The sequence below is a fragment of the Camelus bactrianus genome, chromosome 25 (genome assembly GCF_048773025.1).
Source record: "Camelus bactrianus isolate YW-2024 breed Bactrian camel chromosome 25, ASM4877302v1, whole genome shotgun sequence".
Taxonomy (NCBI): Eukaryota; Metazoa; Chordata; class Mammalia; order Artiodactyla; family Camelidae; genus Camelus; species Camelus bactrianus.
The window spans coordinates 27,476,602-27,620,591 of NC_133563.1; the positions used below are offsets into that span (position 1 = coordinate 27,476,602).

Sequence of the window (143,990 nt, forward strand, 5' to 3'; positions counted from 1 at the left end):
ACAATGCTTGGCATGTAATAAGCTTTCTTATTAGTGAATTGGCTGTTAATGTTGCAGTCATCACTCCTCTCTAATGGAAGAAGTCAGCCCTTTGGTATGTGTCTGGGCATGATGTCTGTGATGGGAAAGAAGGGAAATGGGAGGAAAGAACATTGGTTGTTAAATAGAAGCTGGTCTGGGGGCAGGTCAAGTCCAAAACGCAGAGCTGGGTCAGAGTCCTTGGCCACAGTCCTCACAGCAAGGACAGTTATTCTTTGAGGACAAGCTGACCCAGTCCCCGGGGTTATACTCTGTGACAAGAGCCCCACACCCCAACAGGCTCACACCTCAGGTGTGGTTGCTTCACTACCAGTTCTTTCAGCTCAGGTCCAGAAAAAAAGGTAGTCTCAGGTACAAGTCAGACTCAGGAGGCTCTGTCTCCAGCATCCCCGACCTACAGACCCACACGCGTGGTGCCCCTTCTCACCTTCTGACGTGGTCCTCAGGACCTTCCCACTAGTCCTAGTTCAATCCACCCTTCTGAAACTGATGTGGGTTGAATCACGTCCTCTAAAAAGCTATGCTGGAATCCTAACCCCAAGTACCTCTGAATGTGACCTTATTTAGAAATAGAGACTTTGAGATTGTGATCAAGTTAAAATGAAGTCATTCCGGACTAGGGCGGACCCTAATCCAGGGACTGTGTCCATGTAAAAAGAGAATTTGGGCTCAGTTACAGAGGAGAGACACACAGGGAGGAGGCCATGTGATGACAGAGGCAGAGACTGGAGGGATGTCTACAAACCAAGGAACAGCAAGGACTGCCGGCCACGACCAGAGCTAGGAAGAGGCAGGGAGCACTGAGAGCACTGAGAGAAGGCAGGGCCCTGCTGACATCTTGATTTCAAATGTCTAGCTCCAGATCTGGGAGAGAAAACATTTCTGTTGTCTTAAGTCACCAAGTCCATGGTAATCTGTTACAGCGGCCCTAGGAAACCAACAAAGAAACTCATTTTATGTAACAGTCACTCCATTGTCTTTGCCTTCCTCAGAGTACAGCAGAGGGTATTCCCTTTGCCCACCAAGTAGCTCTTTCTTTGGAAAATGGATACATTCTTTCTTTCTTTTTTGAGGGGAGAGGTAATTAGATTTATTTATTTATTTTACTGGAGGTACTGGGGATCGAACCCAGGACCCTGTGCATGCAAAGCAGGCCCTCTACCACTAAGCTATACCCTCCCCTTGAGAATGGATGTATTCTTTCCTGATACGAGTTTCTTCTTACTCAGAATATCACTTGAGTCCCTTGAGCAAACTGGTCCAACCCTCCCTCGAGCTCTGTATACCACAAGGAGCAGCTGGCAACAGTCCACATGGAATTGAACTAAGTAGAAATACAATTTTGGATTCATTTTTTCTTCTGGGTGGGGCCATCTGACATTTACCTGCCTGCCTAACAGGGGCCTTAAAGATCAGCACAAAGGTGGTGTTTACTTCCACCTGTTCTGAAAGCACCAGGTAATCCTTTTGGACAGCTTCCTTTGGAAGAGGGAAAAATAAATCAACGTCCAATGTGTCTTTCCAATTTATTTCCAATTTAAAGATTAAAGACCTGAGGCTCAGAAAGGTAAACCAATGTATAATAGTAGAAAATAAAATTTAATGCATGTTTATCAGATTCTGTGTGTCCCTTTTCCCTAATCATAAGCTCCCTATGTGAGAGGCAGGGACCAGATGCAAATGACCAGAGTGACAAAAGTTCTTCTTTGCATTCAAGTTTTGTTGTTTGTGTGTGTGTGTTACAGGGAACAGTGTGACCCTCACGGAATAATGATACAGTTGATCCTCAATAAATGCTACAGAAAGAAAGAGAGGGACTTGAGGGAACTGAGGAAGGAGAGGAGAGGAAGAAGAAGAACAAAACAAGAGTTTTCAAGAAAAGAAGGAAAAAGAAATAGGAATGAACGAAGTCTCTCACACACTCAGAGGCTCTAGTTCTGGGCTGAGGCACCGGTTGACAACAGCAGGCAAAAGCAAGTCCAAACTGGAAAAGTCCGCAGAAATATCATGTCTTCTATTTCTGACTTAAGACACACACTGATGTGATAACAGACTTCTGGAAGTGGGTGGAGGAGTGGGGAACTAGTACTAATACTAAATTCATAAGGGGATACAATTCACGTTCTAGGAGCCCCAGAAATGTGGGGAGGAAAACATAATCTGATCTGCCCCAACAATGCAGACACAATAGTTTGAGTGATGGGCAACAGTTTCAGAAAGACCAAGGTGGGCACATGGAGTTGTGGTTTCTCAGAGGTTATAACTACAAGCCTTCATCGTCTGAGTTTGGACCCCACTGAGAGTAGATACCAGTGTCAGCTAGGAAACAAAACATCAGCTTCACCACGGAGGATGCTGGACTGATGAACTACAGCTTGGATCCACTGCCCAGAAGGAGGTGGCGTACACTTTCCCCAGCTGAGTCTAGACCACCACCCTACCTTGGGTGAAGTCTGCAAAGCAGCAGGGACCTCAGGGGAACCTTTAGATGTGGTAGAAAAAGGTGCTCTTCCTGGAGAGGCAGCCCCATGGGCACACGGGTTGGCATATAGCGTGAAGGCAGCATTTCAGCCCCCGCTGGTCCTCACGGCTGGCCAGGTGTTTGTGTCAGGCACTACGCGCTCAATTCCATGCGGCTGTTCTGCCCAGCGAGCACTCACTCCTCTGTCTGCAGCACGGAGAACCCCAGCCTGGCTCCAACCTCCTGAGCCTAACAGAGGCCCAAGGAAACCAGGGGCTTCTAGACCTGCCTTAGAAGAGGCCTTGGATCCAGGTGTCCTTACTACGCTAAAGACGAAGCAAACAGGGTAAACAACACTAATTAAGCAGGCCAAGTGATGTGAAAAAGCAAGGATGGCCTGGGTGGGGCCAGGCTGGCCCAGAACCGAGGCGACGCGCATTTCACAATCCGACACCCACGGCCACGGGTTGAAACCTCCTGTCCAGACAGACGGAACGTTCACCAGGTGTCTTGGTCATCTCCGTTTCCTTTTTGCTTTCATCTCATGCCCACTGGCCGCATGCTCCGCTAGGTTGGGCCACACAGGAGCAACGGAATGGCCTGTAATGGTCGATCACAGTCAACAGACACAAATGTGTGCAGAAATTGCAAAAGTTTTGGCCAAGACTCACAAGATATGTCTTCTATTGTGATCTGACCCAGACATGTGTGTGTGCACACACACACACACACACAGACTGAAATAAAAGTTTTCAGAAACTATATCCACAACATTCTCTGTATTTATGTAAAGGAAATTTCAACTTTTATTGACTTCATGATCTCCAGTTAGTCACCACCTCAGGGTGAAAAACTCTGAACCAAAGGACGTCAAATTCCTACCCCGTCAATTAGACAAATTGTTCTTTTTCCCTTGGGGAAGAGTGAGCGGAGTGAAGGGGCTAGCAGACATACCTTTTCTAATACTTCATAAGAGGATACAATTTGCATTCTAGGAGCCCCAGAAATGTGGGGAGGAAAACATAGTCTGACCTGCCCCGACAATGCAGACACAATAGTTTGAGGGATGGGCGACAGTTTCAGAAAGACCAAGGTGGTTTTAAGTGCTTCTTTTCATCAAAGAAACATGCTATTTTTTTCCTTTTGAACTGTGACTTGAATCAAAAGTATTTTTTGTTTGTTTTTTCTACAGATACACACGTACTGGAATGGTTTCAAAGTGTGACCAAATCAATGCATTCTCTGAAGTGATTCAATTGGAACAAACCAAAACAACAAAACATCCTTCAAGCTGAACTAATATTTTGTTCCCTTCAAGCCTCAGTGGATCCTGAGACTGAAAGCTTCTGAAGTGTTGATCTTAGAAGCAGAAGGGCCCTCGACGCCTCCCTGACTTACACCCTGTATCCCAGTCGTCTCCAGCTGCTCTCAGTTCCCCAGAAATCCCCAAATGCCTCCTGCCTCCAATCATTTGCTCACACAGCCCCTTCTGTTTAGACTGCTCTTCCTTCTTCCTCCCTTCCTACCTGCTTGGCAAGCACCTCTCATCTTTCAAAACCCAACTTTAGGATCACTTCCGTTCAAGTATACATTCATTCATTTATTCAACCAACTGTAACTGAAGATTCACCATGTGCCAGGACCCATACTGGTTACTGGGGAAACCAAAGGTGAACAGTACATGGTCCCTGTTCTTAAAAAGCTTACTATCTAGTCAAGAGCAGTGGATACTTACAATGTGGTGAGTGTAATCATGCAAGAAAGCACTGGGCGATACCAGAGCACAGAGAGGGAGCCCTTAACTAAATGTAATCGGCCACGTAAGGCTCCAGGAGGGCTGATGCTTGACACAGCTGGAGAGAGGATGGAGAGCGGGGATTCTGCAGGACAGTGATAATGGTGTGCAATATCATTTCTCCCAATTCAGAGATGAAGAAACTGAGGCATGGAACAGTTCAACACATTTCCCAAGGTGCACAGTTATCAATTAACAGAGCTGATGTTTGATCTCAATGCACACTAACTCCAAAGCAGGTCTCTTAATCATTAGCTGGAATCATCTTTCATTTGTCAGAGGAATCCAGATAAGGTGATTCTGGTGGAAACTTGACAAACAGGTAGGAGAAACTGAAGGGGGTAGGCCCGGGCAGTTAGATCCATGGTGAGAACAAATACCAAGGCCTGAGAGGCTGACAAAGAGTGCAGGGGTTGGTGGGGAGTTGGGGTGCGGATGGGGGCAAACTCCGGTGTGCAGGACCTGCAGCAAAGCAGATCTCGGCCACTAAGTCCTTATAGAGAATCTACGTCAATGCTACAGGTTGGCTGAGCACCGGTCATTTCGAAGTCAAGCCAAGCTAGGTGTAAATCCTGTCTCTGGCAGTTACTAGAGGTTGGTCCTTGGACAATGCATTTAACCTTTGTGAGTCTCCATTTTTACATCTGGACAATGGGACTAGCAATGTCTACTTTATGGGGTTGTGATGAGGATGAAATTAAGTGAGATGAAGTGCGTAAAGCACCAAGCCTAGTTCCTGGGACACAACAAGTGATAAATTCGCATTACTTCTGCTTGCCTTTTGCGTCCTTTTGGTTTTTCCTCCCTTGCGGAGGAGATACACCTGGGTTCATCCACTTCCTCTGCCATGGAATGCAGCCCCATTCTGGTACAAGTGAGTCCCTGGCAACAACCGTGCCAGGGGGAGACCAGGAGCAGAGACAAAGGGCACTGAGCAGAGCTTGTTAGGGTGAAAATGGAAACAGGATCCATCTTTAAGAGATACCAAGGGAGCCAGGAACCACCCATCCCCTACAGGAAAGAACTGTTAATTGTATCATTAATAATACTTAGCATTGTCCCCATCCTTTTCCAAGCTAATTAATTCCACTCCAAATCCTGGGAAACAAATGATGGGGTTTGTTGGAGACAAGCTTCTGTCTCTGAGTAGAGAAGTGTGCCCTCAGCAGTGACTGGCGAAGGAAAAATGTGCATTAGCACTCTCTGAGGTCAGCCTACCCAGGGCAGAGACAGGGCCTTGAGCCCTGATGGGAACCTCCCCTCCACCCCCAAGACCCTCTTCAATCAGGACTGATCACCCCAGGGAACAAAGATACAACAGGCTCACCCAGCCCTGGGATAAACAGCACATTGTCCAGAGACGGCAGATGTTGTTAAACTGGCACCACGGCCTGGAGGGACAAGTTCATCCCTCTCTTCCCCCAGAGCACAGGATCAAGCTTACGTGTCAGAGGAGTTAGCTGATCAACTGTGCTGCCCTTTAACTCAGTGGAGACTTACTTTACAGACAGAATCTGGGGTATCAAAAACCCGACCCAGTTCCCTCGCATCACAGGAGCACAGAGTCGAGCATAGGAAACAGAACAGGCAAACAAACAGAGAGAAAGTTACAAAATGAAAGGAAATCGCTCAGATAAGCACAAAGAGCCTGTGACCGTCTGAGAGGTGCAGAGAAGATTCCTGGAAAAGAACTATGTTTGAGCTGTTGGGGAAGATGATTAAAAGATGACAAAGCAGAGACATGGAGAGACTGGTCACGTGAGGACTAGCTGTGCAGATGCTTCAGGTCAACAGAAGACAAAGCACATTCAGGGACTTGAACGCAGGTCCACGCACCTAGGGGACTTGGGGAACTGCGTTAGACAGCGAGACTCGTCAAAAAGTGTCATCACAAAGTGGAGAGAGGCCTGTGGGAAGACATGCAAACAGACAGACACGCACAGCACATGAGGAGGGCCCAGAGGCAGGAAAACGGATTAAAGAGGGAGAGAGGCTGCTTTTGCTTTTCAGGGAAGGGTCAAATCAGTGGCAGGCTAACAGCTGAAGGTCCTGGCTTGATGAGGCCAGAGGAAGAATTTCGCAGTCACATCCTTGGGGGAAGCCCCTACCCCGCAAGATGCTGATTGAGTAGGTCTGGGCTGGAGCCCAAGGACCTGTACTTCCAGCAAGCATCCTAGATGACAGCAACACAGGACACCCACAGACCTCACTTTAGGAGGTGTAGAGAGCTCCTGGTGCCCAGGCTGGCCTCGCATGCACTCTGACTCTGGTCTGTTCTGTTTGTAAAGAAATCCCAGAAGTGGCAATGCCTGCTGTGAGATGGGGCTGGAGAATTCCACTTCTTCAAATCTAGAGAAGCTCCTGAAACCTACGTTTCTGAAGCTGCTGTCCTCAGAACACGTTCCTCGAGGGAAAGGATGCATCTTATTTGAAGGCACATCCCAGCTCCTAGCACAGAAACTGTCCAGGTGATAAACACATGCTTGTTTAATTAATGGAGCTGATCTCCATTTCTTCTCTGAAAAATGTCCTGTGCACATGTTAGCAGCCATCATGCCATCGTGGTTATTTGTATGAATATAACCTGCCTGGGTGACATGCTGTCTTAATTTCTCTCTTAAAAAGTAGGAATCTATTCCAGGATCACAGTCGGCACAAAGACCAATGATTGTGTGTGTCTGTGGTGTTATGTTGCTTGTGTGGCGTCAGTGGGTCACCACAAGTTACACTGGACGTAAAAAAAACTCAGGTGTGTGCCTTTGCTCCTTATTAATTACAGAACTCTGAGAAACTGACCTTTTGTCTCCATATTTTGATATTTTTCTTTAAAAAAGTGAAGGAATTAGACAATTTATTCATTGTTTCATTCATTTGGTAGATAATAATCAGGCACACACACAGACTACCATGCACTATCCTAGGTGTAGGGAGTCCATGGTCAGTGGGACACACTCCATCCCTGTCCTGATGCCATAATGTGGGGTAATGAGAACACCCACCTCTATACAATCACCCACATTCAAGGTTTGGAAGCATCTTGGAACTGTCCTCCTCCTGCATCCTCCTATCAATCACTAAGTCTAGACAATTCTATTGCCTAAACAACCATATAACTAATTCCCTCTTCTGCATCTCTGTTATTGCCAAGATCTTCCAACCACCCCCTCCATAGTCCCTGCTTCTTGTGTGACCCATTAGGTCATACTCTTCCATGGCCCCCAGCTGAGCTTTCTCAATTATAAATCTGATTCTGTAACTACTCTGTTTACATGCCCTCCCTGGTTCCCTTGAGTCACTAGTTGATAGTAATAATCACTCAGAGCAACTGCTTCCTGTGTATCAGGCATTGTTCTAAAGGGCTTTGCATACTTTCAGTCAATAAAGCTCACAGCAACCATGTAAGGTAGGTTCCATTATTGTCCCCGTTTGTGCTGGTTACTTGTCTGGTAGCTGTCAGCTCCACCCCTGCCCTCCTATGTCCTGCTTTATACTGTGGGGGCATGAAGAAGCCTACAAACTACAGTTCCCAGGCTCACTGGTCAGCTGCCTCCGGGTTAGTTTCTGTGCCAGTCGGAGACACTGAGGAGGGCTGGAAAGCTGGAGGAGGGGAGAAGTTTGTTCTTACATTGGGTATTTTTGGGGGGGGGTAATTAGGTTTATTTATTTTTAACAGGGGTCCTGGGGATTGAACCCAGAGTCCCTTGCATTCTAAGCATGTGCTCTACCACCTGAGCTATACCCTCTCCCCCTGTTCTTGCATCATTTTGACTTTTTCCCTTTGCTACTCCAAGTGGTAGCAGCATTAGTGGGAGTGTAGCTTCTGATCTGCATGGCTACCTGGACCTCCTGATCAGTAGCCGCAATAGCGCCTCCTGCAGGTCAGCAGCTGGTGCAGGCTGGGCTCCTGCCGAAGGCAGGTCACTTCCCATTCACCCTCTTCTCCCTTTTACTCCTTTCCCTCTTACGAAAGATTGTAACTAACTCCCTGCATTAAATCCCTCTCTGCTGGAATTACCTGTAGTGCCTTCTTTTCTTGACTAGACATTGGTGGATACACCATTTAACGTGTGAGGCATCAGGGGCACAGAGAGGTTAAGTAACTTGTCCCAATCAAACAGCGAGGAAGCATCAGAAAACATACATAAAAGGAAAAAAAAAAGATACTAAATTAAGTCAAAGTTCCTTAAGCTTATCATTCAAAGTCCTTCATAATTGTTTTCCTTTCTCCATCCACATCTCACAGAGTAGTTGGAGAGTGACACCTAGAAGGGGACTGTGTTTTGTTGTTACTGTTTTTGCTGAATGAATGCATGCATCCATGTATGCCAAATGCACTGTACTTGTATAAAACCCCAACAGGACCTGAGAAGGCAGAAGATGCTTGATGGACCAGTTGTAAGAGCAGAAAACTAGCCAGATATGAGCAGAGAAAGGGGCATGGGCCAAATGGCAGGAGACCATACATCATGTATTGAATTACGGGAGTCCTTGGGCAGACAGAGAAAAGTAAGAACCTCAGGACTGATAAGAAATCACACATTTTGAGGGTGACAAGTGGCCTGGAGGCGGACAAAGAAAGGTGGGAAAAGGCAGGAATCTCCAGTGTCCAGATGTAACCTTTTGCTCATTATGCCCTCATTTCAGTAAAACCAGCCTTGCCGATTAGAAGTACCCATCATACACCAATGTCATGACACTTCTGATCCGGAGTAAATAAGGACAAAAATCTTCCCTCCCTTCAGGAAGGCGGAGTTAGGATGAAAATCAGGGACTATGATCCCAAACCCTTCCCTCCACAATGAATATTCTGCCCACTCATTTTTACACTCTATGTAACCAACTTGCCAAAGAAACTCAGGACAGCTGCTTACCTGAGTCTGCCTGCTCTCCCCTTGAGAGTGAACTATCTATCCCTTAATAAATCCCCAGTTTACTTTCTTAACCTCCGTGTCTCATCTCTGAATTCTTTCTGCGACAAGACAAGAACCTAAATGACAGTAACACAGTGAGGAGTACATAATAAACCAATGAATAAATTCCAAGCACACAGCAAGTCGACCTGAGAAGCAATTCTCTCTATATATATTCTTTCCTTCCAGCCTCAGGACCAGAGCCTCACTGCATCCACGACACAAAATGTCCACTTCCCTATACAGAGTAAGCATACAATAGATGCACATTTGTTACAGGAATGAATGAACCAATCAAGCAAAAATGTGATCCATCCAGCCATGGCTCCATAACGTTAAAAATTCTAGTGTATCAAAATATGAACTTTTCCAGGAGGATGGCACAAAAGAAAACCATTACATTTGCCTAAAAACAAAACCTTCCAACATAGCAGTCTGCAAATAATTAGATGTTAATGTCTGTTACTAAAAAAAAAAAAAAAAAGAAAAAGAAAAAAAAGAAAAAAAACCACAGTTAATCTCAGGGGACATCCTGTATGGAAAAGGAGAAAACAATGAGTCATGGATTCTAACCTATTTATAATCTGGATCCACAAATGATCTGTTGCCAAAGGAGAAAAAAGCCATTAATCTCCCAACTCAGGGAGCAATTTTATATTATGAATAAAAACAAAATAAACAGCATTAAGGAAGGAAATAAATCAGATATGCAGTAATTAGTTTGAAAGAGCCGGATTTTCCTGCCTAACATTCTCTTTGGAACGTAAGCCTCATCCATCAAATTGAAAGTGTATCCGATGACACGGAGATTTTCCATTCCCTTTTCAGACAAAATTAGTCAGTTGATCTGAATAGTAAATTGACAGGACCCAGAAGGGAGGGCAGGAGTGACAGGATTATAGCTGAGGTGGGAGCGGATGCTTAATAAAGTTTGGTGAAGCCCTGACTTCTGCACTTTTAACCTCCTGGCCTCTGTGTGATTCTCTATCCATTAAGGCGTTGGCTTTCTATCTGTGAAATCTTAGAAGACCCAGAATTTTTTTTTAATGGAATCTATGAAGGACCTTATTCATTTTCTAACCCAGCATCCTTATTTTAGAGATTTAGAAAGCTCAGGCAATGATAGAAACAGACTTGCTTAAATTTGCACAACAAAATCAGTTATAACTCCAGGACCCAAATCCTGGCTAGGTGTCTCCCAGCCCCTTTCCACAAAGCTCTATAAAAACAAAAGCACCAAAAGTCATAAAGTAGCTCCCCACTTAAGGCAATATTTTTTTTATTTTATGCAGTACTGTCTGCCTGAGAGCCCCCTTTATGCTGAATTATGGCGAAGGTCTGCTGCCCTTTCAGTCTTCACTCACCGTGTGCTGCCTCAGCCACTTTTCCTTCCCTTCAAAAACCCGCTCCAGATTCCTCTGTCACTCATGTGCACCTCACTCTGATGTCTAATTACTATGCTCTCTCAGCCCACTCTTTTGGAATGTCGTGCAGAAGAATGTTTTCAGCAAAGGCTTGGTAACAAGTTCATTTGAGGCATGGGGCATAATTAGTCTCTCCAGATAAATTTACAAATCCTTGCATAGGATTTTTTAAAATATTGTGAATATAGCTCCGTGAAGAGCTTGTCCATTTCGTCTCCTACCAACTCAGCTATTCAGTTTGGGTCTATATATCCAAAGATTAATAATCCTATCAGTGCAAAGAGCAGGGAGATGTAGAAAGATTAAGGATCTCATCCAAGCATGGGTTTCTAATAATAATATAATAATTCAAAGCTGGCTAGAAGTTAAATGCCCATCAATAATGAATAGTTAAATGAATTATGGTTCATTCATACAACAATAAACTAGTTAGCCATTTAAAATGACATACAGAATATGTATTAACAAGGAAAGATGTTCAAGGTGCATTGTTAATATGAGAGATGTAAAGATTTATCAAATGGCACTCATTATATAACCCTACTTTTTACAAAAAAAAAAAAAAGACAACCACAGATTTTTACTGAAAAAAGTATGTAATAATATTTCCAACTTTGTAAGATATGTATATACATATGTATTTATATACACATGCTGTTGTTATTTTTTTAATATAAAATAAAACTACCCAAGCAGTTGGCCAGCACAATTATAGTAACAATGTAAGGAATGATGCCTGAGTGTTCTGGGTGAATGCATAAATATTGGAAAGGAGAGGGAGCGACCTGGGTGGTCCTACCCTTGCTTCTACCACTCCCCTTTCTGTTTTACATATTGGTTTTATTTGTTTTCATACATGAGGTTTTGTTGGAACAAAAGTTCCCAAGGGCAGATATGTGCGTGTGTTTTGCTCAGATTCTCTTTCAATGATTGGACTAAGTTCTTATCTGTGAATAGTTTCTTGATGTGGACAAAGGGAGGAACATAAACAATCATGTTTAATTGTGTTTGATGTATCACATGTTGTCCTAGGACTACCCTGTTTTTTATCGCAGCTCTGAGAAGGAGGTGTGATTTCCACTAATTTTGAACCGCAGGAGTAGAGGCTAGGAAAGATGCAGTGACCTGTCCGTGTTCTTGCAGAGAGAAAACAGTGGGGCTGAGAAAGGCACTGAGAGCTGTGAGAACCTTGTCCTGCTTTGTGGCCAACTCACAGCATGTGGTCTACCAGTTTGGTTGGTGTTACGGTTTGAATCTTGTCTCCCAACAAACTCAAACGTTGAAGTTCTAACTTCTCAGTACTTCTGAACGTAACCTTATCTGGAGATAGCGTCTTTACAGAGGTAATCAGGCCAAAATAAGGCCATTCTGGTGAGCTCTAACCCAACATGACTGGGGTCTGTATGGCAGACTAGAAAATCTGCACAGATAAGTACAGAGGGAAGACCTTGTGAAGACAGAGGGAGAACGCCATGTGAACATCAAGACGGCCATCCACAAGTTAAGGAGAGAGACCTAGAATAGATCCCTCCTTCACAGCCCTAACAAGGAACCAACCCTGCAACACCTTGATTTTGGAGTTCCAGGTTCCTGAACTATGAGATGATAAATTTCTGTTGTTTAAGCCACCCAGTCTGTGACACTTTGTTATGGCAGCCATAGCAAACAAATACAAGTGGTCACCCAGTGAGCACATGAAACATCAGCTTTGATGGCGAAAGGGTGCCCCTAAGAATACAGGGAAGTCTGGGGCCTCTGTATGGACACAGAAAGCTTTGAGGAGTGGAATAGGGGAAAGGGAAGAAATGCCCAGTAGGACAGGGGCCCCACAAAGCCCTGCTGTCCTTCCACCCAGGCTGCCCGTGCCAGCTCTGCTACCCGGAATAAATCCACAAGCCAAACTATTCAGATTCAGGTGTGCTGGGGCTAGAAATGCATTATTTAATTTTTTTTTGCAGCAGATGTACCTTTTTAATTTGCTTTTGTTTTAGGCTAAAATTGCAATATTAAATTTTAATATTCAAACATTAGCATGAGTTTGCATTCCCTGAACGTTCACCCACCTCTTCCCTCCAGCATGTGCAGAAAGACAATAGGGAAGAGCTAGACACAGAGAGCTGGAAAGAGGGTGGGGCTAAGGCTGCTTGCTCGTCCTGTCCCAGCACCACAGTGGTCTTGTGACTTTGAACTCATCACTTAACTCCTCTGGGGCCCATTTACTTCCTCCGCCAAATGATGGAGATGACCCAGATGTTCTTTAAGATTTCTCCATCTCAAAGTATTCACAAGTCGGTGTATCCCTAGAGAACTAGAGGAAGCCAAAAAGAGATCAACAACAGACAGCTGTGCAGGAACTGAGTCTTCATCTGCACCTCTGCCGTTGTCAGAGCTGGGAGGCATCTCGGAGAGCCATGGAAAGTGAGTATCTCCAAGTGTCGTTAGGTGTGTAGCCTGAGCTGGGTCTCGAGAGCCCTTTAGAGACCCTACACAATGCAAGGGTCATAGTGCCTGTTCCTTATCCTCTTTCATAAATTGTAAGACATAAAAATTGCATGTATGCTAAAAATAAAAGATTTGCTGACTGAAGAATCTTGGATTATTTATTGAAGCTTCTGTGATTGTGTAGGTCTGACTGTGTGTGTGTGTGTGCCTCAGTTTCCCTGGTATCCAAGCAGCTTCCCAGTCTGTCTTTGGTATAATTAAGCCTAGGAAAGCAGGTGTTTCAGGTCTCCCTTGTAATCTCCATGCTAAGGGCTGCCTGTTCATTCCTACTATTGATATAGTTTGGGGTCACTTGACTTAGTACTTAGGTCTTCTCTACAGCCCCCAGAATGAGTCTTCCTGCTGTGACTAACATCCTCACTCAAGAGAAAAATTTACCCAAGAGGAATTCTATGCCAAAACTTGGAATGAAATTGGGTAGAGTTGACTCATCTCTCTTCTGACCCCCTTCCTGATCCGCTCCACCAGTCAAATCCAGCAGACAGCAGAAATACTTGAAGTTCTTCACTAAAGAACCCCAGAACGCCAGAAGAGGACTGGGGTAAGAGCAAATGAGGACCTTCCAGCTAACCAAGAATTCTCCCGGGAAACGCTTCTCTTCCTAGGCCTTAGAGAGGAGGGACACTCGTTGCCATGCAACATAACTGATCAGGAGAGTGGTATCCATTACCTTTGCCACATTCTCCAGGTTAGAAGCAAGTCACAAGTTCGGCCCACAGTAGAGAGGAGGGGATCCCTGAAGGGGTACTCCTAAGGAGAGTTTCCTTGGGGTGTGGTGACACACCCTGCTTCTTAACATAATTTTAAACCCCCTCCCAACCCTGGCCTTCTGCATCCTTCCTCCAGAGCACAGTAGTGAAAACAGTTGACTGACCTGGTGGAATAAAGGAGGAGATGTATGAGCACTGCTTGTCTTTTCTCCTCTTAGTTCAGTAAATATTTTATATAACACCCTTGACTCGGAACTTTCTTAAATGAGCAACCAAATGAACAACTAAAATGATTATCACTTATATCTTTTGAGAATCTACCGTGTTCTATGCACTGAACCAAACACTTCGGTTATCTCATTAACTATAGTAGGTTCCTGTTATTAATCCCATCTGGTAGATGAGAAACTGAGGCACTTGAGCAAGATCTGTCTGGCTCGAGAACATCAATCTTTGGTAAAGTATGATAAAAAGCGAAAAACCTTGTAGAATGCTTAATGTGTTCCAGGCAGTGTTCTGTGGGTTCTACATACATTAACTCATTTAATCGTTAAAGCACTCCTATGAGGTAGGTACTACTATTAACCCTGTTTTGTGTATGGAAAAACTGAAGGCCAGAGATGTTAGTTAACTTGCCTTAGATTATGCAGCTGATGGTAGGCAGTGCCGAAATTAACCCGGAAAGCATGTTTCCAGAATGTGTGTTTTTAATGTTTGTACTCTCCTGCCACTGTCTTGAAGGAGAAAGAGTGGGTCTTAGATCTACCCTCCCAAGAGTTAGCATGATCAATAACTCACAGTAGGCCCCTGCTGCTATGTGATAGCTAAAGAAAGAGCACATGAATAAAAAAAAAATGAGCAAATGAATAAATAAAATATCCTTGGTCAAGAATAAGCTTTCATTTTAGAAGCAATATACTTCAACTGAAATATCTGGTCAAATACAGACTTTAAGCCCTTTGAAGTATCTTTTACAAAAAACAGTATTTCAGACTTTTAGTCCAAATAGAGAAGTAGAATGACTTCTACTAAGGGGTGAGTTCAAACACTAAGCTAACTGAATAGTTGATGATATTAATTCTTGCTGTATTCGTCTCCTATTGCTGCTGTAACAAATTACTTGGTGGCTTAAAACAACACAAATTAATTATCTTGTAGTTCTGGAATTCGAAAGGGGTCTCATTGGGCTAATACAAAGGTATCAGCAGGGCTACCTTCCTTCTGGAGGCTCTAGGGGAGAATCTGCTCCCTTGTCCTTCCCAGGTCACCCGTAACCCTTGGTTCAGGGCCCCCTTCCTCCATCCTCAAGACCAGAAGCATCCGGGTGAGTCTCTCTTGTGCTGCCATCTCTATGGTTCTCCCTCTCGGCTTCCCTCTTCCCCTTTAAGGACCCTGGTGATTACGTTGGGCTCTCCTGGATAATCCAGGATAATCCCCCTATTTTAAGGTCTGCCAATGAGCAGCCATAATTCCACATGCAATGTGAATTCTCCTCAGCCATGTAACACATTCCCAGGCTCAGGGACCAGGATGTGAACACCTTTGGAAGCTATTATTCTGAGTGCGACAACTATTGGGGTTGGTTGGTTTGGTTGGTTTGGTTGGTTTTTTTTTTTTTTTTTTTTGCAGGAGGAATTGATCATTGCATTGTGGCTATTATTATTTCTTTAAATCCTTATCTTTCAAAGATACACACTGTACAACTTACAGATGCTTGAGATTTTCTTCAAAACCATACAAGGGAGGCAAAAAGATAGAGAGAGATGAAACAAAATTGGCCATGAGCTGATAATTGTTGAAGCTGTGTGTTTGGTATGTGGTGGTTCATTACGCTATTCTGCCTACATTTAAAATTTTTATAAGTAGAAAAGATTGAAAAGAGAGACCATGAGATCTTAGCATAAATTGAGCAATTCTCTGTTCCAGGCACTATGATAAATGCCTCATTTACATCATCTCATTTGGTTCTTGCAACAGCCCTATGAGAAAAACATGAATAGTCCCAATAAAACTCTGCTGCTTAAGTGGTTAAACGACTTGCTCAATATACCAAGAACCTGGAGCTGAATCCAGGTTTGCTTTTATTTCAAAACCTATGTTTTTAATCACTGTTTTAAGTTAAACAGCAAAATAGGTTAAGTGGATACCTAAGGCGCAGCAATGTGACAGTATTTAGAAGACGTGGTGCTTGGTCTCAAGGAGAGCCAGGCCTAGAAAATACACGTTGAATTGCAGTTCGAGTCCTGGCTCAGCCACTTACAAAGGAGGAGAGGCCAATTATCTCAACTCTCTTGACCTCGGGTCCTTTAACTATAGGATGAGATCATGGAATCCATTTCTGCAAATTGCAGAGGACAGCAGGAAAGAGCAAATGAAATCATTAAGTAAAAGCCGTGATGAATGGTAACGAGCTGTATCAGTAAAAAGGACAACATGTAGCAATAATGATTACGATGTGGTTGGAGGTAAAGAGGCTCTTGGCCCACATGGAAGGGAGATGTTTGGTGTTCTGTACCGAGGTATCCTATGCCCCATGGTTTTTCCTTCAAGAAATATCCTCAGCCAATTCACATATAGCAAGGGTGACCCTAGAAATACCCAGGACAGTGACAATTCAGAGAAACTGTGAGAAGCTCTGGCATCAGCTTGAGGTGTCCTCCACCTCAGGGACTGTGCTCGGCAAAAAGAAAGAGCCACGTATGAGGAATAGCAATGACTTCCGATGCAGTGACTAGGAAAATGTGACATGGTATCTCAACAAGCAGACAAGAACCGATAGTGTTAGATGCGTGATAACCTTCAACATGACCAACCTTCAGGATCTAGACCATCCCAGCTGGAATGTCCAGCTTTATTCCACCCCCAACAGGAGCACTCCAGTCATATGCCATTCATTCTGGCCTGACCTAAAATGAAGTTTCCAGGAAAAACATGTCATTTCACTGCCTTCTTACTCAAACTCTTCATGCAAGAATACCCTCCCTTGGCTTGGTTCATACACATTCTTTAAGATTCAGGTCAGGTCTTTCCTTAGGAAGACTTGCCTGGTTCAAGTCCAAGTTGAATTCGATATCCATCCTCAAATGTCCATGAAATCCTATGACTTTCAAACTGTACTTTCATTGTCTACTTTAACACCAGACCAAGAGGTGCTGAAGGTGGCAGGCAGCTTCCATTGTTGTGTCTCTAGTGTCTGCAGAAGGACAGAGAACATAGTAGGTGTCTTGTGATTCTGTTTTGAATGAAAGATGGTAGGCCACAGAAAATGAATATTATTTAATATTACATCTCCCTTTAAGAAGGTGGTTCTTTGTAATCGAACACTTCTCTGTGGAGCACTGCATTGATTGTGATTGTGCCAGGATGGAAACCACAGCCTGAGAGCTACATTGTTAATTATAGTTAAGAGGACACAGATTTGGTGGAGGCACAAGATCAGAAACTGTGGGAGAGGAATCCTCAGGGAGATGGCTATGTTAGCTTTATTAGGCCAGTGATTGTCACTGATAAACCCTGAAATATCATTGACTCAACACAATGAGAAATATTTCTCACTCACATGAAGTTTAATTCTGATGTACACAAAGTTTCTCACTCATGTAAGCCCACATAAGATGATCCTGTCAGCCAAGGCTAGGGCTGGGGATTACAGTGAGAGCTAGTTCTGCCCGACACAGAGCCAGGTTGAGGAAGGCTTCGGTGCCATCAACAGCCCCTGGACTTCAAGCCAGGAGAGGGAGTAAGTGAGAGGACCGTCCGTGGGAGGTTTTTATGGGTCAGACTATCAGGAAGTGGTACACAGCACTTCCATACCTCACTGGATAAGTTTAGTCACATGGCTACGCCTAACTGCAAAGGAACCTGGGAAATGTAGTCTAACTATGTGGCCGTGAGAAAAGAAAACCACCTCTGAGGAACACACAGCAGTCTCTACTGCAAGGACAGAGCGTCAAAAATGAGGGAACGTCAAAAATGAGGGAAGCACTCGCAAAATAAAAGGTTAAGAAAGGGGGGAGGGTGGAAGGGAAAAAAGGAAAGAAAAGAAGAAGGGAACAGCAAAGGAGAATGTGAAGGATTTTGTTGTAGACAGTGTTATGCAGCCCTGACTCCACTGACCCTAAAATAAAAATCTTCAGTGTACATGTTGTTCAGTAATGATTGTGCATGAATGGTTGTATTTGGAAAGGGACTAGAACTGAAGAACGAAGACAAAGCTAACCTGTGGGTTATAGAATAAATAATTAAAGAGATCACATGGTTCTTCCAATGATGATTCCATTGTCAGAACACGACAGACACTCCTTCTGGGCAACTGCCTTCAGAGCCAATTCCCAGCCTTCCAGGAAAAATCACAGCCTTTCTTTACAGGAAAAGCCACTGAATAAAGATCATAGCAATGACACAGTCAACATCAAGACCCGGTCTATAAATTCTATTGTCTCTCTACTCCACTAGCAGAGTTACATATAAGGTAAGAAAGCGTGAGCCCTGGACACTCGGGAACTGAGAAAGCCTCCTCCACCATCCACATGCTGATTGCTTTATCTCACTAAATCCACCTAAACCCTCTGGAAGGTAGTGTCATTAGCTCCATTTGCAGTTGAGGAAGCTGCAATTTCCAGGGCCACGGAACTGGTGACTAGTGGAACTAGGAGTCAGAATCCAGACTGCTAATAGTATCAACAGCAATAATAAAAGATAATATTTATTTAGCACATCCTGTGTGTAAGCAGAGTATTAAAAACTGAACCTGAATTATTGAACTGAATCTCAAGATAGACATGAGGGAGGTGCCAAATAACATAATGATTTTGTAGATGAAGAAACCAAAATAGAAGAGACAAATCATTTATCCCAGTTTTCTTAGCTGTTAGGCAATCGAGATGTTATTTGCACCCAGGGGTTCTGACGTCAAGTCTACCAGATAGGCCTCCTCTATCCCCATGGTCCGGCCCAAATCCATCTCTGTCAATTACACCCATTGCCTCCTGACAACACATGTGCCCTGCACAAACCCCTCTGGGTATTTATCCAGTCAGAATCCCCAGAAAAGAGAATGTGTTTTTGGAATCTTTATGTCTGAGAAGATCGCTTTAAGGTCCCTTCCATCTGGGTGATCAACCAACCCAGTGTGCCTGGAAGTGTCCCAGTTTTAGCTCTGAACGTCTCACATGCCAAGAAACTGCCTGGTCATGGACAAACCAGGACTGTTGGTCACCCTACTTCCAACTCTGAAATTTGAGTATTTATCAGTTTTATGTGAGACAATCTGTTCTACTTTGGAAAGAGGAGTGGGCCAGTTGGGCACGCCCTCAGAATCCCACCTCTCCTCTCAATTAGAGTGAAGTCACACACACTCTCTTCTCTTTTAAACCCATCTCTTATAGTTGGTGAAAGCACACAGGTTAAAAATTAGCCACTGTTAGCAGGAGTGAGGAGCTGTAATATGCTCAGTGGCTCGTGCAGTTTTATCTTCTGTGAAGACTGCAATGAGGGGACATTCTTCATTTTTAGTAAATCATCCAAGTGGTGCAGCATTAGATATTAGTAAGTCTCTCTCTCTGGTCTGCTGTGTTTCGAAACCAAGAGAACTAAGAGAAGCCATGGACAGGAGCTGAGAAGCACCCAGGGGGAGCTGGGACAACTTCGTCAAGGATTGCTCTTATCAACACTGTTTGGGGTATCACCCTAGATTGGTGACTCAAATGTGTCACAGATGTAAGTGAGCTTTAGGGATGCCATAGTCTGAACTGAGGGCATGTCAGCAGGGCATCTGTAGAGGAAAAGTTTGCTTGGGTGGCATCTGGGGTTTGAGCAAAATTTAACTATTAACAATTCCCTCACATTACTGCAAACTCATTTTAGCTTTTATTTCTTTAGCTCGCCACCCATAACGATGTGTGGCATCCCCTGTGTATTAGTCAGCTCAGTCCACTATAACACTGTACCACAGGCTTAAACAACAGACATTTATTTCTCCCAGTTCTGGAAGCTGGGAAGTCCTAGATCAAGACGGTGGTAGATTTGGTTCTGGTGAGACCACTCTCCCCGGCTTGCAGAAGGGCGCCTTCTCCCATGCCCTTGCGTATTGGAGACTGAGCAAGCTCTGGTTTCTCTTTTCATAAGAACTCAAGTCCCATCAAGGGGGGGGGCCTCATCTTCATGACTTTATCTAAATCCAATTAATCCCCAAAGTCAACACCTCCAAATACTATCACACTAGAGATGAAGACTTCAACATAGGAATCTGGGGGTGGGGGTGGGGGGGACACAAGCATTTAGTCCACAACCCCCTGTGTCAGGAGCTCCGGAGACCCTCCATCGCAGTCGGTAGTAAGGTCCCGCCTGAAGCCCCTCCTTACCCCAGGCTCTGCAACTGCTCATGTTTTTACTCAGGGAAGAAAAACAAAACACAATTTTGTTTTCATAAACTTTTCAACTGGGGATCATTTTAAATTGATAGAGTGATTGTAAAGATGGAACAGAGAGTTCCATGTACCCCTCACCCAGTGTCCACTATCATTACCAACTTACGTTATCATGGTACATTTATTAAAACTAAGAAACCAATATTGGTGCACTTTTTAAACTAAACTCCAGACTTCATTTGGGTGTCACCAGTTTCTCCATTAATACCCTTTTTCTGTTCCAAGACCAAATCCAGAATAGCACATTGTATTTAGCTGTCATATCTCTTTAGTCTCCTCTGGTTTGTAACAGTATCTCAGGCTTTCCTTGTTTTCAATGACCTTGACAGCTTTGAGGAATACGGGTCAGATATTTTGTAGAATGGCCCCCCAATTTGGATTTTTCTGATGAAAAACAGTTTTTATCCTGCAATACATGCCAGGATTTTGATTCTTCTCTGACCAGGTGACCCGTACATAAATGGGGATCTGCTTCATTTTTGTAAAGAAGCGACTGTTTTGCACACAGAAATTCTGCAGTTGGGTATTATTCCTCCATCCTCAGTGCCTCCAGCACTGAAAGATGTCAGGGCCAAAGGAAACAGCAGAGGTATTAGAACTATAAAGATCTAGATTTAAATCTTGTTTTCATATTTATTAACTTTGATCTTGGGCAAATCATTTAATTTCTGCAAGCTTCAGTTTATTCTTTTAAAAAAAATGAGAACAAAATACTGAGTTCATGGTACTGCTGTTAGAACTAAATAAGCCATGTGTGTCACACCTGGAATATTACATAGCACATGTAGATCTTTAATACACATCAGTTTCCTTCTGCCCACATGTCTTCTTTTTAGTCACCCCAGAGCCTACTCATGAATATCACCTGTTGTCATTTGTTCACAAAAAGAATAAATGGAAAATGGAGATGGAGGTGACTACCCAGCTCACATGAATCATTCCTTTCTTCTGCCTTCCTGGTCATAGGAGAGACATGTGACCCAAATGGACCAATAATAGGGCCCCTCTTCCCAGGCTGTAGTGATTGGTCCAAGTCCAGCCAATCAGAGTCCTTCTCTGGGATTTTTCCCCACTGGAAACATAAAATTTTATGTATACAAAAGTTTGTAGATGTCATCTTGTGTGCAGGGAATTATTGCAACACATACCATTTCTCTCGCTTTGTATATACTGTCCTATGTGTTTCAAGCTTATCTGTAGCCTGTCCTTCCATCCATTCATTCATTCAGCCAACAAATTTTACTGAATGTCTTCGTGTGCTTGGGATGGCCACATTTATAAAGACAGTAAGAAAAAGTCCCTGCCCTGAGAGCATTTATGATACCAAATACCACAGCCATATAAGGAAATAAAGGCAGAGCAACAAGGTGTGGCACTAGGTTTGGTGCAGGCAGACATGGTTTCAAACCCCAGCTTTGCCATGACTAGCTGGGTGGGCCAGACCCACTTCCAACCCTTCATCCCCTGGCTGTCTGCTCTAGGAGACCAGCCTGCAGGGACAATGTCAACAAGCTCCAGTGCCCTCTGGCTTCCTATGGGGTTTGGCCCCCAGAGGCGGTTGGGAGGAGAAGCAGGCAGGGCAGCTTCCTCGTGGAGTCATGACTTAGGACAGACTGTCTCCTACAACCTGGGTCTCTGCTCCTCTCAAGGTGGCCCTCTGGACACAGTTCTCTCCTTTCCTCCCTTCAGTCCTGCAGGTAACAGCCCTTCTGCTAACTAGCCCTGGAGTACCGCACTAATACTTGTACCTTCCTAATACTGCACACACCTCTTCAAATAATCTTTTCTTAAGTTGTCTTTGAAGTAGCCTCCTCTGCATAGCTGTCTGTTTCCTGCTGGGACCCTGATTAATCCTTGGGGTGATCTTGAGCAAGTCTTTTTAAACTTTTTGAACTTTTATTTACCCATCTGTAAAATGGGATTAGGTATAATTCCTTCTTCTTGGTCCTAGGCAACTTTAGTTAAAGAGGACACTTGGAGTATGGGAAAGACTATTAGCATGGGAGAAGGACAGGGTTTAAATCCAAATTTGCTCTTATAACTTGAGTAATCTCCAGCATTTTGCAATATATCTCTTTTTGATTCAGTTCCTTGTGGGTAAAAGGATTATAACAAGTGTTCAATAGAACTTAGAGTTTTGGCTGAGACCCCCAAAGATGAGAAAAAGCTGAGTAGCCATGCATCTAAAGAGAGGAGCTAGACCCCTTCACATGAGAACTGCCAGCTGGTGACCAAATCTAACACTCCCAACAGCTTGCTTACAGGCAGGCTAGAAGCTTCCTTAGATAGAAGAGGATTCTTTCAAAGAGCCCTGTAGTACTGGGGATGGGTTTGCTTCCATTCACCCGTGGCGATTGAGGAAGTGTAGGATGATCAGTCTTGGAGGGAAGATCTGTTGCAAGAGGGCAGACTGGCCTCTCACTCCCAGGCTGGCTGCTTGCTGGGATGCAGATGCAAAGACTGGTTCCAAGCTTCCCCTGAGGTAGAGAACAGTGGAGTTCTGGAGGAATATTAAAATATGTTCCCCTGGCATTGGGAACGGAGAGACTAGTGCCTACTGGAGAAGACCAAGGGTGAAGCTCGTCAGAGCTGCCCATGATGGCAGAGCAAGTGTGTGTACATTTTACCGGGCCCAGGTGAATATGATAGAAGGCAACCAGCTTAACTCATCTGCTCAAGGGGACTAGGGTACCACAAGGGGCAGGAGCTGAGAGAAGTCGTAAGAGATTGATCTAGCACATTGCCAAGTCAGCACCTCTGAGGAACCCGCATGAAAGGTGCAACCTGGAAGAGCCAACATTTGGATCCTACCATCTGGAGTGACTCCAGAAGCCAAGAGAGCAGCACAAGCAGCGTCTGCCACCTGATCTCTCCTCCTTCCCACTACCCTAACCTTGGAAAATCCATCAGCAGTCAGGTGAATCAGGTAAGAGACTGAACAAGGAGAATGAAAGTATAGACCAAGTGCCCTATACATTTACCCAACCACCTGGACACACCTGAGCAAGGCAAGAGGAGAGAAGCTTTAAACTGGATGTGAAATTAAAATTTGTTTTAGATTAGACTGTGTGTTTTAATACTTGAAAATGACCAGGAAGCCACAGAGTCTCCCTGATACGCCATCAGGGGAAGGAGAAAGCAAATACATCAGTGAGTTTGAAGGTGGCAAGGAGAAAAGTAAAGCTACTTCCTGACTTACTGACCAGATCCAGCCTATTTCCAACAAGTCCATTACATTTATTTTGCAGAGTATTTGTGAGGAGTGACTGTAACAACATAAAGCAGTACCAAGCAGAGTACATCCTTGTTACTAGTATTATTAGCAAAGATCTATATGTTGCCCATACAAGTTAATGACACATGAAGGCATCACATTCTGACAGGGTTAACGGAGAAGAGTGGTTACCCAGCGGGTTTAGACCACAGGGATTTGTTTTGGGGGGACCTCAGGCTCTTGAGCGGTCAGGCTGGTGTCCAGAAAGCTAACAACAAAATATAAAAGTCCATAAGGTTTTTCACAATAATCACTGAACTGATGTCTGGTCCAAATCGATACAACTATTTGGCCTCCTTGCATATCAGCCCCACATAATAATCTTCAAGCTCTTATAGAAGTATGTAAGTTTGTATGTGCAAATGCATACAAAATATTTTGACTCTGGTTTCCAAACTCACCTTTAACAAGTCCCTTACCACCCTACCCATTAACGTCTTCTACCTGGAAGCTGTCTGCCCTGTTATTTTCATCACAGTTGCCCTTTCAGAACAATTAGATTCTTCCCATTAAGACTAGCCTACCTAGTTTTCTATGCCCTTTCACACTTCATTTCTTCCTTAGTGATCTAACAACTCTAACTATTAAATCCTTTAAAGGTGGGTTAAGTAAGTAGACTCACCTGGACTGAACAGGTGAGAAAACAGGTTGGGGCAGTAAGGGGCTGGTCAAAATTCACATGGAGGACACAGATAGAACTTTGCTAACGGATCATTGTTTAAAAGACTCACTTTCTGGTTTGGCACACTTGGGAAATATCTGTGAGTGTACCTGCTGGAGTATATGGAAGCCATCAGACTTTCTGTGAAATCAACATGTCCCTTCCCGCTGTATCTGTGTGGCAGGAGTAGAGGGGAGGCATTCTTCTTTGACCTCTTCACAGCTAGTCTTGTGGAGATCACACAGATTCAGAAAGCTGAGCGGTATTGGAGTCTTGCACAATACAGCCTCCCCTACCACTACTTTGCTGTGTCACACTGCCTATGAACACAATTCTTTCATCAGCCTCTGGGCAAGGAGTGAGAATTTCATAAGCCAAGGAGAAAGGGAAGGTTGTTTTTTTTTTAATTTTCTTTCTGAATTTTGCACAAAATATACTGTGTAAAATTTATAGAATGTTTCAACTAACTCACTAGGTTAGTGGCTATAAAAATTTTTCAGGATGCCTACAATCAAGGGAATCTGAAAGTTATGGAAATTTTTTCAGAAAAAGAAGCCCACAGGGGGGTGGGAAGGGACAGACTGGGATTTCAAAATGTAGAATAGATAAACAAGATTATATAGTATAGCATGGGGAAATATATACAAGAACTTGTGGTAGCTCACAGCAAAAAAAAAAGTGACAATGAATATATGTATGTTCATGTATAACTGAAAAATTGTGCTCTACACTGGAATTTGACACAACATTGTAAAATGACTATAACTCAATAAAAAATTAAAAAAAAGAAGCCCACAGAAGAGACAGATACAAATTTTGCATAAATATCAGGAGGTTCATGGACATTATTATCCATAGAACTTTGCAGAGACCGATGAACTCCAGACTGCAAGCACTGTCCTCATGGAAGTGGAAGGGTACCTCCTTCTCCATCCCCCTCAGAACATCAGGATGAACCAGAGGCTCAATGAATCCAGAGTGGTTGCTCCTCCAAAGAGTGCAGGAGCAGGGGAAACAAGATCACTCGGGTGAATGTTACTGAATGGTGCTTTATGGGAAATTCTCAACAGAGCACTCCCCTGTGCATTCTCTTGCAACAGAAAGCAATGTCCACTGATGCTGAGCATTTCAGGTGAGTTTGCTTAAAGTCCACCTTGGATTCATGGCTGTGATTCGTGTTAATATGGATCACCATAAGGCACATGGACCAAGTACATTTGTCAGCTGATGCATTTTATAAAAACATTTTTTAAAATGCTTGGCTAACTCCTTGAAGGAAAGCTGCTATTTGTCCTACATTTCATGGCCCTTGATTTTAGCATCCTCTCTCCTCCCCCACCATCCAGGTTGCACAGATGACAAGCACGTGCTAGGAACACAATGAACACAAGGAGAGCTCTTGCCTGCAGCCTCCTTGTCAGACCATCAGTGAGGGTACCTGTATCAGTGAGGCAGCTAGCACTGAGGGCGAGGGAAAGTCAGTCGCCGTTCTTTCTATTAAATGCCATCTTAACTGGTGTTACCACTAAACAGAAAGATTTTGGTGGAATGAAGGGTGGGAGGGATGGTGATGAGAGTATAGGCAGGGACCTCCAATGATGAGAAGAAGGAAGGCAAAAAGATTCTAACTTTTATAGACTGAGAAATGTTGACTGGGAAAATTAAAAGAAGAAAGAAAATCGCAACAAACCTAGAGGTGAACTATTTAAGCACCCAGCCCATGGCCCAGCATTAGCCCAGCTTAGGAAGGCTCAGCAAACCCCTGCAGCAAGAGTTTTACCTCTGGGAGAACGTGGTGGCGTGGCTTTTAGACCTTCCTTTATAACACTTACAAGTAGGGGAGAGTGCGCCGGCACTATCGTGTTGATTTCATAATGGAGGTCACCTTGCTACCTGCATAGATTTCTCATCTGCTCTTTCCTCAGGTATGGAGCTTAAGACCTATTTGTTGTTTAGACGGAACTGTCTGGAAATAAGCTCAAATAATGTTCAAATAATGGAGGTAGCAAAACAAAAACAAAAACAAAAACAAAAACAAAAACAAACAAAAACAAAAAACCATAAGAACTCCCAAGGAAGGTTACTCCATCATCATGGTCATTGTCATGGTTACCTTGCTAGATGCAAAAGTGGTGTTGAGGGTGTCTGAGTGCGTATGTGTGTGTGTACACATACATATACATATAACATATAATATGTTAATGTATGTGTGTATAGCATGTGTGTGTATAGTGTGTGTATGTGTACAACTTTCCATCAACCCTGCAAATGTAGGAATTTTTAATTTTACTTCATGTAGGAGCACACAAAGGCTCACAAAGACTAGATCACCCCCAAGGACTCTCACTCAACAGTCAATAGAACCAGAATTATGTACCTGATGCTACTGGTTCCCAAACCCCTCAAAGTTCCATTTTTTTACCCTATTTCCAATTATTTCTTTAACAAACATTTGCTGATATTGGCTACTAGGTGCCAGGCACCTTGCTTGGTGGTGGGGATACTAAAATGAAAAGGCACTGCCTTCAGGAAGCCCACTGTCTAGTAAAATATCACTTAGTAAAATATTGGGGAATTTAACCACTAAAGCACTGTACAAATATTAGCTGCTTTTGTTGCAAAGTCACTCTCATCTTTCACCCATTTCTTAAGGAGCTGTGCCAACCTGGCCTATGACCTTTGCGTTTCTTATCTCTCTTCCCCTTGGGCTGCCCTCCAGGCTGGAGGTGAAATTTCTACATCTGGTCTCTCTGTTCCTTTCTGCTGGTTCCTTGTTCCTGATTCCCTGGCTCTGTCTGCCCACCACATGCCCTGCTCACCTGCCAGCATTTCAGGTCCTGGCCTTACCGGGTCTGGTCCTGCCTATTAGTGCCTAGGTCCGGTTTCTTAATGCTGTGAACTGTGATTCAGTCTACTTTTGGAGAGGAGGAAAGGCAGGGACAAGGTCACTAAGGCTCCTTAGAATGTTGAGGGAGAAGAGTCTGGTGGTTATAAGTGGTCACAAGCAAGGACTTCGGAGTTTTATAAACTTTTTCTCATCAGTCTTTCTAGCTATATGATTTAGGGCAAATAATCACTCTCTGCTTTAAATTTTTTGAAGGTAATAGTAAACCCCTTACACCGGTGACTCAAAGTAGTGACTGACTTATCAGAGTGATTGGATTATCCAGTGTTTTTGCACTTAACTCAAGAAATCTTAAATAGCCACATGAATGTGTCCTGAGCTATGGGTCCCCATGGCCTCTGTGCTGGATGTATTCCATTGACATTCCCAGATTCCCTCTGCACCTTCTCTCCACCCCAGGAGACTGACCTGGACAAATGTATCAATGAGCTCCCTTGCCACTTGGCTTCTGGTTGGCTTTGGCCATTTATAAATACCAGCAGAAGAGAGAGGGAGGAGAGGTGGGGTGTTTCTTCTTAGTTACACCTCGAATGCCACCTCCCTTCGCCATGGGTCTGGCTCAGGTCACACGGCTTTCTCCATCCATGCCAGGCCCCCTCTGTATCTGCTCCACGTACCATTCTGTCCCTCGTATCCAGACCTCTGGGTGAAAAAGGAATCTGGCTCTTCATCATCCTGACCCTGCTTCTTCCACCAGGGTTTCCTCATAGGCACTCACAACATTATAACCTCATGATTAGACTCTCCTCGAATGTGACTCACCTGAAGACCATGTCTTGTCCCAGGGCCCTGACTGATCCTGCCTTCTTCACTCTGCCTTCCCCTGACAGGAGGTCAGGGTCCAATTCTGAAGCTCTTCTGGCTTGAGACTCTGTTGGTAGAAAAATTGAGAGTGTTAAATGTGTGATCTAGTTACTAGTTAAAATGTGTGATCCTGGAGTGGACAGGCTGGGCCCTGGAGGAATGACAGGGAAGATTGTAGAGATTTGAGCCCCAGAGATAAACAAAGCCTAAGGAAAAAGCTGGTGATTGGAACTAGGAACCACCTACATCAATTCTCTTGCTTCCCCAAATCACCCCAGCACATCTTCCTCCCTGTCCAGTCTCCCCTCACAGGGCTCCCAAGAGCAGATCCAGGACCACGCTGACTCGGCGGGAGCTACAAACGACTGATGAAGAGCAGAACAGACGTTCAACAGCACTAGAAACCCAGGGGAAGGGAATGAAACAACAACAATGGCTTTAGACAAAGGAAGAATACTTTCTAAACCAGGGCACATTTTTGGATTCACGACTTTAATGCAAAGACTTCTGGTTTCAGCTCACAGACATAGAAAGCTGGAACGAACCCTGCTCCCACCTTTACAACAAGAAAGAAACTAGACAAGGTGCAAGTTAACAACTTTTCTTAAACCCATCAAAGAGCTGCAGCCATGAAGCTAATCTGAAATCTGAGAAGTAAGACATCTGCAGAGGAAACAGGAACAAAGCAATTCGTCATTCACTGACCCAGGACAGACTTGATGCAAGATTCAGTTAAAATCGTATGTGTGAGTATATATACATATTAAATCATGTAGGATTATATATGCTGTGTGAAAAGATGTACAGAGAGAGATCTATATAAATTCACATGCATGCAAAGATGTGTTCACATGCATTTGAGTTAAGGAACAGTGTAAATTACACCATGTGTAGTTCATTTTACAAAGCGGATTTAGTCATTCTAATTTAGTCCTTTATTACCTTTACTCTTATTTTACTTTTCTTTTTTAAAGATTTAAAACTTCCATCAAATTACAGAGAATAAGACAAGCATCCATAGAGGAAATGTACCCCAGATTTAACCAGTGCAGACATAAGCAACCTCCCCCATCTGCTGCTTGTCCTTTGTTTGGATGAGGGTGACCCAGCTTCTTGGGTTCAGTAGAATTCCAGGAGCCCAGGACAACGTCCGCTCCCTCTTTGCTGTTCATGCCGACATCACCACACCTGGAAAACTGTAACCCGCATTCTCCGCTGGTTTAGCAATCCATCCTCATCCTGTTCAAGTGCGACTCATCGTGGTGAGAGACAACATTAAAGTTCATTTCTGTTTTACTTGCAGGTTAGTTTTGGTTTGTTTTTTGTATGAAAAAGGATCTACTGTCAGGCTCAGCCTTGAAAGAGAAATTGGCCTGTAACCAGACTGAAATAGCATGCTACGCGCGTCACACGATGAATTTGATAATAAAGAAAGCTCTGGGTTTTGAAGCCCTGATGGTATTAACCTATTTAATGTATTGTACCATTTGTTTACCCAGAAACACTGAGAGTGTGGAGTGAGATTTGTATTACAGACAGGAAGCCCAGAGCTGGAGAGGTTACTGCCTTACTCAGGTTCACTTACCCAGCATGTGCGAGAGGGGTCATTCATTTATGTATCTGTCAGGTATCAAAACCTGCATTTTTTTTTAATGATGAAAGTACAACTGCCTTTCATTTTATAATATCTAGACTGGTTACACTTAAGCCTTTTCTATATTCGTGGCCATATTCCAGATAACTGAAGTCGAGAGGTCAATGACCTCCATATTATTCAAATGGATGTTTCTTTATAGCAAAGATACATTTTTTTCTTTTTTAACTTAGAGGAATGGTACAGCAGAACTTGTTTACTATTTGTCATAGGTCACTCTCATTGAAGAAGCACCTGAGACAGTGATTTGGGTACACATGATTCACTGACTGGGGAGGGATCTCAGGGGAGAGGAAATACAAGAAGCAGGGTGGGCAGAGGAGGAGGCTAGGCAAGGATGTGGTTTCAGCTGGATCTAGCCTCAGCCTGATCACGCAGGGAGCTCTGGAGCATGAAACACCCACCAAGTTATTACCACTTTGAGGCAAGGGGAGCTGGACTTTGAAGAAGGTGAGAACCACCTTCTCACAGCAGCTGGGGAATCGGTGCAGGGCCTGGGAAAGGGAAACTGGAGAGGGAACCAACATCCCATCTCAGCTGCCCTCAGACATTTGGAGGATTGATTGATGAGGGCCACAAACAGCCTTTTGCACTACTACAGAGACATGGAATTATTAAAAGGATTAATTGGAACTAAAGAAGACCCACTACCTTTTAAACGACTGGATACACTGAACCAAGAGATTAAGTACAGGAAGGTTGGGAAGCTGGTCTTTAACGGTTAATGTCTTCTACCACTTGCAAAACCATCAAATTCAAGTGAGACTGAGTTTGGTCGATGGCTGACCACCTTCAGAACCTTCTGCTTTTCCATCTGGTGATGTCTTCACTGAGGCCCCGTCGCCAGCCTTGAGACTGCCAATTTCAAGGCACTTTGAAGAAAAGAAAAATAAAAATTCCGTTTACTTTCTGCAGGAGATGACTGCCTGTTCCCTTTGAGCTGGGCCGGAGGGAGCATTCAGAATACATTGCTGGAAGTAAATGGAATTTTTCAGCTATTTAAATTGCAATTCACCCCTGAAAACTCCATTTTATCAAAACTCCTGGTTAATACTATTTTCCGTGCTCAGGTATTCTCCCCAAGTACACATGCAGGAGATTCAGGAGCCCTGGGGAAACCATTCCAGAGACAAAGTCCCTTAAAGAGGCCTCAGGTACTAACATCCTCATTGCCAAACAAAACTCAAAGGACTGACCTTTAACATGGCAGGCAGATCTTGGATAGGGCAGAGGGCGCCCTACCTGGAGTCAGAGGAATTAATTTGCCTCTCACCAGCTGTGTGTTCATGAGCAAATCATGTAATCTCTCTGAGTTTTTTGGTTCTCATCGCTAAAATGGTTTAGGAACACCACCTCTGCATATTTCAGAGAGTTGCTGTAAAGATTACATTAGACTAATTTATATGAAATAGTGTACACAAAAGAAATAAAGCTGAAAATGATGTTTCTTATAGCCAAATGCTTAAAAACCCACAGTTAAGCCTATGGTAGGCAGAATTATAAGATGGCCCCCAAGAATCCCACCCCCTTAGTATATATATACACTATATAATCCCGTCTCCATGATCAGGTCCTGTGACTACCACTGAATATTCTCTCCTATGATTAGGTTATATAATATTAATATTAATTAATTAATATTATATAAATTATAATATTATATATAATAATATATAATATTAATAATCTATTAATGGACTGGAGAGAGATTCTTCTCTCTGGCTTTAAGGAAGTACGTTTCCAGGTCATAGTTTTGACCCAAGGGTGACTTCTAGGAGCTGAGATGAATTGCTGGTCATTAGCCAGCAACAAAACAGGGACCTCAGTCTTACAACAACAATTTGAATTCAGCCAACAACCTGAATGAGTATAAAAGAGGACTCTGGGCTCCAGAAGGGAATATATAGTCCAACCAACAAGCTGATTTCAGCCTTCTAAGACCCTAAGCAGAAAATGCAGTTGCTCTGTGCCAGGACTTCCGACCTACAAAAACTATGACATAATACCTGGGGGCTATTTTAGCTGCTAAATTTGTGATAATTTGTTGCATAGCTATAAAAAAACAAATATATAATCAATTGTTCTGAAATGGCAGATTGACGGTGACCTCTGAAATCCACTTCTCCATAAAAGCAATGTGAACACTACTGAAAACTGTCAGACTTTATCAGAACTCTGAAAAATCACCAAAGGCTTGCAACAATCCAAGGAGCATTTATTCAAGAAAAATGGCTGAATCTTGCCAAGGACGGTGAGCCTTGTGGCACTTTAACTGATACTCACTAACCTCTCCCCAGCTCTTCAGAAGCATTAAAAGCCAACAGCCTCACAACTACAGTAGCTGTGAACAATTGCAGTAAGTTGCAACTGAAGGAAGCAAAATGGGTCCAGAAGCCCCATTTCCAGAGAACTGTCACTATTCGACCTGTCTGGCAGTTCACTAAAAAAAATCTATTTTCAGAGATTGTTTTTATTTGACCTAATCAGAGCTTGCTTTTTGTGTAGAGCCCTACTAACAGAGTATTTGTCAAATACAATCAGTAGCAATTGTTTCACATCACAGCTGCCTGGATATGTCAACAGTTGGAGCTAATAAGAGGCTAACCAAAAATCTGAAAAAAGAACAACTGGGTAATGAGACGTCTACAGGGGCCATTGAAAAGCTCCAAAATATTTCTGGGTATCTAGAAGCCTATGTGCATTTTCAGAACTGCATATCCAGGAAAAACTTGATAAAGTCCTACTGTCTCACTTATGGGTATCTTGAGTCTCTGTATGAGCAAGAAGTTTAGGATAAGCTGGAGTTGTAAACTGCCTGCTAGAGCACTTAAAACATAACTTAACACACACACACACACACACACCCACGGAGCCCTTAAAAATGCTAGGAGGTTACTAGTTCAAGGAATTATAAGGAACTCTCTATCCAGTCATTAGCTAACCACTGAGAAAACTGAATAGAGACGTTGGTGGCCACATATGACAAAGAACACGGGTTAAACAGAATTAGTCCAAGAAAGTCACTAAAAAACAAAGAAAGAAACAAACAGTAGCAACAGTAACAAAGCACAAAGGACAGAGAGAATCTGATTTCCAGAGTTGACACACTGTATTATTTAAAATGTCTAATTTTCAGAGTTACTGTATGTTCCAGCAACCCCACTCCTGGGCATATATCTGGAAAAGATAAAAACTCCAATGCAAAAAGATAGATGCACATCAATGTTCATAGCAGCACTATTTACAACAGCCAAGACATGGAAACAACCTAAACATCCATCAGTAGATAAATGGATAAAGAAGGTGTGAGATTATATATATATATATATATATTCATATATATAATGAAATATTACTCAACCATAAAAAATAATGAAATGTTGCCATTTGCAGCAACATGGACGGACCTGGAAATTATCATACTAAGTGAAGTCAGACAAAGACAAATATCATATGATATCACTTATATGTAGAACATAGCAGAGTTCAGTAGTTGCAACAGAGACTGATCATATCACCTGGGAAAATGAAAACAGTTACTGTCTAGCCCTTTTCAGAAAAAAAGTTTGCTTATCCCATCTCTAGGGTGTATGGTCTTTAGTAAGGCATTTCAAAATAAAGTTTAAAAAAACAAACAAAAAATAATAATAAATGCACACATTTTTCTGAGTGCTTACTATGCCCCCAAACTCTACTAGCCAAGTAGTAGCAGAGCATCTATTTGCTGAGTCACTATGTAGCCTTGGACAAGTTATATGAACTCTCTGAGCCTCAGTGTCCTCATCTCTAAAATTAATATAATAGCAGATACTAACTACTATACATAAAAGTTATAAGCCAAGGACCACCTGGGGCTACCAGGCGCCAGGAAGAAGCAAGGAAGGATCCTCCCCCAGAGGCTCTGAAGGGAGTTTTGCCTTGTCAACACCTTGATTTCAGACGTCTATCCTCCAAAACTGTGTAAGAATGTATCTCCATTGTTTTAAGCCACCCAGTTTGTGGTGTTTTGTTATGACAACCCTAGAAAACTAATAAACATGTGAAGCTCTTAGGACAATATCTGGCAGGTGATAATGTGGTTAATTCATGCTAGAAATTATTCTAGATGTTTTTACCATGTTGTTAAAATAATTTTATAAGTTAGATGTATCCATCTGCTCAGGCCAGAGACCAGCGATTTAAACAACAGAAATGCATTTCTTACAGTTCTGGAAGCTAGAGATCTAAGATCAGAGTGTAGTACGGTCAGGTTCTGGAAAAGACCCACTTCCTGGCTTGTAGAAGACCACCTTCTCTCTCCACCATGTGTGCTTACATGGGAGAGAGAGAGACAGGAAATAAGATTTCTGGTGTCTCTTCTCATAAGGATGCTGATCCCATTGAGGGGGCTTCACCCTCATGACCTCATCTAAACATAATTACCTGTGAAAGGCCCCAACTCCAAATACCATCACACTGGGGGGTGGGGGGGTTAGGGCTTCAACATATGGATGTTGGGGGGACACAGTTCAGTCCATAGTAGTAGGCATTATTAATTCTGCTTTGTAAGTATGAAAAAGGAGTCACACTGAGATTAATACACAAGAGAAAATATAAAAAGGTAATGTTATTAAAAGGAGAAGATTTCTGTGAATTCCTCATGGGCATTTTCACACACAGCCGTGTGGGTTCCGTAACAACTGTGGTGTTATAGACCCTGGAATCAGACAGCCTGAGTTCATTTTCAGTTTCTGCCTATACCAACTCTAGGACCTTGGGCAAGTTACTTAATGGCTAGGAGTCTTCCCTGCAAAATGAATGGCTCCTAACCTCATGGAGTGTGAACATTAAATGACAAAATGCACATAAATAGTGTCCCAGAGTGCCTGGCACACACTAGACATCAAATAAGAGTTAAAACTTCAAAGATAAATACACAGAGATGTTTGATGCAGCTTTGATTGTTAGAACAGATTTGGAAAACTTCAACATCCAACAATAAGTTAAACTATAATTCATTCATATTGAGATGCTATGCAAGCATAAAACAGAATAAGATAGATGTTTGTTGAGTTCCTGGGTTCTTTTTCCTGTCCCTACCTACTGGGTGGACTTTAGACAAGTACTTTAACCTCTCTGGGCCTCAGTTTCCCCATTTGAAAAATGAAAATAAAAGCACTACCTATTTCACAGAGTTGGCATGAAGGTTAAATAACATACAGTCCATATAAGGGTCTTAAAATAGTCCCAGGCATATAGAAAGCACATGCTAAATATTAACCACTATTATATTATTTTGCCATCTGTATGGAAGGAAGGAAGGCTACCTAGCTAATTTCTAGAAAAAGATAGAATCTGCTAATTGTATTTCTGGGGAGTGAGGATGCGAAATGGGAAGGAGAAAGGCTTCAGCCTTCCCTTTACCCCATCCTGTACCACTGGAAACAAACCAGCTCCCCAGTGATTAGCTGTGTCTTGTCCTTCCCTCTTTCTCCTGTTATGAAGAATGGACCTGATGATGCCTGAGCTCTTTCTTCTACCGCCAGGCAGGGCTGCTCTTCTGCTGGGACACGTGAGTACAGCAACTGAAAGATTTCCATTCTGGCTGGTCATCCGTGCCACCATGATCCAGCCAGGTAAAGGTCAACTCCTGGCCTGCTGGGGTCTTCCGGGAGCCCCCGGGATGCTGATTCACAGTGACTCTGGTTTCTTTATGGTCCTGTAGTCTAGGTTAGCAAATATTTTGACCCTCACTCAGGGCCAGGTCTCAGGCACTAAGCTTGGGTCTGTGCACCTGTGGTATCTGACTCTAAATGACTCTTCAAGGTACTTATTCTCATATTCCAAATGATGAAACCAAGGTTACTTATTATGATCTGCCCAACAGCATACAGCTCAGAAGTGGTGTCTCTCTGGCTCCCAAGGCCATGCACATTTCACTGTGTGTCTGCTTTCATAGGCTTACATTCCTTCTCTAAAAATATTTGTATGCTGTACTTCAATGAGTTCTTTTCAAAAAGTTTATTTTACCAGCTTTGTAGTTCTGGTATGTCTTAGATGGTTTAGCAGTTTCAAGAAAGGAGCAGAGTGAGCAACTCTGTGAATAATTAACCAGCTGAGTTTGATCTCTGGCCTAAAATGACTGCTCAACTTGATTATTTGCCCTGAACAAAAAGACAAGGGAGATTTTCCTATATTGGTGCTTTCCAATGCCGGGAGAGGAAAGAGAGCCAGAAGACTCATTTTCACTCTGTTCTCCCTCTAGAGAGGAAGTTCCCTGCCCAAGGTCGCAGGGGCTGAACCACACTTTGTGCCTGGGACTCTGCAGAGACTAGACATGGTCTCTGAAATTAAATAGTCTCAGTGTAAGTCATTATTAGCTGTGTGACCTTGGGCAAAGTCACTCTCTCTCTTAACTTCCTTCATCATTTGTAAACGGGGGTGATAGTACTTATAGGCACTAAGTTAACATCCTGCAGCGATATTAACATTTGTCATCAGTCATCAACCAATCAAAACGCTGCGCAGATTGCAACGGCAGAGTGCTGGAGGCCCCAGGTCCGCAGGCACGTACCTGTTATTGGATTGAGGGGACATCCATGTTGGCCCCAGGGCAGTGGCCAGGTGATCAGGAAGATGGGACTGCTTTGGTGGTGAAGGGTAGGTTTCAGTGAAGCAGCTATTTATCAACTGATATGGAAATGTTTCAATATTTTAATCATGGTTACAGCTGTGCGAATGACTGTGGTCTGAACAGGGGTCCTTTGCAAGGTAAGTATGCCTTTTTAGGGGAATTTGCTCTGTGCTTGGTACCACGGCTAAACTTACCAATGATGCCACATAAGCTTCACAAACACTCTGGAAAGTGCTACTTCCAGCCCGCTTTTTTCAGATGAGGAATCTGCCTCTCTAAAAGTAGCAATGGCTAGTAAGTGGTAGAGCGGTGATCAGAATTCAAGCTGACCAGTGGCAGAGTCAGACTTGTATCCACAGTGGGAGAGAGAGAGAGAAATCCTGGGCAATTGTGCAAAACTGAATTTGAGAACATGGATAGAAAAGGATGAAAAAGAGAGCTGGGCTGTAGGACAATTCAAATGAGGAATAAACTGTCTCCTAGACACACAGCGTCCTTGGGCAAGAATGACATTAAAAACATTTATCCCACTTGCACAGACGAATGGAATGAAATGTTAACAAAAGATGAATCTGTGGGAGGGGTAGACAGAGGTTCTTTTGCACTTTGCTTATTCAAGCAACTTTGAAATTGCATAAACCTTTCTTTGCATACAGGACTTCATCTTCCCTTAGCTCTCTGTCATCTCTCAGTTGGATTATTCACTTTCTTGCCTTCATCAACTCATTTTTCAGAGGAACAGGGGCCACCAAGGAAAATCTAAGTCTAATTCCACCTCCTCAATTTTCAGCAGCACTGCAGAAATCTGAAAAGGAGCCGTTGTGATTCTGTGATTTGGAAATGCTTGCAAACGAGAAAGAGTGTGACTACTAGGAGTACGTGCCGTGTGGCAGGAAGTGCATTGATCTGGAGTCAGATGACTGTGGACTGAATCTTGTTTGGTCCATTTCGCAGCTCAGTGATCCTGGATGAGTCATAACTTCATCTATAAAATGAGAATCACAGTGGTGACCTCCCAGGTTATGCTGGGGATTAAATGAAATACCATTTGTAAGGTTCCAATCACGGGGTCCAGCATATAGTATGTGCTCAATAAACATTTTATTTCTTTCTTGGAGGCTCAATTTCCACACCTATTCAAGGAGCAGAGTAATAATATCTTAAGGAGAGAGCATGAAGATTAAATGTGATCATCTGTGAAACGTGCTTTGGAAAGTCATCTCGTCACAAATGAGTGTTGTCATTGCTGGAGATGACCAAGGTGACCCAAATATCCTCTTGCTCCTAACTGCAGCTCACAGTAGAATGTCTCGTACTGTCTTTATTACTTTCAAGTTTCTTCTGACTCTTGAATCTTATTTTTCCAACAAGCACACAACTGTGGAATTTATTTATACCTCTGAACACAATTCACATCTCCCTAACATGTCTAACTCAGGGATATGGACACGCCAAACATGTTGTAAATATCTGCATTTCCAAAGTGAAGGCTAAGGATGCGACACGCAATAGAATGAAAAGTCTGCCCAAAGTGACGCTGTGAACTGGTAACAATATGAGGCTCTGGGTATTTGCTCCCCATCACAACAAATCTTCAATTTTGGGATTTCGACTGGTCAAAAAACATTCCCCCTGCAGACTAGGGTGCAGACATCTTTGGGGGAACATTATTCTGCCCACCACATCATCTTACTACCTGGCATCATAGTACAGTTAGGAGTTATTTAAAAAAATGTTAGTTTTATATAAATTTTACTATCGCATATATATGAACAGACACACACACACACACACATACATATATGTGAGCATTTAGTTGTGATACATAGTGCATTTCTTGTTGCAAGCCAGCAGTCAGAAAACCTGAAAAATTCTGCTCTAAAGCTAGAAAGAAAAACCTTGACGTGTTTAGAAAAATAAATATAGGCCTGAGAGGCTGGAACATATGCTGGGAGGGGGGTGATAAGAAGCGAAGTGAGTGACATAAGCAGAGGCCAGGTTGGGCAGGCCAACAAGACAAGGCAAGGGATTTAGATTTCATTCTAAGCACTATTGGAAGCCACGACAGGATGTAAATCAGTTGCACACTCTGATTTACATTTTTTAAAGAAGGACAATTTTGGATACCTTCCACCATTATCTTTCTGTTGTTTGTTCAAGTTCATAGATTAGACTCCAGAATTTGCCAGGCTGATCCAATAACCAAGTGCTTTGGAGGGAATTAGAATGTTTGTAATAGAATAAAACTGGGAAACCACTGAATTGAATTCTGGGAGGTACCAATGAGACTAGCTCAGATAGTAAAAAATAAAGCTCTCATAGACAAGCAATCTACTAATTTTTACCTATGAGTAAGCAAATATTTTCAAACCCTTGAGAAAGTTATTAGCATCACTGTAAATTGGCACAACTTTTTATAGAGTGCTGTATGGTTGTCCCTATCAAAATGTAAATTTTGCCTCAACTTGAAGCCAGAAATTTCACTTCATTGATTATATCCCTCAGAAATACTCACATATATGCCAAGAATAGGTGTAGTTGAGATGTTGGTGGTACCACTTACAATTTGGAAAAATTGGATATCAATGGGCATCAAAGACCTAATTTTAAAAAACTGGAAAAAAATATGCAGATAAGCATATCTGAATGTTCACAGAAAAATGCCTAGAAGGAACACACAATACACTTAATACTGATGACCCTTGGTTAGAGGTGGAAAAGGGTGAAAAAAGGCAATGGAAGATGTCCTTCACTTTCGCTTGAAATACTTTGGCATTTGAACTTTTTTTATATTAAGCAAATATTATTTTTTAAATATAAAATGAATAAAATTGCACTAATAAAAATATGCATACACTTAAAGTGCAGATAGGGAGAGGCATTAACTATCGGAGATGAGGAAGTTATCATGGCTTTGTGGTGGTATCAATGCCCAGAGCTTCCATTATTTAGTTGTCAGGTTAGGCAGAAATGAAAGATTCAGATAAAATGATTCACTCGGTTTGTTGATGTGTATGTATGTGTGTGTGTGTGTGTGTATGTGTGTGTGTTTGTACACATGCATTTATGATTTTCTCCCAAACACGTGGGGCCAGATAGTTTCAATCATTACAAAACCAAATGTCATACCACCTCTGACCATCTTAACTCTGGTTAATTTTTTTTTTATTGGCTTAACCTGCTCCAATTTGAAACTCATCTGTGAGATTTGGGATTGAGTCATGAACACTGGGTAAAACTGAAAAAGGGAAAATGGATAGTGACAGTGACCAATCCCTGAGCATATATAATTTTCTGCCAAGATCACTCCTGAGTGATTTATGTATATTACCACTAACTCCTTAACCCTGTGTGGTGGGTGATATATTATCCCCACTTCACAAATGAATACAAGGCACCCTCCCAAGCCAGAGGAGGTCATCTGCCCAGATCTTATAGCCACGGGAGGTGCTGGAGTGACAGCCCAGACGTGACTCCACCTAGTCAGTGCTTTCCCCAGTGCCTCTCAGCTCCCTCAAACCACAGAGAGCATCCTCAATCCTCACCATGTTGGAATGCCTAACTGTAACGCTTGGCTATGTGTAAAGTCAGCTAGATGATGGTGCTAAAGATAAGAGAATACTTTTACTGCAGTAAATTTAATATCCTTTCAGAGTTTTCAATAATGTATCCTAGTTGGCTGAAATCTATACCAGCACTGTGAAAAGAAAAAAGGAAATACTAAACAATTTATAGTATTTGTTCTCATGTGCCCTCTCCAGCCCTCCCCAGACACATACAAAGACAGATGTGTGTTTCATTCCCGAAATAATGAGATGGGAGCAGGGATACACCAGGATCTTTCTCTGATAATACCTTCCCCTACCTGCTTAAGTCTCCTCAGGAAGCCCATCCTGGACCCTTCCCCACCCGACTGTGAGGGGTAGCTGACAGCCCCCTGCCCCTCCAGTGCCACTGTATTGCCTGATGCCTGCCTGTCTCTACAGTTTAATCACAAGATATTGCATTTATTGTTTGCCTGTCTTCCTCAGAGAAATGCAGGTGGGCACCTGGAGCACAGGGGCCCCACAACTTTCCTCTTTCTAGCCCTAGTGAGTAGTACGTTGCCTGGAAGTCCTCAATAACTACTTAAAGAATGTTTTGCCTATGTTTTTCCCTAAGAGGTTTATAGTGTCTTGTCTTATGTTTTAGTCTTTAAGCCATTTTGAGTTTATTTTTGTGTATGGTGTAGGGGAGTATTCTAACTTCATTGATTTCATGCAGCTGTCCAGTTTTCCCAACACCATCTACTGAAGATACCATCTTTACTCCATTGTATGTTCTTGCCTCCTTTGTCAAAGATTAACTGACCAAAAGTTTGTGGGTTTATTTCTGGACTCTCTATTCTGTTCCATTGATTCATATGTCTGTTTTTGTACCAATACCATGCTGTTTTGATTACTGTAGCTCTGTAGTATTGTCTAAAGTCTGGGAGGGTATTCCTCCAGTTTCATGCTTTTTCTTCAGTATTGCTTTGTCAGTTCTAGGACTTCTGTGATTCCATATTCATTTTAGGATTATTTGTTCTAGGGATTGCATTAAATCTGTAGATTGATTTGGGTAGCATGGCCATTTTAACAATATTAGTTCTTCCAATCCATTGGAATGGATATCTTTTCTTTTCTTTAAGTTGTCTTTAATTTCCTTAGTCAATATTTTGCAGTTCTCCATGTATAAGTCTTTCACTTCCTTGGTCAGATTTATTCCTAAGTATCTTATTTTTGGGGATACAATTTTTTAAAGGGATTCTTTCTTTACTTTCCTTTTCTGATATTTCATTGCTATGGTAAAGAAATGCAACTGATTTCTGTATGCTAAGCTGGTATCCTGCTGTTTTGCCAAATTCTTTTATCAGCTCTAGCAGTTTTTGTGTGGCATCTTTAGGGTTTTCTATATATAGTATTATGTAATCTGCATATAATGACAATTTTACCTCTTCTCTTCTAATTTGGATCTCTTTTATTTCTTTTTCTTGTCTAATTGCTATGGCTAGGACTTCCAATACTATATTGAATAGAAGTGGTGAGAGTGGGTATCCTTGTCTTGTTCCACATTTTATTGGGAAGGCTTTCAACTTCTCACCATTGAGTATTATGCTGGCTGTAAGTTCGTCATAAATAGCCAGAAAGAGGGAAAAAAAATACCATATGATATCACTTACATGTGGAATCTAAAAAAAAAAAAAAAAAAAAAAAAAAAAAAAAGGACAAATGAACATATTTACAAAACAGAAACCAACTCACAGACTTAGAAAACAAACTTTTGGTTACCAGTGGGGGAAGTGGGTGGGGAGGGATAAATTGAGAGTTTGAGATTTGCAGATAGTAACTAATACATATAAAATAAATAGCAAGTTCATACTGTATAGCACAGGGAACTATATTCAATATCTTATAGTAACTTATAGTGAAAAAGACTATGAACATGAATATACGTATGTTTATGTATGACTGATGCATTATGCTATACACCAGAAATTGACCCAACATTGTAAATTGACTGTATTTCAATGAACACATTGCTAGCCAGGAACATCATTCAGAATGGAGAAGAAAGCAGAAGAGCCCAGCAGAGAAGGGTCTCTTAAGGTTTGATAAGAGCAGCTGAAAATAGCTCAATTCTTCAAAAGGGAGGAGAAAGAAATAAAGGAGGACACATCTGGTGGAAAACTCCTCTGTAGGAGACTGTAATGTGGTTGTATTTGCCAAAACCAATGAATGTGCAACTCAAAGAGAGAAAACTAGTGTAAACTAGTTGATAATGACATGTCAATGTTAGTTCATCCATTGTAACAAAGGTACCACACTGACACCCAAGTTGATGACGGCAGAGGCCATGTGGTTGAGAGAGGCATATGTGGGAACTCTGTGCTTTCCACCAATTTTTCTGTGAACCTAGAACTGCTCTAAAAAATAAAAATCTATTAGTATTTTTTTTAAATACTAAAATAGATGTCAGCACAAAGAACTGCCACCATGTGATGCTTTATGGCTTTATGAACAACCGTGTTCTTTCTCAACTATAAAAAGAAATAGACCCCATTAGAACAAAGTAGAATAAACCATGCCTACCCATTGAGATACAAGAGAATTCTCTCATGGGTATGAAGCATTGGCTAAGAGCTAAGTCAGGTAGCAAAGAGAAAAGTACTCTAGTGTGTGTGTGTGTTTTGGGGATGGGGATAGAAATCAGTACTGAAAAAGCAAAATTAAGAAATTAAAAACAAGCAAACAAAAATTCTAAACACTTTTTCCAAAATAAAGGAGACATGGCTTAATTTACTTCTATCATTTTTTTTCCTTATCTATGGCCCAGATTTGGATTTCTAATATTAAAGATTATAACAAAATTTGCCAATTCTCAAAAAAAAAGTTTTATGTATAATTCCTAGTTTTCACAATAAAAGTACTCCCTGAAATTCAGTCATCTTCTTATATCAATACTAACTTTTTTACATATTTTTACATATTAATTGTGTCTATGAATAAGGTTAGCGCTATGGCCAAGGAATCAGTATCAATTAGTATTAATTAATTAAGTAGAGTAACTAGCAACTTCTACAACAATCTCAAAGAATAAAGTTGTACCTGGAATCTTGTCATAGACTCCTGCTGGCATTGGGCTCTCCACACACAGAAATGTAGATCCAGGGTCCTAGAGGGGACAGGGACTTCCTCAAGGTTATATATTATATTCCTAACAGAGCCATCTGTGGTAGAGCCAACTAATATGGCTACCACGCCACACCTAAGTGCCCCACATGCACTTGATTTATAGAGTCTCAAGTAAGCCAGCCAACAGCCCCATGGAGGAGGCACTAATTTTTAAATAAGTCAAGGTGGATTCAAGAAGTTACTAACATGCCTAACATCCTACAGTAGGTCAGCGGTCAGAGCCAGGATTCAAAGCAGTCCTGTGTGAACTGACGTCTGAAGGATAAAAGGAGTCACAAAAGGGCAGACAGAGGAGGGGCAGGTCGAGGAGGGACCGTCACGGTGCCCAGCCACAGGAAGGGGGCGTAATTATGGGCTGGTCAACCTTTCACCTGGCCTTGTCACTTGAAATGCATGATAAGGATGAGACTTGCCTGTCTTCCTGCCTCTGGGAGTCACTGCCTCCGGAGCTGCTGTTCAGATAGGGCTGCATGCCAAACGTTGCAGCAGAATAAGGTGCTGTGCGTTCTCCCAGGGTAAGGAAGCAGGAAGGGCCAGAGGGGTGGGAGTGGTCAGAGGAGGAACCAGAGCCTGGGGCTTTGAAGACCAGCATTTCAGGCCAGAAGCAGTCATTTACTAGCTCTATATCCAGGGACATATCACCTGATTTCCCCAAACCTGTTTCCTCAACTCTAGAGTGAAGATAGGAGCAGCTGTCCAGAAAGGCTGTTGTGATGATTAAGACAGGACAGTGCAGGCAAGGCGATCCCATCATTGTCAGTATTATTACTGCAACATCCCTTTTTATCCCCTCTCGGCTCTCCAGCACCTGGTACCTTAAAAGTTCTCAGGAAATATCTGTTGAATTAATGAGTAAATATATAAAATGTGAAAACAAGTTAAACGGTTCCTCTACTAAAGATCAAGGCTCAGGAAACATTTCAAACACCACCGCGGCAGCTAAACAACTCAAGTATTAACTAGAGTTCTCTTTTCCTACCAATTTCTTGTATCGAGCTAAGAAATTCTCCAAGACTAAAGAAAGGGAAGACCTCTCTCCTAGACAGAAACTTTATTTATTTTGAACAAGGCACATATCGTATCCCAAATTTTCTCTAGTTAATCTCAGTAGCTATTGATCTGGGCTTTACATGTATCGTTTCATTCTGTGCTCATAACCATTTGGAGTTATACTATTACTATAGCCCAATTATATTATTTTATATATTATATACTACTTACATTATTTTACAAATACAACTGATATGCAGAGAGTTAAGTGAATTGACCAATAAGGCAATTTGCCACTTTGTACACAGGAAGAAATAAAGTTTCCAGGCAGGTGCCTCATTTCTCCCAAGGTCACCAGCAGAACCAGAAGTTGAAAAACCCAGGTAGTGTGACTCAAGCCTTAACCACTATTTGATTCTGCGGGCCTTGGTCAGGCCCTCTCTCTCCAGTTCAACCTAACTGAAAATCCCCTCGAAGTTATGAGGTTAAAAAGAAGGCACAGAATATCAAGATACACAAATCCTGAGAGTTGACTACATTGTTGTACACGTTTCCCAAAAGAAAAGAGCAGAGAGCTCATCTTTTGAGTCATTTACAGCCAAGCCGGACTGGACTGGACAGGGCATGAGAGACAGTATCACGGTAGTGGCTCATGTTAGCCAACCGAACACGACCTCTTGCTTAATCGTGACTCCAAGGCTATGGTATGCAGGCTGTAAAACCTCTTTCTCCCTTTCCTCTGCTCCCATGCAGCCTGGCCTGGCCACGTCTCCTTCCACTTGCATTGGGCAAAGGCCCGATTTCATACCACTTCATAATCTGGGTGGCAATCTAAGCCATCAATGGCATTAGCAGTACAACCTCTAGTTCTGGGAGAGGGGAGGACAGAGTCACTCATTCGCTCTCCCTGTTCAATCCACCCTAAAAACCAGTGCTACTTCACCCTCTTCAAACCACAGTCCTGACATCACCTTGAGATAAAACAAGGGCTTTCTAGTCTAGCAAACAAACTCCAATCCCTAAATTCCTTTGCTCACTCAAACTTTAAGGTCTCTTTGCCTGTTCCTAAGTATCAGATACATGAATGAGTTAGACAACGTGATGCAAAGGGAACCCCGAGGAGAAATGGATACCATTGGAGCAGGAAGCAAAGGCATTTTGAGAGCACTCAAGGCTCATTCATTTATTTTCCAGCCTTCCCTCTGGAATCATTGTCAGTATCCACCCTGAAGCACCTGGCTTTCTCCTTTCTTCCAAAGTTCAGCATAAACGCATCTTCAGGGAAGCCCTCACTGACTCCTTGATGGAGAGAGCCTCTCCCTACACCCTGTACATTTCCTTCACTGCACCTATCACGACTCTAAATTCCTTCTCGCAAATATTTTTGGTAGTAAGTAGTTATCTGCTTTACCTATTAGCAAGTAAGTTACATGTGGACAGAAACTACAGGTCTGGTTTAGGCGCTAGAATTTAGGATCCCCCTAGTTTAGTAGTTCGTGAATATTAGTTATATTAATTACATCTTTTCCTCCATCATCACTGTACCTTCAAGTCTTTGATCTGATTTTCCTGATGGGAAAACTCCAATTAAACCTACACACATCTGCTTTATTTGAATACCTACCAACCACCAGCACTTCACAGGCCACCTTTCATGACAACTTGTTCTATACGTCTGAGTGACACTGGTTTCCCCTTAGAAGCAAGCTCAGGGGCAGGGACTATCTTGAAGCTTTTGTTTGTTTGTAATCTCTTTCTGTTCCCGTAACAGTCTAGGGCTCAGCAGCCTCTGGCCCTTCGTACTTAGTACCCTGTTGTGATTGCAAATGCACTCACCATACTTGCATCTAGTCTGCAGATAAAATTGCTGTATTTGTTTAATAAGCACTTTTTCCAGTAAATTCAGTACAAGGAAATAAAAGCCCTTCTGCACTTATTCTGGGCCTGTTCATCTTGGAGATCCATTTAAACACTTCCAAATATGTCATTTTCCTACATTAAGCAAGCTCAGCGCACTAGGAGAAACAGGAACAGCCTACGCCAGAATCACCCCCAGATAAATGCACGTTCTGTATTCGGCTCCCCAACCCCCTACCCTCCTGTGTGACGAGAACCACAATACACGAAGCACTAGACTCTAGAGAATGCTCTCATTGCTGCTTGAACTCCAATAATCTTCACCATTCAACACTCTTCCTACTTAAAATCCTCATAGGAGCCTGTCGATGGGGCCCAGGTTTGTGACCATCATCCGATGGTGGTGGCAGCTTCAGATGCTGGCCTGAGTGCTGGTGGCCTCGCACATGCCAGTCCGAGGCCACATCAGCTCCTGTACCTCCTGCTGGCACCTGCATCCTCTGTCACACCAACAGTGCCGCTTAAATCATGTTTGCTTGTTTTCTGTAATTAAATCACTCAGCGAGCCTAGTCCCTCTGTCTGGGATTCTGAAACCACCTAGGATGCAACATGGGTTACCGATCTCAATTTCAAAACTCCCCAGTGTAAATTCCAAAATGCGAGTGTGGTTTCCGGCAATGTTTGCACTGATTCTGAAAAATCAGTGAGGATTGAAAATTTATGGTCACAAGACATTTTTCATGAACACGGAGCCTAGAAGCAATGGGTGATTAATTCTCACACAGTAGATGCAGGGAGGGTTTTCTAGTCACTAAATCAATTCATCCAAATGTTTACTGAGCAATGTAAAGATGAAACACACTAATATTTCAGAAAATCTGTGGTTAGGCTGAGTAGCTTGGATTTGGGCCAAAAATGGCAGAGAAAAGTATACAAATGGAAAAATATATAAATACAGTTAACTCTAAAAGATGGTTTATTGGAAACCCTCAGAGCATTTTTCAAAAAGACTTGACAGATTTTAATGTAATAAGACATAATGAAGAGGAAATGGTTTAAAAGATGTCATCAATCTTTTATTTAACTAAGCACTTGCCCTTCATTTTGAAGGAAATGATACAATTTCAAATCAGAACCTCCTTCTCAAGAAGTGGTATGAGAACAGAACATTGATTTAACACACAGTCTTCAACAAAAATAAAGTTTATACAATTCACTAGGAAATAAAATGCATGTGGAATTTATCAAGTTAGTCGATGGAATTCTCCATGGGTCACAGGTGTTACAGCTCAGAACAAAACAACATGATGGAAAGTTGAATAAACCAGTCAAGTTTACAGTTACCCTGATTTAAAAAAAAAACAAACTCACAAATAAAATGTAACTTTCCAAACAAATCCTTTCAATGATCATGATCACACTCGATTTTATACTAATTTACAAAAAAAAAAGTTAGACAATCATATAATGTCAAGAGTCTTCAACACAGTGGATTCCATTTTGTTAAGAAAAAAAAAATAGAAAACAAGTAGTCCTTAAATTTTCTTCACTCTCCATAGCATATGTAGTAGAAAATTAAAGTTTTGCTTCCAAAAATATGTTTCCATGTGGTTGTGGTGTTGTCGACTGGTGCTGTTAGGGCCAGAAGCACCAAAGACACAAGAAATTTAACCACTGTAATGTCATTTTCCATAAAAACTAAAAATTTCCTTAAAGGTCTGGAGTAAAGTCTTCTGCTAGGCATGTTAGTGCTATAAAGTCATTTTAAATTAAATGCGGAATAAAAGCTACAAAAAGTATTCGAGTTCTCTCAGTATAAAAAGTTGTGTAGCTGAAGTTGTGGGTTCCTTGGCCATACATAAGCAGTCTCAATAAAATATTTGCTCAAGTAAGAAAATAGAATTTGTCTGATTACATTTAGCGTATGTTCCAGTTGGGTGTCCTGCTTGTCCCTGCCAGAGCCTCTGAAGAACATTAGATCAATATTCTTTTCCTCCAAAGAGCACCCGTAATTCACAGTACAAAACAGTTCTAGAGTCTCATTCCTAAGGAGAAACAAAAATTATTAAATATATATATTTTTTTTAAAGTGCCAGATGTAGCCATCGCCTGGGCATGAAAACTTATCCACAACGCTGCCACCTTCAGGAAAGATGCCAATGGTTGATCCCATCCCCTTTCCTTGGAACCTTCACAGGTTGGTTGGGGCTTTACTTTAAGCATGACGAGACTAATCAAACTTCCAACGGAGTCACTGTTCTGAAGCATTCCACACGTCACATCTCTGATACGCTGTCAAAACGCATAAAAAGGAGCAACCAGAGCATATCTCTTTCCCCTTCCAGCTCATTTTCAAGCCCTGGTATCAAAAACCTCTTCTCTAGAGGAAGAATGCTATTATTGGCGTGAATCTTACAGGAGTTCTTCCTCCAAGTTGAGATTCCTCAAAGATGTTTGTAACAAGAGTCACCGCTGTCCCTTGGTGTGACCGATGACGTTCACTTTCCATTGGAGGGTAGAGGGAGACAGATGGGGGGAGTGGAAAGAAGAGGAGGCTTGCTAGCCCAGAGCTGCTGGGCAGGGCTGCTCTGCCCACCCCTCTTGCTGTCTGCACAACAGTCATGACTTTGTGTCATTCAACTTTCATTTGACTGTGTTAAAACATCCAAGAAAATCCAAATCTAGTAGGCTCTGGTAAGCAGCATTACCCACATTTTTATCTGCTCTGCTTTCCCATGAGCAAAATACAAACACAAAGCTGTGAGATTATTAAGCAAGGAAACTAGATCAACATTTCCAATATGAGACGGATGTTTCTCCAAAGTCCCAGACCAGGGCTAAATGTGGTTCATCTTTAACAAAATGACAGGACCTGTTTGGGGATCCCTGTAAAAACAGGGAACATAGCTAATGCCCTTGCAATTAAATTATTTCATGTTGTGGTACTGTGAAGGTTTAGGTTTTTAAAAATTATGGCCTTCAACCTCCCAAGTTTGAAAAGAGCTGGTACACAATTTAATCCTTCAAGCTTTGCTGCCTTGATTTAAAGATCTCCAGGCAGGAGGCCTGAGGATAGCCACGGATGTGGAACACTCAACAATGATTCTACTCCAACAGTAAGAATCAAGTCACAAAATGACTTGTTCAGTGTAATCTATATTGATTCCCAAGAGGAAAAAAAAAAAACTTTACTCAACTTTTGAGACAGCATTAGCAACGCCTACGTGCAGCAGAGAAGGATTCTGAAATCAAGGGCACACATCATGAAAGAGCTCACATGAAAACAAGGGACAGACTGTACACATTTTTTAAAGCCTCACAGTAAAGCAAACCTAGCAGCAGATCCAAACAGTGTTGGCCAGCCTGCTTCGGAGAGACCCCGCAGTCACCAACCCATGCTTTAGGACTGTCGCCAGACTTGGTGCTGATTACACCAGGTGGCATTTATTTGTGATTGCTGTCACCCCTCTTAATTGAGAAAGCATTCTGAAGGGATGCTCTCCAAGCGACAAGGAGACTGCAGCAATATAAGATTCTACATCTTGAATTAAATTGCATCGAGTGAGGCTAGCAAAGTAAATACCTTATCATTGAAATATGCCTCAAGTCTAAGATTTTACTATCAGCAGAACAAAAGTGAGGGGGGGGATGGGGCAGTGAAGGAAAAAAACCCTCACAGCCCCACCACCAAAAGCCTTACATTGTCAAAAAAGGAAGGAAGGAAGGAAGGAAGGAAGGAAGGAAGGAAGAGAGAAAGAGAAAGAGAAAGAGAAGTTACCTTCACTATTCAAGAAGGGGGTTAGGTGGGGGAATGGACAAGAAATTGACTGACTAATTCCTGCTGGTGCAACCCTGTTTGACTGTTTCTGTAGTGGATACTTTATGGGGTGGCAACAGCCAACCTCACGTGTGACCTCCAGATGAACATGGCCAAGCAGGTTTATCAGATCAGACACAAAATTTTGATAACAAATTCCGCGGCTGTTAAGAGCCTGCAATAGGAGGGTAGAGACAAAGGCAGCAAAACACAACCAAAATGGAATCCTTCCCTTTGCTGGCGGGTGACAATGATTTACTTGTACCCTGGAAAGTGGTAGGTGGTGAAGGAGGGAGCGGGAGACTCAGCTAGAAGCCAGCTTCAGAAGATAAACTGCTCGGGGGGGATAGGGTGAGGGGAGGTAGCAAATCCTTGTTTTGTAGCCCAAGTTTACGCAACTGTTCGTTAACACTTTACAGGGTGCTGCTCGGTTCCTGCCTGCTGCTCCCACATCTGGTCCTGGTTTCGCCAGCCCTGCACCCCAGGAAAACCATAAAATAAATCACCTCAGCCTCCCGGATCCTACACACTGCTACCTGGGGGCAGCACCACCACAAACCTGCTCTGGCCCTGGTAGGAAGGGAAGCGGGCAGAAGGCGATAGCAAGTGTTAGTACTCCAAACTTTTCTTCACTCCTGCGTGCGTTGAGTCGATTTTTGGACCCAGGTCCAGGAGGGATTAAGTGTCTAGCAAGTCCACTGTTTGCCTCACCTCGTCTCGGAAAGGAAGATAGACTGAGTGGACAGGCAAGAAGCCAAGAAGCGTCCCCCGGCCAAAGTTCTCCTACCTGCTCCCTCTTCCTCCTCCGTCCAAGATAACAAACTCAAGCCACAGCTGGCAGCGCTTTTCGCCAACTCTCCGTTTTCCAAATGGCCCAGGAGTCCAGATGGGGCCCAGAAGGTGGTGGAGGAGGGAGGGAGAGGAGGGAGACGGCAGCGGCTGCTGCAAACAGCTCCCTCACACAGCTCTGCACTCAGCCCTGCGCGTCAGTGCACCACCGCCTCTGGGTCCTCCTCCTCCCTGCCCGACGCAGGGGGGCGCCCGAGAGGCGGCGTAGTCCGCGCGGCGTCGCCGTCGCCCTCGTCCGGCTCCGCCGGGTGCAGGTGCGTGGCGAGCTCCTGCAGCACCGCGGAGCGCCCGATCTGGTCGTTGCGCCGCTTCTCCATGATCAGGTCCTCCAGGCTCTGGAACTCGAGCGTGTGGCTCCGCTGCGCAGAGAGCTGGATCTGCAGCCGATAGGGCTGCTTGCCGATGCGCAGCTCGCCGCCGATCTTGAACTCGCGCTTGCCGTAGCGGCACCAGGCGGCGAAGCTCTCCGAGTTGCGCCAGCTCAGCTCGCGCTCCTTGGCGCCCACTTGCGCCAGCGCGTTGCGCACCACGGCGCTGGGGCTCAACGGCTTGTAGCGGTACAGATCGTTCACCACGCGGCCGCGCCGGCCCTGGCTCGCGTCCGTCAGGAAGCTATTGCTCACCTCCAGCCGGTGCAAATGCACCACCTGGAAGTTGCCCACGTAGACAGCCCAGTGCGGGTACTGCGCCTGCGACACGAACTCCACCAGGTCACCAGGCCTGCACTTGTTGAGCAGGTTCTCGGGCGTGTAGGTGCTCAGCGCAGCGGAGCCCGGCGCGAAGCTTTTCTGGTAGATGCACTCGTCGCGGTAAAACACGGAGCACTCCACCTCGTGCAGCCGCGGGTCGTAGGGCTGCGGCGGGGGTAGCGCCGGCCCGTCCCCGCCGTCGGGCAAACAGCCGCCACCGCCATCCAGCCCCTGGGGTGGCGGCTGCGGCTCCACGTCCTCGTCGTCATTGGAGAAGATATAGGAGACCCCGATGCGGGGCCCGTCGTCTCGGTCAACGCCCGTCGGGTCGGCTGTGGGAACTTCCTTATAACTTAGGTGGGTCAGTTTCTCCACCTGGTTGCCCATCACGCTGCAGACACACGTTCACACCGCCGAGAGAGGAGAAAGCGAAACCACCACTAGGGTCATTGGCACAGGTGCCCGGACAGGGGCTGAGACCACCTGTTGGGAGAGGAAGGCAAGGAAGCCATGTAGGAGCCCCTCTGTGAAATGAGCGTTTTGTTCTTAAGAGGAGGTAGAAAGGTTGCGGGCCGGAAACCTGGAGCCATTTTACGGGGAATCTCAGATATAGCGAGCTTTGCCTCATTTTTCCACCTCCAGGGTCACGGTCACAGGAGGCCAGGCAACTCCAGCTCTTCCCAGCCCCCAACCCTTCACCTCGCCTGGGCAAAAGCCCATTGCATCAGCGACTCCTACCGCTTCCGCCAGCACCCTACCTGCCAAGCCCAAGCAGGAGAAGGGTAGGAAAAGAAACTTTACTCCAATCCCCCTTTCCAGACCCCTCTTTCACGTCAGGGCCCTCTGTTAGCCCCTGAGACGCCCCTCTTCCCCCATCCATTGCCCACGAAACCGGCGAGGATCCCGCAGCGCGGCCGGGGCAGGTGAGCCGCCTTACCTGTCTCACCTGCGGTGCTTTTTCCTCCCGTCTCTCCTGCCCCTCCCCCGCGCGCCCGCCCTCTGGCTCGAGTTACCTGCGCAAACTCACCCGCCGAGAGGTGGAGGCCGTGGGGAATGGGGAGGGGCCCCCCGCCGCACCCACAGACTTCTAGGGCGAGTTTGCAGGTGTGGGCTCCGCAGTCTCTCCTCTCCGGGCGCGGGCGGCTGGGAGGCTGGGCAGGGGGGAGCGGCGCATGTCTTGCCCCCGCGGCTACGTAGCTCCTTAAGACTTGAAGGTGGGAAGGTGTGCCTCTTCACACCGCACCCCGTCCCTCCTACTGGGGTTGCTTCTCCTCCTCCACCTGCTCTCGGGGGAGGTGGGGCTCCCTCGAAGCAGGAGAAGGAAGCAGCCTCGGTGCCCGGCGGCGGCAGCTCCCGCTCGGGCCGGGCGAGCAACAAGCGCCGGAGCGGGAGGGACGGGATTGTAGATCCGGCTCCGAGCTCCCAGGGCGGGAGCGCAGCCCCTGGCATTTAAAGAGACAGGCGCTCTCTGCCGGAGCCCGGGTCTTTCCCACACGGCGCAGAGCCTCGGGCGGCCCCGCCCCGCCCCGCCCCGCCCCGCCCCGCCCACCTGGGCCACCGGGCTCCGCCCAGGCCACGCCCCCTCCACGGAGCGGGTTTAAATCCCGCTGTAACTAACCAAGGGGCGGGTTGAACTGGCAGGATATGCGTGGTTGTGTGCACCAAATCAGTGGGAACCCCGCTTGCCCTCTTAGAGCAAGGCCTTGTTGTGGGGTCCTCACTGCTTGCTCAGGTCTTTTATTTTTTTTTTCTTATGAGCTATGAGCTTTAAAAAGAAGTTGGAAAGCAAACGCCACCTACCAGTGTAGAGATGACAGAGGAATTAAGAGTTTGGTGTTTGTTCCGTTTCCCCTTCACCTCTTCATTCCCAGAGTGCCTGGGGAGGGAGGAACAGTCATTAGGAAGCAAGTGGACTTTTATTTCTTTCTTCTCTTTCCTAGAACCCATTTCTTGGCAAAGGTCACAGGAAAGAATTTTTTACTAGGACAGCTGGAGAAGTGCTTCAGTTTAGAGGTATTTTCAGAATAAGGACTGTGAACCTTTCAGGTAGGAGAAAAATTCACAGAAAGGAAACAGTATAAACCAGAACAAAGGCTTAGTTACCGACTTGCTTCCAAGACCAGAGCTCTATTTATTAATGCCCCTCGAAGTTAGCACAAAGTTGATTTTGTAACTTCCATTGTTGTTTTGAGAGTACCCAGTTCATCAGATAGTGAAAGAAAGCATTCAGCTATGATTGTTTTTCTCTGGGGTAGAGGATGTAGGAATTGCCTAATTGTCTTTAAATTAAGAACATATAAGCTGAGGCCCTCGGTGGATATATTTCCTTCCTGCTGACTTACAGAAGGAAGTGACAGGAGACCAGTATTGCCTATTAACCTCCACTCCAAGAGGGCACTTCCTCTCTCTCCCCTCCATGCTGATTATGTTTCTTGTACCTTAAGTGGAAGCCACCAAAGTGTTTTGTGTGTGTGTGTGTGTGTGTGTGTGTGTGTGTGTGTGTGTGTGTGTGTGTTTAATAATGGATCGGGGACAAACTCAGGCTTTCATTGGAACACCCAAAGTAATTCTTGGTGAAATTAAGAATGCAACTCAAGACCTCCTCTGCACTGTTTTCCATCACTGTTTCTCTTGACTACATTTTTCCAGGTAACACTATTATTTATTCAGTGTGTATACTGACCAGTGGAAACAGGAATATACTAACACTAGTGTGATCCTTTTTAGTTTGAGGAAAAAAAGAAATCAATCTACTTAGGTACTTTTGAGCCCCAACAATCAATATTGGCAGGGCTGTGGTGAAAGTTAGTCCTTCAGCAAGTCTAAGATCACAGTAAAAGTTAGACTAAAAAGAAACTTCTGTGTGTCTGCTCTGTAGATTAAATTTAAGTATTTTCTGACCAGCCTCAGACATGTGTGACCAGTTGAGTCCACCCTGAACTTTTTGATAACACATGCCTTGGAGCTCCTGTTTTACCTGAATTGTATTTGCCACCATCATGTGAGCTCATGTAGATACCCATTTTTCAGGGAGGAGTTAGGCTGAGAGAGGAAATGGTGAGCCATCCCATGTCTGTTAGACTGGGAAACCTCTGCTGCCATCAGCTGCTGTAGGCCACTTTGCCCCTAGGTGGTACTGAGTCAGCTGCCTGTGATGGAAGAATCCATATGAGGACACAGCAGTGTGGTGGCTGCTGCCCGCGCTCTGGGACAAAGATCTAGTGAGTAAGGAAACACCTAGTTTTCCAGGTGTCTGTCCTCTTGCCTTGATGAGCTCTGTTCAGGTACACAGTATGGCTCAACAACAGTTCTTGAACTGACCAACCGTGAAGTCTCAGAGGGAACAGGCTGGAGTCATCTTTATATCCCAATGCCTGGCATTCAGTAAGTTCTCAATATATGCTTGATGGACACTTAGAAGAATTCTTGGCCATATCTATAGCCTGCCTTCTGTGTAGATTTTTCCATTAATGCCTGTTTAGGGCCCATCAGCCATCTGATCCCCTAGGGCCCTTGATCAGAGGTTACAGAATGGCTCCCAGACATGCTTTCCTTGTCTCAAATACTTGTTTAATAAATTTAAATTAACTGTCAACAATTTGGAAACTTGGGGAATCTCACATAAAAATTCAGATTTCCGGCTTCACTTGAAAGTGTTAATAATGAGACCATTGGGCCGACATTCCAGGATGGCAGCCAAAAGCCAGAGCTGAGCAGCGGTTGTCTTGGAGATGAGATGTAGCCTCCAGTTGGCCCCAGTCCCTGTCCTACCCATCTCACCTACCTAGTTCCTTGACTGGCCCTGGCAGCCTCTGTGTTGGCCACCTCTGCCATCTAATTTCTACAGTACACATTGTATCACTTGATTAGATGTAATTCAGCACTTCATCACATACTGTCTAATACTATTAATTCATGTATCTAAGATGCCTTTTTAAAGAGAGCTTGATTTAAAATATATTTCTTGAAGACCTGCTAGGTACCTGTTAGTCTTATGTACCACACATTAGTTCTACAATTAGAGTAGGCACTGTGTTAGGTTTTGTAGATATTCATGTCCCCGTAGATCTCAGTGTCGTGAGGAGACAGAGAAATAAATAGACTCCTTAGGACAGTATGACATGTCCTGCAGGAAGGGGAAGTGAAGGATGCTGACGGGAAGTTTCAAGATGTGTGGATGCAAAGGTGAATGTTAAAGTGCCTGCCATCAGGGGTTTGGACTAGTGGGGTGACACAACTCTAAAATTCACAATGACAACTACCACCGAGTCCGTTCTTAATTCTGTTATAAAGGACAATTAATTTTAGAGAGGCTAAGTGACTTTTCCCAGCTGGTAAGTGGGACCATCTCGCAGGTCTGCTTGACCCCAGGGCCTGTGCTTCTAACTACTTTGTTATAAAAAGAAATACATTCTTCAATAGTTGACTAATATTTGAATGTCTGGTTTTACTGGGCTCCAGAGATAAAGCTTCGGACTCAGTAGACAAAGTCCTTTCTCTTAATAGCTTTTATATGTTGATGGGAGGAGACAATTGACAAGTTTAAGTCAACGAATAATAATTTCTTGGAGAGATTAGGGCCACAGAGAGACTAGACTAGGGTAATGAGATTGAGTAACTGTTGCTACAGAGAGGAGGTGGGGAGTGGCCTACTTTGGATAAGTTGGTCAGAGACGGACTCCTGAGGAAGTGAACTTGAGCTGAGACTTGGAGGATGAGAAGGAGACTGCCTTGGCCTTCCCTCCACAGGAGATACCAAGAGGAAAGGCCCCAAGTGAGAAGGAATTGGGGTATTTAGGAAAAAGGAAAAATACATGGTTGCAAGTGAGAGGGGCTGAGATAGAGGGAGCATCTGGAGCCGTGGGAGAGCCTTGGAGGTTTAGGGTGGCCACTCTGGCTGCCCTGTGGAAAATGGACTGTAAGGGATGAGAGAGGAAGCAGGCCCCATAAGCGACCAGGGTGTGGGGGAAGGGCATTCTCTGCAGATGGAGCCTGGTGAACAAAGGATAAAACTGTGAAGGTACCTTCCCTAACAGCAGCCATAAAATAATGTTAGAGTTGAATTGTCAGCCACCACCTCCCCTAACCAGTGACCCAAGTGTCACGTCCTGCAAACCTCAGAAGAGGAGGCACTCAATAAAGACAAGTTGTGTTTCATGCCAGCTGGTCACTCTCACAGTATTCCTTTCCAGAGCAGTGAGGAATAATTGAGAATTGATGTTTCTACCTGACAGAGCATTGGCCCTGACTCTGCAGGTGTGGGTGAGACCTCGGTTTAAGTGGCTCCATCCAAGAATGTACAAAACAGGAGTAGGAGGGCAGAATTATCTGATTAGGCGCCTGCAATTCTGCCTGCTCCCAGGGCTGGGCCCCAGGCTTATGGTGGGCCTAGATACTTGAGTGAGTTTGCTGGGAAACAGGTTCCTCCACACCTTCCTTATATTAGGAAACTTCCAGACTGACCTGCGCCTGTTACCCATCGCTGGGGTTTTGTTGAGACACAGAAGGTGAGCCGGAGCGGAATGAAAACATGACCTGGGGTGGTGTCCTGTTTGCCAGGTCTATGACCTGGAGCTGTCCCTGACCCACTCTGAGCCTCCTTTTCCAACCTCTAAAGTGGGGCTGAAGCTACTATTTGCCTCACTTGGGAATCCTCACATGAGACAGGGAGTGTACGTGGAAGTATCTTGAAAATCCTGCAGGCTGTGTAGATGTGTTATTTACACCCACCGAGCCCTGGATTCGAGCCGTGTTAGAGCCAGATAATGATTTTTAACATGGGAAGCAAAAGGATAACCATTTGTTATGGGCATCATTTTACTAAATCTCCACACCAATCCTGTTTTTTTGTTTTTTGTTTTTTTTTTACATTTCCCAGATAAGAATAGAAAGGCCCGGGGGTAGGAATTTTACCAATTGTAAGTAGGAGAAGCCGGATTCAAATCCAAATCTGGCTGGCTCCAAGTCCATATTTCGCGCCCCATCAAGCTGCTTCAGGAGTGCCAGCATTTGTGTCATTCATCCAGACACAGGCCACTCTGAGGACCAGGGGGCTGCTATGTCTCCTGGATCTAGTGACCAACTTATCCTGGATTGCCCAGGACTGTCCTGGTTTAGCACTGAAAGCCCCGTGTCCTAGGCAGACTGGGACACTGGGCTGCCCTACCTTGGTGGCTCCCTCTCCTGGTCATGGCTTTTTCTACACCCAGGGATTTCATGGACTCAGAGCTGGGAATGTTGCTGGGGGTGCATTAGGGAAGGGAGAGGGGAGAAAGGAGAGTCAGGTGTTTTAGTCCAGACGTCACTCTCACAAAGGGGCCCGTCTCCAGGCAAGGTTGTACCTATAGCAGCAGTTACATAAGCTGGGGCATCCAATAAAAGAGACAATAAATGTTATGATCTGCTTCTGGGGTTCTTTTATTTTTTTTTTCCTTTTCTTCACTTGGATTCTTTCCAGGAGGTGAGGGCTGGGTCTGTCTCACCTTTGAAAGGTACTGGCTTGAAGTTGCTCCCTCTCTCTCCACCCTCCCTGCCTGCCTATCTTGGGCTTTAAAACCCGCAGAAAGAGTTTGGCACTTTGGCTGAATGATTCCTCCAGCTCCAGATTAAGGAAGGGAGCGCAGAGGCGGCTGAATGTCATCTTTTTCCTTGGCTTCTGTATTTTATTTCCTTTTCCCCCAAGAGCCCCAGAACAGGCTCTCTTAAGCAGGCTGGGCCAGAGCTAGTCTCCCTGTGGGTTGGGGGTTAGGAGGAGATGCCCTTAGAAGGGGTCTGGGGCTGTTACGCACCCCAAACCATCAGTTCTCCATCCGTCCATCCTGTTCCTAAATTAAGGAAGCTTTTAACCCCTTCCTAGAAGGGGGCTCAGTAGTTGGAAAACACTGAGGCTTGTCCCTCCTGGAAGCTTGCTGTTTTTGGAGGCCCCTGACATCATATTGTTGATGTTGAACCAGAGTTTGATTTGTGTTCGTGAGTCTGAGCTTGAAGCTGGGCTCCTGCAGAAGCCTCATGAAAGATGCATTTCACCAGGCAGTTCCAGGGGAGAGACCAGCTTAAATTACAGCTCCACAAATCCAAATATTGGCATATCTGCAAATCCAAACGTAGGGATTTCAGAAAAAAAAAAAATCTAAATTCTAAGAATCTTATTTTGCACTTCTTGTGCAAAGAAGGGGAGGGTAAGCTATTCAGATAGGAGACAAGGCTGTCAATAACTAGAGAAGCTTCGGCAGAACAAACCCAACCTCCTTTTCTTTCCTTGGGCATCCTTCATGCTCCCAGGGAAGGAGAGCTCCAGCAAGAGAGAGGAAGATAGCATTCGTTCAGCACAGCTTTCTGCAGGCCAGATGAGGGGGACCAGTAACTGGGGCATTGGGCTCACCAGATCTGGTTGGTCAATTTCTGTCTGCTTTTCCCAAACCACTTCTAGGCCTGGGGCCAAGGGATCCCCATGGAGGGCTCACCTCCCTACAGTCTATTCATGGCACAATAGCCCCCAGCAATCCTGTGAGACTGGGACCCTAGCAGGGCCACCCCTCTGCTCAAAACTCTCCCACGGCTCCCCATCTCCCTTAGAGAAAAGCCCAAGTCCCTAAAATAATCCTGCAGCCCTGCCTGCCTCCCCCCTTACCTGTCTGACGCCCACTCGCTCACATCCAGTGTCCCCTTGCTGTTCCTCCCCCATGAAGGGAATGGTTCTTGCTCATTTCCTCGATGTTTGCTGTTCCTTCTGCCTGGAACACTTTCCCCAATATCTTCATGGTGTGCTCTTTATTCCTGACTCAGATGTTAGCTTCTTGGTGAACTTTCCCGAACAGCCCTATTTAAAATTTCAAATGTCCTCCCATACATACTGTCAACCGGAAAAAAAAAAAAAAAAAAAAAAAAAAAGCACAACCTAAAAGTTGAGAAATGTTTTATTTGGCGGATTTGCCACAGACATAAGCCCAAGAGGCGGCCTCTCAGATAGCTCTGAGGGGACTGCTCCAGAAAGGTAAGGGAGGAGCCAGGATGCACAGGCATCTTTACAACAAAAACCAGGTAGTCAGAACTTCAAAAGATTACTGTTAGTTAAAGAAAAACCAGACATCTCAAGTTAATGAATTTAGCATTTTTCTATGTATGGAAAAATCCAAGAGTCTGGGCTCATTGAAATCATACCTTTGATCTGCACCTTAACTATCCAGGGCCAGTATCCTGTTCTTTCCTATCCTGCATCCCCTCAGGGTGATCTGCTGGGGTGGCTGCAGTGGCTGATGGCTTGATGGCTGCAACATCCTTTGTTTACTGATATGACAGGTGACATTCTTCATCCGTCATACCCTTTATCCTCTTTCCTGCTCTATTTCTCAATCACTTATTCAACTCGCTTATCACCTTTTAGTGTTCTGAATATTTTATTTGTTTATTTTTTATTACCTTTCCCAATTAGACTACAAGCTCTATGAAGTCAGAGCCCCTTGTCTTGTTTATGGAGTTTCCCCCACCTCCCACAACAGTACTTGGCACGTGCTAGGCTCAATAAACTGTAGTTAAACGAAAAAATGAAAAGGCTGGTTTTATGCCTGACTCTGTGGGTGGAGTCTTGCAGCTTTCAGTGGGTTGGCAGAGTTGGGTTTCCGAGCTTGAGGATCTCATCTCAGATGACAGAGAACTCATGAAGGTGGTAATAAACCAACAGACAAGGTAGGGGCAGCTAATATTTATTGAGTGCTTACTGCATCCAGCACCATCCTAAGAGCTTTGTAAGTATTCACCCATCGCATCCTCACCTAGGAAGGAGGTGTGATTATCATTATCCTCATTTTAAAAATGAGAAAACAGAGGTATAGTAAATTTAAGCTTTTTCTTTTTTTTCAGTGGAGGTACTGGGGATTGAACCCAGGACCTCATGCACGCTAAGCATGCACTCTACCACTGAGCTATGCCCCTGACCCCTGCTCCGCAATGTAAACATCTTGCCCATAGAAACACTGCTAGCGATTTGCAGAGCCAAGAATCAGCAACAAGACAGTGCCAGGGAGTAGGGGTAACCTCAGCCACCCACCTTGCCCAGACAGTAACCCATATGGCTGAGTTCAGTGGTTTTCATAATCCACACACCTCTTGGTCCCATCTACAGGCGATGAAGCCATCATCCTGGGCTTTCATTCATGAGTCTGACTCTTCACTATCCTTCTGGTCTCATCTGCCAGTTTCTCAACTGCCTTCTATGCCCCGGCCACACCAGTCCTTGGCCTGTCCACACCAAGCTTGTGACTGTCTCAGGCTTTGACGTAACCATTCCTTGGGCCTGGAATGTTCTTCATCCCACTCTTCACAAAGCTAAATTCTTTGCATTGTCTCCAATGATTTGTTTAGCAAGAACTTTGCTAACTAGCCTGTTACTCACCTCTCTTCCCCAGCCCCTGTTTACTTCCTACACACGCCTGTTATAGTAGGGATGGCTTTGCTTATTTGCTCACCATTCCCTGTCTCTCCAGGAGTCCAGACTTTGGCGTATCACTGTGGCGTCCCCAGTGTTCAGTGTTGTGCCCTGCACACAGTAGAAGCTTAACAAGTATGCACTGAGTAAATGAATCCTCTTTGGATTAGCCTGATACTCTGTGTGGCAAGAGAAACATCTCTTCAAAAAAGCGCTTTTGAGTTCCAGGTATATGCTCAGGTTTGCAAAACTAAGGTGTTAAGTGGAACCAGGAGGAAGCTTGATGGAATGAAATGAGTCCAGGAAGAGAAACAGAAAGAAAGAAAAACAAAGACAAGAAGAAAGCCATAAGGGCGTATTAAGGAGAACAGATATCAAGAAATGATTTTTTTCTGAAGTTTGTTGTACTAGGGGTTGATTTCCAGTTGATTGAATGAATGATCTGGCAGGAATGCATGTGAAGAACGGGATGGTCTCCCTTTACGTGGTGAGGACTTACCTTTGGTCTAGCCCTGCCCTGGGCCCCATGGCAGGAGCTCAATGTGCACCACCTCACATGGCAGTCAGCTGCTGTGCCTGGCCGTCCGATTCCAGGAATTCTTATTGAACACCTCCTTTACGTTACTCATTGTTCCTACTTGCTGTACAAAGGGACTGAAACCTGATCTTTGCCCTCTGGAAGCTCAAAGACCCATCACCCCAACTTAGCATTTTTGTAATGGATTAATGAGTGCATAGAATGGGGCCTTTGTCTTAAGAGCCCTAAATGCAGTTGGGAATGTCAGACAAGGGGTATTCAGAGACTGAGCACAAAAACGTTAAGTACAGAAGCTATGTTACTTAGCTTTTGCAAATCACAGGGGCTGTAACCACTCTGCATATATCTATTGTAGGGCAGGAAAAAATTTTTTTACTCTACCTGTCTTAGGTTCATTGACTAGGGTCCTCAAATTAGACTGACAAAGGACAGATTAACAAGAGAAAAACAAATAGGAGTTAATTAACGTGTGAGTGCTCTGTGACGGGTAGATTAGAGGGGTGGTTCAACTTGGGTTTGCATAGCATCTCAGCAAGAATGAGGATTTTGTAGAGAAGTGACAAGACAAAGGAAAACAACCTTGAGCTTCTAGGGGCAGCAGATTGTGGGAATGCAAATATACGGGGGAACAAATGATGGAGAAAAGCTTGTTGCTAAGACTTGTTTATGTAGACCCTTTCAAGGTGCCATCTTGTCTCCAATGAAAAGTTTGTTATCCCTTTCCTGGCGTGGAAGTGGGGAAGAGAGAACTTAACAGGGAAAATTTATGTTCTGTTTTCAGCTAGATAGGGACAAGGCGGAGAGATTTCCTTCTATCTGCTTCTTCTCAGTTGCCTTTAACTCAAAATAATCCTTGTACCAAAGCAGCCTATTTTGGGGTAGCATATTCTGGTATCCTTCACTATGAACCAGCAAAAAGATGAGGTCTTGTCTCAGATGGCAGGAGGATTTACTCTGTGCCTGATAGGGTGCTAACTGCTTGTAATCATGACCGGGTTAACATTCCTCACAAATTCACAGGGCAAGTTCTATAATTATCATAATACGCATTTCATAGCTGGGGAAATGGAAACATCAGAAGGGACTTGTCCCTGTCACAGAGCTGGCAAGTCATGCAACCAACTGGATATGGACCCGGGCAGGTCTGAATCCAAGCCCCACTGGACATGGCTCCTTTGCACTCTGACCACTGCATGGCCCATCGAGGCCACAAACAACAAGAAGGAGCTTCTTGGTGAGGCAAAATGCAGGCATTAACTCAGTGATTTCTTTTCCTCTTCCTCCTCCTTTAAGTGGGGGCATGTTTCACCCATGGCAGTTAGCCCAAGGGTTTCAGACAAGCTTCTTAGAATTTAGCATGCCCATACTGATTGCAGAAACAGACTGATGGCCCCATTGGGAAAAGGAACCTGAACTTTCTATACAAGGATGGCCCAGGGATAGGGGGAAAAAAAACCACCTGGGGACCTTGACTAATTTGACAAATGAATGTATTACGGTGGGAGGGTCTGAGTCATAAGAGCTTTGGGGACATGCCAACTAAGATAAATAAATTGGATTTCAGCATGCTGTACCGAATCATTACATCCCGGCAGGCACTTAAACACAACACTAACCTGAGCTTGAAGTCTGCCATCTTGGCAAGGTCAAAAAGATTCCCCTTCTCCTAGTGATTTAAAAATTCGTGTCCTCATTGTCAGGGACTAGACTGATCTACCAAAACTGTCCTCAGCCCTTTTCCTTCCATAGTCCTCAAACCCTAGCGGGTTCTGCCTCCTGAGTCATTATTTAAATGACTTACAGGCAGAATCTAAAGCCATTAACTAGGAACACTCCCCGCCTTGCTGATCTCTAGTTAACTGGATTTCTGCTTAACTGAAGGTTAAATAAAACATGCCGTGTTTCATGCCTTGTTATTGAAAACCTTTGTAAACTGTGTTAGCTCACTCACCTGCCTAAGTTTCTGGAGCAGAATGAAAATAATTACATTTTTGCTTGATGATCAGACATCTTGCAGCGCCTTGGGGCACTATTCTGCCTAACGGTGGTTAGGATTAAAATTTCACTGTAGTTGTAGACTTCTGTGAGAGATGGGGCTATAACTGTTGTACATTGAAGAAGAAATTTTAATTTTATTTTGTGGAGAGAAGTGTTGCATCTTGCCTTCCCAGTGCCTGGCAGAGTATCAGGGCATTTCCTCAAAGATGCTGATAAAGTTGAGGAATGTCTGATATGACTTTATTTCTTGCTCTTGTTTTGTTTTTCGCCCTAATAATAGTTGTATCTGCTCTTTATTGATTGCCAGTGATGGTTCCAGGGGTTGTGTCAAGCACTCTGCATGTTTTCTATCCTTTCATCCTTGCCACACAGACAGCGGCTTTGTCCCACAGGTGAGCTTCAAGGAGGTTGAGAGATTTTGGCTGAGGTTCCAAAACCAGGAAGCGACAAACTGCAATTCACATTACTTGAGCTTTATGGATGGTAGTCTCCATCTGCATATGAGGCTGGGTAGGTGGGAAGGCCCCTAAAACCATATGGAAATGGAACCTACAGAAAATGAGAACTGAGGTAAGACAGACACCCACCGTGGGGCTGTCATCCTTCAAAGTCCAACAACCCCCATTCCTGGGCTCTCAGATGTCTGCCTGAGATCCCAGATACAGTACATTCTTGACTGGGCGTGTTCCCCTTAACAAACTAATAGCCCCAGGTAATTAGGTAATGCCTAATCTCACAATAGCTCAGGCTGGCTTGTTTCAGCCCATCTTATCAGAGCCGTAAACCCCACCGCCTTTCACGGACCCTAAGCCTCTTACCTCACCTGTAACCAGTCAGAGACTTGTGCACAGGCTGATCAAGCACCTTGTGACCCGACCTTATAAAACACTCCAACAGCCAGCCCACGGGGCTCACACAGGCACCTCTTGTCTGTGTGGCCTGCTGTTGTCTATGGCAGCTTGACCAAATAAAACCCCTTTCCATTTTCATCCTTTGCCTTTGTTAAATTCTTTTACTGCCCACAACACTGGTCGTGTCCCCCCGACAACTGACCCACCCACACAGATAGACACACGCAGCCACAGAGACACAAAGACACCCACAGACGGACAGACACACACACATCCTGGTAACAGACTCCCCATCTGTTGGGGAGCCAGTACAGTGTAGTAGTTTAGAGAAGTGATTTTCTAGTTGTGACCAAAGGCAGGTTCACGCACCTGCCACACCACAAAGGCAAATAAACTGCAACATGAGTTTGGGGCAGAGAAAGGTTCATTGCAGGGCTGGACAGGGATGGCTCCTGCCCAGAAAAACCCCAAACTCCTCAGAGGGTTTCAGCAAAGCATATTTAAAGGCCAGGTAAGGGAGAGGGGTCACAGGGTATGTGATCAGCTGGTGCACAATTCTCCGATTGGTTGATGTGGGAGTGACGGGGCGGCTGGTTAACACTACCCCTGGGTGCCAGAACGTCTGGGGCCACAAGTTCTCAATCAAGCAGTTAATTTCTTCCCTTTGGTGGTGGTCTTAAGCATCTGAAAAACTCAGGAAAAATACGCAAGATACTATTATCTGGGTCCTTCAGAGAGGAGCTACAGCAGAGGACATGAGGGAAGGGTCTGACCCTGGAAGGTCCCACAGGGTCCTGCTCGGTTACAAAATTATCTGCAGAAAAGGGCCAGGCTCTTTGTTTTGTTTTTGTTTATAATTCCCATCTTTCTGTGAGCTGATACCCCTGTGAAATAACAGATATAAACTACTAGACGAATAAAGACTGTAACAATATATGAGCCCAATTTTTTTTTTTACTATTATTCCATTTAGCAGATATAAAATAACTGTCAAACAGTTATAAACTTTCTAGCAGCTCCCTCCCCATTTCTATTCTTTCTCTGTGGACCCATAACAAGCAGTTGGTGAATCAGCAGAGGTACTCACCCTTCACTCAGGCTGACCCTTGCTTCTCCAAGGGTGGTTTCCAATTGGCAGCACAGGCCTCAGGGCCAAGCTTGCAGGAAATGCAGGATCTCAAGCCCCACCCCTGCTTGATTGAACCAGGATCTGTCTTTTAACAAGATCCCCAGGTGATTCTGGTGAGTGTTAACTCCTGGGAAGCACTGATTTAGAACCGAGGCTCCAAAGTCTGACCACCTGTTCGAGTTAAGCTTTGGCTCTTACCTCTGGATTACCTTGTGGAAATCACTTAACCACTCTGCTTCAGATCCCTAGTTTTAACAGTACCTCCCTCTCTGGGCTGCTGTGAGCACTGCAAGGTAGCGCACCTGGAGAGTTAAGGACAGGGGAGTACACTTGACGGTAAGTATTGATTTTATTATTAATGATTCTTTTTTTTTAAAATTTTCTTTAGGCCATCCTTGTTGTCTTTGAGGCCTCAGCACCCAGGCCAAGGATGCTTACTTTGAAGTTTGAAGTTGAACTAGCCCTTAGCTGTTTAGAAGGTTTCCTTTTCCCCTCTCTGATCCATGTCATTCGGCACTGGGGCTACTGATGCCACTTAAACCCCCTTTGGCCAGGTCCCTCACCCCTGCTGGTACTGACCACCTTGGATGGGTGAGCCTACAAGGGGCTCCGAAAGCTAGTAAGTTCCGATCTCCCGGGCTGCGGAGGACAGAGCTCCCCCAGGCTTGGTAGGTCTTTCTGGCCGAGGGGAGGGAGCCAGTGCAATTCAGCTGGGAGAGAAGACACCACCCCGGGGTGGGGGTGGGGTTTCTGCTGCAGAGTGACTCTACTTACCTCTCTTTTCTGTTACTGCTACAGATAAAAGCCAGTGTGTCTGCTGGTGAGCCTGGAGCCAGGGAAAGGCAGCAAACAAAAGTGAACAGTCAGCCTAGGTAAGAGTTTGCTGGAGATTTACACAGAAACCTACCCACAGATGCAGGGCTGCTGGATTTATACCAGGGGCGGGATCATTTGTTCTTGTGTGCTAAGATAAGGGTAAACAAATTTCACGCTGCGCTGTAAGACCCTATCTGAAGAAGTCAGGGAAGATTCCCTGCCCTGCTGCCGAATCACGTGCCTGACAGATTATCCTCAGAAGCTTATTTTAGGAGACTTCGTCAGAAGGTCATACCGGGGCCAAAGGTGAAAGGTGGAAGGACATGCCTGGGTGTGGAAGAGGGGCACTCTTGGGCCCTGCACTTCTGGAAACTCAGAAATGAAAGCGGCCGTGGCATAGGCTACAGTATTTGGGAAATCCTGGAGGGAAGCTAGGGTGGTATTGAGTAACTGTGTGATCCCTGGGCATCACTGAGGAAATATGCTGGGAAACCTGTGTTTCCATTTGAGCCCATAGTTGGCCTTGGCCCACCAGTCACACCCATCCTGGACCTGCCTCTGCCCTTGATTTTGCCAACAAGAGGTAGATGAGTGCTCTCAGTTCCCAGAGTTCCTCAGCACTCTTCCACAGAAGGAAGCCCTCACTGTGCTGTAGGAACTGGCTGGCCATCTCGGCCACACCTTCCACCTCTAGAGGACAAAGGCAATGTCTTGATAATCTTTGTATCCCTTATGTGTAAGCTGTTCTCTATGTGCTCATAACATTTACAGAAATAAGAAAGAAAGCCAGAGCTCTGAGGGTGAAGCTCTTTAAGAAATATAGGAATGCCACTTAAAATTTGGAGAATTATCAACACTCTATAATATGTACCCTTTGGTGTTCTGCATTTTAAAAACTAATTGGAATGAATCTATATGTAATTATTAACACCCCACTTTATAGATATAGCAACTTAGGCTCCAGAACCAAGAAAGCACACTGCTCATGTAAGGAAGCCAGGATTCAAACCTGCTATTATTGGACACCCAACCCTACTTTGCCCAAGCTTTGTTGATGCTAGAATCCCGATTCTAGGATATACTGCCCTCCATCTTCCTTCAGGGACTTCCTTGAACCTAGGCTGGGCCCCATTTTCCCCAAATGTAAAACTGGGGAAGGGATGGACTAAGATTCCATAGGCTGCTTGTCAGTGGGTGTCAGAAGTGCAGGAGGAGAGAGGGTGCAGCCCAGGAGACTGGGCTTTAAGGACTGAGCAGTGCCAAGTGTGAGTCTCCAATACATTGAGATGTTGCTGCCCAGACTTGGGCATGAGAAAAATTAACAGGGAGCTGGTCACTATCATAAAGCCTTCCTGGGGCAATTCAACCCGGGGACCAGAAATCCAATCTAGGACTGATGAGTGACCAGGCAGGTGTGATGGAGAATAGATTGATCCCAAAAGATATGTGTAGCCACACTTGTGTGCAGAGTAAATCAGACATACACATTTCGTAGAAAACAAAGGATAAGAGGTCTCTCTCAATTTTTTTCATGATTTTCTTCTCCATGATTTTTCCACTTACAGACCATCTCTGTAAGTTTATCCAAAAAGCTCATAAGCATGGTTGCCTCTGAGAGGGATCTAAGAGCCAGAGTTGGGAAAGAAAGTAACTTAGCATAACATTCTCTTTTACAGCATTTGAACTTTTGAATCATGGATGTGGATTCCTTATCCAAAACAATAAACTATAAAAAAGACAAAACAAAACACACACACACAAACAAAAGCAAACCATGTTCCAGTGTCTGTCTTACACTCCGATGTTTCTGAATTGGTTCCTGAGACTGAATGATTGTTTCTGAATGTGATTAACTCTTGGAGTATTTATGATACGGTTGGAGGCTGTTTACAGTTCAGTGGAGAGAGATGGATTGATGGCAGACCCTTGGGGATGAGGAGGATGGAACCACTCTAGAGGAGGGAAATTCCTCCAGCCACAGCCTGGAAAGGCCAGATTAAACACTAGGGAGTGATGAGTGTCAGTAATTCTAGTAAATCAGTTAAGAAATAAGCTGGACTCTTCATCTCGACACCTGGCAGAAGTGAGTATCTAGGAGTATTGGGAGATTTGAATCGAATTTAGGGAACTTATGTTTTGTTTTGTTTTTAATTTTTGAAAATAAGATGGCTGCATATGCCAGACATTTGCTTCTGGATTGACCTGTGATCTCATAGCTGAGATGCAGACTTGAAAAGAACTAGCTGACTTTCTTTAGTACCTGCATTGAGCTGAACAGGGAGTAGGCATTTTGCAGGTCTTGTCTCATTTAATTCTTAAACAGTCCTATCAAGTAATATCCCATTTTACCTGTGAAGAAATGAAGACCCCCCCACTAAGGAGTTAGGGGTTAATCAACTGGCCCAAAATGTCACAGCTAATATGGCAGAGTCCCAGTATGGCACGAAGTTCTCTTTGATACCATATCCTTGTCTCTACCCAACACTGTCTGAAAGAAAAGGATCCAGGGCTTAATAATCCACAAAAAACTGGCAAATAATTATCCTAAATTACTGGCTCTCAAACACTAGCTACATCAGAATCTCCCCCAGGGCTTGTTAAAACACTCCTTGCTAGCCCCACCCCCATGGTTCAGATTCAGTGGGTTTGGGCAAGGGCCTGGGAATTTGCGTTTCTCACAAGTTCTCTGGGGATGCTGCTGCTTCTAGCCTGGGGGCTCCACTTTGAGAACTACTGCCATATAGGAAAGTGACTAGAATAGGGGCTCCTAAAGTTTGTTTGGTGATTTAGGGTCAAATATGGGAACCCAGCAATTTCATGCTGTTTATATTTCTTGTAATTATTTCCTTTGTGCTTTTCTTTGCATTTTAATAAAATACTTCTGGGAAATACCCACCTTTCTCATCTATTTGAAGGTGAAAGAGAGAAATGACTTTGCTTCCACAGGCAAGCCAGAGATATAGAGGGAGCAGCGCACCTTAAGAACAGTGCACCTTACAGTGTGCACCTTATGGAGTTCAGCAGCGGCCACAGGACACCCCAAAGGGAAGGCTCAATCATGAGTCAGGACTCTTTTGGTCATAAGTGATCAAAATCTTCCTTAAATCATTTAAGGTTGTATTTGGCTGTGTGTAACAGAGGCCCACTTTAAACAGGTGTCTCAGAACCAAGTTTCTGGTTTTCTTGTATAACAACACTTCTGGAGTTAGATGGTCATTGGCATTGCTTTAGAAGCTCAATAATGTCAGGTCTGGCATCTCTGTGATTCTTTTTTCTTTTCTTTTTCACTCATGGCTCATTTGCTTATTTTTTTACTCATTCACTCAAAATGGCTGCTGTGGCCCCAGTCATCACATCTGTATTCTAGTAAGAAAGAGGGTGGATAGTGGAAGGAGGTGTGGTCTATCTCATCAATTATTAATATCCCTTTTTAAGGCTTCAACTGTGTCACATAACCATATTTCACTGCAAGAGAAATGGATAAAGTGAGTAGTTAGTTGGGTATACTGCCTTCTGACACAAAATCAGGATTTTGTAGTCAAGGGAAAAGGAGTGACTGGATATTAGGAATGTACTTAATAATCATGCACAGCACATTGGGCAAAATGGGAACGAAACTGCCTTCAAGAAAAAAGCAAGAACGGAGTGGCTTCAAGAAGGCTGTAAGAGTTAGCTTTTGCTTCAATACAAACCACTCCAAAACTTAGTGACTTTTTAAGTTTTTAAAGTTTAAGTTTAGACAAACATCGATTTGCTTCTAAATCTGTGAATTGCCAGCTTGCGCTGAGCTCATCTGGGAGACTCCTCTCTGCTCCCTGTAGTGTCATCTGGGCAGGGTGTTACTTCCGTGCCCTTAGATAGATGGCTAGGATGGTCATCTGGGCCTTGCTTTCCACATGGTTTCTTGCCCTATTGTCACCTTTTTCACACAGTGGCAGAATAGCTTCAGAGAGCAGAAAGTTATTTATTTTTGAGCAACAAACCACTCCAAAACTTGGTGAAATAAACAACCGCCATTTCATTTGCTCACTTGTAAGCTGTGAGTCATCGTTTTGAGTTGCGATCAGCTTGACGGTTCTTCTGACGATCTCTGGTGTCCCTTATGTGGCATAACTGGGCCAAGTGGTTTATGATGGTTTTCTTTTTGTCTGGCCATGGTTGCTGGCAGTTGGCTGGGCCATCTGTCTCCAGCAGGCTAGCCTGGGCTTCTTCATACTGTGACTAAGTTCTGAAAGCAGCAAGAGAAAAGGTAGGTCCCAACGTGTACATGCTTTTCAAGCCCCTGCTTGCATCTCATTTGCTGATGTCCCACTGGCCAAAGCGAGTCACTTGGTCAAGACTTGAATCAGTGTGGAACGGGACAGTGTGCAAGGTTGTGTGTGCAAGGAGGCATGGCATCGGGACTCCTTACTGTAACAATCTACCACATATACCTTAAACCAAGGACTCGAATGTCTGCAGGGTTCCTCCTATCATGTCTTTGCTTTTCTCTGCAAGTCATCTTCATTCCTTTAGACAAACCACTTCCCCTAAGTCTGAAATCACAGCCGCCCTCAGTTCTAGGAATCACTTCTTCAGCCTCCCACCCAAAGGGAAATGGGTCTTCTCTTTAATTCTATTCTCATTATCACTGGAAAGAACTTCGACTGGTCTGCTGTGAGTCACGTGCTCATCCCGAGGCCAAGCAATTGGGATACTGTTATTGGCAGTTCCCACTAGAACCTCATATATGGAAAAGGGTTGCCGAAGGAGCAATTTTAGAGACGCCACCCAGAAGTGAAGTGATGTCCCTTCTGGAATAATGAAGATATACTGGCCAGAAAAGACAAATACATGTGCACGGTGTTGGGGACCATTGCACAGAAAACCGCAGACTCTCTTTTTAGATTTTTGTTTTGTTAGTTGGTTGGGAGGGTCTGGTTAATAAGAATTTAAACTAGTTTAAAAATCAGTTTCTATTATTCTCCAAAACATGATCTTATGAAACCAATCTACACATTTTCCTGATTTTCTTTGAAAAAAATGTAGATAAACATCCACCGCTGGCCCCCACAGGGAAGGTTGCTCACTGAATGTTCTTTGTGGCAAACATACAATAGAGATAACATTATCTCCTCACTCACCTTCCTCTGCAATTGTATTTGGAAAACAGAACACAGAAAGCAAAAGAAGTGAGCCTTGAGTCCTTAATTGGCACATCGGTCACATCAATGAGGATCTTTTTTTGTCCCCCCTCCAATCCTATTAGGAATTTAAGAGCATGCTAATGAAGGTCCACATTGGGGTCTGTGACTATATGGGATTTGTGGCCACTAGAAATCGCCGGGATCGCCTCTGCCATGCAGGCTCTCTGATGGAGGCATTCCTGCTGAGCGTCACTGAGGGTCTCCAGCATGAGTGGAGTGTCAGGACCACTCTTGCTTTTTAATTGGAGTGAGGGAAAGTTAAGAGAGGCAATCACTGAGTGCATGAGACTGGAGGAATGCTGCTGGCCTTTGGGGAATGCTACCGGTTTCCACAAATAGTAGAGACTCCTGAAAGGCTTTGAGGCTGGCGCTGCCAGGTAGCCATGGTGATGCGGTGCGTCTCCCCTCCCTGCTGCCAGAGAGTGAGTTTGTTCCCCTTCCCAGGGGCCTGAGCTGTGCAGCTGTGGCTTATTTCAGAAACCTTCTAGACACAGCTCCTGCTCAGACACTCTTCATTAATTGGTGGGCCCGGTTCCTCACTGTCTTGGTGCCCTGCGGCATTTCATAGGTACCCCCTCTGCCCACCAAACATTTGCCAGTAACTGTGGTGTCACCACTTTTAGTTAATACCTTCTGATTTGCCTCCAAGGGGTTATTGAGTTCTCTTTTAGATTCTTTGTTGGCAGTTAGGGTGTGTTTATCAGCAGGATGGCTGAAGAGTCTAGGCTTTGGCATATGAAAACAGTCTGGCTTCACATACATCCAGCTCAAAATTAATTTTCCTTTTTCCCTGCACTCCTTGGCCATCTCCCCTACCCCCTGGTCCTGGGTGGGAATTTATGGGAGATGGTTGGACCCAAACAGGGATTTCTCATTGAATGCAGAGGAAAAGCTAAAACGAGAAAAATTTAAATTCAGGAAAATCTTGCTGAGGTCCACGAGAAGCCACAAGAAGACCCATGTCTTTCTAAAGGTGGGTTTCAACGTTGGGCTACAGAGCCAGGAGCCCTTTCAAACTATTCTGGGCACACTTGTGCCAAGAGTTGGGGTGGGAGCTGGGGGGTGGGTAAAGCAAGAGAAAGTTTCAAGTAACTGCCCAGAACAATGGGGAGTTTTCCATAATGCTGTCTCAGGAACCCAAGTGGAGGAAGGTGAGATCTGAGATGTGTTTGTGGGTGTAAAGTGGGAGGTGGGGGCTACACCCCTACTTCAAACAATGCTCCTCTATTCTCATATTTTACATATTGAGTGACCAGCTAGGATGTAGACTTTTTTAAATGAGCAAACTTTACATTTTTAGAGTAGTTTTAGATGTACAGAAACTTCGAGCATCAAGTCCAGAGTTCCCATGAACCCCCTTTCCTCCCTCTTCCTCAGCTTCCTCTATTCTTAACATCTTGCATTCCTGTAGTAACTTTGTTACAATTGATGGACTAATATGATACACTATTATTAACTAAAGTCCATAATTCACATTAGGGTTTACTCTTCGTTTTATACTCTATGGCTTTTGACAAACTCATAATGTCATGTATCCACCATTACAGTACCATGTAGAATAGTTTCACTGTCCTAAAAATGCCCTGTGCTCTGTCTATTCATCCCTCCCCTGAACCCCTAGAAAACCACTGAGATTTTTACTGTTTCCATACTGTCATATAATTGTAATCATTCAGCACATAGAGTTTTCAGGTTGGCTTCTTTTACTTAGCAATATGCACTTAAGTTTCTTCCATGTCTTTTTGTGGCTTGATAGCTCATCTTTTATCATTGCATAATATTCCAGTGTATGGATGTACCACAATTTGTTAGGTGTAGATTTTTAAAAGAAGTTTTCTACAGAAAGCATGTTTAAGAACCACTGGTTTATAGTTTATAGCTTTCTTTGTTGAGGTGGCCAAGACACTGAATAGGTCACCCTGCAGGGGCAGCACCCACAGAAACAGATGCAGGAGTGGGATGAGAGTGACTGGTTCACAGAAAACCCCAATTCCTACAGACACACACACACACACACACACACACCATTTAAAATAGCTGGTGTTAGGGAAAGAGCACTGGAATCCAGATGAGAAGATGTGGTCCCATGTGAGCTGAGCATAGAGTGAGGATTTGCTCATTCGTTCATTCACTCAGTCATTCATTCAGCACTGATTTACTGAACAGCCAGTTGGAAGACATCAAGCTGGGCATTGGGAATAGAATAATGAGCAAAATAGATTCACTCTGAACTGATGGAACTTTTCAGTGCTTGACTCTCACCGAAGAGGACACACAATGAATATACAGTCAGAAACAGTGAGGAGAGCTCTGAAGGAAGGCAACGTGACTGCTGTTCAGATCAGGGAAACTTTCCTATGGAAAGATCTTAGGGATGACTAAGAGTTGATTCGGGTGAGGGAAGAGGCTGCTGCTCCAGTGACCAGCTCAACTAGCATTCTCCTTCCCAGACTCTTCTATTCCACATCCTCTCTATAGAGCAATTCCATGATGAAAGTGTGGCTCTCTTCGGAATGGTAGGACATACACTGGGCATGATCCTATGACACCAACCCAAGGAGATGGGCAGGTATCTTCAAGTAGTGCAGGAGGGCAGAAGTTAATGAAGCTTTGTTTCTTGCTTGCTACATCCTCCATTATCATTTTCCCTGCAGAACATGTTTTGAGCAGTCACGAAGCTCCACACACAGGAAGTATATAATTAAATGAAATATGGTGTCTGCCTTTGTGGATGAGGCTGAAGAGTCAACATATAATTACAGAATACACTCTGATGACAGTCCTTGCTCTGGGGGTACCCAAGTGTCTCTTCATCTCACAATATATATTGAGTGCCTGCTGTGTTCCAGGTGTTGTGCTGTGATGGGACCAGAGATAAAAGAGGCACATGATCTGCCTTCAAGGACCTTACTTTCTAGTGCAGGGGATGATCTGTAAACACAATTCAGTGCAGTGGGGACCAAGATGGAGACAAGAGGTAACAGAACTCCTTGGAAGAAGGCACAGTTGAGAGTCTTTGCTTCAACTCTTTTTTGCTTTAAGCCAAGGAAGTAGACTCCTTATTTTATCATAAAACTATTTTATGGAGATGTGTATATGTAACTATTTTAGTTAAAAAATTCTCCCCGGTTAATCTGAAGCCTGAGATGATAAATTCCTCCCTCTGCAGAGGAAGCCTCAGTGTTGCAGCATTAAATAAAGATCATTGAGCTTCCTGAGGTGGAGGACAGAAGGCAGCATGCGGAGGGCAGTCCTGCTTAGATGCAAGTGGCATCCTCAGTCAGTCCCCGCTATGAATTCTCCTGGGGTCTAGTGAATGAATTAGACGTTCAGGGGCAAAAGTAGCCCTGCTTTTCCTTTGGAATAAAGAATCGATCACTGCCTGTCCTGGTCTGGTCGGCTGTTTTAAATAAGACTCTGCCCCAATGGGAGCCTCTCACAGTTCAGCCAGGACAATTAGAGAAAGGCCAACAGGGCCCTGGGGTGTGATAACCAGCCAGGATTGGAATACGCGCGAGATCTGGCAGCCCCTGCAGCCTCTGCACCGGCAAATGTTTTCTGCTTAATATCATAGGGTGACTCCAGGACGAGGAGACCCAGCGAGGATGTACTTCTTCACCCCATGTTAATATGCATCAGCCTCCTGCCTGAAAAAGAGGTTGACAAGCATTCAGACCACCTGTAGTGTGTAGTTCCTCCCACTGCAGGCTTCCAGGAGGAGCTGCTCAAGTCTGTATCCCCCAGACTTCCTAGTTTACCCACATTGTCCAGAACTGTTTATCGCAACTACAGTACAGCAGTTAAGAATGTGGGCTCTGGATTTAGATAGATCTGGTTTTGAAACCCAGTCCTGTCACTGACTAGCTGTGATGTCTTGGGCAAGTTGCATTACCCCTCTGGACCCATCTGTAAAATGGGTATAATAACAGTACATATGCATCAGGATCCCAACAGGAGATAGGTGCTGTACTCAGGTAAGGATCCTTCAAACAGAACGTGTTCACCCAAGGAGAAATTGTAGGTGTGTGAAAGGTTTAGGAAACCATCTAAACAGTGAGGGAACCCTGGTGAGTCACACGGAGCTGTGGGCACTCCTAAGCCAGTAGGAAAGAGGGGCGAAAAAAGGAACAGGAACCAAAATGGGGAAGAGGTTTAAGCATTTTAACCAAAAATGCTTGAAAAAGATCCCTTTGAGATGAGCCAAGACCTCAGTCTACCAGACCTTGGTGGCGGTAGTGGTGGCGGCAGTGGTGGTGGTGGGGGGAGGGTCTGACTTGACTTTCCTTCCCTTCTCCAAAATCCTACTCTCTTGAGGCTCCCCATTGGCCAAACTCAACTAGAAGCTGGAAGACAGGAGAGGAGGCAATATAATCAGTACAGACCAGCCTCTAGGGGCAGAGAGCAAAGCGGAGGAGGGTGGGGGTGGTTGTGTAGGGCAAATGGAGGAGACCCTGTACAAACATGTCCATGGCGTGGCTGAGCTGATTAAACAATGACATGGCATTAAGGACTAGCACAGTGCTTAGCACTAAGTATTTAATGAAAGTTAGCTAAGATGATTAGCGTTTCCCTTTTCAAGGTCAAAGTGAAAGAGCTGCCGATGTTTTCGGGCTGAGCACCTGACGTAGGGCCTACCTGGGGCAACAGAGGGTTATGCATGTGGTCCCCACCCAAGCCTGGGTAAGGATGAGTCTGTGCTTCCTCTGGTATAAAAGGAAAATTCAGTTTCATTTCTCCCCTCCTGAGGGATGATCAAATACTTCCTGCAACCCGTCCCACATCCTGCACTCCTATCGTATTTTTTTTCTTTGCCATTTCTGGTAGCATGTGAACATGCTATTATGAAGAAAATGTGATTTAAGCTACTAGTTACTAATAATTTACTAGTAGTGGTTTTTGAAAGACTAAGGGTTCTTTGGGTTACTGGAGGGTCAGGAAATGGGGCTTCAACTTGCCGAGATGCTCCCTGTTCGGCTGTGCCCTCTCTGCAGGAAGCATCTGAGATTTAATCCCAGCAAACACTTGCATAGAAGTCCTGGTTTCCAGGCACTGTGTTGCCATGCCTCCTACATGTATCTTAATGACTCCTCACAGTTGCTTTATGAGGCATTTTTACCTCCACTTTACCGATGGAGAAACTAAGGTACCAAAAGTTTCAGCTTTTTTACCTAAGGTCTAGGTCCAAGTGGCAGAGCCAGAATTTGAGTCCAGTCTGGCTCTGTTCTCTACACTAGTTGGGCTGGCACTCCTAGCCCTGAGTATAACACTTGCCCCAGAGCATGTGTTCAGAAAGTGCTTACTGAATTAACTGGAGTAAACACACAAAGGTATACTTACAGAGTTTTAACTCCATGGACTGTAAACCCTTATTTGAAGGAAAGGCTGATGTAATGAATTTATATCCATAAGGCACCGGAAAAAAACAGCTTTAACACCTTAAAGTCATTCTGGTCTTATATATAAAAGAATTTATGTGGGATCTGTTTTTGCACGCAGACCATTACCGGACGTGGTATAAACACACACATTCACACACCCACTACAGATACCACGTGCCTTCCAGGTGGGGACAAAGCTGGGGTAGCCAGAAGAGGAAGATTCCAAAGCACCTCTCTGTGTCCTCATGAGGGAACTCCAACAACTCACATTTAGAGTTGCCTCTGAAGGGAAGCAGCTCGTGGCTGCCCCGAACAGTGAGATAAATGTTATCGTGGCCTTTGGGCCTGACTGTAGTTTAACCCCAAGGTCATGGGAAGGCCAGAGCTGAAGTAGGGAGGGAATGCTGGTCCGAGCCAGCTCAGCCTCCAGGCGCACGGGTCTCCCTCTGCCGGCCTGCCCATCAGCGCTGTGACAGCCTGTACCAGCCCCATTCTCCCTAAAGGAAGGGAGCCCACCCCCTCCCAGGCAGGAAAGCAGGGCGCCTCCCTGCCTGGCCCACTTTCCCTCTGGCCCCCACGGCCCATCTCCCCACTCATACAAAAGCCTCTTTCAGAAACTGGTTACCTAGATTTGAACTTTTCAACAAGGCCTTTTGTTTTGTTTTGTTTTCCTTTAAGCTCTGCAGCTAAAACACCAGATCCTGCTGTTGCTAAGATTAAGGATTTTCTCCCCGTTTTCTCCCTCAGCTCAGTTTCCGTTGACTAGAAAGGACCCAGAGATGAATGACTGTTCCCTTTCCAAATGCAGGGAGGGTGCCTGAGCTTGGGGGCTTACACTGGGATACCACATTACTCAGGCTTCTGCGAATCATTCTTAGTTACTCCTCCTGCTCTTGCAAAAGGCACAGGCGTTTGGGTTGGTAGCTGAGGCCTCCCAAAACCACTCAGCCCTAAGTGCACACAGGAGAACTGTGGAGTTGGAGTAAAAGGTAATTTAACATGAATATTTATATACTGTACATAGCGCCTGCCATGATTCACTCGGCTTATTTTCATTTTATGCATTTTCTTCCCATTTGCAGTCTTTATTTATTACAAAGTTGAGGCTGTTAGCAAAATAACACTTTGGGGTGGGTTTTCCTTTTCCCTTTAGAGACAAAAATTTCCTGCTTTCTAATCTATCCCTGGCAAAGTGTGCCAATACATCAGCAAAATCAGTCACCGCTGCCAAACCCCAAGAGACTGATGCATTGTTCTGAGCCCAGAGTCTTTGCTACGGCTTTCCCACCGAGGGCTGAGCACAGGGGCTGTGAGCCCTGTGGTTACTGAGCTGTGGCAGCTCACATCCGTCACCATCTAGGGGCAGGAATCACCTCTGACTTTTGATGTAGGATTGCAGGCACCAATATGGTGGGAGGGTTCACTGTCCTGTAGGAAATGTCAGGGTCCCACCCATGTTCCCTCAGTCCTTCCTGGAGGTCACTTGCTGACAGTTTCTGTATCTACTCGTGGCTTCCCCTGCCTCCCTCCCTCTTTGTCGGAGGGAACTTTGCCCATGTGCAGGGCAAGGTGGAAGCTCTAGGAGCTGATGCTCCAGTAAGGGGACAGGAGATTTTCTAGCCCATAGTGAGCTAGAAAGACTTGGGTTTATGGCCCAGGACTGCCACTCACTCGCTCTGTGATGTTGGGCAAATGATTTTAACTTCCTGAGCCTCCATTTCCTCTTCTACAAAATGAGCACAGTGATAGAACCTTCTTCGTAGAGGTGGGCAAATGTTAAAACATATAAAACGTGTGTACATGCTTGGCCTGACTCAGGACCAGCCCCAAATAAGTGCTGGCTGTAATTACACACATGTGATCCTCACAGCAGCCCGGGGGGTGGTGAGGAACTGCACACCCTGGGGGTTCGCTCCCTTTCCTAACATAGGCACCTACACCGTTTTGGAGCGTGTTGCTCCATCCATGTTTATTTCCTTCTGAAGCTTATGATCTATTCACCATGAAACACACCTCAACATCTCTTGCCACTTTTTACCAGAGGTACTTGAAATCTGGCGAATTTGGCCTTTTGGGGGCCTTGACCTGGATACAAGCGGTAAGAACGAGTGAAAAGGATGCAGGTTTTCCTCCTGCCAGTGTCAGTATAGAGTTTAAACACACCTCTTGGAAATGTCATCCTAATGTTTTGATTTGGGGCTGAGTTCCACCTCTGTGGGGACTACAATTCCCAGAGCCCCTAAACTTCGCTGCTGCTGTCATGGACTTGACAATTGGTTTGCCAAAAGACACATCTCCAATCCCAGGGGAGTGTCTTGTCCCGCTCTGAATGCCATTTTCCAAAGAAAACAGAGACACACTGGGCATGCCCAGAGGAGGGCAAGCAGGGTGGAGAGGGCTGTGAGAACATGCTAAGAGCAACAGTTGCTAGATCTTGGATGAAGAGGCCTGATGTATGGGAAACATTAAGCTTTATCTTTATCTTAAGACTTCAGAAGGAAGGTCTGGGGCAACAGGTGGGAGTTTCTTGAAGATTGATTTGGGTTCAACTGGAGAGACAAAGTTTTAAGCCTAAAAACAGTTCAGTGGGAGAATTACCTCTGATGAAGAGGCAACACTCTCATCCCTGTGGCTGTGCCCAGTGGACGGAGATGCAATTTTTAACTATGTTATTCTAACAATTTTTGCACAGACATGAAAATAATCAAGGTCCCTTCCAACCCAAGGATTCCATTATTGTGATATATCTTCTTATGGATTTGCAAAAGGCTTTCCTATATCTGTTTTCTTTTATTTCAATGCAGTTAATCAGTTGACAAATGAATAGCTGTGCGCTCCCTACTGTATGACACTAGGGACCAAGTATTTCACAGAAAACACATCTTGCTCTCAAGTGCCTTATATTCTTGTGGGGTAAATGGACAAGAAAACAGACATTTGTAACACAGCATGGTAAGCACAGAGGAACATCTACCTCTGTCTGGAGATGAGAGAAGAGCTTCTTGTTGGAAAGGACCTCTAGGATGGGACCGAGCAGGAGCTGGCTAGGTGAACAGTAGGAGGAGCATAGCAAGCATCAGCCAAAGCCTAAGAGAACAATGCAGGGTGAGGGAGCTGTGAGCAGTCTGTTTGGCTGCAACAGAGTCCATGGAGATGAGAGTAGGGACAAAAACAGACGAGACTAGAGAAAGAAGTTGTGGTTGATGGCAAAAACGGCCACAGATTCTTTTCCTCTTGTCAACAGGAGAAGTCTGTTTTCCCATCTCTGAGTTGATTATGGGACTTGCTTTGGCCAATGAAAAATTAGCAAATGTGATGCAAGAAGAGGCTGGGAAAATGCTTGTACGTGGAAGCTTTTTACTAAACGTGGAACCTGGCACTGACATTTTAATTAGTCCAGGATAACCTGTTGGATGGGGAGAGATGCTTGCCCGAGTTTCTTGGTCACCCCAGTCTACAGTCAGCTATCCCCAGAAACAGAGTCTGACCTGCAGTTGACCATGGATGCATGAATGAGTCTCAGCTGAGCCCAGCCCAAGTTACTGGCCCACAGAATCAGGAGCTAAATAAATGGCTGTTGTTTTAATCCATTAAGGGTTTGTTTGTTTGTTTGTTTGGTAAAAGCTAATTTTACCATATGTCAGTCAGAGAGATTTATAAATCATGTTAAGGAATTTAGATTTGAATCGGAGGGTGGCAAGAATGCTTCAAAGGGCTTAAGCCACGGAAGTGGTAATATCAGATTTGTGTTTCAGAAAAATCACCATTGGATCCAGTCAATGAGTCTTGCAAACTGTAAAGCAGTCTGCAGATACAGTTGATGAGAAAAAACAGTAGAGATGCTCAGGACACAATATCAAGGCAAGCCCTTAAATCAAACCCTCTGAAAACGTTCAGCAATAGTGCATCTGGCTATAAACAAGTGGTCTCCCAAGGAAATAACTAGTTGCCAGTAGCCAGCCCTGGGCCGAGAAGAGCTGGCCAAAGCAAGATGGCATGGGGGAGGGGGAGAATATGTCAAGACTACAGAAGACTCACTTTTCTCAAAGATGACCTGGACCAGCAGTTCTTCAGGCTAATTTGGTCGCTGTATCAAAGAACTGGGTCAGGTGGCCTCAAGGAAGCCTTTCAGGAGATCATCATAAAGAGATAATCAGAGAATTGCACAAAAGATTGGTGACTTTGTTCTCTGCAGCACTATTTATAATGTCAAAAAGTTGACATTGTAAATGTCCAACAAGAGGAAAACAATGATATAAATGATTATACAACTACATGATTGAAAACTGTGCAAAAGTTAATATTTGCGAAGATTATGATACAGAAATAAACTCACAATATAAAAAATGTATAAAGTATATGACAGTATTCCACTGATATCCATTCTGGCTATTTATCTTAAAAATAGAACTCCTGCTTTTGATCTGGACACATGGCCACCCAGCTAGAAACCGTTTTTCAGCCTCCCTGGCTTCTGGGTGTGACTGTGTAGCTGAGTTCTGGACAATGGAATGTGACCAGGAGTGATGTGTGCCATTTCCAGACTGTCCCCTAGGAATCCGTGGACTAGTGTTCCTTTTGCCTGTTCTCTTTCCCAGAGGTTGAGTTGCAGATGAGATGAAGGGAGCTGGACGGTACACCTGGGACCCAGAGCCTGTCTAGGGAGAAGCCTGCCTGCTGTGCTGATCAAACTCCTGTCCAGTGTGAATGCCTCACCGAAGCTCAGGTGACTCATGAGCTGCTGTATGTTTGAGGGACACTCATCTGAAGGTCATTGATCAGGTGCACAGGCAGACAACTTGGAAAAGTCACTCAGTCAGTCAGGGGCAGAGTCCTGCCAAGCCAAATCTTCCTACCTGTAGCCTGATGTCTTATCTCTTCCATTAACTATGGTGTTTTTGGGACTGCAAGTGATGTGAGGAGCTAAGGGGAGAGGGACTGTCACGGAGAGCAGATGGGTATGTATAAAGTGTGAATCTACTTGGGATATTCATTTTGGGTCATTTCTCCTTCGGCCTATTTCTGTTGACTCTGGGTTCTGCTCCCTTTCTGCTATGGGTTGAATTGTCTCCTCCACCCCACCAAATTTTCATGTAGAGATCCTAACCCCCAATACCTCACAATGTGACCTACGATTTTTGAAGATGTAATCAAGTTAAGATGAGGTCATTGGAGGTGCTCTGATCCAATATGATCATCCTTATAAGAAGATACATGGGCATATATAGAGAAGATGGATACACAGTGGAGGCAGGAATTGAAGTGCTGAAGCTAGCAGTCAAGAATCACTCAAGATTGCCAGCAAAAATCCAGAAGCTAGCAAGAATCAAGGAAGGATCCCCCGACAATAGACTTCAGAGAGAGTGCGGCTGTCCTGACATCTTCATTTCAGACTGCTGGCCTCCAGGACTGTGAGATAATACATTTCTGTTGTTTTCAGCTACCCAGTTGGTGGTACTTTGTCATGGCAGCTCTAGGAAATAAATATACTCTTTCTGGGCAGCCTGTCTCTCAGAAATGGTCAAAGCAGGAAGAGCTGTCCAAACAGCAGAGCTCCTGTAGAATTCTCACCCCTTACACAGGGTGCAGGGAGTAAGCAGCTGGCCAGGCTGGGGCCCTTACTTATGGGGTTTCCTTTAGATTAAAATCAGAATGGACCAGGCATGTAAAATTGCAAGTTTTACTACTTAACACTGACTCCTACCAGGGTCATGAGGGAAAGAAAGTGATCAGTGGTGTCTGGAAGATCTCCTTGGAAGGCAGAGTCGCAGACCATGAGTCATATTCTCCAAGTTCCCTTTTATGGTATTATTCTTTTTCTGGGACAAAACATCTCTCAAATTTGTACTCAGACCTCCTGAGAAGGTGAAGGTAACCAGACAGATGTTAGCATCAGCACCAATAAAATCACTAGTTACTTCATTTGCATGCGCTTTTCTCATTTAAATATCATTCCAATAAGGTGGGGGATCCTATTGCCATGGCAACTACTCATAGAAAATGAGCAGAGACTCTTATTCCGCTTTGACTGATTCCTACTGTGTTCCTGGCTACCTTCTCATTTGCCATTAAAAGGGTATAAACCATTTGATAGTTCTGCCTTTTTCTCACTGCATTTTGTACTTCTCTTTGTCAAAGTTCTCATCCCTTAGCCTCAAATTTGACCTGACCTGCAGTTTCTACAGAATTTGCTAATTCAGATCCTTCCCTTCATCCAGCTGAACCTGAGGGGGTTTCCCCTTCTCTTGTTCAACAGCTTCTCCCTCTGATGTGCACTCCACTCACTGGTCTCTATGACTGTGTCCCCAGTGCCTGGCACCCCGTCATATGACCTTTGTAACCTGTCCTGAGCAGGAATCCCAGCAGGGCTGTGAACTAGCTCCGTGACCATGTGATAAATTCTTCAATAATTCCAGGTAGTAGGTTTGTCATCTGGAAAATGAGATATTTTACTTTATGAGAATTAAATAAGATAACGTACGTGAAGTCGGATGCACATGGGCTCTGTGTTAGCTTTCTACTGCTGTGTAACTTAGTGGCTTAGAGCAGTGATAATTCCTTATCATCCTTCACTGTTTCTGTGGCTTAGGAATTCAGGAGCAGCTTGGCTGAGCTGTTCTGGCTTGGGGTTTCTCATGAGGTTGCAATAAGATGTTGGCAGGATCTACAGTCATCTGAAGGCTTGGCTGTGGCTGGAGAATCCACTTTGAAGGTGGCCGTCTTACATGCGCCTGCTCACATAGGTGCTGGCTATTGATGGAAAGCCTCAGTCCTGCTCTGTGGGGGCCTCTAAGTCCAGCCCACATTCAAGATGAAGGGATTTAGACTCCACTACTTGAATAAAACGCTGTCAATGACCTTATATATTTTAAAGAACCATGACAGGCTTGTGATGAATATCAACTTTGATTATAATTTTAATAGTATATATATATTTTTTTAACTAAAAATATTTTTACTTATACAAACAATCACAAGCCATTTGCTGGCAGTTGTCCTTGCTTTCCTGCTCTGGCAGAGATCCCTGTAGGGTAGCCAGGACACTGGGTGTGGGCCCCAGGCACCTACTGTCCTAGGAACTTGTTCTGGGTCTCAGCTCTGCCTTGTTGTCACTGTCCTCAAATAGGTACATACTCTTGGATCTCTTGTGCAACCCAGGCCCTAGAGGAAGCCACTAGGTGGGCAATCAACCTGTGAGTGCTCATACCCAGAGGTCCCCCCTACCTCCACTGCAGGGCTCCTGCAGCAGAGTGGGTGCCAGTACCTCTGGCTGCAGAGCTGGGTCTCGACCAAGATGCTGGGTGGTAGGGGACCCAAGGAGTGCTCCTGCAGGGCCCATCCCCTGGCAGGAGCCCTGGGCCTGCACACCCCTAAAGAGCATCAGGGAGCCGTGGACATCCTGGCCCGGGCCCTTGGGTAGGGGGCTGCATCTGGGAAAGATGTGAGGAAGTCTGAGCCCCCAAAACTGTGGTGGTGTCAGCAGTGTTGGGTCCAAAGTACACATACAGAGCCAGCAGTGTAGGCCAGGGGACTTGGCCAGCTTCTCATTCGTCCTGGTCACAGTGTTAACCATAGACCCGCAGCCTGAGTTTGAAGGCCCCCATTGGCCAAAAGACACTGGCCTTTTCAGGCGTCTTGGTGTGAATGGCCGGTGTGAAGACAGAGGGGACAGCAAATAGGAAGTTATAAAGGATGACCTTCTTCAGCCTGCAGTCCCTCAGCCTGCACCATCACTATATCACTGTGTGGCTAGTCTGGGAAGCCCGGGTCCTGGACAAGGAGCTTCTCCCCAGCTCCAAACTGGTATTGAGCTTGATGGCCAGGTGGGTGCAGCTGTTCCCCGTCAGCTCCTTAGAGTAGCCACGGGTCCTGTAGAAGCTTCTCCTGGCTTCTTCACTGCGTTGAACAGTCTGGACAGAGCCCTGGTCTGGGCAGCTGCGGGTGACACAGCTGGGCTCTGGTGGGTCCTGGGTGCAGAAACTGGATTGAGACTGTCCCTGGCCCCTTTGGCCTCAATGCATGCGCCTGCTGGAGGAAACTGCCCATGGTCCCAACAGACTAATGGGCAGAGCATCTTGGCCCAGGCAGCAAGTCCAACACCTCTTCTAGAGAACGGTGTGCATGTGCGTTGGTTCAAAACCTCGGACTTCCTGGGACAAAACAAACTGGCCCCATACACAGGCCGGAGAGACCAAGGCAGAGGCAGCCACTCCAGATAGGTAAATGGAATGTTAACAAAGAAGGAAACTTACATATGAGGCTGGTCTTGGGCCGAGAGATGAATCGATCTCCATCCCTGCACTCCAGACACGTTTAGAGAGAGGTCTTAGCGGTCCGGTCAGTATGGCCGTCCAGAGGTCTCCACAGCACCCTGCCCTCTCCAAGCTGCGTCCTGGAAAACGGCTCCCACTGTGGGAAAGGAAGGTAGACCACACATTCCAAGAGCAGAGGAGGGCGTGGGGAGCCTCCGTTGCGCGGTCCAGCTCCTGGAGGTGCAACCTGCCGCACATCCTCCTGAGGGGCTCCGGCGAGATACCGCGAGAAGAGAGGCCGGGGTCCGCGGGATCTCGCCCTGTTCTCGCGTTAGGCTGCAGGCTGTTCGCAAAACCTGCTGCGGGCTTCTGGCGGGATCTCCACTCGGGCCCTCAGAGACCTGCCAGACGGTGGAACTGGACCAGGGCCCCCCAGATGTCAGCAGAGGAACGTTCTGGCCCTAATGATGAGCGGGTTCCTCCCAAGCATCGCTCTGAACCTGCGGTCGGAGAACACCTTGAACGTGCCTCTGCGAGGGCCTACCCTGCTCAAGACAACCGCGGCAGGTAGGCCTTCCGTGCCCCGCGCACGCTGTTCCCGGCCAGGCGGCGCAGGTGCCGGTCCTCCTCACCCGCCCGGCACATGTAATATATACAATATAGGTGTATATATCTGTATTTGTGGAAAAAAGAGAAAAAAATGTTGTTTCTAGAATTTGCCTTATCTACTGATACTGAGGGATGGTGCAATGAACTGAATGTTGTGTCCCCCCCAAAATGCATATGTTGAAATGCTAACCGTCAAGGTGATGAAATTAGGAGACTGGGCCTTTGGGAAGTGATTAGGTCGTGACAGGGGGCGGGGTGGGGGGCGGCCCTTGGGAATAGATTAGCGCCCTTGTAAAGAGACCCCAGGGCGCTCTCTTGCCCCTCTGCCCTGCGAGGACTCTGGGTAAGGTGTCTTCCGTGAATCAGGACACTGAATCTCCTGGAGCCTTGGTCTTGGACTTGGGACTGTGAGAAATAAATTTCTGTTGTTTAGAAGCCACCCAGGCCGTGGTATCCTGTTACAGCAGCCTGAACAGGCCAAAACAGGTGAGGTAGAGTTGTGAAACTAAAGTTTGGTGATTGAAAAGATCAATCTCTTTCTTTTTGAAACAGTGTCTTCAGTCTCAGGTAAATAAGCCGCTGAGTGAGAGCTCAAATTCCCTTCAAGTCTGATGTTTTCCCTCTTAGGGAGTCTCTCCTTTCTTTCTGGAGGACGCAAACCCACTCACCTTGGCTGGACCTGCTTTCCTGCCAAGACTCTCTTTACCCACCTTCATCTCAGACTTAGCTTGGCCCTCATCTTGCTTCTTTGACTTCTGAGTCGAAGTCATCCTTCATTGTCAAGTAATGATGGAAATTCAAAATATATTTTTCCCTAAAAATATTATGATAAGTTGTGTTTAGATTTCTAGGCCAGCTGACAAAGGCTCATTTCTCCAGCCATGTAACTGATAACTGGCAATGCAAATTTTGCAAAAGTAATAATGTTACCCAATGATTAACTAAATAAAACAGAAAAGTATGTTTTTTCATTTATTAACTTCATTTCTTAAATTACCATTGAGGAAAATTGACTGTTGGGTATATAGTTCTTTGAATTTTAACACATGTATGAATTATGTAACCATCTCCACGATCAGGATCAGAACAGTTAACAGTGCCCCAAAAAGCTACCTTTCGATACCCCTTTAAAATAACATCCCCTGTCCTGAACCCTGGCAACCACTGATCTGTTTTGTTCTTCATCACTATAATTTTGTCACTTCAAGATAGTTTTATACATGGAATCATTTGGGGGTTGGCTCTTTCCACTCAGCATAATTCTGCTGAGATCTGTCCACATTGTTGCACATATCAATAGTTTGTTTCTTTTTAATACTATGTGGTATTTTCTTGTATGAATACACTACAGTTTGTCCACTTGCCCAGCAAAGGACATTTGGTTCGTTTCGTTTTTGGCAATTGAGAATAAATATTCATGTACAGATTTTTGTGTGAATACAAGTTTTTATTTCTCAAGAGGAAATGCCCAGGAGTAGATTACTGAGTCATATCATGAATGTTTAACTTTGTAAGAAATTGCCAGACTCTTTTCCAGAGTGGCTGTACCATTATCCAATCCTAACAGCAATATATGAGTTTCAGTAGTGCCACATCTTCACAAGCACTTAATATTACCAGTATTTAAAAAAAAATTATGTCAGTCATTCTATTAGGTATGTAGTGGTATCTTACGCTTTAAATTTGTATTTCTCCAGTGGCTTCTTATGTTGAGCATCTTTTTATATGCATATATGCAACACCTATATCTTCTTTAAGGAAGTATCTGTTCTTTTGTCCATTTTTTTTTAAATTGGGCTTTTGTTTTTTTACTGTTGAGTTTAGAAAATTCTTTGTATCTGTTTCTCTCATCAGGTGTCTAATTTGAAAATACTTTCTTCTAGTCCATAGCTTGTCCCTTCAATCACTTAATAATGTCTTTTGGAGACTAAAAGTTTTTAATTTTAATGAAGTTCAGTTTATAATTTTTTTATGAGTCATGCTTTTGGTGTCATTTCTAGGAATCCAGTTCTGTCTTCTGTGATTTCTGATGCGAAATCTGTCATTCGAATTGTTCCCCTGTAGGTAAAGCTTCATTTCTCTCTGGCTGCATTTAAGACTTTTTTCTTTGTTAATTTTCGGAAGTCTGATTGTGAAGCGCCTGTGTGTGGATTTCTTTGGGTTTCTCCTGTGAGAGTTTTGCTTAGCTTCTTGAATCTGTAGGTGTTTAAGTCTTTTACCAGACTTGGAGATTTTTTAGCCATTATTTCCTCAATTTTTTTTTTTAAAGCCTCACAAGTCCCTGTAACTCTGTTAATGTTTTTCAGTGTTTTTGTTGTTTAGATTGAATGTGTTCTGTTGATTATTTGTAGATTCACTGACTATCTTCCCTGTCATCTCAGAGCCCATCTAGTGAATTTATTTATATGTTTTTTGGTTGTTGGACTTTTTATTTTTGAAATTTATATTTGATCCATTTTTATTTCTTTGCTGAGATTTTTCTGTTTTTCCAATTGTTTCAAAAACATTTGCTATTGCTTGTTGTGGACTTTTAGAAATAGCTGTTTTAAAGTCTTTGCCAGAAAATTATAATATCAGTGTGTATTACTCTGCTTAGTCTGCAATAACAAAACACCACAAGCTGGGCGGCTTAAGCGGCAGAAATTCACTTTCTTACAGCTCTGGAGGCTGGAAGTCCAAGATCAAGGTGCCAGCAGGCTTGGTGTTTCCCAAGGCCTCTTCTTGGCTTGCAATGGGCTGCTTTCTCATTGTGTTGCTCACGTGGTCTTTCCTCTGGGCACTGGCATCCCTGGTCTCTGTGTGTCTAAGTTTCCTCTTCTTTCAAGGATACTGGTCTGATTGAATTAGAGCCCACCCTAATGGCCTTACTTTAACTTAATCTCCTTTTAAAAGGCCCTGTTTCCAAATAGAGTCACATTTTGAGGTATAGATGATTAGGGCTTCAACTTATGAATTTGGGGAGAGCACCATTCAGCTTATAACCCTGTGTCATCTTGAGGTTGCTGTCTGTTGATTGGCTTTCCCTGTGTGGTTGAGAGTTTCCTTGTTCTTCATATGCTGAGTAACCTTGAATTTTATCTTGCACGTTTCATATGTTATGTGACTCTTGACCTCATTTAAATTCTATTGAGAACATAGATATTCATGTTTTATCAGACAGTCTATCAGTTCCAGCCTGCCTTCTGTGGACTGTAGTTCCAATGTCGGTTCAATTTTTAGAGACTTTGCAGTTCCAATAAGATCTGTCACATGTGCGCCACCCAGGGGTCAGCCTGTGATGTAGGCAGTGGCGGGTCTCTATGTTTGGTTCTTAAATTCTTTGAAATGCTAATTAGGATCATGTCCATACATGCACAGAGAGGGGCAATACCGAAGAGTACCCAAGTAACTGTATGGGGTCACTTTCTTGACTTCCTTCGTCCACAATCTACTGGTACTTGTTTCCTGGGTGAACCCCTTTTGCTCCTTTAGCTAGAAAGCTGGGGCTTCTGTTAATCCATTTTTGTGACTTGTCTACACAGGGCCAACTACTGGGAGGACAGGGTGAAAAACAAGGGAGAGTCACTCCACCTTCTTGGAATTAAAATTTCACTGGTCAGAGACAGAGGGCCCAATACCCACCTCACTTGGTGGGCTATCATAGGGGCTGCAACCATCACTAGCATGGCCTTGGGGACTGGGGTATGAGAAAACAGAAAAGAAAAAAAAAGTGAGAAAAATTTACACAGTCTCTTATGTCAGTGTTAGAGTTCTCTATTCACTTCTTGAGGCAGAACTGAGGGCTTCATCTGACACTAATTTCTGGGTCTCAGGCTGCATTGTGCTCAGGCTGGGGGATACCAGAGGAAAAAGGAATGAAAAAATTACCACTTGGTAATTTTTGGTTTGGTGGTACTTCAATTTCTGGGTTCTGGTCTTCTTTCCCAATCTTCCTGTTACTGTTTGCTTCTCAGAGACCCCAAATAGCTGTTTCACACCTTCTGTTCAGGTTTTGTAACTGCATTCAGTGGGAGAAGCCAAGTGGATTGTGTTTACTCCATCTTACCAGGAGCTGGGAACTCCTGAAATGGGATGATATCAAAATTGAATAAGAAAACGATGGGAACATGTCTTGAATGCTAGGCAAACAGATACAATTATGTAGAAGATGAAGATATGAGTAGAAGTTTAAGTGAAAAATAGTAATTCTAAAGGAGGCATCTAAAAATCTACAAAGGCTTTTAAAATTGAGAATACTGGTACTTATTGCTTAATTTTATATAAAAATGGTTAGTTTCTATCTTCTTGAATGCCAATGTATGACTAATACTACCTTTATGCTTACAAGCAATGATTAGAGGAATTTTTCAGCTCATAGGAAAAAAAAATTTCAGCTCAGAGGAAGAGGAACACTGATGGGGGAATAGAGTGAAACATGAGAGAAATGGAGCTTAAAAGGACATGTGTGTGTAGTAATATGTTTGAGTTTGATAATACATATAGTGAAGAACAGAAAGAGGAAAACTAGGAGTACTTGAGTCCCCTTCATGGGAAGAACAGAGGTCTGAGAAAAAACATGAATCGTATTATTCTTTGGTGACCACATGGTAGCTCTGTTGGCACGGACAGCTTAGTATTGTGGTTTCCGAAATAAAGCGTGTACGTTCTAGGGATGTGCAAGACTACTCCATGAGGTGCCTGAAGAAAAGATTAGAATTTCAATTTCTATTTAGATTTTATCTTAAAAAATGGGACTGTACTAAGCTTTACTAGTATTTAATATGTAATCGATCCTGGCTCCATCACTTAAGCAGTAAGGTAGGTGGTTCTGTGTCACGTGGTCTGCAAGGATGCTGCAAAGGAGGGGGAGCTCTCTAACTCAGTCGGTGGTGGCTGTCTCATTCTGAGCAGACGGTGACATGTTGCAGTTTGCCTGTTCTTGGTGAAATGGATTTATGCACTGTATTACTGATTTTAATAAACTAACCCTCTTAAAATGTACAGGTGACTTAAAATATTTCCTGCAATAAATCTGCCAGTCAAGTTGATCCTAATAATTCAAGCTGACAATAACAACAAAAAAGTGGAAGAACAGCATGCCCTCTCCTGGTTTGGACTCTTTTTCAGAATATCATGAGCTAAAAACAATGGCTAGTGATGATACATTATCTAGCTGGAGTTTTTTATGACAGAATATACCCACTTAATCTTTTTGAGGTGAAAGTAATGTTTTTGACAATAAATGAGAAAAGAATGGCTTTTTGAAGATAACATGCTTTGGAGAAAGAATTTTGAAAACATGTTTAAAAATATTTCCATCACTATGTGGTTTTTGTTCCTGAGATTGACTGCTGTATTTTATTTATAAAACATTCATATTTCAATATTAATAAGGCTTTGAAATGGAATTTTCTAATCTGTTTAAAAATCTTTTAAATGAAGACTTTTGATAAGTTTTAAGATCATTTGTTAAAAATATAAATATTAAATACCTTTCATTAATTTGCAAAAAAAAGAGATTAACATTATGGAAGATGGAAATATATTGATCGCATATCAACACCTGTGTATGAATATGCTTTTTCCATAAGTATCTATGTTTTTTTGTGAAGTATATTTTTCAATTAGGCAGTCGTTAAAATCAAAAACCAAAATAAATTTAGAACCAGAGCATCAAATCACTGTACCACAAAATGTTATATACTGACTTTCAGAAATAATGGAACATGTTCAATCATGTTTCTTTTGCTAAAAGTAGTGATATTAATAGTACTTTTAGGTAAGGCAAAAAATTTTATGTCATTAATCAATAAACTAGAATAAAATTTATGTAACTTGTATTTCTCATTTTGGTTAAATTTTATTTTTGTGTGTTTTGTTATAGACACAATCATAATTATACCTGGTACTTTATCCATTTTACTGTGTACCTGGTTCTATTATAAATGTTCTACATATATTAATTATTTTAATTCTCACAACACCTTGTATATATACTTGTGTCTCCATTTAAAGGATCAGGAAGCTGAAGCACAGGTAGGTTAAGAAACTGGTACAGGAACAATTAGCTAGTGTTTGACAGAATCAAGATTTATTAGTGCAGTAATGCATATATTTAATTTATACACAAATTACTCTATTTTAAACAATAAACAGACCAATGGTAGTATAGGATTAAAATTTAGAGGCTATTTGTCTAATGCTAATAGGCATGGTGGCAACATAAGAATGAGCTCACAGGAAATTTAACCCAACATTCAGTAGAGTATGTTAGCATTTATAAAGCACGTGTAGGATCCTACTTAATTTCCATAATAACCTTTGAAGTAATTGTGTTAAGCTCAAGCACATAAGCATAATAAAAATAATGTTTGATGGAGTCTGGCAGATCTGGGTATAAAGTTTAGCATTATCTCTTACTATATTTCCTGTTTTCTTTGAATTCATTTTTAATCTTCAGAGTGGGCAAAATAATTTATATCTTGATGGGTTACTGTAAGATTAAATGACATGTAATTTTATACAGGTTAATGGTCAAGAATGTAGGTTCAGGAGTTGGACTGTCTGTATTTCAGTTCTAGCTCTGCCAGTTATTACTTGCAATTTTCTTTATTAAGTTGTAAATCTTCTCTCAATCTTAGTTTCCTCATCTGAAAAAATGGGGCTAATAATATTATCTACCATACAAACTTTTTATATGGACTGATTCACATAATGCATTTAGGACCTGGCACCTAAGAAAAACTCAATAGATGATGGCTGTTATTAGTTAATATAAAATGCTTAACACATAATGGGCATTCAGTAAATAACAACTGTTTGTAGTCGTTATACCCATTGAGAGCTTTAGTCAAGATTATACAATAAAGAAGTATCCTGGTCTCCTACTTCTGGATTCCATGCTGTAAACAGCTAGAGTTCACATGCATGGATAATTCCCTTCTGAGAGATGTGGGCAAAATGTGTTCCTGGGGAGAGAACACTTAGTCTGGAGCTCATCAAGAAAGACAGCACTGGGATCTGAGTAGGACTGGAAAGGTAGAAAACATGGAGGAGGAATTCCAGGGAGAAGGAATGATGTGAAAGCTAAGAGACAGGAAAAGAAAAACATGTTCAAGGGAGAATGAGTAAAATGTTTTGTCTGGAGCAGAGATACATTAAAAAATTAACCTGGGGGTGTTATTTGAGTTGAATTAGAATAGGCAAAAATACAAGAAGTAAGGAGGTGAAAGGGAAGTTTCTTGTGCTCATCCAGCCACGACTGGTAAGGGCCAGAATGGAGGGAACCACTGAGGGCACAGGAAAGGGAGAGCAGGTGAAAGATAGTCTTCAAAAGAAAAGTCAGCAGGGTTTGGACACTGATTAAATGACAGGTGAGCCAATGGAAGTAGACAGAGGACATCAGTATTTTCATTTGAGTTGGTGTGGCATGTATGATGACATTGAGAAATAGGAAAGTAGTATTTAGAAGGGCAATGATAGGTTTGACTTTTTACATTGAATTTAAATTAACAGAAAAACATTTTAGGTAAAAATGTCCTGGGGCATTTGGAAAATTTAGATTGCTCTGATCCAAAGATAGAGCTGGAAGTCATCTGTATAGAGGACATGATTGAAGGAGCTCTTTATTATCCAAAGATTCATGATGGAAGGTGATCATTTAAATAATTTTATACAGAACAAGATCACTATTTAACAATAAATAGTGAAAAACTTAAAAGTTTATAATAATTACAGTTCTCTGTATCTTCTATGTAAAATAATTTATATTTTAATTCCAACTGGTCACTACTTCTTAGAACAAACAAAAAAATAATTTGTTGTTGCCATGTACCTAGTTAATGTGTGTGCTAGTCTATGAAAATCTACATTCTATTTTACTTCTAAAAATACTGTAAATGCACATTTACTTTCTAATCTTTTTGTCATCCTAAAGTCTTTTTTGTAGTAAGTCATTGGTATATTGATTCAAGTGAATATGTACATGTTTCATTGTATACATTGTACACCTTCAACTTACAGAATATTATGTATCAATTATAACTCAATACTGAAAAAAATAGAGTGCATCTGCCACTTATAACAAAGAATTCAGAGAAGGGACTTGACAATTTAGCAGCAGCCAACTGCTCTACCAGCCTACCTCTTAGTTTACCCCCTTTCCTAGTCCCTCAGTCCCTGTTACCTGTTTACACCATGTCACAACTGCTCTCTTTGCTGTTTTATCCGGAAGGCAGCCTTAGATACTTTATAAACAAATAGACATGGCTGTATTCCAATAAAACTTTATGTACAAAACAGGTGATGGGTCAGATTTGGCCCATGGGCCATGGTTTGCTGTCCCTTGGTCTATCTCCAAGTGGTGGACTGTCCTTTTAGATCAATATATACTTGAATCATCATTGTAACTTGGAATAAGACTGTGAACATTAAGAACAGTATTCCTCAAATTGATTGTTTACTAGAAGACTTGAGAGCTGTATTAGGAATGTAGATTCCTGAGTCCTACTCCTAAAGATCTGGGTGTGGAGTGTCTGGGGAAGAGCCTCAGCATAGGTATTTCTGGCCCCTGGCTCTGATACACACAACAAAGCTTGAAAACCGTAAGTTTATGGCTTCAGTAGATAACTTCGCAGAGACGTACTGTTAATAAATCTCTGTGTAATTTCAATTTCACCCACAGCCCTAGCTCCATGCCCAAAACTCTGGTTTACTGCACAGAATATCCATTTCATCTCAAAATCTCACATCATTGCACTCTCCCCATTTATTCAGAGGCAGACACATTTAAGTAAAAATAATTACCATCAGAATGCTAATGGGCCATAAGCTAATATAAGGATATTTATTCAGCTGAATGCAATTACCAGTAAAATTTTGTTTTCTTAATGGTGTGACTGTAATCCAGTTTAGGTTTTTTTAACCCCTGGTGATTTTTGTTTCATTTTGCTTTGTGATGGGAGGAAACCAGGCATGGTTGCTGGGGGCTGGCAAAGCAAGAATAAAGGAGAAATAGCACCACCACCACTACAGGCAATTTTCAATTGCAGTGAGTCACTAAATCTCCATAACCACCGGGTGGCTCTACATGATTCTGTTGTTAATTGAATTTTTCCCCAAGTAGAATGAAGGCTTTTTTGCATCCACACAGTTCTATTTTGTGATGATTATTGTTGGTAAAGTCAGCTAAATTTAAGATATTTCAGCTTCCACATCCATAGGTATTACTGCTATGACTAAGGAATAAGAGTAACCAAGTGTACAGAAAAGACAGTGTACAGAAAAGAGGGTACTAAACTCACTTCATTGGTGTGAATGAGATGGTTGGGAAGATCTCTCCACAGAAGTGATCAAAAGGTACATGATGTTGATACATTTTATTACTGGTGAGGTAAACTTTGATCATTTGTTTAAGGTGATATCTGCCAGATTTCTCCATTGCAAGATTTAAATTTTTCCTTGGTAAAATAAGCATCTTGTGGGGAAAGACTCTGACGCAATGCAAATTAGTGAGTTGAGTTGGTTTTGAGGAAATAGGGAACATGGATACCTTTAACTATGTGCATGTAAATGGTGTGTATCAGAGAAATTGATGGCTGAAACTGATTTTATTATGAACTCATCCAAAAGTTCCTCATTTGAGACAGAGAAAATGACTCACCTAAAGGCCAACTAAGAATTTAGTCTTAGAACTGGGATGGCCACCAGCCCAGCACATTTCCTCACCTCAGATTGCTTGCTTCCTTCCTGACCACCCTTAGGATGTATCATCTGTTCATGGTTTGTTGATCTTTGATTATGCTTGTGCTGTAGGGACAGAATCCATTCAAGTTTCCTCCTTCTTCCACTCATTAAAAATAATTGTTGTTAGTTAGTCAGCGTCTCTTTCTCCCACTCTGTAATGAGAGATCTTTTTTCACTAACTTGGCTGGTGAATTTTTTGAGATACAGAATTTAAGAATGAATTGAGAGATAGGAATGAGAACATAAGGAGAAAGGAGAAGGATCCTTGTATATTGGGCCGGTACCTGGGCTCCCCTCTGCGAGAGAATCCAGGTGAGGAGAAGAAAATGTCAATGATACTGTCAATATACAAAACTAAAAGCTGAGATGTGAGTAGCAAGCAAATAGAGCCTGATTAATTTAGTACCTTGTAGACCATTTTTGGATTTTACGTGAGTATGTATTTCACTTCTTATTTTGAAATAATTTAGGACTTACAGAAAACTTGAAACATAGTACAAAATTGCCACATACCCTTCAATGAGCTTCTAATGTTGACCTCTTACACATTATAATTATTAAAATCAGGAAGTTTATATTGATGCAGTATTATTAGCTAATCTATAGATCATATTTGAATTTTATTAGTTGTTCCCCTGGACTGCGTCAGTCCTTTTTCTGTTCCAAGATCCAGTCTAGAATCATTGATTTAACTGTCATGTCTCTTTAGTCTCTCCAATCTATGAGATTTCCCAGATCTTTCCTTCCCTTCCCTTCCCTTCCCTTCCCTTCCCTTCCCTTCCCTTCCCTTCCCTTCCCTTTCCATTCCATTCCATTCCATTCCATTCCATTCCATTCCATTCCATTAAAAAAATCATCTTGACACTTTTGAAGAATACTGCCTAGTAGTTATTTTGCACACTGTGCCTCAATCTGGGTTTGTGTGATTAGGTGAGTTAAAGTATTTTCGGCAAGATCACCACTGAAGTGACGTTATGACTTTTCTTCTCTGTGCATATCGGAAGGTGCAGGAGGTCAATTTGTGTCATTACTGATAATGTTGATTTTGATCACTTGGTTGAGATGCTGTATGCCAGGATTCTCCACTGTAAATGTGTTATTTTCACCTTTGTAATTAATATATATCTTGTGGGGAGATACATTGAGACTATGCAAGTGTCCTGTTTCTTGTTGCACGGTGCCCATTAATTTTAGCATCCTTCAGTGATGCTTTCCTGCAAGAATATTCACTGTAGTGTTTACTAATGGTCATTTTAAAATTTTTATCATTCCTTAATAAAATTATTAATAGAATTCTACTGTGGGGAAAGGGTATAGCTCAAGGGGTAGAGTGTGTGCTTAGCATGCAGGAGGTCCTGGGTTTAATCCCCAGTACCTCCTCTAAAAATAAATAAATAAAACATCCCCCCTGCAAAAAAAAAAAACCCAAACAAAAATTAAAAAAAAATAATTCTACTGTAAGGAAGAGTAGTCTCTTCATACCCATTTATTTATTATTTAATTATTTTTGCATTAGATTGACTCGTGGATATTTATTTTAGTCTCTGGATTATAATCCATTACTACCCTTGTTTATTTTGTTGCTCTGATTGTCCCAGATTTAGTCAATGGGGGCTTATTCAGGTTGGCCCGTGCAGTCTCTTGACATGTCCACATCATTTATTGAACATTTTCTTATTTTTTGGTGCCGTAAATATTCTAGGGTCATCTTATTTATTTATTTATTTTTGTGCTCCTGGCCTCCAGTCTCACACTTCTTCAGGGATCTCTATTTCCTTATCAAATAATGGTATCTAGAAACGAGAATATGGGCACTAGATATACTTATTGCTACTGAGATGTTATTGCTTCTAAGACTTCTCAGCAAAGATAGCTACAGAATATATGTATATTTACTTACTCATGCAAAACATGCATATATGTTTATTTCTGTATCTATCTATGTACACACATACATTAAAACTATGGTACCTTTGATTTCCAATCCAGCATCACTGGGTTTATTCTCACTTCCTTCCTTTCCTTATTTATAACTCCTTTCTCTGATAGGGAGAAACCTGACCTTTATTTTCCACCATATATTCGTTTACTTAATCCCAGTATACTCAGAAAGTCATTTCAGTCACAGTAGGTAGAGGGACTATTGCAATGGGATTTTATAATGGAGACACGAGATTGGGCTCAACTCCGTATACAGCCTGGGCCAATGGGAATTTATAGGAGGATGGGGTGGGGGGTGGAGCAGCGGATGGAAACTTAGTAAGAGGAAACATTAAGGGTAAGGAATGGGGATCTGGCTAACGTGACCTAACAGGATTCTTGCTATAGCACATTCTATATGAAACATTTTGTATTTTTCTTTTTTACTTAAAAATAGATCCTTAAAGTCATTCTGTATCAGTTTAGGGAAATCGTCCTCTTTTTTTTTTTTTAATGGCTATATAACATTCAATGTATGAATGAACTATATACTTTATTCAATAATTCTCCAATATATGGGCATTTAGGTTGTTTCCAATGTCTCACATAGAAGTGTGATTTCTGAGTCAAAAGATAGGTGTATTTGAAATTTTGTTAAGTATCTTCAAATTCCCTTCCAGATGGAGCACACCAATTTGCATTTCCATCAGCAACGCATGAAAGAAATTGTTTTTTTGGGGGGTTTATTTAATGATCAGAGACTGGGCCATAGTCTCCTGCAATATAGATATTTTTCGTTCAATTTAATATTTGTTGAAATATTTTCTTGCTTTATTTCCCTCTGTGTGTAAGCCAACAGTTTATTAACTTTGACTTTAGACAGGTACTTAAACTTATTCAAACTTGGTTTTCTTATTTAAAAATATGTAAAATAATAAAACTTATATTTAAATACTTTTTAAAATAATAAATGAGATTATGCATGCAGTGAGCATAATACAGTGCCTGGCAATAAATGAGAATGTGGGATGAGTGAAGTGCTTAATAAGTATTTAGTGAAATGAAGTATTTAATTTTGCTATGGCGTCTTTGCAGAGCACACATGCCCAAATAAAGTGGCCCTTCTTCGTGGCTATTCTCCTGTGTTTGTGCTGAGGCTCTCAAGACCCATCCTTTAATTGTCGTGCCCCCAGTTACAGCACAGCACCGTATTCAGATATTTACACAGGGAAGTGATACATCTCAGTTCGGTTCTTTGTCCAAAATGTTTACCAAACCCAGTTGTCTTCTTTCTCCCTAAAGCCACTGCCCTAACCCAGGACCTCATCTATGACCTGGTCCTGGGTTTTCTAACAGATCTCCCTGCCTCTGGTCTCTCTCTTCCAACTCTTTCTCTACACACTTACTAGAGAATTCTACTGTAATCCATTTCATGTAGTTTCCATGCTTAAAAGCCTTTCTTTCTCCATATTACTTAAGGGTTTAAAAGCCCGTAAATACATTTGTCCTTTTTCTAGATATTCCTTGGGCTTTCCCTCCAGTAAGCTTTTGGTCTTGTTATTCCGTTGGCCTGGAATTCCCTGCCCTATCTTTCAGCCTTGTGAAATTTTAGGTTTGATGCCACCGACTCTGAGAAGGCATCCCTGACTTGCTTTCCACCCCCAATGGCATTTTGAATAAATCTCCATCCTAGCTCTTAATGACTGTATTGAACTGAGCTGTCTTTTCTCTGCTGGCCCCCTGCTTAGACCTGAAGTGCAGAATCTAGGTTTTGACTATCCTTGTTTCATCTAGCACATTATATTGCCTTAATCTTTCTTGTTCTCTATCAGTCTCCTCAACCAGACTTCCAGCTGCTTGGGAACAGCAATGCTGGGTTAATCACCTGGTCATCCTTTAAGACCTCATACAGAGCGTAGTCCAGAGCAAGGGGTCAGTGCACACTGCCGAGTGTGTTTGCTGTGGGCCATGGGGTGGCTCCAGTTTTCTAAAGCAGAGGCAGCCTGTTCTCCACACTGGTGGGATGGGCACCGGGTCTCTCCCACCCGTTTTATTTCTTTGCTCCTGTGTGGGGCTGTACTCAGATCCCCAGGCTGGACTAACGGTACTGAAAACTCTTTCATAAAAGGCAGTGCTCTTTTATGTGCTGCCTTAACGAGAGCACATCCGTGCCTCTTTAACATGAAGTGTTGAAGTTATTTTAATCTTGTTAGTCTTAGTTTATTTTGAGTAGTCAGCCGAACACTGATCCATGTGTCTTGCACCAGTGGTTCTCAATTTTTTTTTCCCAATGCCTTGTCCTAGTCTACATTTGAAAAGTTGTCAGACTAGAGCCTGAAGGAATGAAAAAGGGGTCAGAAGTCTCTAGAGATCACCAACATAGCCCCCTTCTCCCTCTTAGCCAAGAGAACTCGCTTATTAGAAGATGTGAGATCATCAGGACCGCGTTATAGAAAGCCTGCTTCTACCCCTCACCCTGCACAGAAATACGGTTTATATTAAGGATCAATTTAGACATCATCACAGTGCATATATTAGGACTGAAAAGATAAATGCTTTGGAAAATATGTTATCTGAGGAAGGTGGTATTTAATCTTCTTTAGCAAAGAGAAGACTTGTGGCAACATGGTTTCTATCCTCTAATATTTGTCTTGTGAAATTGGTAGCAAACATGTCTTCTGTGCTTCTAGAAGGTAGAATTAGGTTCTATGAATGGGTGAAATAAGGAGGAAGATTCTGTCCCAGACCAAGAGGTAGAGTATGTGTATACCATGCTAAGTCACAGTGGGTAGGATATATAATTTTGTATCACTACATCTCTGTCCATTGAGGGCTATCGTTCACAATTCAGGACACCAAGACTCAGAGGGTCGCCTGCCCAAGGTTGCTCTGCTCATCAGGCAGAGATGGATTAGAGCCCAGGCCTGATGTCTTTCCCCTGCACCTGTGTGTCTCCTGTGGAGCTGAGCTGTTCACTAACACCCTGGGTCATTCTGTGTCCCTCCCATCAGGGGAGGTGTTTGGGTAGAGTGTGTAACCCCAGACCACTCTGCACAGGGTCCAAAGTTGTACCAGGTGACCTTTAAGACCTCTTCCAAATATTAGACCCTAATACTAATTCAAACCAAGGAGTAAGTGAACAGGTCAGAGTTGAAGAGCTTCGTGATGCCTTCCTTTATAGCCTCTTCCATGCCCTGTACCAGTCAGCACATCTGTTCTTCCCAGAGCTGCAGACTAACCTTGAATGCCCATTCTCATTTCATCCCACTGCTGCTCCAAAGTCCTTAGCATCTTCCATTTGCCTATGGAATAAATAAAAGAATATGGAATAAATTTTTAAAAGGAACGTTTCCCTTTTCAAAGTCTGTTTCCTTTTATTTTCAGCTCACATTAGTCCCCTTTGCAGAGCCTGCCCTCCTGGGAAACCATTCTTCTTATGTTCCAATGCCCTCTGCCTTCTGCAACCAGGCTTTTCTCTCCTGCTGAAATGTGTTCCTCCCTGACCACTCTCCTTGAATCCTTTTCCTCCTTGAAGGGTCACCTCTGATGTCACCACATGAAGTGTCTCCCCAATGTCCAGCTAGAAATAGAATCTGATGTTTAAAACTATGGAGTAAATATCTTGCCTCAACCTTGCGTGTACCCCGTTCTATGTGGTTTTAGGATGGTGTGTGCGCCCTTGTCTTTTCTCCTAACTAAGTTGTAGGCTTCCTGAGGACAGAGTGTGGATCTGAGTTATGCTGGTCTGTCCCTCCCTCTATCCTTGTGAATGTCTGTCCCAGTGCCCATAACACACCAGATAATCAGTGTTTACTGAGATCTGTAGAGCTGGTAACAGAATCACCCAGTTAACTCCCAGAGCAAACCTATTTAACATGTGTGGAGCCTTGAAGATTTGGGGGTTACTGACTGGAGAGGAAGAGGAGGGGGAGGAATATATTTTAGCTATTAATTCTTGCCCTGGTATTTTTAGTCTTCTTACAAAGGATAAAAAGAAGAAAAAAAGTAAAAGCTCTGTCGACAGTAAAAAGCAGACATCTATTATCTTCACCAAGTGTGTGCTCACTCTTCTCAGAAGGAATTTAATTCATCTTTAATTTTTTTTAACATCCCTATAGTTATTTTCCTTTAAAAGATTTCCATTTTGAAGAGAAAATTCAGTTTCAGAGAGGCTAATTAACTTGCCCAAATAAATGGCGGAGCTATCCAGAGCCAAAGATTTTGCTTCTCCTCATCTTCCACTCTGCCTCCTGGACCCTGCAAACACTTGTGAAAACAAGTCGTCTTGGAGGGTGGTCAGCAGCTTCAGGAGGTGCTCGAGCCAAGGTCATCTTGCCTAGAGTTTAATAAATACAAACATTAGTAATACAGCTACTATTCAGAGTCAGCAGATTTAACTTTTTCCCACATTTGTTTCAGATCACTCTCTTTAAAGACAGAACAAGAGAGAGAGAGAGAAAGAGAGAGTTCAAGAGTCTCCTCCATGTCCTTAATTTATCACTCTTTAACTAGCAGTTAACCTGTCTTTAGAAAAATGAATGATAAAAAAGCAGTGTCTCATCAGTTGGTGGAAAACTAAAGAAGAATAAAGCAGTTAAAGATAGGTGTATATGCAACAGTTGCCTTATTTATATACACCAAGCTATGTAGGCTTTTTTAAAGTAAAAATAGACAGCAGGAAATCATGCTGTAATCTAAGATTCTCTTTTTAGCATGAGCTTGTTTGGCCTAAGAATCTACATGAGTGCTCTGAAGAGACCTGTTCTGATTTCTAGAATACTTACCAGTGGGGAATGGAGCCTGGGCTGGAAGTCAGGTCCCAGGTCTGACTCTGCCACCATTCTGATGGGCAAGATTGGGACCAAAATCTCATCTCTTCAGTTCTCAGTCTTTTTCATTTACCAAAGGGCTGTACTGGATTAGGACAGGGTTTCTCAACCTCAGCAGGATTGGCACTTTGGCTTTGGTAATTCTTTGTTATGGAGGCTGCCCTGTGCATCATAGGGGTTTTTAATAGCATCCCTGGCCTCTACCCACTAGATGCCAGTATCACTCCTCTCCTCTGCCTCCCTGACTTGTGATGACCAAAAATGTCTCCAGACATTGTCAGATGTCCCCTGGGAGGCAAAATGGCCCCCTGTTGGGAACCACTGGCTTGAAGCAGATTTTACACTTACTGAATATTTATCGAGAATAGCTGATTGGAAAGGCTCTGTACTATGCACTGGGTACATGACAGTGAAAAGGTTAAGTGCTCTCCTGTCTTCGTGGAGCTTCAGTCTAGTGGGGAAAGGAAGTCTTGAGGTTGTTGGGAGACACTGGAACAGGTGGTGTAATCAGGTGCTTGAAGGTGTTAGGAGTCCTCTGGACCTGTTACTCTGGGAACATGTTGACCTTGGAAGTTCCCAATGACTTGTAAGTAAAAGATGCATTTTGGTCTGTTGCCCCCTCAGATAAGTGGGGAAAACGAACACTCTCATTTGGGATAGAGAGCTACATATGCTTCTCTATTTTGTGATACAGGCTCACAAAATAGGGAAATGAACAGTGAGTATGAGATGGGCACCAGAACAGAATGAAATAATTCTTAGTTACTTCTCATCTATTCTGGGGTAATGATTTGGGTGTTTTTTCCCTGTTGGCTGCCATACTTGGGAGAAGAACTCAGCAGGGGTGGGCCAAACCTGGTGCCAGTGTCGCCTGTCTTAGTACTTGATTTCTGCACTCCTCTGGGTAGTAATGGGGTTATTAGGACATTCTAAACACAGTTTTCTGAAAAAAATAAGAAGAAGATGGTTTCTTTCTTAAAAGGAATGCACTGATAGGGTATTCAATTGATAGGCACTGTAGCCTAGACCTCCGAAAGATTTAAGAGTCCAGGTTAAGGGAGTAGAATATTTGGGCTCGTAGTTCTAGCTCGGACACTTGTTAGCTGTGAAATTCAAGAAAGTCACTTGACCTCTCTTTACTTTTTTTTTTTTCCAATAGTGAAATGGAAATACTGATAGTATTTACTTCACCAATTTGTTGGGAGGATTAAAGGATTTTGAACAGAATCTGGCATATGGAAATTACTTATTACATTTTTGAAATAAATTCTGATGCGTCTGGGCATTGTTGGGTCACTTAGATAAGGTCCTGGCTTATCAAAGTCATGGGCATATTTTTGCAAAGTGCTGTGTTTAGTGGACCAGGTTGTGCTCTCTTCGGCCCCTCACATCTCTCTGACAGAAGCACAGGCCTAGCTCCAGCTTACGTTATCTATATAATGACGGAAATTAAACATTGTTTATGCAAGGTCAGGTATTTGAACCAGAGGGTTTCTGGAAAATCCATCCTAGTTCTAAAACCTATGATTTTGGATTATTCTGGATTCTTACAAACTCTCTTTGGCTTGGTAAAATATGAAGAATTGATTGCTTCCCCACTAAATTGCTCAATTATTAGGTGAGGATTTAAGAAAATGCTTTAGCTTAGTGGAAGAAGGAGTGATTTGTGAGTAAGTCGGGATAAAAATATACTGTGATTGATTGGTTAAACACTCTTGGACTCACTTTTCTTTCTCCCTAAAGATTTTTCTCTCCTTTTATCCTTTTCCTCTGTTTCCCTTCTTCCCCTAATTCCTCATGTCCCAATCAATACCCTTCAGAATATAGGCTTTGGATGCTTCTTCTCTGCCAGAAGCAGGACATTCAGTTTACACCTCATACTTGCCTGCAGTGTCCAGGGTGAGGTAGTTAACAGAGGCGCTGAACAGGAGTCTTGTAAAGTTGTCTATCACCGTTTCTCCTCAACCAGTACATGTAGCTTGTCTCTGTTGATTGTTGACTTGTAACTTAAACTCAACAAACTGTCTGCAGCTTCCTGAGGTACCTTATGCATTGTATGGTTACTTAATCCTCTTTGAAGCCAGGCAAGGGAACTCAGAATCCCCATGGTTGGGATGAGCAATACTTACAAATGGATTCTGAAGGAGAATTTTACTGGGGGCCTGGAAACCAATATCCTCTGCAACAACAGTCAGACCCATTTCCCTGAATTATTGAGTGGGAATTCACTGAGTACTTTTTGTGTTCCAGTCTCTGTGCTAGGTGCTGGGATGTGACTGAGCAAGACAAGGCAAGGTCTCTGTCATAATAACACTACAGTTTTTTGGGGGGAGACTTATTACTTAAGAAATTGCATGAATGTTATCATTACAACTGTGTTGGGTGCTGTCAAAGAAAGTCTGGGCAAATAATTACTCACTCACTTTGACGTGGGATGCCAGTGAAAACTTCAGGGTGGTTGGTTTAATCGTGTAGTTGCACTTACTCCAAGGCCTCATTCAATCCCACGTGACAAAGTTGCAATCTCATTTCTTGGTTCTGGAATCTTTGCAAAGGGGGATGTTCAGATCACGGATCTAGGTGAAATGGGGTTTGGAGTTCCAACAAGGAAAGAACCTGGAAACAGTGGGGCAGAATTGTCTACCTTTAACTGTTGCCTCTGAGTGATTGGCTTAGTTCTGGTGATCAGAGAAACCCAGAGGATGGAAGGTGATTGACGTCTAGACTCATCAGATTCACACATGGACCCTGAGAAAATCTTTGCAGTTTGTGCAGGGGATCCCAGTAAAAAGTATACACTTGACAGAGAGCTGACATCTAGCTGGGATGGGTATCCCCTCATACTTGGCTTGCAGCTTTCAGATGGACATCTAAGGGGAGCTAAAGAAGCTCCCAGGTAGCAAAATCAGTCATGTCGAGATCTGTGGGGCGACAGATGTTGCAGCCTCTCCTGGCTGACTCACTGACTGTTAGGAATGGAAAGGTCTTAGAGTTGATTCAAGCCTAGTGATTCTAATACCTGGAACAAGAATCACGTAGAAACTTGTGAAAATAGAGGAACTCAGGGCATAGACTTACTGACAGAATTAGGACAATCTCAAGAGATAGGGATTGGGAATCTGTATATTTTTATACATTTGGGCTAAACCCCATGTCAGTGGAGTCCATGGGCAAGCATGAGCCAGTCCAGCCTCTTGTGGTGGATGCCATCATTCTGTTCATTATTTAAAATATAATTATCATTTCTGGAATATTCCTTAGAAAATCATGATTTGAATACTTTCTGTAAATGTTTGATTCCTGGAACAGGATCAGAATACTTTTAAGATTGTGTCTGTTTGGGAAATAAAATGTCTGTTCCTAATCCTAGGATGAATATTTAGTTAAGGTGCTCACTATTTCTGTAAGAAAAATATATGTGAGTGAGTGAGTGAGTGTGTGTGTGTATGTAAGCATGTTCACACGTGTTTTCATCAGTTGTTTTCAAAGAGTTGATGGTTTGAGCCCTAGTAATCTCAGATGTCATTTGATATGGCCCAGTGTTGGGGGCTCTCACTTCATTTGGATTACACAGATGAGAGGCAGAGCACCATACAGGGTGAGATGCTTTGTTCAGTGTTATAGGTTATTATTGTTGATCTAAAAAGAACACCATTTGCCACCATGACCTTTGTAGGACTATTATAAAAGGCATTTATTGATTCCATAAAAAAGTCAACAAATATTTAGTTAGCACAAGCTATGTGCCAGGTACTGTACTAAGTTCATTTTAGGGATTCAGAGATGATTAAAGCCTGAACCTTTGGCATATTGGACCACCAAAGCTTTGAATTTAGTATGGAAATACATTCAAGTCAAGAGGTTGTTGCTCCATTGCAGTGAGGGGTCAGGAGTTTGTACTCAGCTCTCTAGCACCATCATTTACAAAGTGTTCACTAAAGTGGAACATCTTGAGAATAAAGTGGATCTAGTACCAGGAAGTCCAGCACCTCTTCCAAGTCCTCTATTCCCCATAGGCACTTTGGTTATTAATCTAGTCTCGTAGCTCCCGTAGGGTGGTGCTGGGAGCTTCTAACTCAGCCACGTGTATGCTGTTTTCATAGTTATGTGATTAGAGTGACTCATTCATCAAAAGTAGGTTTCTAAAGCCTAACGGAATAATTTCTCTGAACTGATACACTCTTCTGTTAAAATTGGTATGTTTTTTCTATTTCTTTTTAAAATACCAAAAGCAACTTGGAAGGTCTTTAAAAGTCATCCAATTTATTTCTATTTATTATGTTTCTGTGGATGAAGAATATGCTAAGTGTTTTACATAAGTGATTTTAACTTTACAGTAATTCTGTGGGGTCTTTATTATCTCCATTTTACAAATGGGGAAATAGAGGCATAAATAGCTGAACTAATTTTCCAAAAAGACAAATACATATATGTTCATATAGTATTGGAAATTGTCATTCATCATCTGAATTTAAGGACCGCTTAGAGAATATCTGATCTTGAATCTATAATATAAATTTTATTTATAAAGTTTTTAATTTGTCCTCAGACACATAACAAGCGTCCACTGAGCTTGTGTTTGACATTGTGGCAAACACTGGGGACCTAAAATTGGGAATTCAGATGCAGTCTAATAAAACAATTACAAAGATCAAATTAAATACTTGCAGTTCTGTGATTGCTGTAAATTAAGATGAGTCCTAACTTGTGTTAATCCTGAAAGATTCTGAAGAGCAGTATGAGCTACTGATCCCATGTCATTACTTATGGAGAAGACCCAGATAAAAGTCACATATAAAAGAAAAGAAAAAATGGTACAGCAGCCACCTCTGTCTACTTCAACTGGAGCACATGTTCGATGTTGAGTGAGTAAGTCACATGAACTTGAAAATGAAACATGGGTTTTAGAAAGAGAAAAATAAGTTTGTCTCCATGGGCAGAGGCCTCTATTGTTTCTTAGGATCAATGCTATCGATTTTGCTCTATGGCACGTAAGAGCCGTGACTTTGAGATGTGGATATTGACTAGCAGCAAAAGGCCAAGGATAACAGCTGTGGTAATGAGAGAAAATGACTTGAAGTTTCTCTGTCTATGATAGGAAGACTTTGATTTACCTCAGTTCCTCCAGTCTCAGAGTTTAGATCAATTGTACATGTAGCACCTTGCACAGCGAGCCTCCCAGAAGTGACAAGGTTATATGTGGAGTGTCAGGAGCAGTTGTTGGTGTTTGAGTTAAGAGAGGAAAAAAGAGGGTGGGAGGAAGGACCAGAAAAGTATGGTGATCAGGACCTTGTCTGATCATAAATGCTGCTTGGGCCTTGCATCAGTTAACTGCTTCCATACTTCTATTGTATAACAACCACCTTTCAGTGGAGTTTATTTAGTTTACATGCCTTCTGTCAAGTGGATAGGGGTCAGCTGATCTGGCTTGAGCTTGGCTCACAGGTTCTCTGGTCTCCTGTCTCAGCTGGGCTGATGCGTGAATCTGCTGTCGCTTGGGCGTCATCTATTCTGGGTTGGGCCCAGCTGGTCCACAAGTCTCTCATCCTTCTGGGTCAGTGATTTAGCTAGGACAAAGATTCCTCTTGACAATGTCAAAAAGTGCAAGAATAAGTCTTAAGTGTGCGAGTGCTTTCCAAACTTTGACTGCAGGGCCCCCTGAGATTCCATGGCAAGGAGCACAGGTGCAAGGAAGGGTGAGGAACTGGAGCCATCAGTGCGTTCTGCCCTAAGTCTTCTGTTAAATATGTTGTGCATAACATTCTGAATCAGACTGCCTATGGGAGGTACCTGAGTCTCTGACTCTTATCAAACAAATTTGGATACAAAACAGACACCTTTTGAGCATTGTTTTGATGTAATCATATATGTACAAATGCATATATGTGCATGTATTCTGTCATTTTGGAAAAATCAGGGTAACTAAAATTTCTTTCTAGTGAAACTCTGAATCTTTCCTCAGTATTTTTTATTGTTAACAGTTTTATTGAATTAGAATTTACATAGCATACAATTCACTCATTTGAAGTATACAATTCAATGGCTTGTAATATATTCACAGAGTTGTACAACCTTCATCATAATCAATTCCAGGACATTTTCATCAACTGAAAAAGAAACCTATACCATTTAGCTGTGACTCCCCAAAATCCTTTTTAAAATGAAGATACTGGGGACTAAACCCAGGACCTCGTGCATGCTAAGCATGCACTCTACCACTGAGCTAAACCAACCTTCCAGAAAAACCCTTTTCTCAGTTTTTTGAGGCAAGATTCCCGATAATTTTCAAAAGACATTTCTATTTCTGGACTCCCCCAGGGCTTTGGAAATAACTGCATCATAGCATTTATTCCCTTCTTTTTCTGTCTCTTCTGTGAATCTGTAACTTCCTTGAGGACAAAACCCTGTGCCTTATTAAACTTTATAGCTGTACTTTCAGCCTAATGCCCAGAGTATCTTGGGGTTCAAATACTGAAAGAGGGAAGGAAGAGAGTAGGGAAGGAAGAGAGTAAGGAAGGAAGAAAGAATTGAGAAGGGAGGAAAGAAGGAAATTGTTATAGAACTTTTGGTTTAGTCTGCAGGATATGGTCCAGAGAAAATATCCCCATGACCTATTTTGACAAATATTAATGAGGCAAAAATCTTGTATTTTTCAAGGAAAAAATTTGAGTTTTTTAATACCAGCCCCATCCTGGAAGTTCTGAGATATTTTCTTCAGAACCTCCACAGGATTCTCCACCACATCATCATTCTTTTTTTATATTAGTTAAGATATATGTGTCTGTTATCATAAACAGATTCAAAATTAAACAAGCTAGAAATTAATTTTTCTCTGACATAGCAATCACTAAGCAGATGGTTCAGAACTGATGGGGAGGATTTACTCCACAAGCGTGTCTAAGAAACTTGTCTTATGCTTCATCATTCCCCAGGATACCACCTTCATGTGCACTGTTTAGGTTGGCCCCCCAGTATTTCTGTGTTCCAGCAAGTTGAGGAGGCTAAGGGACTTTAAGAGCGTAACCTGGAAGTTACAACAGCACTCCAGGTACATCCCTTTGACAGAATTAATCACATGGCCGTACCTGGAAGCACAGGGGTATGCTTTTTGTTCTAATTGGCTTTGTTTCCAGATACAGATGATCACTTCTAAAGGAAGAGGGAGAGACTGGACATTAGGAAACAGGTGTAATCATGTGTTCCACGCTGCCTTTACAAATACTAATAGGCAACGTAAAAGTGAATTCTTACTTATTTTCCTTATTTTAAGTTTTGTATCTTAACCACACTGAGGCCTGAAAAATTATCATGGCTTTTAAATGTAATTTTGCTCTACTCTCCATGTTTAGATATATTTTATGGCATTTAAAAGAAGCCGGCACCTTTACAGCATTGCTTTCTACTTTTGTAATTGAACATGTATTCCAGCTAAATTATGGAAGAAATGAGCTAGCCTGGAAAACTTACAAATACTTATAATACTGTTTCTATGGGAAAATGGCTTCAAATTCTTAAAAGAATCTGACAGAAAAATGTGCTTTCAGAATTGAATGCATTTAAAAGTTGAGAACTGCTAAATGCACTCAGGTTTACACATATGAAATAACAGATGAGATTTACTGGAACATTTTCTCAGCAGTGCCTTACACGACACTCCAGCAGCCTCAGTACTCGGCCAGGACTAGTGAAGTCCAGATCCTGTTCCTGGCTTTCTCCATATGTTCATCAGGCACACAACTGTTAATTTCTCTTTTTCACTTCAAACATTTAGCTAGTTGTTGGAAAGTTGTTTAGCTGGGAAATTGTAGCAAGAGTACAAATGGAAGATTAGGTAAGGGTACCTTAAGACCTTTGAGTTGTGAGTTCAGCCTAGACTTTAGAGACTTGGGATTTCATTTTAACAAGTGCTACTCTCAAAAGAAAATGGCTACGAAGAGGATTTTACTTTTTCAAAATAACACAAAATGTTTATGTATCCTAACATTAAAATTAGCCACTTATGAAATGGTTTGATAGCAAAGTTCTGGATAAGGTTGTCAAAGGAGTTTTTGTAACGCTTTTCACTTGTGGTTAGAAGGGACCATGTTATTTTTTCCTGCCAGTGTGCTGTGAAAGGGAGACATGTGTGTCACTTCTAGGTCAGAGTATTTACTTGGGTGTTTATCTATTACCTCAGAGGTCAATGTGGAAAAGAGGCCCCAGTGGGCACATAAAGGACATTTAGTACAAGTGAGAGATACTTTTTTGTTTTAAGATAATTTTTTTGGTCTTTCCTGAGATATGGGGTGTTTGTTACAGCGGCATAACCTAGCCCACTGTGATAGCTACAAAATAGGAAAGGACATCTTCAATTAAATTGAATTAATACTCATTTACAACTCCCCCTCTGTGCGTTAGGTGCTAGGGATAGAAGGGCTCAAAAGACAGGCGCTCTGCCTGCCAAACATGGTGTTGAGGAAAGAGACTTATGATCTGGTCACCTGGATTCCATGTGGTCCGTGAAAGGGAGGAACACAGCTCTCATGGGAGCACACATAAGGGCTGTGGACTTCAGCCCAGAGGGTATAGAAGGTAAAAAAGGCCAGAACAGATTCTGGAAAGATGCCTAGAGGAGAGCCAGGTTGAAAAGATGGGAAAGGATAGTGCAGGCAATGAAAAGAACCGGAGGAACAATATAGGGAGATTAAGCCCTGCCTTAACCAGGCCTCAAGTTGCCTCCTTGTGAGGACCAGGAAATCTGACATTTCCTAGGCCAAGAAATTTTAGAGCACAGAGTACAAGGTACACATTTTAGAGTCCACTACAGCTATAGACTGCGTGTTTGTGTCCCTGCCAAATGCATGTGTTGAAACCTAATCCACAGTATGGTGGTATTTGGAGATGGAGAGCCCTCATGAGTGGGCACAGTGCCTGCAGTAGAGGGACCCCAGAGAGATGTGTCACCCCTTCCGCATGAGAGGTGATGGGGAGAAGGTGGCCCTCTGTGAGCCAGGAAGCAGGCTCTCTCCAGACACTGAATCTGCTGGCACCTTGGTCTTAGGCTTCCCAGTCTCCAGAACTGTGAAAAACATATTTCTGATGTTTGTAAGCTACCCAGTCTGTGGACTTCTGTAATAGCAGCCTGAATGGACTAAGGTTACTGTCCTGTGGATTTCCTGTAAGAGCCAAATCAGGGCTTAAAAAAAAAAAGCAGTAAGATAGAAATACAACAGACACAACCAATGACCAACCAAGCACAGCTGGAAGAAGGAACAATCTGTTAGTTCTGGGGACTCCTGCCTGATGAGAGCCAGGGGGACCTCCTGGCTTGTGTATGAACTTCACATTCAGACCTCACACGTCTCATGGCCTCTGTGAGTCTCTGGAAAGGAAGCAGGGGACGGTGCCACACCCACATGACATTGCTGTTCTCACTTCTAAAGGACAGAAACCTCTTAAAGCCAAGGTGTGTGGCTAGATGTGCTTCCAGTGGCTCTTTAACGAGAAGAGAAACCTGATAGGAAAAGAGTTTTAACTTGGCACATGGCTGCTCCAGTTAGAGTGTCTGTTTGTGGTTATTTGAGTGTGGGGCAGCGTGTACGTTTAGAACTCGTCCCAGTTTTCCTGAAACCTGCTCTTCTTCACCTCATTACCAACTGGTAGCCGTGCGTCCAAATGCTAATTTTTCTTAATTAAATATATGGCGGTTCTCTAAAATGACTTCTCTTTCCATCCTAATTAGATGTTAGTGATTCTGCTCTCTCTGCTAATTACTGCATATCTCCCTCCTGAAGACTATATATATACACATATAAATTTATATATATAAAACTGTATATGCATTTATATGCACACATGCATATATGTGTGAACATATGTATGTGAATATATATGTACACACACATATAAAGTTGAAATTTTAATAACCTGCCTCTTGGGTGAATGCATCATTGATAAAAATATCCCTGCCTTGGGTTGGTGGTTTTCTGAGATTTCAATTTCAATAGCTTCTTCCATATTAGGCTGCTTTCATCTCAGAGGAAATAATTATATTCAGGTTTGGCTCTTCAGTGGGGCATGACTACACCAGAATGGGTCTCTTCCTGAACAGAAAAAGAAAATTGAATAGGGAAAAAAAAAACCCTGATACACCAAACTCCAAATTATCTAAATCCATTTTCAATGAAAAGCTTGGTGGCTTGGTAAAGGCGATGACTTTTGAAGGGAAAAAAATCCATTGAAAAATCCCATTTTTCCATGCTGTAATATTAGGGGAATAAATTGCAGTCGGGGAGGAGGGGGGAAGCTCCTTTTGACATGTAATAAAGCAGGTGGCCTCATTTGAATTTTCCCTGGTCTCCTGGAGTGATCTCAGAAATATGTTGGCCTTGCAAACTGTAACTCAGCCTTGGCTCCCTGACTCCAGGACTCACATAGTTTTTCATGCAGCAGAATTAGAGTCTGGATTACTTGAAATGTCCAACAAGAAGTTATTTGTTATCATGTTGGGTTTCCTATTTGCCATAGAATATTAAATAGTTTTCTTATTTTCCATAGAATATTAATAATCAGACTTGAAAGTGGGTAAGTGCCTTTCCTCCCAATCAGCCTTTTCTTTTTGCCCTTTCATCCTGTTTTCCCACTACAGGGATCAGTGGGGATACTTCCATCCCATGTCAGTGAGGGGGTTTTCTAGATGAAGCATCTGATACTGACAGGCTTGTGGTTGAAGTCGGAGATAATCAGCCCAAATGTAGGCATTCCCAGCAGAGGTGTGATGAAAAAGGCCATGGAGAGTCAGCTGCATTCCTTTGTTCATTCAACAAATGAATATTGAAATGATGCAAGAGACATGGCCCCTGTCCTCATGCGGTACACAATCAGAAGAGAGACATTAGAGAAAGAATTAGCAAAACATTAATTAATTGAAGTTTTGAAAAGTGTCATGAAAGAAAAGTGTAAGAAACAATGAGGAAACATATCAGAGAGACTCAAAAATGTAGGTGCCCCACATAGGCTAGTAATTTGGTATGCTTTCAAACAGACTAAAATAAATACCTGTTCACATTTTATTTAATGGAGGCAGGAAGACACTGATTTTTTTTAAAAAATTCACTCCATTTTACTAAAGAAACAGCAAACAAACTCTTTTCAGGATATGTATGAGAGTGAGAATAATGTTTGATGTGGACAGGCATGGTTTTATGAACGTGTTTGGGGGGCAATATTAGATCTGTTACTAGCAGTCAGTGCAGAGTGACAAATCCACTGGGTCAAAGGAGTACAGACCTGCTAGCCACCTGCCTTCCATCTTTGTTTAGGCTGGTGACCTAGTCCCTACATCTGGGTTCTGGGCGCACTGTTTCTTCCTGTGCTGTAGCTGGGAAGGTTATGGAATGCTTCCAAGCATCTCACACAACCTAATAACTTTCCTCTTTTAGTTCTTGCTGCATCCATTGGGCCCCATGTGACATTGCTAGGGACTCCCAGCAACTATCTCACTATAACTGGGTGAGATATTTGGGGGGGGGGGGTTGTTGGAGATCATCCCAATTAGCAGGAGTGGGAGAGAAGAAAGAAATGCATTCTGTTACTGGCCGTATCACTCCATCGATAACCCATGGGCCAGTGAAGAATTGTTAACTAACCAGCTGATGAAATGGGCATTTCTGAGTCTTGTGGAGCCTGAACTCATGCAAAGTCTAAACACTTCTTTCTTTTGCTCTGGTCACCCATGTTCTCCAGCAGCACCACTACTCTGTGCCCTTGACATCTTCTAATGCCCCAGCCTAACCTCAGCCTGTATCCAGACAGCCCGGAGCGCTGGCGGCAAGTGGACTACAAGGATGTGTATGTATGGTTGAGGGCCACATGGTGCAGGTGGCTGTGGTACTCAGATGTAGAGGCATTCTTTAGTGCTACATGTTATTTTGATTCCTTTGAATTGTATTCCATATATAAATATTACCTCCTTACTCACCTGATCAGGGAGCTCCTTATAGGTAGGGTCTGTGTTTTATTCACAAGTGTCCCCTGACCCATAGTAAGTGTCCAATAAGTGGTTGAAGAATAAATAAAGAAAACTTACTCTTTCTGGCCCTTGCTGAGTTCCATCAGACACTGAAGCTATTGGGGAGTCTGCATATCCAAAAGGAAAACACTGGTAGCAGAAGAGCTTCAGTTCCGCTGGGCTGGGAGAGGTGGGCGGTATAAACAGAGGGCACAGCCATGCATGTACCAGACTTCTGAGAAACTGATTTTAAATTAATCAAAATTGCATACCAAAATAGTTCCACCCATTAATTCACTTCCACTGACTGAAACAGAATTGATATTTTTGCACATTTCTGGCAAAATGTTGTCTTAATTTCCGTAGATCTTGTTCTCACTTAAGTTTTCTTTTGCAAGTTCCCAAGACGGAAAGCATCTTGGGAAGCAGGTTAAAGGATCCAACATATAGATATTAAGTAAATAATTTGCTCCCTTTTCACCTATGGATTGTTGGGATGTCAGATCTCAGGTGACTGCTAGTAACATACATCTCTTTAAAAAATACACATCACGGGTGGGCTCAGTCCATCAAGAAATATTTGCTTCAGTTTACTCTCAAGGTATGATTTACTTTTCTGGAATCAAGACTGGTTCTCATGTTGCCAGCTTTGTTAGTTTGCTGTGGAAACCTGAGTTAACTGCGTTCTGTATTTCAGTGCTGTCCTAGAGCAAAGATCAGCAAACTATGGCCCACAGGTCAAATCCAGCTGGCCACCTGTTTTAGGAAAGAAGGTCATATTGGCCCCCATGTCACACCCATTCACCTGTGTGTCACCTGTGCTGGCTTTCACACTGCAACAGGAAGGCTGAGTCGATGCGATGGACGCTGTATGGCACACGGAGCTGAAAACATTTATTGTCTGGTCCTTCATGGGAAACTGTGCTGCTCGCTGTTCCAGTGCCCTGTGTGAGTTAGTGCTTGGTGGCAGCCCAGTCTGATGGACTCAGCTCTTGGGACAGGGCAGAAACAATGAAGCTTAACAGATAAGTGGGAATGAGCTGGGTAAATGGTAGAGGGAGCAGCCCTGAGGCTGGAAAGCCCTCAGTCAGGGAGGAATCTGATTATCTGAGGAACCAGAAGTAGGCTGCCCTGATCAGAACTAACAGAAAGTCGGAATGAGTTGTTCATGGTCAGGCTGAAAAAGCCCGCCAAAGCCATATCAAATAAAGCTTTGTAAACCATGATGAAGTTTCTAGATATTCTGACCGCTGTGGACTTTCAGTGTCCAGGGAATGCGTTAAAATTTTTAAAAAACTGCAGAGGTGTGGTATCTTTGTTACTTCCACACCTTTTTATGTCCATGAGCTTGAAATTGAAGCACTGTCACCTTTCCCCACACCAAGGTGACTGCTGACATTTTGGGATTCACCCCAGTCAGTCTGGCACATCTCCTGTTATTCCTGATGTGCAGCCACCCTCCGGCCCACGGTGGAAAGCACAGTGCAGGAAGCGGGCCTTCTCCAAGGGCTGGTGAGCACGTACCTGGCCAGCGGTGTCTGGCTTCACAGCTCTCCAGGCCAGGGCTGCCATGAACCTCAGAGATGGTGCCAAGCCTGGCTGGTGTGGGCGTGAGACAGGAGAAGACAGACTCACAAAGGCCGGGTCCTGCTGTGCCATCTCTCGGGCTCAGATACTGCCGGGGTCCACTGAGAACAAAAGAACCCTTTCTTTTTGTCTCCATTTTCTCGGAATTCAGCCCCCAGCAGGGGCTCCAGGACAGGAAATAGTTGTTGGTGAGGGTTTAAAATATGGGTTTTGAAATTAGTTAGAAGGAAATTTGAATATCTACTTACAAGCTATGTGACATTAGGCATGGAAGTGGCTGATTCTCTCAGCCTGAGTTTCCCTATCCTGACAGTGGGGATACCAGTATTAAGCTGGTAGAACTGACATAACTGTATGCGATGAGACATGCAAAATTAGTGCTGAGCCTGGCTGCAAAACCAGTGATTATTACTTAGGGATGATTTCCCTGGTCTCTGGCTAGGTTGTTTGCATCTCTCTTTCTCCTCCTCTTCCAAAAGGACACCTATTGCAAAGAATATTTGGCTGGACCAGGCTGGCAATGGAGCAGCATCACGTGCTTGCACTGCATGGTCCAGGATTACATCAGAGACTCCATCCACGCCTGTGCTTCCCAGCGCGCCTCCCCATGCCTTCAAACGAGGCCTCCTCCGTCTGGCACAAAGACCAAGAAAAGGTTCCGGTCCCTTGAGGTTGGAGAAGAAAGCAACTGCGAAGAAACAAGCTATTAATATTAATGTTCCAGGAAAAGGAGAAGAGAGAAAGGACACCGGCGCCCAGAAAGAATGACTCCATATGGCTTTGATGTGTTCGTTTGCACAGGACGGGAGCAGCGCAGAGAATACAGAATAGGAGGAGGAGGGAAATGAGGAGGTGGAGGTGGCCTGGCAGCCTCTGAGAAATTATGAGAGCTGTGGGGAGTAGGTTCTGTCTAGACAAAAAGTCAGCCAGCCACGCTGCCATCTGCAGCCATCAGAGAACAGGCCAGCAAGGGAAAGGGGAGCCCCCCGGCGCCCTGTTTGTTACTGTTAGTAGGTGGAGGATATTTTCTGTAAAGGGTGTTGTTGTGCTAAACCTGGAGGGCACCTGGGATTATTGAGACTCTTCCCAAGGGTCTCCTTTTTGTGGATCTCTTCAGGCAAAGTTTTTTTTGCCTCTCTATTGAGGTCCTACTGTACCTTTTAATTTCTCACGTGGCTATATTGTCTGATGCTTAAGAGCTCAGTCTGCAGTTTGACCTAGATTTAAATCCCATCTGTATCTCTCTTGGCCTTGCCATGGTGGGCAAATTAGTCCACCTCTGGGAGCCTGTTTCCTCTTCTCTCAGTAATGTAAGCAGTGGTGAGGAGGTAGTTTGTGTTCAGGCCTGAACAGCAGTGGCTGGCATGATCCACAGCCCGTTCTCTTTCTCTTCCACAAGCAGACAGCAGAGGGCAAGGTGCTGAAGGGATGACAGCAAATGGAAGCATCTCGGGGTAATCCATTACTAGCAGCACAGGTGTTTCAGACTCTGTTGAAGGAAGCAAGCTTCCCTGGAATACTCAAGATGGAGCCTCTATGCACTGAGTGAACTTTGAACCTTTTGCACAAGTAGAAACTGAGGATCTACCCCCCAAAAGTAAACAAGATCTCAACACATGAAGAAATAGTCCATCCTGGATGTCCTGGGAGGTGTGGCGTTAAACTAAAAGAATTTAAGGATCTATAATTATGTGATATATTACAGGTATAAGCAGATTTTGGCAGGAAAGAGCTCTTTGTAGAAAAGAGGCCCCTTTGGTCTTGTCGCTAACCTTAAACCAGTAAACCATGCCTTACTCATCTCTGGCCCAAGCACACCTTTCAGATCTTTTGATCACATATACCTTGCTTAACCTGTTGGTTCTTTCAGTAGATCAAATACATAGAAATGAAGGCTAAGTAATTAACAGATGACCAGATCTCTTCCCTAGCTTCTTCTTCAGTAACCTCCCAAACTGTGCCAATGAGATAGCATCTGAAGAAAAGATCACAAGAAGTCAATAAGCTTGCACGCAGTGGGGGATGGCAACAATGCTGACCTGTCTCAATGTTTAACTGAGATTTCTTCCCTTTTTCCCTTTAAAAACTTTCATGGCCAGGTAGAATCTTCAGAGGTGGTTTTGGGGGGACACTGAATCCACCATCTCCCCATATTGCTGACATTCTGATCAAAAGCAACTTTCCTTTCTGCCAACATTTGCCTCTCTCTCTTGGGCATTGATTTTTGAACAGCAGAGCAGTGGGACTTGAGTTCAGAGGTATTAGCTAATATGATTACTATGACAATTGCATTGTAATATATAAATTTATCAAATCAATACATTGTGTATCTTAAATTTACACAATGTTATATGCCAGTTATATCTCAATTAAAAAATAACTTAGAAAAGTCAAAAAGAAGAGGAATTAGATGAGAGCTTAGACTATGATTAGCTAACTGTTCTCATTTTCCTCCTGATGAGGAATTGTTGGTGGGTAGCAGAAAAACCACCAAATAATAAATATAGTCTGTTACACAATATATAATTTTAGTCAGTTGTCCAGTGAACCCTGTCTATTTGTCATACTATACAGTGGCATTAGTCTTGTTCAATTATTTCTTTTGCTCATCTTTGCAGAGTCTCAAATTTAAAGAACGCTTTAGATACTAAACTCAACATGGGTGGACTCTACCTGAATATTGTTGATAACATTCTGTTGCCCAGAGAGAGGAAAATCTTATTAGGAAAATCCCCTTAAGAATGCTGCATTAGAGAAAATATTTCCTTAAACAATTGTGGAGTGAAGATGGTTCTTCTAAACAAGTCATGAAACCCAAAAGGTCTAAGAGAAAAGACTGACAAATTTGTCTACATAAAAATAGAACATTTCTGTCCAAGAGAAGAAGCATAAAGAATGACTCATGAAGGACTAATTTCTCCCATAGATAAAGAGCTATTACAAATCAATAAGAGACCATTTGGCCAAAAGAAACATGAATAAGCAAAAATGTGAATAGGCTGACTGATGAGAAAGAAATAGATTTGGCTGATGAGCACATGGAGAAAATGTTCAGCATCACTTATGATTAAAGAAATGACCATTACAACACCAACAAGGAGTTTGTCCAGGTTGGACTGGCAGATATCAATTTGATGATCATCATATTGGTGAATTGTGAAGAAATAAGTATTCTCATCAAAGCTTGGTGCAGATTTTTGGAGGATAATTTTGCAATAACTATCAAAGCTTTAATAAAAATGCTTGCTTATGGACTCATATTTTAAATACATTTTAAATAACTTATCTTACTGATACACATGCACATATGAACACGCACATAGATTCTTTTTTGTAGAATATAAAGTAATACCAAAGACTAGCAACAAATTCAATTGGGAAAATATGGTGAAATAAATGACTGTATAATCTGTAAAATGGAATACTACACAGCTCTGATAAATACAAGTGTGATGTGTATATGTGAAATATATAAATATACATATGTACATATGGTCTACTAGGTCTGCTCTTATGTCTTAGTATTCAATTAAATAAATTATGTCCTTTCATACCCATCTTTAACCTTTTTAATTAGAAGTGTAGCACATATGCAAAAGTGCACAAAACAGAATACACAGCTCAGAATGAATATGGTATAATGGCTAATCTGATCAAGAAATAGAACACTGTCTATACCGTGTCTTTTTAACTACAAGCTGATGGATGCTTTTTGTCATTCAGAGCCTCTAGTTCCTTACCTGTAAATTGAGGACATTGAAAATCGTAACATCATTGTTCCTTCCTATCTCATGATATGCTTGTGAGAATCACTTGAGTTAATGTTACCATTGTTCTTGTGAGTGGCAGAAAGCTCTGAAAATGTGGATAAGGATGGCCATTCAGTTTGATTGATGTATGAGGCCTGCAAGGGCATCTTGCTTGAGGTCATCCCTAAGGCCTTCACTGCCTTGGGAAGACAGAATGTAGGTAAAAGGGCAGTGCTCTGAATGAGACAATCTGTTGGTTAACATTCTTCCAGGAATTTTGGCATGAAGCCATCCAGTCCAGCCTGCCCTGAGAATAAATAAGCTTCCTCATTCCCTGAATCTGTGACTTCTGTCAGGGCACTGCAGGCATGGAGCCATGCCAGCTTTTGGGAGACTTTCTCAGAGCCGTGCTCTTGTCAGAATGGTCTGCCATGACTGATGGAGGGGTCACCTTTCAGTAGTTGCAAGGGTTGTAAAGCAATACATGGCCTGCCAGGTTCCATTCCAGCTACATGACTTCGGACAAGTCACTTAAACTTACTGAGCTTGAGTTACTTATCTCTCGGATACACCTAATCCCAAACTCGCAGGGCGTTGTGAGGATCACTGTGAGGTAATCCACATAAAGTTCCCAGCGAGCTGCCTCACTTGGCCAGTGCTTGGAGCTGTTTGCTGTGCAACTGTCTTGGATGGTCTAATGGGACCATCATGGTGGCTGAGACTACAGCATGTCAGTCTATATATTCCTTAGGGGCAAAGGCAGATAGGCTAACATGTAGTTGGAGAGTGGAGCAATGGTTTCTGACTGGTAAAGCACTCAGTCAGCTCTTTATTGCTCCTAGGTAGGTCTTTCTTCTGTTGGGTGACTGAGTCCCTGTACATTCTAGAGTGACACACAGGGCTTGCCATGGGAAGACAGGGTTATGTCAGGCTTATGTAGGAGGAATGAGAGTAAGAAAAGTGTACTTAAGCTGTAGTTTGTGTGGGGACGATGAAGACAGCAAAGAGGAGAGAGAGCGGGAGAGGGAGAGGAAGACAGAGGGATGAGAATGGCACAGAAGTAGAAATGTATGAGGCATGACTTTGGAACCAGAAAGACTGGGATGGAATGTTCTTTAAGAGAAACATTAGAGGCCAAGGCAGCCAAAGCAGGACATTTAGTTTGGGCTCTTAGCTGGAAGCCTTTGATGCCAGCCGAGGCATTTAGAATGGATCTCCTAGGTAGTGGAGAAGGTTCTTAAACAGGGTTGTGACAGATCTCAAGCATAGGAGGTACAACTGAATTAGCAAATTAGTTAGGAAACAGGATAGTTACTACTACAACTAAAGCATTATTATGTTCAACTCAGGAACAATCCCCTGGCACAGATTCTCATGTTCTCAACATATGCCTGCTGAATTTTTATTTTGAATATAAAATTTCTGTAGCCCAGATGTCATTTGATTCCCCTAGCTTTTTTAATATAAAATGATGCAGCATTTTATTTAAATCTAAAGTAAGTGACTTTAAATCTTTCTCTTGCAAAAAACCTAGTCCAAGGGGTGAGATGAGGTTAGGTGTCATGGTGACCCTCCATCCTCCTTGCTCCTCCTGCCTCCTGCCTTCTGCCCTCAAATACCAGGTCCTGGATTAAGCACTACTTTTAGTGCCTCTGGTTCTTTCTCTGATACTGCCTGTCTCCATGTACCATCCCTCCAGTCTTCCCGGAGTTCCACATCAAGTACGGTGCAAGGCTCTGATGTAGAGGGAATGAAACGGGACAAAATGCCACGAAGCCAGTATCATACAGCTGCACCACTTAAAACAGGAGCCTGCCTTTACAAAGTATCGACGAGGTCCCCTCTACCATGGGCACAGCCTTGTCATAGGAACTGGTGGTAAAAGAAAAGGATGGATGAAATACAGCCCAGTCTATCTACTTCAAATCATTGACATTTTATTCATGGCATCCTAATTACCTTTGGATGCTTTTCTTGTCCTTTATGCTTTTTTCTATCATAAAAAAGTGAATTGTGTTGGCTGCCCCCTGTCATTTGTAGAGAACTGTGGAAGCTAATTAAAAACAAAACCAAAAGCCACAGATGTAATCATTACATAATGAGGTAAGGATAACATTATCTGATGCTATTACGTATACCAAGAGTGAATTTTAATTAGAACCCCAGGTGGTTACTTAGAAATCAGGTATAAAGAAATTTTACCACTACTGCCTATTCGCAAAATAATTATGCATTACAGTTACTGCTTGGGTTTAAACCAGATTCTTTCAGAATACTTTTAAAAAGGAATACTATCCTTTTTTCTTGGCCTGTGCAAGTCAAGTAAATAAGCAGATGCCTTATCAAGACCGGTCCCCTCAATCTGATACTCAGGCCTGTAAGATTTAGGACCATCTGAAACATGTAATCATCTAGTACCAAAGATTAGATTCATTCTTTCTAGTTTCTGTAAAGTATAAATATGAGATGTATCTGTAATGGCAATGAAATAAATATTTTAAGCAGCTACTCCTGTTCTTTCACATAATTTAAAACTATTTTATGACTGTGTGTGTGTATGTGTGTGTATAAAATACAGAATTCATCCCAGTGCAATATATCAAAATAATTGTACTATACTTGTACATATTGTGAAATGCTGCTGAGCAACTGGTAAAGCTTTTTAGTAAGTAATCCCTTAAAGACCCTTTCTAGAACCTAAGCCATGCGTTGTCTCCATCTTGTGGACAGGTGACTGGAAGAGGGCAAAAGAGTCAATAGGATAGGGGTCAAGAAGGCAGGTTAATCTCTCTTAACATCTGTTGCTTGATGGTGGCTGGCTGGGATGCTGTGTTGAAGAGGACTCTGGAGCCATGTCCTGGTCCAGCAGAAGATGTACCATCAGTGGACGGTGGATGATGTCTTCCATGATCATGAAGGTGCTGTGGCAGGTGGTGATGATGTACTGATTATGTAATGTTTCCTGTTTTGTGCCTAATGAAAAAACTCACAAATTAGAATCCAGATTTCTGTGTTCTAACCTCAACCACCTGTTTCCCTAAATTGCTGTCTGACCTTGGGCAAGCCCTTTAACTTCTTTGAACCAGAGCTTCTCTATTTTTTAAATGGGAATAATGAAACCAACTCAGACCTCCTACTGTAGTGTGAGACCACAATAGGACAATCAGTTTAAAATTAGTGTATAAAACCTTGATAAAAAATCGATACCATTAATATGTGTTGGGGCTTCTTCATTCAGTGTAACATTTAGACAACCCAACCCAGCGGACCCAAGAGGAGGGACAGACTGTACAACTCTGTTCTGTTTTGTAGCTTGTTTATAACTTGCATTAAAAAACAAATCAACAAATAGAACAAATTTCCAAAGAAATATAAAGATAACTTTTTGTTCAGAAAAATATTCATCCCTACTGCATGCCTGGCTCTATTGTAGCTGTTTGAGGTGCTTCACTGAACACAAAGTTCCTCTTCTTGTACAGTTTACATGTTAGTGTGGAGAGACAGACACTACACAGAAACATACAATTATAAATACATGGATAAATAAAAGATAAATTACTTCATAGATAAATGAGATATCATAGTAATAAAGTAATGAAGTGACATTTAAAGTGTCAGGTAGTGCTAAATGCCATGAAAGACAAACACACTAGGGTTGGAGAGAGAGCGAATGCTGGTGAGAGGGGTGCTGTTTCAGATAAAGTGATGGAAGGGTCTCACGGTCCACATTTGATCACAGAAATCAGTGTAGTCAGAGAGTGGGCCATGTGGCTATCTGGGAGAAGACTGTTCCAGGAGGAAGTATAGCCAATGTTAAGACTGTGTACCATGGGTTCAAGGACCAGGAACAAAGCTAGCATGGCTTTTCCATTTCTGCCTGCATTTCCATTGGAGTTCCTTTTTGAGGTGTAGCCCTGGCAAATAACCATGTTGTTCCAAAGTCTAGGAAAAATCATGCCCTGGTGCTTACTGGCACGGCCTCATGCACGAGGTCCAACATCTCTTGTTACTACTGCCAGCTGATTTTCCACCTTTGCCATTATAAATGTATATTTAGATCATGGCAGGGTTACTCTTGCCCTGTAAGTAAATAGAATTTTTTTTCCTTGCAGGAAATAAATATTTTACTGTTACACAGCCTGATTTATTTTCATAGTAGAAACAAACCAGGACTGTTGCTTAAAAGGTGCAATCTGTCAAGCCATTGACTCCTGCAGGGCAGCTTCTTCTGCAGGAGTGTGGAAAACATATCATATTCCTCCCCCTGCTTTTCTGGGCAGTGTCTCCCTCATCCTCTCCGTTTATAAGACCACCCACTCTTTGTTGCTAACAGTGTCCTGTACAGTTCACACACATTTGCTCAATTCTCTTGGTCTTTATGGGAGGTAATATTAAACAAATCACATAAGACTGAGACAATGAAATGAAGTGGAGGTGTTTAGCGCAGTGCCTGGTGCAGGGTAGATTCCCCGTAATGGTAGCTGTTATTTTCACAACATTATTTAGTTCTCCTAAAAACCTATGAAAGGAGAATTATAATCCTCAATTGATGGGCTTAGACAGCTTAAGTAGCTTCTCCCAGGTCACTGTGCTAGTTTCAGTCCAAGTTAGGGTTTAAATCTCAATCTACCTGATGCTGAAGCCTGTGTCCTTTTTCTTTCCATTTTGTTTCCATACCTTTCTGCATTTCATTTTCCTTATATCTATAAATGGGAATAATATATATATACACACAAATGTGTATATAGATGTATATTTATGTAATGCAGGCATACACATACACATATCTCACAGATTTATTTTCATAGTAGAAACAAACCAGGACTGTTTCTTAAAAGGTGCAACTCACAGATGTTTTCCAGATTAAATTATGTGAATATATCTTTTTGTAAAATATATAAAATTGATATTTAACACATGTATTTATTTTGTAAAAGTATATGTGTGTGTGTGTACTCAAGGTGGCATTGTTCAAGTAAAGTTAAGACATTATTATTAATTTAAATAATTATTCATCTGAATCTGTCCTCAGGCTGTTGGAGCCCATGACTAGAAATTGATATCTGGGAATGGAAGCTGGTGACAATGACTGCTCGGTGTTGGGCATAAGTCGCCCAGCCTCCTCGTCCCTTGGCTGGAATATTTCTGAGGCAGGTGCTGTGCACAATTTCCCACACATTCCCAGAGGAATGAAGTTCTGGTTGTCCACTGTGGTTACTGGATGAATAACACGCTCCTTGTTGTCTGCCTTCGCCTTCCCCCATCACCCTGCCATTGCCCTGCCAGGATATCTGCACCTCCAGAATAGACTACATACTCTCATTTCTCTTCTCAGGGCTTGTTTCTATAGGGATCCAGCTTAAAAAATGGGCCTGAGGGCACAGAATGTTAGAAGCAATCTCTTTAGACCTGGCATACACAAAGTCACTGTTACTGTAGGATCCAGCCAAGCTCTCTAGGTAGGAAACCAAATGGAAACACAAAATCAAAGACCTATATGTGGTAATAAAGAAGATCCGTCACCCTTCTGTATACCACTGTTAGGACCAGGTCACCTGGTTGACTATCTAGCGCTTTAGATAAGAGGGTCAGCAAATGCTCTCCATGAAGGGCCAGTAAATAGTAGACAGTTTAAGCTCCACAGGCCAGTCTCTATTTCAGCTACTCAACTCTGCCACTGTAGTGTAGAAGCAGCCATAATGTGTATTTTGACTACAAATATATACATAATATGTAAATATTTACATATTTTAATATAATGGCTGTGGTTATGTGCCAGTAAAACTTTATTGTCAAAAACAGGCAGAGGGCCAGATGTGGCATGTGTGGATGGCAGTTTGCCCGCCCTTGCTTTGAATCCTACCACTTTCATTTTCCTTGCATTTATTTATTTTCACATGCTTCTTCCTTAGCCTTCCCCTCTCCATTCTGCCCATTCATCTCATGCATTTGTGTGTTTTCCGCTTGTACTAAAAGGTTCAGCCCAGGGTTGTTTAGAAATTCTTCCTAGTACCTCTAGGCTGGGTTAGGGGCTTCTCCATGCTCCTCTAGTACCTAGTGCTTACCTTTGTCTTAGTACTTACACCCTGACTGATTATTTTTACATTTATGTATTATTTAGTGAGAGCCTTTCAGTTGTGACAAAAACTTCTCAAAGTAGCTTCAATACAAAAAAAGGACATTAATTGGCTTCATAATTCAATTTCGAATATAAACCTCAAGCACCTTTATTTTTCTAAAATCTGTTACCAGTTGTGTTCTGTGGAAGCCCCTTTCCTTAAGGGCATAGTGATATATGTCCCTGTTTGCCTGGGGTTATTCTGGTTTACACCTTTGTCCTCAAGCAGTTATAAATAGTGCCCCCTTTGACTCTTATTAGTGCCCTAGAATTTGCAATAAATTATATAGTCACCTACTTAATGACATCCTAGTCAGATTTTATAACTTCTTGGTCACTTTCAAGGGATAAGATTTAGTCCTTTTTGTTCTAAAACTCTTGTCTTTTATTTCCCCCAGTCCCCCAAGCATACATGAATCTTTGCCCCTGTTGGCTCATGCCAGGAGTAGAGCTGAGGTTCACATGCTGCTCTTCCATATGCTCATTTCTCTGTCCTGTCCTTGCTTCTTTGGTCTTAGGAATGGGAAAGAAAGAGATAAAAAGGATATTTTCTTAAATGATTGTTCATGGATGGTTTTTCATGGCTCTTTTCTCTTGATTATTGCTCGTATTCTGACCTTAAGTCCTCTCTATGTCACAGGAGTCCAAACATTGGCTCTCTTGTGGGGATACATCCGGATTATAGTTTTGGGAAGATCCCAGGGGACTTCACCTTGCACGGTCTGCTTCCTTGAGAGAGACTTGGTTGAGGCTCATCCTCTTCCCATGTCAGCCACCTTCGTGGGTGGTCAACCTCACTGCCCTTCCTGCTGGGTCTCTTTCGCCTCATTTGCAGCCCTCTTAGGGGATACTAGTGAGATGGTTTATACCCTAGACAGCTTCTGTTGTATCAGCTACCCATGGAACTGCCATCTTTTCCTGCCAGATAGAGGTAGTGTGGGGTCCCCTTAGCTTTTCTTTCTTGGCATCACAGGTTTTGTCCTTTCTTTACATCCCAACATCAGCAGCCTCCTTACCAGTTCTGTGGTTCAGGAACTTCATAAAACAGCAACTATGCAGGTGGGTCACCAGCTCCTGAGTAGTGGTGGTAGGATCATCGTGTTTTGTGGGACTGTATCTTATAAGAAAAAGGTTAGGGGCTAACTTGAATGTTCTCCTCCATTTGGGGGGCGGGTAGAAATAAGAAATGGTTGATTTTCTACAAATTCTTTTTTCGAAAGGCAAACTCGTTTCCTGTTTCTAGCCCCTCTCTGACATCTTGAGAAAAGTAGAAGAATACCCTAAATGGGGGGCTTTGTACCTTAGTCCTTCCAGGTGGTTGTGGGGAACTTAACATCTTTGTGTCATGGTTCTTCAGCTGTTGATTTTATCACAATTCATGAAAAGTAGAAACATCTCTCACTTAGTACTTAACATTACCATATTACAACCCAAGGCACAGACAGGCTACCACAGAGCTGGCCTTCAGCAAGGATGTAACAAGGGACTTGTTTGCTGGCCTTGAGACTCAATGTCTTCCCATCCTTTACTACCTCTTCTTTTGCATGTATCTCACTCTTTTTGTTTGTTTGTTTCTGATGAAAACACTCAAGATTTACCATCTTAGCAAGTTTCAAGTATACGATACAGTATTGTTAGCTGTAGTCACATTACTGTAAGTTAGATCTCCAGAACATTTTCTTCTTGCATAACTGAAACTTTGTACCCTTTGGCATTAGTCTCATTATGTTCTAGGGCTCATAATCTTCCTCCATGTAGTGGGGGAGAAAGCACATGACTAGTGGCTACTTCAGGTTTATATTATTGCAGTTATCAACCTAGAAAAGAAAGCAACCTTATCTTTTTTTCAATATACATATATACTTACAAATTTTTCCTGAGAAAATATTATATCTATACATATTATTATGTATATGTAACATAATAAATAATAGCATACTTTTCCCGGGAGAATTTATACACACACACACACACACACACACACACACAAGTATACACCACTTATTGCAGCAAGATCTGTCCCAAAATGTTAAGCTTTGTAGGTTGTAGAATGGGCATAGAGAGGGTTACAACTTGACACTGAGGCAAAAGGCATAATATAATGAAAAGTTGACACCATAGAAAGAGTTTAGACTTCATAGAACCTGCACAGAACTTTTGTGCATAGGTAGAAAGGAGAACATGGTCAGAGCAGTAAAAAGTTCTATTAAAATAATGACATGGTACTGAAGAGTGGTCAAGTGAATAGTGCAGACATTGTGGGACTTTTCACAGGCTCACAGAAATCCCAGAGATTGTTGAGTTCTGGCCAATACCTTGATTGCAGCCTTGGAAGAACCTGAGCAGAAGACCCAGATAAGTTGTACCTTGACTCCTGACCCATGGAAACCATCAAATTAAAAAAATGTATATTGTTTTAAGCTGCTGATTTTGTGGTAATTTGTTACACAGCTATAGAAAACTAATACGGGTAAGAAAGGTTATCACAGGGGTCTGCCATTATTATTCCTGGATTAAACTGTGAGGTTTGCCTATCTAGCATGGTTAACTGCTTGAGCTCTGGGACTGAATGCTGGTTCTGCCACTTATTAGCTGCATGACTTTAGCTGCATATATCACTTTAGGTGATATAGCTCAGGTTTTTTTTTTAAATATGTAAGATGGTGATGATAATATCATGGGAATTTGGAGCATTATATGTAATAATAGTCCATGCATGATGCTCAGCATAGTGCCTGTGCTGTACTGAGCACCCAGTGAGCATTGGCTTTCATATTTAGCTGAAATAGCTATTGTATTTATGCACTTAGCAGAGAGCATATTTTTATACGCACTCAGTATATATTTATGGAAAGCAAGAGATGCATGGGTGAGTGAGTGATGTAAAGGATGGCTGGAGAGAAGGATAGATGGTGACTTGCTACCTGAGAGCATCAAATGACATTTTTTAAAAAGTCATTGCTCTTTAAATTTAAGCCCATTGGTACTGTGGGATAAATAGACAAAGGATGCCAGAGCTTGCACAACACACATCTTGCTTTCCAGCAGCCAAGACAACAGGAGACTCAGGTGCTCAGTTGCAGCTCCTGGCACCTCGCACAGGGACCACATGTGCAAAGTGCCAGGCTAGAGGGCACTTAGGATTTGTCCTCCCTTACTCTCCTTTTCTTTGTTTGTACTTGCTTTATTCTCTTGCTGCACTGCTCCCTCCCAGGTTAACTGGAAACTCAGATTTCTCTTCTCTCCCCTCACCTGCCCCCCACCCCCCCTCCAAGACACCCTTCCCGTAAGCTGCATGGAAAGGATAAACTTGCTGAGCAATAGCAGGTACAAATTAACTGCATGAAGTATAATGATTTCACCTGGATGGCATAGGTGGCAGGGCAAACACAAGGAATGTTTGCGGTGCTGAGTTTAAACTCTGAGAACGTGATCCAGAATAAGAACCAGTGAAGTGACATCTGTTTAATTAATACTAAGAACTGCTGGGCACTGCAGTCTCGGTGCTTCAGAACATACAGAGCAGTTCTGGATCTTTGTGAACTTTTGTTTTAGTGAGGCACAATTTTTACTTCTTCATAAGAGGCCCAGATGCAGCTGTGGGGTGATGAGAAGGTGCAGAGCTGGGGTCAGAAGACCTGGGTTAGAATCCCATCTCCAATTCTTACTCCCTGGGGAAGTCACAGACCGTTTCCTCATAATAGAACTTTACCCCGTGACACATGGCAAGCGGAGTTAATGCGAGAAAGAAGGTAAAAGTGCTTTGAAGGCGTTTAACAAGTTGGTTTTTGAGGCGTCCCTTTCTCTTTCTAGGACTCAGTTTCCTCATCTATGAAATTTGGAGATTGGTTGAAACCAGTGGTTTTCAGAATGTGCTCCAAGCAGGAAGACACTCCAGGCGACAATGGGGAGGGGTCAGGACTCTGCTGAGGAGGCCAGACACTGCTCCTTCCCAAGTTTGCCATGAAGAAAGCTGAGTCCCACTTGGGTCTATCTTACATAATGGGGTTCTCAGTAAAATTTATTTTGCTGATAAAGATCTAAAAAAATAGAAAGTCACTGCACAGAATGGTGGCTGAGTTCCCATGGTGCCTGGGAAGGCACCCAGGCTGCATGTGATTGGATGAGGGAGATGCAGGGAACTGTAGAGAGGACCTGGACAACCACGCGCAGCATCAGGGTTGTGCACATGAGGGTCGGGAGACGTGGGGTCTGCCTTGCTGTTGGCTGCCCACATTGTCATTGTTGGCGCCTCAGCCTTGGTCTCAGTTCCCCCGGAGTCTACCATGGGACTGTAATACCCACTTCTCATGAGTGTTCTGGAGGTCGTGGGGCGAATCTCGAAAATGCTTTGCACCTGGTCAGCACTGGAAACAGGTGGAATTTTCTGGGACACTGTAACCTCTTGTTAGTGCTGTTATTAAATGCCAACTCCTGCTGGTCTTTGTGGTGTAAGCTGGTATTAAAAGCACTCAGAGAGTTGTTCGGATGCAGAATACTTCAAATATATATATCCCTGCTGTTGCTAGGCTGACTTACGAAACATCAAACAGTACTCCAACTGTGGTGCCTGTTGACAAAGAGGAACAGGTAAGCTCCCCAGGGCATTAGAGAGAGGGGCCTAATAGCTCCTGTTTTTGCTGCTGTCCAGCTGGTTTATGCATTTGGCATTTAGCCTCAGCGCTTTATATGGTATTTATCACTGTGATTAAGTAAGGGGCAGGGACATTTGGAATGGCTTTGGCCGGGAAGTCACCTGAGCCTTGTTTTTATGTAGCAGAACCAAGCATAAGCTTTGTGTCTTCCTGCTGATCTTGGTCGGGGCAAGATTTGCCATTTGGATGATAGGAGGGAAGCAAGATTAGAGCTGAAGTCCTCACAATACCTTCCCCCACTGACAGTCCACTGAACTCTATGATGGGGTCCCTTAACTAATGATCACTCACAGAAGGCCTGCTATGTATTGGACACTCACTGTATCTTCTTAATCCTCTCAACATTCTTATGTAATGGGAAATAGCATTATTTCCATTTTATTTAAATGAGTTGAAGGCATCCCAAATAATCTAGGATTGTTTACAATTTAAGGGATTAAGTAAAGACTTAAGATATATGAACAAAGGGCTGGATTTTGTAGGGTAGCTAGGAGTTGACATGCTGAGGGGGCTGAAGAACCTTCAAGTAAAGTGAGTGACCATACTCTGTAGACTTAAAGGGCCAGGCAAATAAAAGGCATCTCAAGGAGAGAGAAAAATCTTCTATAAAAAGCTCCTCAGACTCAGGAGACCTGGTATCTCTTCCTAGCTCTAGTCAGAGTTAGCAAACCTGTCATCTTCTTAAATCCCATCCCCTTCATCTGTCCAGTGGAGAGGACACAGCTGTTCTCCCTTCCTCTGGGTGTGATGTGCTGTGCTCACCTGCTCACATGACAAAGTGTGAATGTGTTACAAGAAGCAGAAAGTGTTCATCAGCTGCAGCCAGTCTTCCATCAGCTCTGGCTCTGTAACGGCGTCGTGAGCTTAGATCCGCGATTTCACTTCTCACTTATCTGTACTACAAGGACTTCTTTGGCATACAGTGTCCTACAATCTTTAAAATTAAAACAGTTGGATGGAAACTATTTGCAGGATTGCTCTGTCAGTTCAGTTCGCAAGTTTTGTGTCAGTAGCCTACCAGATGTCCCAGGGCTGCATGGAGAGTGTCTATGGCTGGGGAGGTGTGTGAAGATACAGGAAAAACAGGATAGCATTTGAAAGAAAAAAGGTGACCGCTTCCGTGAGCCCACCAGCGCCTGGTCTCCCTCCTGCTTTCCTCACTGTTCTTTCTCAGTCTCTCATGCCTCTCTTTTCTGCCCACACCAAAGATGTTGCAGCTCTGGGAGCCTCCATTCTTGTACTTTTTCTGTTCTTACTCTAAACCCGAAGCCATCACCTTGAAAGAGTCGACCTCCCTAGAGCACAAGGGAAGAGAACTTTGTTTCTCCCCACTGTCCTTTCATATGCTCTGTGGGGCTCGTTCTTCTCGCCTCTGAAGGAAATCCAGGGCTATCCCATGACATGTCTGGTCACTCCCAGGTAATTAATAGTCCCCAGTCAGTTTTTCACAAACACATTCATTGGAATCATTAACCTGGCAAGTTTCATTTTATAATCAGAATTCCCTAGATGATTTGAAGTTAAAATCCTCCCTCCCCTCCATGAGCACCTCCTTCAGAGTGGGAGTCTGCCCCGCGTTGAGAGGGTAAGAGGTGTCGTCTTCTCTGCCTCCCTGCTGAGCATTCCTCCTCTTCACCCTCTCACTCCCTCCTCTCTTTCCTTTCTCTTCTCTCTTTTCTCCTCTTCTTTATTTTTCTCTCTCCTCTCATCTCCAGAGCTCTGAGAGAGGAGAGTAAAGAGATAGGAAAGGTCTTACCAGTGTGCTGCGGGCACACTACCTGGCGTTCATGTTCTCTGGATTTGACCTACGTTCAGTGTTGATTTTTCTCGCGAGGCATGTCTGTGAGTTTCTTGGAGAGTCCACCCCTAGGATTGTCCAGCTGTGCTTCTTGTGATAGTCTCTGACTGGCTGCTTATAGTTTCTCCCTGAGGTGTTGTGCTGGTTCTTCTCTCTGAATGAGATCACATCACCCCTCTGGGTGGTCTTAGGGAGGATTTTAATGGTTGCAAGGTGTAATGCCGTTCTCCCACATGGCCCTTTTTTGATCTCCAAGAAACACTCAGGCACCGTTGTTCGCACTTGGAGGAAGTGTAACTAACTCCTTATGCTCTGCTCTGAAGTCTCTCTCTGCTCTGAAGCCTCGGGCTGATAGCACAGCCTCTAACCTTTGGGTTCCTGGGATCTGTGTCAGACACCAGTTCATTGTGTCCCTCAAATTCCAGAGGGCATCAATAAAACTCTGAATGGTTTCTTTGAAGCTCCTTTTACTATTTGATTGGGAGAGTACCCTCCTTTGTTCCTCCTTAGTGGGAGACAAAGAAATACCACACACTTGGACAACTTTCTCAAAGGGACAACTTTCTCTGAAAAATTCTCTCTCAGGCTTTTCTCAGTGTCAACCCTGGTATAACTGAAGAGGGATCTTAGATCAGGGATTGAAAACCATCTTTTGGAAACTTCTTGGCAAATCCTGCCTAGATGACTTAGCACTTGCTTTGGAATATGAAAATAGCTGGCATCTCTTCTCTCAGGATCTCAGCTAAAAGAGGCTGAGTGAGCATTATTTTAAAAGCCTAGTGTATTCTTCCTCCATGAGTTTATCTACTTCATTGACTTTTGCTGTCACTAGTATCCTGATGACTCTGAAATACACCAAGTGAACTCTTCTCTTACCAAGAAGCAGGTTAACGCTGGTTAAGGTACCCAGGGCTGCCGTATGGGAGTAGTTTCCTAGAAGGAAGCAATTTTGCAACAGGCTGCCCCTGCGGTAGGGCTATAGCATCCATTAAAACCAAATAGCAAAATTACCTGAGCTCAGAACTAGACACTTGAACTTTAATAGGATTAAAGCAAGATTATTAAAAAGACATATTTGCTTCATTTGTTAAAAGATAATTTTCAAAAAAGATAAAATCATATATAGAATGAACATGTGTCAGAGATTTTATCTAGTTTACTAATTAATGAGAGAACCCATAGATGATTAATCCAATTCAAAGGAAAATCTGAAGAGCAGACATATTTACAAGCAGTCAAGAATGCTAAAATGAATTTGCTAATAGTTACAAAACTAGTTGATCCTCTAAGATTGCGAATTACAGTTTTCTATGGGGCAGAAATCAGTTGCACCTCTACTGGACAAAATTCATTTGCATTTCCGTGGATAAAAATAATTTGCATTATTATGAGTTTCTTACAATTTACAGAATTGTAAAATAGCCTCATCCAAGGCAATCAAAGGTGCAAAAGCTCTGTAGACTCAGATAACCCGGGAAGGGTTTGCTAGGCAATGCTCAGTGTTCCGCTGAAAGGATACCAAGTAATTTTTTGCACATTTCAAAGTCTTTCATAATTTTCCTGATTGCAATACTCTCACAGAAATATTAGTTGGTAGTATTATTTTTAGTGATACAACCAAAAATTTCAGTGGTATTAGTAAGTCAATTTAAAATTATTTTAAAGCAGTTTTCATTTCATTTCTATTTCAAACATTCACATTTAAAATTTTTGTCTCTGCTTTTTAATATATGCAAAACAATAGAACGTGTAAATACTTTATCTAAAAATAAACATAAATACACATGTTAAATATTTGTGATTAAAAAAATTCACCAGTGAAGTAGTAAGGAAGATGTACTGTCACATTTGGAGAACACTGTCCCATAAACAAAGATCAAAGTTCTCAGTATCTACAGAGACACAGTCTCTTGGCAGGAGCCCCAAACCTCTGTTTGCCCCTTGTCGACTACGCAGGCTGTGTCCCACACTATTAGGTGGACTGGTAGTCTAAAATGATTATTGTGCTCAAGAACCACACTACAGTCACCAGCATTGAAAACTGGCTTCCTGAAAATACTGCGATAAGGGAGATCATTACATTGATAGAGTCTGAGTAGATTTAATAGAGTGGAGAAGGCAAGGAGAGAGATGTTTGAGGATTCTGGGGTCTGGTTTAATGCAAGTCATTTGATGCAGGGGTTTTATTGGCTCGGCAAAGAGGTGACAGAATAGTTCAGGGTCCATGGCCAGAGTTAGGTGGTGATTTCCAAAGGTATCTTGAAGAGATAGTTTGATGCTATTTATTGCACCAAGAAGAAGGGTTTACTCTAATAAGGATAAGTTGTGTACTCTAACGTCAAATTAATGAGTTTTCAGGAACTTCCTTATATTAGTTTCCTGAGGCTGTTGTAACAAATTACCACAAACTTAAAACAACAGAAAATTATTCTTTCACAGTTCTGGAGGCCAGAAGTCTGAAACCTAGGAGTTGGCAGGGCCACACTCCTTACAGAGGCCGTAAGGGAGACTCCTTCTAGCCTCTCTGAGAGATTGGTGGTTGCTGGCGTTCCTTAGCTTGTGGCTGCACTTCCCCCTGCTCCATCATCACATCAGCTTCTCCATGAGTGTGTCTCTCTGCCTTGCTCTTACGAGGATGCATGTGATTGCAATTAGGGTCCCCCTCAGATGATCCAGGATAAATTCCCCTCTCAAAACCTTTAACTTAATCATATCTTTTGCCATCTAACATAATATCCACTCTTTTGCTATAAAAGGTAACGTTCCCAGTTTCCAGAGGTATGTCGTTGCTATCTTTTGGGGCTGTACTAGGCTGAATTGTATCCCCTCTAAAATTCATGCCCACCTGGAACCTCAGCATGTGACCTTATTTGGAAATAGAGTCTTAGCAGATACATTTAGCTGAGATGAGGTCATACTGGACTAGGATGGGCCCTAATCCAATGACCAGTGTCCTTGTAAGAAGGACAACAGAGGCACAGACCATGTCAAGGTTTGCCAGAGCATCCAGAAATGAAGAGAAAGGCATGGAACAGATTCTCTAGAGCTTTGAGGAGAGCATGGCCCTGCTGACACTTTCATTTTGAACTTCTAGCCTCTAAAACCATGGCAGAATGTATTTCTGTTTTTTAAAGCCACTCAGTTTGTGATCATGGGTTACAGCAGCCCTAGGAAGCTGATATAGTAGGCCATTTCTCAGCTTACCACATTTCAGAAAGACAATTTCATCTTCCTGGGTAAAGTTAGTAGAAAAGTCAAGTCATATTAATAAAGGCTCTTGATATTAATTCAGCATCTGTCTGACTGGTTCCAGTTCTCACTAGCCTCACTCAGAAACCTCCACCTCTTGAAGGCTATTCCTGGCCCCGCTCACCAGCCTTCTCAGACGACTGAGCCAGGATGACTTGAGTCACAGTTTTTTTGTTCCAGAACCTCCTGGCCTACCTGAGTGCACCTGTAGCGCTGGTGGGAAGTTCCTGGCCTGCTGACAGCTTGCCCCCTCCAGGCCCTTTTGACTCTCTTCTTGTCTGCTGGCTTCTATGGCATTTCAGAGCTTGGTCCAGCTTAAGCAAGAACACGGGAATGAATGCCTTGTGGGAGCAACTTTCCACCAATGGAGAATAAGAGTTGGCAGGTTGATGCCCTGACTGACTTCTGAAATACAGTCAATACAGTTTCTCAGGTTTTTGGCTTTTATTTCCTGTTTTATTTTCCCCACCTCATTTATATTTCCTTTTATCACTTCCCAAGTGAGCTGCCACCCCAAGTCCCTGTCTCAGGGTCTGTCTCATTATTTTTGTATATAGATGTGTGTGTGAGGAGTCCCTGACAGGAACATGCAGCACTGACCTCTGCCGGGTCCACCCCTCCCTTTTTCTCTCCCTCTCTTCCTTCTGTCTGGGGTCATGAGCTTCTGTGTTTCCAACAGTTGCTGTTGCTCTGCCCTCTGGCATGTCCTCTCCAATGCCCAGGCCCTTCCGCATCATTTTATGGATACTTTTGCAGAACTGGAGGCAGCATGTCAAGAGAGAGGTGGCTTTTGAGAAATCACGCCTGGATCACAAAGCTCATGCACCGTTTTCCCTTTTCCTTCTGTTGGAGCCGGTCAGATAGGAAATTAAAGAGCCTCTCTGACTGGGTGACATTTCCAGACTCTTGGCCATGCTGTGGTTTGTATAGTCATGTTCCTAGTGGCTCTTGAAAAGTCCTGTTTTACAACTTGCTTCCATCCTTTTCCCCTCATTCACCTTAAAGCCAAACAGTATAGTGCAGAGACCTGGGATGAAGAAGGGGGCCATATGCTAGTTATTCTGCTTTCCCATCTGCATGCACTCTCCACCCTGTCCTCTGCTCTGTGCCCCCAGTGCCTGAGCACATGACTGAATCAGCAGGAGCAGGGTTGGTTTTCCTTCTCTTTTCTCCTTTTCTGGCTCTCAGGAAAGGAGCCATAGTTAAAAGAAGTTTCCCAAACATTGAGAGTAAGCATACGTCTGTCCTCTGACTTAGACAAGGGCATTGCTTTCGTATATGAATGTGTGTGTTTAGTTTTGTATTAGTGGCAGTTATTCTGAAACCTCCTCTTGTCCTACCTAAAGTTGACATTTTCGAAGTATATTTAACCTTGGCCAGTTTTCCTTCCGGTTGGGAACTTGCCTGTATTCCGCCTGGTGCAAATGCTTGGGAAAGCATGCCATCCCAGCCAGTGGGAGAGGAAGTGCATGGAACTGGAAGTCTGTTGCTCTATTCATTGTGTGTTCCTCTGTTTGTAAGACCAGCCTGCTGGACATAAGTTACACCCTAAACCCTACGTCTCCATAAATAACCCCTGGCAGTTTCATTACAGCCCGGGGTACCCCAGCTAATACTGGCAGCTAACTTAATGCCAATCAATCTTTCTAATGACTTTCATGGTTGGGTTTCATTAGGAGCCGAGGCCATCATTCACCCCATGCCTGCTCGGCCACCATGTTGATTTGTGTCTCCTTATTGTGTGAACGAATATGCATCCCCAAAGACCTGAGATTTCCTCAGGAAGACAGTGCTGCTGAGTGCTCCCTATTTATTGCTTGGTGTAAGAATATATATTACCTTTTATTACATGGCCATTAGAGAGTAAAATCTATGGAGAGATTTCCATTGGAGTGTAGTGAGCATAATTACAAATTTGGGGACCATGTGAAATATGCCTGTGCTGGAATATTCACTGAGTTACCAAACAGGGTTTTCTTCTGGTGACACCAAGTAATTCATAGCCCACGTGAGACCGAGACACTCCCCCTTCTCCTTCCTGCTTTCCAAGCTTTGTTCAACCCCTTTTGATGCCCCTGTATCCAGCCAAGAATTGGCTCATTCCTGTGAAAAGGAAACTATTCCTAGCTCTTCTGGCAGAACCTCAGCAAAACCAGTGTCTCTCTGTCAGTTTTGTGTAGGAGCTAAAGTGAGAATCCAGGTCCTGAGGGAGCGAGAAGAAGGAAGGGAATGAAAAAAAGCTTCTGTGACAGAGAGACCAGGAACAGCTTAACAGCTTCATCCAGCTCAGCACGAATACCTGCAAGGTGGTCACCTCAGCCTGCCCCCCACACCACTCCCTTATTAAAACTGGGGGCAAGAAAAATTGGTACTTAAGTTAAAGCTTCAACCAAGTGGTTTTTGATTACGTAGCTAACATTTGCTCAGCACATCCGGATGGTTCATACTACCCTTGGCTGGGTCCCAATGGCCATATTTTCACAGTTGACTTATTCTTGAATAATTTCTGCAACAAATTAGGCATAGAAAGCTTTTCCTCTAACCTCAGTCCTGCATTTTATTTTTTCTTTTGGCCTCTGTACATTATCCCTAAGCCTCTCTGGGGTTTTTATCATAAAGGCCACAGGAGAGCCACTCAGCTTTTTAGCTTACGTTTGTTGTCCACAGTGGGCATCAGTAGGTGGCCTAAAATGGGCTTACTGGAGGTCACAACTGAGTGGTAGATGAACCTGATCTTGCCAGCTGTGTCCCCTCCACCCCCGTCTCCTTCAGCTTGTGTCAGCAGTAAACTCGCCCTTACCTTCACTGCCAGATCCCTGGTGCCCTCACACAGCCAGGTTTGTTCATCACTCTCCTCTCTAATCACTTTCCTCTCTGTCCATCACACACACAAACTTGATTTGCATCAGTCTTTGCACTTTCTATGACAAAAACAAAATAAAACTAAATACAAACAGACAACAACAAAAAACCCTTCTGGTCCCTCTGCTTTTGGAACCAATGGTTTGTGAGTGAGTGTGTGTGTGCATGCACATGTGTATGTGTGGGTACCTTAGGGTGATGGTGAAAAGGATAAAATCAGAATCTGTAGTAAGAGAGTATAGCTTTAAAAGACTGTATTCAGCATTGCAATTTTACACTTAGAAGACAGAAAAAAGTTCACAAAAACCTTATCTTATTACCTATATTACACAATGTAAACAAGATTTGACAAGATCTAGAGAAGACACCAAGAAAATGTCTTCTTTTGTTTTATGAAACAAATTGTACAATGTAAATATGACTTGAAAAAGCTGGACAAGAAGGAAGAGTGGTTATCTGCCCTTGCACAAGGGAAGGAGTCACTGACTTGAAGAAAGGGTCAGCATTATGTGGGAGGTTTATAAGGATTGTGTTTGTCTGCTTCACTCATTGGGTCTGTTTGGTTAATGGGTTACCCCTCCATCATATCCTGTTCGTAGTGAAATCCTGGTAACTGCCACTAAGAAAGCAGTTTGATACTAAAGGCTGAAATACAAGAAATGGTAGCAACTTGAGCACTGAGCTGATTTTCTGATTTATTTCTTCAGAGAGTGAGACGTTTTCTGTGCCATGCTCAGAGATGCTCAAAATGTAAATGCATGTCTTCCTTCCCTTGATTTAAGATTTCTTGCCCTTGCTTGAAATGAAAGTATCCCTGGGAGCTGTGGTTCTTTTAGCCAAGTCTTACTCACCGTCCCCTCAGAGTGACTGGGTTCCTTCCTAAGAGCAAAAGTGTATGAGCAGAGCAAGGAGAGGGTATTAGTATAGTGAGCACTTAAACGAGGGAAGGGAGGTATCCCAATTGATTTTTGGTACCAGCACTTCTCTGTTCATTGTGTCTCTACATTTTGCCATGTAACTTAGCAGCTCTTCCTTTAAAGAGGATGAGATCAGGGAACAAGCTTTATGACCCTAGATTGGGCTATGATTTCTTAGATATGATACTAAAAGCATAGGCAACAGGAGAAGAAACATAGATAAGTTAGATTTCATCAAGATTAAAAACTTTTGTGTATTAAAGGATACTGTTGACAGAATGAAAAGGCAGCCCATGGAATGGGAGAAAATAATTTCAGATCACATACCTGATAAGGGATTAATATCCAGAGTATATAAAGAACTGCTAGCTATAACCCAAAGCAGCTACAAAAAAGCAAACATCCTTATTAAAATATGAGAAAAGGATTTGAACAGACATTTCTCCAACGAAGATGGGAAAAGATGCTCAGAGTCGCTAATCATTAGGGAAATGCAAATCAGATCCACAATGAGATACCAGTTCATACCTATTAGGATCATTATTATACAAAAATACAAAATAGGAAGTGTTGGCAAGGATATGGAGAAACTGGAACTCTTATGCACTGCTGGTAGGCGTGTAAACTGGTGTAGCCACTCTGGAAAATGGTATGGCAGTTCCTCAAAAAATTAAACAGAATTGCCATATGATTCAACAGTTTTTATTTTGGATATATATCCCCCAAAACTGAAAACAAGGACTCAGATATCTGTACACCCACATCCATAGCAGCATTATTCACAATTGTCAAAAGATAAAATAAGCCAAGTGTTTATCAATGGATGAATGGATAAGCAAAATGTGATATAAACATACAGTGGAGTATCATTCAGCCTTACAAAGGAAAGAAATTCTGACACAAGTCACAATGTGAATAAACCTCGAAGACATTGTGGTGAGATAAGCCAGTCACAGTTTTATGCACTTAAAAAGGTCAATTTTATGTTATGTATATTTTACCACAAAAAAAAGTGGTAGTAGGACCAGCCATAGAAGAGGAGGATGTGGTAGTGGACCAGGGCTGGCCTAGGTTTTGGGAGGCATCCTGTACTTACACTTGCTCTCTTGAGCTTCTGTCCTGGCCTGGGATGGTGGGGCTTCCCACATGGCCATTCAGATACCCATTCACTGAGCCCTAGACTGAGTAAACACACATGGAGCAGGCCTGAGTCCAAGCCTCAGCTAGGAGCCAGGATCTCTGCATCCACAGTTTGAGGCAGAACCACTCAGATGAGTCCTAACTACTTCAGCCACCTCTCTCAGTGACCCACAATTGGTTTAATGAGGTTAATGATTATTATGAAAGCCTCTGATTTTGGAGTAGTTGTTACACAGCAGCGTTATGGAGCACGGATTATGGTGGGGAAGAGAAAGTCTGTAGAGTGCTCCTTGAAAGGCCAATATTTTTGGCCTCATGATTTTCCCTATGGCCAGCCATTTGTCCTCCAGTGGAGATATGTTTAATCAGGGTTATTGCTGAGGATCTCCTAAATTTCCTGTCCTGCTGTGTCCATAATAGACTAAAAACAGACCCTTAAGTCAGTCAGCGCTGACTCTTCTGTACCAGCCTTGTAAAAACACTAAAATCTTTCACATAACTCTTCTTTGCACTTAGGGTACATTCCAAGTTCCTCAATATGACTTTAAGTCTTATTTGCCTGGTGACTTCTCCAGCTTCACCTCTTGCCACTGTCACTCTCATTTTTACTCCTCCTGTAATTCCAATCTCACTTTCTCTGTCTCTGTCTCTGTCTCTGTCTCTCTGTTTCTCTCTCCTTCCCTGCTTTCCCCTTTCTCTTTCTCTCTTTCTTGTGGCCTTCAAATATCCTATCCCTCTACCTGGAACATCCCTTCACTCTGAGATTTTACCAGGCTAGTTCCTAATCATCCTTCCAGTAGGTCTTAATTTAAATGTTACTCCCTTAAAAGGATCTTTCATGAACCCTCAGACCAGACAAGGTGGCACACACTGTATGCACTCCCAGGTATCTCAGAGCATCCTGTGTTTACTTTATGAATAATACACTTGTTCTCAGTGTGTCTTCTTCATTTCATCCTCTCAACTCAGCTGGTGTCAAAAACATAGTGGGAGTACAATACACTTTTGTTTAATACATCATCAAATGAATTAATGAATTAAAGTTGTAGTTCTAAGATCACTTTTCTCTTGTCAAAATTCACTAATGGGCTCTTTTAGTAAAAATTGCACCTCAGCCCATGGAAAGTTAAATTGAATGAAAACTTTAAGGTTATAGTTCAATTACAAATGAGCAAACTGAGGTTCCTTCAAAGATAATTTCCTCAGATATGTTCCTGTTGGTGGGCTCTAAACTGGATCATTCTAAGAGAATTATAAAATGATAAGTGTTTCTGCCCCAAACCTCTGGTTTACTAAATAGAACATTTATTCCTGAACCTGCCCTTCAACTGAGTCATGCAAGTCCAGGGCCCATAGGAAAGGAAATTTATGGGCCTATGAATCTTCATTTGCAGCTCTTGAGAGTATAATGATGACTTCTGATTTAGACATTCCCCAGAGATGCAGCTGAGTTGGTGCTAAAAACCCTCAGCTATTTACTAGGATATCAGTCCTTCTCATCAGGACATTAATTCCTAGGAATGCTTTGGTCCCTCAATTAGTGATTTCCATCATTCATTCCATGACTAGCAATTAATATTCATTAAGGGCCCAGAGGCACCTAACCCTCCCCTATATTGGGCAAGTATCTACTGGGAGCAAGAGAATTTGACTTAAAGCACAAAGTCTTAGTTTAAATCCTAGGTCATCTTATTCAAAATTTTTTTCTTTCAATTTAAGCCAATTATTTTACATGGCGGCCAATTATTTTACACCCCCCCCCCACACACACACCCTGCAGCAATGATATTTCTACCTATGGCGTTACTTTGGTAATTTCTCTATCTGTTTGAGTCTACTCATTCTGTGCTGTTCCATACTATTTTATTCTGTTTTTAGTGTATATTAACTGTTGGTCAGAATCACTTTAGCTTATTTTCAGCTTACAGATTGAAAAACACTGTACAATTTCAAAAACAAACTTTGTATGTACTATTTTAAGAGTGATTTGTATGAAGACTCTTAGGAATGACTTCTTGATATCGGCGCATAAAGCTAGGTTTTGTTTTGTTGGGTTGTTTTGTAGGTGGTGTGTGTGGCTGTTTTAGTGACTGGTTCTCAGGTACGAAAATTCAAGTTTGGAGAAGTCCAAAGCCACAGAGCTGGCAAATAGCAGATGTCTGGTTGGAGACAGAGGACAAATGACTATACCTTGTTTTATACCTTGTCTATTTTTCCGTGCAGTAGGCACACCTAGGTCTAGGTAGTATGGGTCCTGAAACAAAAATCATGGTATGTTCTGGATAATAAGAACATGGTATTTGAAATAAAGACTATAAACTAAATCCAGGGTATAAGTGCTCCCTGCCTGTGACTCTCATTTTTTTTTTTTTTTAAATTTAGAGCCTGTTGGTGTGTCAGTGCAAATGGAGATCTTTAAATTCAGTCCAAGAGCATACGATGAGCTATGCTCCACATCCGCCCTGCTGGCTGATGTTCTCTCTGACAGCGGCTGCTTGAAGCAGCTGTGAGACCATCTACTGGTCTCCACAAAGCCTGAGATATTTTTAACACCTTAATTTCAATAGTCATTTTTAAAAATCGTTAAAAATACCTCCTTTACATTCTTTAATTCTCTCTGAAGGCATCTACTAGTCGATGGTTATAGTTATTTATATATATATACATACACACACACACACACTTTATAGTATATATATATATATATATAGTATATATATATACTTTATTCCCATCTGGTTTTACCTATAACCATCCTCCTTGCAGTCCACATGCCTGCGGTACTAAACTCTGGAAGTTCTCAGAACATGACTTGCTTAGTATAATTAATTCTTTGCACTGCCATTTCCCATTTCCTCTGCCTGGAATATCCCCCCCCTCTCTTTGGTTGAAGCATTACTTCCTCTGGACGTTCCTCTCATGTCTCAGACTTACTTGAGGGTTCTTGTTTTGTGCTCCCGTTATATCATATTCAGATATATCATAAAGAATTTATCTTGTTGTTTTACTATTTTGCAAACAGTAATAGCTCTATTACTACAGCTAAGAAATCTGTATCCTTTATTCAGTATCCATCCTGCCAAACACTTGTAGCGCACATCTGTCGTCTCTGCCTGCTCAGTGCCCACTCTGCCTGTATCTGAAGGCTGTGCTGCGGATCTGATTTGGTGTCCTCTTCTGCTGACACAGTTTTGGTAGAACTGTCAGTCAGCATGACCTGTGGTCTCCTGGCCAAGGGTAAGCATATGATTCAAGCTAGACTAGTTACGTAATCTGCTTTTCCCTAAAATTTGAATCTTGAGTAGAGTGACACAAGACTTGTGTTTTCATATATCCTCTGGATTAAAAACAAATGGCAAGTAAGGTTAAATATTAAGAAAAAAGATAACTATATCTACACTAATTGTCTCAGAAATATACACATTCCTTTGAATAAGAGTGGCTGAAACCATGGTCACTAGTGGCTGAGAGTTTGGAGTTTGAGGCCATGACTCTTTCTGTGATTTGTCCAGTATCACCAGGGACAATAACTCTAAATAAACCACCTTAAAATTTTAGAACTTCTGCATAATTGAAAAACATTATAAAAAATTAAAAGACTTGTCACAGATTCGGAGATTATATTTACAACACACATGACCAACAAAGGACTAGAGTCCAGAATGCTTGAATAAATTTTGCAAACCAGTAAGGAAAAGAGCAACTAAGTAGCATAATCTGTGTAGATGTGAACACAGGGCTCGTAGAAGAGGAGCCATGGATGATGAGTGAGCTTATGAAAAATGCTCCATCTCACTAATTATTAGGAGAAATAAAGTTAAAACAACAAAGAGCCACCACTTCACACTGAATGGCAAAAATTTAAAAATGTATGACAATTCCAAGAGTTGATGATGATGTAGAGAACTCAAGCTCTCATACTATATGAGGGGGAGCATAACGTGGTAAAATATCCATTCGGCACTGTCTAGTAGTGTTGAAGACACATGTACCTTCGTGCCCAGTGAAATTCTTGCATATATTCAACAGGAAGCGTTTACAGGGATACATATTGCAGCATTGTTTTTAATAGGACAAATTAGGAAATGATCTAAGTATCTGATACAGATTACTACATAGCATTAAAAATAACTGATAGAAAGCAGTCAGGTTCAGGTGCAGGACCTTTTAATCACCC

General features: G+C 42.9%; 1 protein-coding gene and 2 long non-coding RNA genes across 8 annotated transcripts; 1 reads left to right on the forward strand and 2 right to left on the reverse strand.

Moving 5' to 3' along the window:
• Positions 1 to 27,963: 27,963 nt before the first annotated feature.
• LRATD2 (LRAT domain containing 2) lies at positions 27,964 to 52,587 on the reverse strand. Of its 5 annotated transcripts, XR_012502271.1 has the most exons (3): positions 52,124 to 52,586; positions 50,346 to 51,579; positions 27,964 to 27,980 (listed from the first exon to the last, which is right to left on the reverse strand). XR_012502271.1 is itself a non-coding variant. In XM_074353062.1 (2 exons), exon 2 carries the CDS (start codon positions 51,481 to 51,483, stop codon positions 50,545 to 50,547), a length of 939 nt encoding a protein of 312 aa, XP_074209163.1. In that variant the 5' UTR covers positions 51,484 to 51,579; positions 52,110 to 52,587; the 3' UTR covers positions 46,695 to 50,544. The 5 variants fall into 5 exon arrangements, 4 of the variants coding, with proteins under 4 accessions (XP_074209163.1, XP_010970940.2, XP_074209162.1 ...); XM_074353062.1 differs by lacking the exon at positions 27,964 to 27,980 and having other exon boundaries at positions 46,695 to 51,579; positions 52,110 to 52,587; XM_010972638.3 differs by lacking the exon at positions 27,964 to 27,980 and having other exon boundaries at positions 46,695 to 51,579; positions 52,034 to 52,587.
• Positions 52,588 to 52,726: 139 nt separating this feature from the next.
• On the reverse strand, positions 52,727 to 65,915 carry LOC141575035 (uncharacterized). The gene is made up of 3 exons (XR_012502275.1): positions 65,811 to 65,915; positions 64,995 to 65,338; positions 52,727 to 63,605 (listed from the first exon to the last, which is right to left on the reverse strand). It is a non-coding gene; the product is annotated as an uncharacterized LOC141575035 (long non-coding RNA).
• On the forward strand, positions 65,240 to 121,574 carry LOC141575034 (uncharacterized). 2 transcript variants are annotated; one of them, XR_012502273.1, is made up of 4 exons: positions 65,240 to 65,372; positions 65,835 to 65,908; positions 81,015 to 81,142; positions 117,944 to 121,574. It is a non-coding gene; the product is annotated as an uncharacterized LOC141575034 (long non-coding RNA). The 2 variants fall into 2 exon arrangements; XR_012502272.1 differs by lacking the exon at positions 117,944 to 121,574 and having other exon boundaries at positions 81,015 to 83,190.
• Positions 121,575 to 143,990: the final 22,416 nt, after the last annotated feature.

Excerpts from the sequence above, each read along its gene's own strand:
- LRATD2 (XM_074353062.1), bottom strand. The coding sequence starts at position 51,483 with ATGGGCAACCAGGTGGAGAAACTGACCCACCTAAGTTATAAGGAAGTT.